Consider the following 144,179-nt stretch of genomic DNA (forward strand, 5'->3'; position numbering starts at 1 on the left):
GTTGCCCTAAATTTGATTAGATTTAATGTGAAGAATGTTATGATACCTATCAGTAAGGACAATTGAATAGTAATTGCTACATTGACAATACTTAAGAATAGATTCAAACACTAATAACTTGAAGGATCATAATTCTTGAAAATCAATGAAACATGGTAAAGAAGCTTCAAAAACAAAGACAAATTTAGATTACCTAGTTATGTTAAAGACATTGCTAACCAACTAAATTCTATTGTTTAGAAAATGAAGCCAAAATTTCAAATTGCATTGAATAGCCCAAGAAATGATTATGAGTAGCTTGTCACATCAATGGTCAATAGAGATGCCCCACCTATGTTTGAGACCATGTCAAACATGCTGATGCAGCATCAAATGGGAAGAACAACAAAGATTGGTATTGACAAACATGCTTTCTTGGCAACCAAAAGAGGTTTCAAAGAGGACAATGTAAAATTATCACAATGCAAGCAGACAAGGCTATCAAGTGGTAGAAACAAATTCTCACATAGGCCTTACAGCATTCTTCCACTAAGCAACAACATCAAAGTTCCACAAATTAGAGGGAGAGATGGAATCCAAGAGGAAGAGGTAGCTCCAATAAAGTATATTATGCTCTAAAGAGAATTGACAATTGCAACTACAATGGTATTCCCAACCCTTAGGAGCCAAAATGTAGGAACTTTAAAGGGATATAGCAATTGGTCAAAATAATAGGATTGTAAATCAAGGTCAGAGGCAACCTCAAGCTCAAATCCAACATATAGCAACATCAATGACCCTAGTAGAGATAGTTAGCTCATTAGGCAATGATTAGAGTCACAATCAATGACAAGTCCTAGTATAACGTCAAGTTTATATCTCTAAATATGTAGCAAATTCAAAACTGATTGAGTAAACTAACTATGAAAGAATATGATGGCTTGACTCAAGAATTATCAATCATATGGCATTTAAGAAAGACTGGTTATTTGATATGCTTGCAAACTGAAATGCTAAGTAATATGTGGTCATGGAAGATATTGCCCCTCACAAAACTAAAGCCATAGGGAAACTCTCTCTTCACAAAAATAAATTAATCATAGCTAGGATTGGGAGATGCATTCTTGGCACAAAATATCTTCTTAGTGGTCGAGATGATGAATAGAGATGTGAAGATAATGTTCAATAAGTTTGGTTGCACTATAAGAGAGTTATACAACTGGAGTCTATCTTTATAAAAAGAGCTATGGTTGACATGATGTTGAAATAGTCTTTATCCATTATAATTAGCACATCAGATTTGGTCATATCAATTTTAGGAGTTTGATTTTCTTGAAAATATCTAATATGGTTCAAGGCCTCTTGCAGGTTTATATTCAAAAAGATGTATGCGAGTCTTGTTGCATGGGTAAGCAAACACATCTCCCATTTTTGAAATTATTGATCTAGGAGCACATATATACTCTAGATCATCTGTTTTGACATATGGGGTTATGCTTCTATAATATCACCACCAAAGAAAGCTTTGTAATTCATTACTCTCCCTTATGATTACACCATAAATCTGGGATATAAAAATCAAATGGTCTTGATGCATTCAATAATTCAAGGCACTTGTTGAAAAGAGACCTAGGCTTTTCATAAAAGTCCTCTAATGTAACCATGGAGGCAAATATGTCAAATGAGTTTAATGCATTTTGCAATCATTTTGGGCTCAAAATCTAGATGTATGTAGACACAATCAAGAAAATGGGAATAGCTGAAAGAAAGATCAGGTAATTGCAAACTGTAAAAGGTACATGATGGATCAAAATAAGTACAAAGATAATATTGGGTAGAAGTATGTGCCAAAACTATATACTTGATGAATAGATACCCTATTGCTATCTTTAAAATATAGGTATTCATAACAATTAAGCCCTTAATTGACCATTTGAGAGTATTTGGCTATCTACTTATGAAAATTTACTAGAACTACTAATAAATAAGCTTGATATATAATCTATTAAAAGTGGTTTAATAGGACTCTCATAAGAGGCAAAAGCACATAGTAATATTATATGATCCAAGCAAGATAAGATTAATAGTCTCTACTATTGCCATCATTGATGAGACTTCATCATATTTTGATTAGCTTCGAAAATTTTAGTGCATATTTTTTATTTCTACTCAAGTGGAATAGCTTGCTTGATGCTAGATTTGACCCCAAAATGCCCCTATACCAACAAAATGCTCTCACCCTCTATCCGATGCATTAAAATATCCAAACCTTATAGTTTTTGGAAAGATTTATGCACACAAGACACTCATAGATACCACCTCACAAAAGCAAAAAAATGCTCTTCTTGAGTCTTCTTGGGATATGGATACCATTGAGGGTGATGACATGATGGAAGATTCACATGAATAGGTATGGTTAAGGTAAGAGATACTAAGGTGTTTATGAACACCACCAAGGTTCATGAGATGATTCTCGCTCCTTAAATTCTATTCATTTGGCTTATGTTTGTAGACTAAACAAATATATACCTGGTACCATTCTCCTTGGCATAGAATTATCGAGGAATGGTAGTGGTTGGATTCTTTCCGTTAAGTATATACTTTGACATAGTACATCTTTATTAGGATAGTTCATTTTTTGATTAGGATGTAGGCTTTTTTTATTAGGATAGTTCATTTTTTGCATGATTACGATGTAAGAGCTATGATTAAAGATGTTTATGAACACCACAAAGGTTCATGAGATGATTCTCACTCCATAGATTCCAAGCTGTTTTAAAGACTATGACTTCAGAACCATTCTCCGTGCAAACAATTATGGAAGAATTTGATTCTCCCCAGAAATACTACAAAGTGAGAATTTAATGATGTTTGTTTTCACAATGAAATGTTCAAATTTTTTAGCACAATATTGCATGGTTTGTGTTACAACGCAATTTTCAAGGGAGAACATAGTTAAAATTTCATGATTTTGTGAATGATAATGTAGTTGCTTTCTCCTATTTCTCTAGTTTTTCATGGAAGACTACAATTTATCAAATTACTGCCAAGCTGGGAATTGGGATTTTTTTGAATTATCTAATATGGTCTTAGTAGGTATAATATGTACCCCAATTATATATGGTTCATCATGTTATAACGTATTCCATACTTTCCTTGGTTGCAACAATTTAGGCACTTTTGGGCATAGCAATCTAAGGTATGCATGCAGGAACTCAATCTCTACTAAACAAACTAAGTGCGTGCTAGTGCTATGTAATGTTAATCAAATGGATTACTTTAAGTACTCAAATGGTCACTTGGGAATGTGAACCACATTAGTTCCTATATTCGCTTCCCACAACATCACTAAGATGAGGAAAACTTTTGGACAAGGCAGATTTCTTTTCTTGTCCACAAAGTAGAAGTCCCTTGGCCCTATTTTTGTGGCCATTACCTTATAGTCTAGCAAGGTATTTTTGTCAGCGCAAATCTGAATGTAAAGAATAATGTTTGGGAGTAAAGAAGGTTACATGGGGCTAAGATGACTTGAAAGAAGAGGGGGATAGTAAGGATAGAGAAACTTGACATTGAAAATAGGATGGAGGAGGAGGTCGGGTGGGAGATTTGTTGGACAATCGGGGGAGGGGAGAGAGAGAGAGAGAGAGAGAGAGAGAGAGAGAGAGAGAGAGAGAGAGAGAGAGAGAGAGAGAGAGAGAGAGAGAGAGAGAGAGAGGAGTGTGCAAGAGACTATTAGATGTACTAAAGTTTTGGATTGTCCCATGAACTCTATCTCAATGGTGCAACTTACACCATTCTCAACATCCCCTCTTAAACTACATTGGATAAGCAAAGTGCCCTTTACAAAAAACAATTTTTTGATTCTTTGAAAGTTGGATGATTGCAACATCAACAAAGTTTAAAAAGATGCACAAAAGTGCAAAAAGAGTGAAAACATGAACAAGATCAATCTTACCACTTAGAAATTCCTCATGGATGAAGTGGTAATGCATTTTAATATGCTTTGTTTGGGTATGTAACACTAGGTTCTTCTTCATTAAATATTGCAAGTGTGGTACTATCACCTGATAGAATATCAAGTTCTGAGGTGCATCTTTTGAACCATATGACTTCACATAAAACATTGGCCGAGCCTCTATATTCTATTTCAAGAGAAAGATAATGCATCTAGATGAGCCTTCTTTGAAATCCACACATTTTGACTTAGGATACCAAATGACTGTTAGATGTATGGCCTAGTAATGTTCAAATATATCAAGCTTCTGCTAAGGTGTCTATACTACTGAGGATCCATACTTGGTGACCTATTCTGAGATGAAAGCTTGATGTTTGATTCCATGGGAGAAGGCAAGGGTCTGCAATCATGCATACAAAACTTCTTTAGTAGTCTTTTCATCCAAGAAAGAGAATTACATTAAGTATGAAAGAAACACCAAGAGAAAAGCTAATTGTAGATATACATCATGCAAGCATGAGAAACCCAAGTTTGAAAAGTCAAATAATGTGCTCATACAAGAAGGCTAGAAAAAATCCATGGCCGAGGCTGAACGTGCTAGCTCAACCCTGTGGAGGATTTTGAGAAAAATGGGAAAACATCAAGGAAGAGCTATACATGCTCAGCCAAAAAGGCATTAAGCTACGTAGAATATCTGCTTGATATACTGGCCAATGTGTGCAAAGGGTGGACCTAGGAGCCGTCCAAATCTGTTATGCATCTGGCTCTCCAAATATTTGACATTGAAATGCTCACGAAAATCTCCCAGTAAGTATCCACTAAGGCATGTGAAGGTCTATAAGTAGATCCAGAAACATCATTAAAAGAGGATGACTAAACCACATGTCATCAAACCAAAAGAGCCTAAGAAGCATCATGTCTCTCATAGAACACATGTGGCCACAAGAGAGAGAGAGAGAGAGAGAGAGAGAGAGAGAGAGAGAGAGAGACAAGCCATTGATCTCAAGGTCATAAATAAGGGGGAAGAAACAAAAGTGCTCTATACTAGCAATCTCATTCTAGATGGTCCTTGTCTTCTATCCCATAAACAATGTTGAATAGACTCCTTAGCATAGTGGCAACGAGGACAAAAAGAGGCTGCCCAAAAAATTGACCTCCATTGGTGATAGAATCCCACCATGGATAGAAAGCGAAAGGAAATGAGTGATCTTTCTATTCCTCAAGGATTTTCAGAGTCTCTTCCAAAGGGAACTCTATAGGTCAATAGAAATTTAAAAGCTCTCTCAATGTGAGGATTACCAAAAAACAAGCGACAAAAAGCAAGTCAGCCCAAAAAAGCGAGCGATAAGAAACAATAAAAGATTTATAAATCCCCCATTTCAGTAGCAAAAAATTATATCTTATTCAAAATTCCATATGTTTCCTCAATGCTAGAAGGTTAAATGTGCATATAACTTTAAAGCCACTAACACTAACTTCACATCATCCATGAGATAGTTTGTATGTTTAATTTCCAAGTCATTGTTTGTATCAAAGACAAACCATACTACAATCAAGTTCTCTCTTTCCACTAGAGTAATTGAGATCATCAATGCAATCTTCCACACAAATGGGGTGTTTCCAAGGACTCCTTGCATGGATTAGTCTAGATTCCATGCATATGTAAATGCTTAGCTTTTTTAACTCTGTTCACTCTTGGAACAAAACCCATGTTTCTTTGTTACTGCAAAAATATCCTTCCCTAATGATTTATTCTTACCTTCGACTCATCTTACCAATGCAACAAATTAACCACAAATTCATATTTTGGTGCATTAAATTTTACTAGATGGTGCACAAAGACATGATAAATCATCTAAAGTACGCCTTGCCATTTGATTTGATATGTAACATGACCCCATTTGGACTTGTAAATTAAAAGATAAAGGATGTGAAAATGTCGTATTTTGGGCCAAAACAGGGAGCGCATTAAGTTTTGGCCCAAAAGAGGACATTTTCACATCCTTGTGTTTTTGCAAGTTGTCAACATTTGATTGTTTTGCCCAAAAGATGAGTTTTTAACATCCTTGCATCTTTTGATTATCAAACATAAATGGCATAATGTTACATATCAAATCAAATGACAAGGCATGATTTAGATCAATATCATGCCTTTTTGCACCATCTTAAAAAATTGTGCGCATCAGAATAAGAATTTTGTGAAATTTTGTCCAATTTCTTGCACCATGTTATAAAGCAAGGTTTCTCATCAAGAAGACACTGTCTATTTTGGCAAGGAAAAAACCAAATTTTAACATCCTCTACCTTTTAATTGCACTCTGGGGATCACTCTTCATAAACCCATAAAGCATGTGCAAGCAAGCATGTGTTAAAAATTACCCCTATTCTTGCATTTTTATATTTTCTCATGTAAATGGTTAAAACAATTTGTGTTTTTACATTTTCAATCTTAGAATTATGACACTTATTCATAAATCTACATATATAAATTACATTAAGTTGCTATTTTATAAATCCCTTCATGCACATAAACAGCATGTAAGTCCCCCGACTAAAAAATACCACTCAATGCACTAAAGTGCTATGTCACATGTTTACGAGTGACCCCTCGAGGTAATTGCCAAACCCAAATGGGGTCATGTTACAATAGTCCTTAACTTTAGAATACTCAATTTCAAGAAATGTGACACATAACCACCCTTTTGAATACTTTATACTTCAAGCAATTATTTTATAAAAAACTTAGATTCTTTCTTTGCTTTCTTGATTTTCCAACCACTTCAACTAATTGTCGCTCGCTTTTTTGGGCTCGCTCACTTTTTCCCGCTCGCTCTATTGACTATCTCTCTCAATGAGGAGCTCTAGTGGGCTAAAGCTGAGCTAAAACTTCTTAGAACTATTGACTATGTAATGAAAGAAGGGGAGGTGGTACCCTACATCAATTCACTCCCATTTCCTAGGGTTCCACTACAAATACTTTATCTTGGACACCTCTTTGGAGCCAAATCCTCCATGAACCGAAAGTAATGTGGTCTGGGTTAGGGTCTAGGTACCATTATGAAGCCAAAAATCAGTGCTCCACATGGCCAACCATGCTAATAACAAGCTCAAAAGCAACATCCAAAGGAGTGTCATCTATAGATATGGACAACTTGCGCCTAGAGTGAGCATTGAAGACCAAGTCCACATCATAGTGCTATGACCCAAAGTGGGATACCTAACCTCGTTAAGGGCCCAAGTCAAGTAGACAGACAATTAGGCTTGCCATCTGTATCAACACAATTGCATCAATTTGTTGAACTCTCCTTGCACTTCCTCTAAGGTGACTTCCAAATTGGATTTTACAATCCTCTAAATATTTTTGTGATTCTCCCAAGAGCCTACAAAGGAAGTGAAACCTCTCTTCCATCTAGAACACTCCATATAGCGAGAAGTACCAAGTAGTATTCCATGATCATCAAGTATACTATCATTCGGCAAGAAAAACTACCTATCCATTTCTTTCAAAGAGAAAGGGAAACTCTCTAAAGACTACTCTTGAAGATGCCCTTCTAAGGTCTATATGAGAGACTTGGACTTCTCATTTTCTAACCATACCAAAATAAGTATTTCGCAATTAGGCATTCATCTATTGCAAGTAGGATCATTTCCAAGAATAGGCCCTTACAACATGCATTCCTCACCACTATTCTATGTTGTGGCTATGTCGTGGCTACATGACTTGAATATTGTCTTGAAGAAATGCAAGGTTGACATAATTATATCAAGGATTAAACTCTGGTGATAACAATGTGTCAATTCAATGAGGATAGATAGGAGAACTTTGAGAGCTCAAAGAGGTGGAACTCTAGAGAAAATAAAGACAAACCTAATATGAGTGCTTTGAGAGCTTCAAAGAGGTGGAAGTCTAGACAAAAGAAAGATTTGATATGAGGGCGAGAATGACTATGTTAATAGCAATGTGGGAGTTTAGTGAGGACGAGATTGACTTGGAAGCTTGTAAGCTCCATGAAGCAGAAGGGAAGCTCTAGCGAAAACTCCATGGGAGTTCACAAATTATGAAAGGAAAATGAAGTCCTAGTGAGGAAATAATGATAGCTCCATTAGGCTTGTGTGACATACAGTTGGCCACTCAAACTGCTCCACAGTGGCAATGCACATGATCATTTTTGCATTGTGGGAACTGTTAGCTATGAATGTTTCATTACCACATGTTAGCATGTGGGATTCAATAAGAGGTTCATCAAGACATGATGAGGGCTTCGATCCGCTTCGATTCCCCCGTTTTGTGATTATATCTATTCTTTTTTGGCTTTTCCAAGTGGCCAAACCATATGCACATCAATCTAGTAGCTTATTATGAGCTATGTGTCTAGTAGCTACTTAGATCTGAGTTATGGATACAACCTAAAGCAATTTTAACCTAAAAGCTATCCATGCACATTCAATGGGATGCAAGGAGGCAATATTTGATAAGATTTGTATGTGTACCTCATGGACAAGGCTCAACTATAAGCCAATTTATATACGAGGTATCCATGGTGGTAATTCCTAAATTTTAATGAGCTAATAGTGATTTATTAGGTTGCCAAGATGCATGCTAGCTAGCTATCTAATGCTCAGATTTGACCATTGGATCCCAACATCTTATGAGGTCTCTATGATGAGGATTACCGTAAGCATCTCTTTATGGCCTCTAGAACATGTCTCCCCCCCCCCCCCCCCCTCTCTCTCTCTCTCTCTCTCTCTCTCTCTCCCTCTCTCTATCTATCTATATATCTCTCTATCTCTATCTATCTATCTATCTCCATGTAAGTTGTATTGTTTGTGTAAGGAAGTGTAAGCAAATCAAACTTATAATTGTTATGATATTTGTGTTAAGAAAATTTAATAGAATGAAACACAGTAGCTACTCAATTGCCAAGCTTTTCTATTTTACTACAAGTACATGCAAATGGTGAGAGTGCTCTCAACGGAAGCAAGAACGGAAGAGGGAGAGAGAGAGAAACAGAGAGCCACACAAGTTTTGGTGGGTGCAGAACCACCCTAATCTTCTTTTTCATTCATTTATATATGTGTTTGAGTATTGTACATAACTGGGGTAAAGGCACAGTGACCTTTAACCCCCACAACCTCCCACTTAAATCCCACTTAAAGGACAATGTGCCTTTAAGGGAGAATAACCAGTGAGCATACTATCCAATGCCCATCAATACACGACAATACTCAAACCGCTGACTAGGTAGACTCTTCGTCAACATATCTGCAGGGTTATCATCTGTATGAACCTTGACAAGCTCTATGCGCTTGTCCTCAAGTACCTCCCTGATGAAATGGTACCTGACCTCAATGTGTTTGGTCTTTGCATGAAATACCGGATTCCGTGCTAGCTGAATAGCACTCATGGAATCACTATGCAATGTTGGTACACCTGTATGAATCCCCAAATCTCCCACAGTCCCACCTGCATATCAGTCACATTTGGCTCATCATTTCCACCAATAGATGATCCATCATCTACCCTTGATTGTATACATGTGGGAGTATTTGGTGGTACCATTTCTTGCACATTTGATGCATGGACAGCTTGCTGTCTATCAACATATGTAGGTGGATTCACATCCTGGAAAGTGATTCTCCTCATTTCCACATCTTTCATGGGTGCCTTATGCATCTTCTTCTCATTGAAGACTACATCATGGCTGCGTATGATCTTCTTTGCTTCTGGATTCTCGAGACAATAGCCCATCTCTCCACTTTCACCATAACCCAGAAAGATGCATTTCCTAGACTTAGGATCTAGCTTCTTTCGAAGCTCTTTTGGCACATGTGCATATGCCTCACACCCAAATATATGCAAATGAGAGTAAGAGAGCTTCTTGCCACTCCATGCCTCTTCAGGAATACCACTATCCAAACTCTTACTAGGTGATCTATTGATCACATGCACTGCAGTCTTCATTGCCTCAACCCAAAAACCACCAGAAAGACTTGCATTGGAAAGCATGCATTGCAACCTTTCTTGAATGGTACGGATTATCTTTTCTGCAACTAGATTTTTCTCTGGAGTACGAGGGGATGTGAGCTCCCTCTTAATCCCACGTGTATCACAGAAATGCTGAAAGTCATGAGAGAGATACTCTCCACCATTGTCAATCCGTAGGCATTTAAGCATTCTACCTGACTGATTCTCAACCAAGGCCAGCCATTTCTAAAATACCTGGAACACATCACTCTTCCGAGCTATAGCATAAGCCCACACTTTCCTAGTTGCATCATCAATGAATGTCACATAGTATTCAGCCCCGCCTAATGACCGTGTCGGCATGGGACCACATATGTCTGAATGCACCAAATCAAGATTTTCAAACTCTTTCTTTCCCCTTCTTTTATGGGCTGATTTAGTCTACTTCCCATAGAGACAGTGCTCACAAAATTCAAAATCAAAGAAACTCAAATGCGGTACATAACCCAAATGGCATAAGAGTTTCATTCTATTCTAGCTCATGTGCCCCAACCTGCAATGCCACAAAGAAGTGCTTGGCTGCTCGGTTATTGCAACAACATGATCAAATACTCATGATACATGTAAGGGATACAAAGTCCCACACTTGGCACCCCTGGCCAAAAGCATAGAGCCCTTCTGAATTTTCCAACTCTGAAAGCCAAAAGTGGTGTGAAAACCAGCATCATCTAGCTGACCCACTGAAATAAGACTCTTGGTCAACTTAGGCACATGTCTCACATGTTTCAAAATAAATGCAGACCCATTTGCAAAAGAAAACTTTATGTCACCTACTCCCACTATGTCACATGCATAGTCATTTCCAAGATGCACACAACCTGTCTTTCCACTGTCATAAGTGGAGAACCATTCCCTATGGGGAGTAACATGGAATGAAGCACCAGAATCCAAATCCAATCCTGGGAATATGCATCATCTGAAGTGGTAAGCAACTCTGCAGATAAACTAGACATGAAGAGAACGTCATTGACACTATCATGTGTGACTGCATTGATCTCCTCGATCTTCACTTTTCCTTTGTCCTCCCTTGGACTCTCTTCCTTTTGATTTGCACCCCAATTTGCATTCTTTTTCTTATCCTTTTGCTCTCTTTTCAGCTTGTAGCAATCCTTTTTCATATGGTCCTTCTTGCCACAGTGGTAACACTCAATGTTCCGTGCCCTGGATTTGCTACGAGACTTCCCTCTTTCTTGGGACTTCCCCCTGAACTGTGATCTTCCTCTTTGCACATTTAAGGCTGCATCTTGCTTGTTGCCGTCCATAGACTTCCGTCTAATCTCCTCGGCCAACAAGCTACCCACAACATCATCAAATTTCAGTACTCCACCAGGTGCAGAGTTATTGACAGCTGTACGGAAGGTATCCCATGAGGATGGCAATGAACATAAGAGAAATATTGCCTTAGTCTCCGCATCAAAATTCATCTTCTGAGCCTGAAGCTGGCTGAAAATAATATTGAATTCATTTAAGTGAGAAGCAATGGAGACCCCTTCCTTCATCTGCAGCTCAAACAACCTCTTCATGAGGTAAACTTTATTAGAGGCAGTTTCCTTTTCATAAGTGGCACACAGTTTCTTCCACAAATCTTCCGTAGTCTACTCATTTACTACTGTGAAATAAACTGACTCTGCAAGATGAAGTCTAATAGTAGATTTTGCTAATGCATCCAACTCATTCCAATCATCCTCAGACATATTTGCAGGCTTAGCTTCAATCCTTGCCAAGGGTTTAATCTGCTTCTTTTGAATAAGCACATCCCTTATTTGTTCTTTCCACAAAGAAAAGTTTGTCCCATCAAACTTTTTAATGCTAAAAAACTCCTTTTCAGACATGGAAGAGGGTGCCATGATGCAACTGAAGCAAAAATCCCAAATGCTAGTGCCTACAAGAGAGAATCACACCAAATACCAGGTGCACCCAAATGTGTATGCCACAATAGAGTGAAATATCACCAAAACTCATGTCTCAAAGCATCTGACTCATGTGCATATACTATGCATCCATATGAGCAAATATGGCCCAAAAGAAAATGCCAACTGCAATGGCAATCCAAAATGCCAATAAGTGCCAAATGACTCAAGCATAAACATCGTCCACTGGCATATGCATTAATAATATCTCATCCAAGAGAGCTTAGCACTATCAGTGCATCACCTGCAATGTGTCAAAGCTGTCCCTCAGCATAAAATAGCATCCATGTGCAAAGCGTCCATAAAAGTAGCATCCCACAAGGCAATTTGGGCCTATCAGCGCATCCAATAAGGACCGCAATGCATTCAAATGGCCTATAAATCATCCACTGCAACCCAATGCACACCACGAATGAGCGCACACTGCAACCAGAGTGATCTGCATAAGGCATGCTCAAGAAATCATAGTCCCACGGTAATGACCACTACTGAAAATAGAACCTGAGACGCCTCAAAACATGGGCGCCATTGCATAATCGGACTCAGCAAGAAAATCTGCAAATATCTCTCTTCTGTCGGAACTCTAAAATCCCAACCGATGAGTGAGAAATGGGAGTCAACACTTATCCACTGCCATGTGGCATAAATCTAAGGTTTCAAAACCTTAGAATGAAAAATGCATAACAGAGAGACGAAATCGAATACACAGAGATCTATAACTCTGAAAATCCTCCACCGAATTGCGCAAGAACTGACAGGTAGGGATTTTTGGGCATCCGGAATGCAATGGGACAGACGGTTTTGGAAACCGTGGTCTCAATCACTGGGTCCAACACACGGACTGCAAAACGTTTTTGGAAACAGAGCTGTTTGTAAACTCCACCGGAGTGCGAATGATGAGCAACATAGAAGTTTTAGGACCTCCTGAGTCCACCGGAACTGACAAATCTGCAAATGGTTGCTCCAAACTTGAGTTTCAACACCCGGGCAGAAAAACGCAGAAAGTGACACAGTGAGTCAGAAATCCAATGAAATGATCCCAGATTCAAGAATGAAGGTGTTTCCAAGCTCCTGAAGTGAAGTGGACACCAAAAGCAAGCAATAGTTGCCTTTACAAGTCAATATGGAGTCTCTGTTATCGAACGGAACAGGGAAAAGCTCAAAAAACGACTTTTTCTTTGAAAACACTTAACAGGCTCTCAAAACCACTTCGCAAAACCAAAGTGACTTTTCCAAAGGTTCCTCCAAGGTCTCTACACACTCGGATGCAAGTAAAGTCACCCCAAAGCTTCCCACAGAGCTTCTCCTTCCTCCCACAGAGCTGCTGAGCTTCAAGCATTCACGCACGCTCAGCTAGATCACCCAGGCTTTGATACCAGTTGAGAGTGCTCTCAACAAAAGCAAGAACGGAAGAGGGAGAGAGAGAGAAACAGAGAGCCACACAAGTTTTAGTGGGTGCAGAACCACCCTAATCTTCTTTTTTATTCATTTATATATGTGTTTGAGTATTGTACATAACCGGGGTAAAGGCATAGTGACCTTTAACCCCCACAAATGGCACATTTTTAAGCATATTACATATAGAATATTACTTTATTTTGGCAAGAATCGTTAAAATAATCACACATTTTGACGGTTTGCATAAAGCAAAATTAGCTAAATTGAACAATTGTAGTAGCTAACTCATTAAATTGCACATTAAAGTATTAGATACATGTACTTGATAGGTTTATAGAATCTTACATGCACAGTATTACTATAATATTGCAATGAACCATAACAAGATACACATTTTAATATTGAAACTTGAGACTAATTTAGGTGATCACCTACACCAAAACTTGATGTATTTGTATCCTCGACAAAATTACATTACAAGGAACACAATTTTTTGAAACGGTACTAACATAAGGTTGTAACAAAGCACTAAGGTGAACTACATAATATATAACAAATAGATTTATGAAGGCAAGAGAGTGTAGAAGTGCCTATAGGTCCAAGCCTTACATATGAGTGTAGAAGCTGCCTCCTATAGGCCAAGCCTTACAAACTCATTTTCAAGTATAGGCTAGGACTTATAGATCTTCTTACAAATCCTCGTATGAAAGGTTGTATAGGCAAACATTTTGCCATGAAGCTATGTCAAAATGGTACATAAGGATGGTCCCTACTAATGAGGTGAATATGGGTATAGAAGGAGAATTGCAAAAGACGAGCCATGAGATGCGGCAAAGTAGTGAGAGGAAGGGCAGGAGGGGAGACTTCTAGTGGAAAATAGGGAGGGGAAGGGTAGTAAGAGAGGGTGCCCACGAGGGTATCAAATGAGGAAGACTTTTACATATTTTCATGATTAAATTCCTAAACTTATCAGTGTACTAATCTACAAACAAATTCTTCTAACGAAGATACATGTATCCAAGCTGGGGACACTCAATAGGAGGCAAGAAATGCATTATAAACTTCCTTTTGAACCCTTCTCACGTAGTGGATGCTATTTCATCCCTCTGTTGCTTTATCAATCATCTATCTCTGCTGCCTCAGTAAACATGTGTGTGCCTTTGAGATTTTCTTGATGTCATCCTTGATTTCAAAAATAGCAATGTCTCATCCCATTTGTGTAACCAACCCTCAATGACATCAAAGCTACGGTCTACCATCCACCCAAAATACTTTGTGGTCACTAATTTGCAATATTAGGGACTTTAACAATTACATGTTCAACCCCATGTACATTAGTTTCTGGCTCCATTAGAGAATTTCATTTCTCCTCTCTGAATGTTATCGTAGATAGCACTTGGACCTTCTTCTTAAGTCAAACAATCCTATAGCCATTGATTCATATTTTGTTGTAAGGTATCCTCTATAACAACAATCCACCTGTCAGTGTATGGGCCATAGGGTGCCAACACCTGCTGGGTCTGCTAGACTCCCGAGTCTACGAGATGCACTCATGAGGTTCTCCTTCAACTTCCCTTGCTATTGTTTTATCTTTATCCATAGAGTCCCAAGCTTCTAAAGAGTTTACTATGGGTTTTTTAAAAATTGCAAACTACCCAAAACTTCAAATGTAAAACTCTAAGCTCACAAAAAACTAGTGCCCTTTTCCTATACTAGGGAAATACCTTCAACCAAAAATAAGTGCAAAACACCTAAAATTGCAACTTGAGAACTCAAAAATTTCCAAAACTCTAACAAACTGAATTCAAGAGGGAATAGAGAGCTTGCTACTAAAATAATAGTAAAACACCTAAAATTGCAACTTGAGAACTCTAAAAATTCCTAAACTTAATAAACTGAATTCAAGAGGGAATAGAGAGCTTGCTACTATTTAGCTTGTGTCAATCTGCATAAGAAAAGAGGAAAGGAGGCTCCCTCTTTCGCCTTGTGCCAAAATCCTCATATGCAAAATATGACTGCTTTAGAATTGCTTTGAATCTGGAAACTCTTGTTTAAAATCCAATGCTTATGGTTGTGCCTCAATATCTACTATCATAGCATTGGGTACACCGTACACGTGTCACCACTTGACCTACTAAACATCTTTGAAGTGTACTGAATTGTAGCACCCAGACAATGATGGAGAGATGACATTCTTGCTAGCCATGTAGCCGTTTTAGCTTTATAATGGTAGGCTTTGTTTGCATATCAACCATGCTCTGTGTTCAACGCCCTAATTATACAATAAAATCCCTTCAAACAATCCAAACAAACATCAAGCAGTTAATCAAAGCTTCAAATCGCACTTAGGTCATGCCATCATCGTTTGCCTTGATGTTCAACTTAGAAGACCAACCTGACATAGGTAATCGCAGAGGCAAAGCACATACAAAGTTGCCATCATGAGGATGTGAATTTTCTAGACCTATGAATTTGGCTCTCATTGATTAAAATTGTAAAAAAGGGCTAATCCAGTGTATTAATTCCATAAGCCAAGGCAAGGAGCTGAGGGGCAAGATAGGGGTAAAAATGCCACTACTAAAGATAGCTCCAGGGGCCACATTTGGCAAACTGGCTTGGGAAGCAAGCATAAAAGTCAAAATTCATTTTGAGACAATTTTTGGGACCAGAGGAAGGAAGACAGAGGCAGGTTATAGGCTAGGAAAGTGCCTCAGGGCTATTCTAACAAATGGTCTTGTTGATTTTTGACTACCAAAGTAGTTGAGAGTTGCCAAAGTTGCCAGAAACTCAAAAATAAAATTTGCCTACAGCCAAGGAGCCTCCAAAAGAATTGCCCATCAACAAGGGAGCTGCCAGGGCTGCCAAAAGCTCCAAAAAAAAATCCTCTACTACCCAAGGTCCATCAAGCTATTGCCCATGAGCCTCCAAAAGAATTCACCATCAATTAGGGAGTTGCTAGGGCTGCCATAATCTCCAAAAAAAAAATCTATTGTCCAAGGACATGGTAGGTTAATTCACCTACTACCCAAGAGCCTCTAGAAGAATTCACCATTAACTAGGGAGTTGTTAGGGCTGCCAGAAGTACTACCCAAGAGCCTCTAGGTTGATTCGCCTATAGCCAAGAGTCGGAGGCCCAGGGATGATTCGCCATGATTTGAAACTTTTATGCAAAAGAATATAAAGTTTCGCGAGGATTTACATTTTTTCCTTCAAAATTCAATATATAAAAAAGTACTACACTCTACTAATATTGTGAAACTAAGAAAATGATCTTGAAAATTTTCGCCAAGATTTTATATTAATATATAAGCATAGCTTCGATAAAAACACTCCAGATTGATTTGCCTACAACGTAGGGGCCTCCAAGTTGATTTGCCTATAGCTAGGAGCCTCCAGATTGATTCGCCTACTACCCAAGAACTTCCAAATTGATTCACCTACAACTAAGGACCCTCCATATTGGTTCGTTCTCATTGAGGTTGATGGGCAATTCTTTTGGAGGCTCCTTAGCAACTCTCCATCAATTGCTAGGTTTGGTGTTGCATACCAACTCCAAACAACAAAGAGTTGCTTCTAGAATTCTCTATCAGACAGTTTGCATGTAGATTCGCCTTCTTTTCCCTATCAACTATCCAAGAAAAAAGCATGTCAAGGTCCACAATTGAAAGTCACATTAATTGGTTGTTTGACATTCTTTTGACAACAGTCATCAATGATAGTTGCTTAATTATTTTCATTAAATGTTCTATCCTCACGCATTATCAAATTGCAACAAAGTAATTGGTGTAGTAATTATGGCATATACAATACTGCACCAGTCCCTTTTCAGAAGATGGTCTGTCTTCCAAAAGAGGACATTTGTATCCTGAGGAGGGCACCAAAGGTTTGGCACTAGTAACAGCTTGTGAAAGCTGTGTGGCTAGGTCGAGCCACTAGTAACGGCTCCGAGCTGTGTGCAAACTTTGTATGTCTATGAGATTGATGCTTGGATAGCTAGGAGAGGGTGATTCTTCTTTGTAAGTGTTGATAGGATTTTTGGAAATTTTGGCCATGGATTATGCACTAGATTGGGATACCTTTTAGGCCAGAGATTGGACTGAGTAGTAGGTTGCTTGTGCCTGTGGATTGTTTAGAGAGATCTATGATTTTCAGTTGCATTGATCTTAAGAGCAAGTACTATTACATACGATACGACTGAAGACGTGCACAAGATAGCTTTCAAGACCACTTTTGAATTATATCAGTTCCTTGTCATGACATTTGGACTTACTAATTCTCTTGCCACTTTCAATTAGACGATGGACATAATTTTTCGCGATGACATTATAATGTTCTCGAAAGATGAGGCAGAGCATAGAAACCATCTCGCAGGTTGTGTTTGCAGAACTCAAGAAGCACAAGATGATTGTTAATGCAAAGAAATGGAGTGTGCATGGACCCTACTAAGGTTGAGGCAATCCTCTTGCCAACCATTAAAAAATGTGTGAAATACGGAGCTTTTGGGATTATGCTCGTATATAGGCGATTCATCTACGCTATCTTGCTGAGATTGCTTCACCTCTACATGCATTGCATGAAAAGGGAAGGTTATTCAGATGGGCTTAAAAAGAAATTTCAGCTTTTGGAGAGTTGAAGGAAAAGCTTTGTTACGATCATGTGTTGATCTTGCCAGATCTTCAAAAACCTTTTGTTGGGTAGTGTGATGCTTGTGGGAATAGCTTTGGGGGAGTTCTTAGGCAGGATGGACGAGTGGTTGCTTATGAGAGTAGAGTGCTACTGCCTGTTGAAATGAATTTCCAGATTTATGAGAGAAAGAGATGCTAGCTGTAATTCATGGTGTTTCTACTTTGAAGCACTATTTGCTTGGTGCTGATTTTTATGTCCAGATTGATCATTCTTCTTTGGGATATTTTCTCACTCGGTGAAAATTATTAGAGAAACATATGCATTGGGCAAATTTCTTGTCTATGTTCCATTTTTGGATAGTGCATGTACCAGGCAATAAGAATGTTGTTGCTCATGCATTATCGGGCAGACCGATGCCCAATGCAGTGTCAACGCAACCACAGGTTTCAGTTGTCACTATTGCATATTATAATAAGTTGGATGCCATGAAGGAGCAATATGCAAGGATGATGATTTTAGACATATCTATGACCAGCTATCTGATGGACAGAGGCACGAAGACTATACTCTCATGGATTGTTTTCTTATGATGCATGGTCGCCTTTGTGTCACAAAGCAGTTGAGGCCTAAGGTTATCACAAAAAGTCATGCTCCACCGTATGCAAGGCACAGAGGTATTGATGCCAAGGTGAAAGCAATCGAGCATTTATTTTATTGGTATACATAGACTCAGACTCAAAGCGACTTGTCTAAGGACCCTTCAGACCAGACTAGTAAGCATCTATGCTTGCTTTACAATAAAAGTAGATAAGGAAGAAGGTCGATTCTCATCAGAACAGCTGCACATATCTGCGCTCTCAATTGCAAGGTCTTGAAGAAGAATCTCCCGCACTGCCAAGCTTCCCTAAAACATCGACAAGCCACCCACCACATGTTAATGGCAAGATTCCATGCAAACAACCTCTATATCTACCCCGAATAGTCAAGGGTCTTTCCACCCCCTCAAACCTTGGTCCATGACATTGATGACTCCTAACAAAACCCCCTTAATCAAAGGCAAGGACAAAACGAGAACAGTTGCTATCAAAGACTAACAACCAAATGGCATGGAGAAACAGGTCACATAGACACACAGAGAATCAGACTGAAACCAGATCATCCACACAGAACAACCAAAGAAAAGGAGGTCACCCACATAGGGCAACACCTAGAGAAACACATCTCATTCTCAAAACACCCATCTAGCATTTGAATCATAATCTACAATTGCAAGTCCTACAACCTCTTCAATAGTGGATTGTCTTCAACCACACAGGCCTTCTCTTAACATCAAATGCCTTCTTGTAACAAAACTTCTCAACATGTCCATTTTTGCCACAATACGAGCATTTTAGTACCTCTTTATCTTTGCTGCATTATTTAATGCTCCCCAACATACAAGTTTGCTTCCATCCATCTTTCTTCACTCAGCAACAAAGCAACCATATCAAGGAAGTCTAGATCCTCATAACTCAGTCATAAAATATGTGCCAGAAAATAAAATTGTTTTGGAATCTTCTTGTCAACCTTTGACCTAAGTGCCAACAAGTTGCTTTAACAATGACTACATACGATTGAGACAAGTTTTCAAACTCACATTCACCTTTCCTACCAAATTCAATCTGACCTATTCACCTCTCCTACCAAATTCAATTAATTAATTAGTTTTGGTTCATGGAGGCTTAATTACTCTATGTTTATCTATGGCTTGATTTATTTGTGCTTTAATTAACCTATGTTTTTCTATGGATTTATTTATTCATGCAATAATTAACCTATGTCTCTCCAAGGCTTAATTTATTTTATCCATAGACTTTGTCCAAGGGGGACTCCCCAAACCTTCAAGAACTCAAAACCAAGATTTGAACCCAAAACCTTCTTTCCCTCAAGGGTGAGCCCTACCACTAGGCTATTAATAAGTAATATTCTATCCCTCTTTCCTTATAATAGTATTATAAATCCTCCCTCATCCCCCTCCCCCTTTGGGATGTCCTTTCTCCTTTAATGCCTTTCATAAGTGGTCCCCCCAATCTCACAAGTCCCTCCCTCTTTAATGCCCCTCCACCCCCCCCTTTATTTAATTCAAGCTCTCTCCTCGCCCCCACATGAGACTAATTATTGCCCCCCTCCCACTCCCCTCTCCCCCCCGCCCAAACCTAATTAATTAATATGTTTATTTCAATGTTAGGGGCACCTATTCATCTATTTGAAAACTAAAGAGTTCTTGCTTCAAGAAATACTTGGAATTCATCATCTTTGTTCCAACAAAGATTCTACAATCATCCAATTGTCCACTGCAGATTATGTGACATCAATATGATGAAAATATTCAAAACCCAAAGCTTTACCTAGAATACCAGCTGCTTTCTCATTTTTTGCTCCCAGACAACCACCTTGTCGGGCTCATTGGCATTTGTTTTCTTTTTGTTTTATATACAATGCTCCAAAACCCCTTTTGCATGAAGTAAAGGCGAGTTGACAATTGCCAAGAAGCAAAATTCTTCCCGTTGGATAGGACCAAGGTCTCCAGTGTCTTATCTTCCTTCCAGGAGTCCATTTGGATTAACTTTGACATGCCCTTTCTTTTCTAAAGCTCAGAGCACTCACGACAAACTCTTAGACTCTTATGGATTGTAAGGCCTCACAGACTCCGCAGGTCGTGACAAGAAGAAATTTTCAGATAGAAGCAGCAAGCACTAAAGACCCTCGGCTAACTTTCACAGATCCCCTTGACGAAGCTGGCTCTGATACCAATTGTAGAAATGGAAAGCTTGCAAAACTCATGTTACTCTTTCATGCAGTTCAACACATAAAATCATATAAGTGATGACAAGATAATCAACGCAGAAGACCAAAATCTTCTTTATTCTATTCAATAACTGATGACACAAGATTCACAACACAGCTCACCCTACTAGGGTTGTTTCCATATGCATAGACTCAACCTCAAGGCCATTTGTCTAAGGACCCTACAAACCAAACTAGCAAGCATGGCTTGCTTTACAACAGCATTGATAAGGAAGAAGGTCCACTCTCATCATCAAAACAGCTGTACATATCTGCGCTCTCAGTTGCAAGGTCTTCAAGAAGAATCTCTAGCACTGCCAAGCTTCCCTCCAATATTGAAACTGCTCTACTAGGATTGGATGATCACATGTGAGCCACCTGCCACGTGTTAGCAGCTGGTTTCCATGCAAACAACCTCAACATCTACCCCAAATAGTCATGGTCTTTTCCACCCTCAAACCTTGGTCCATGGCATTGATTACTCCTAACAGCCAGTTTGTTTGAAAGAGAGCTTCAAACATGGAATGTGTGAAACACTATATCCACAAAAGGCACTCACAGTCCCTTCTATTTCCAAACAACCATTCCACAAAGCTATATATCTTAATACATATCTGTACGAAGGGAGATGGATCATCAAAAGGAGGAGATGGGATGTAAGGAAGGCAGGAGATTGTACAATAATGAAAGGAAAGAGAACTGGATGGAGCTTTTGGCATTATAGAGCTTGACTGGACAATATACAACTTATCTTAAAATATATCTGTATTCGAAGAGGAAAAGTGATGTGCAGGAGAGTAAAATTTGAGGCTGTAGATGGCAGTAACAGTGACAAATGAAACTCCTTTTCAACAACACATTGGGAGATTGCACACTCTCTTGCCTCTTGCATCATGAGCTGTTCTTTGCTACAGATGTGCCATCCTCTCGTGATTGTGTTGACTTCAGCTGCTGTTCCCAGTTTTTTGATCCAGCTAGACAATTTTTTTCTTGTGCAAGGATCAGCTTTTTTGTGCGGTCCCTAATCAGCTCTTCCAAGATAACTCCTGCACATTGTAGTATGGCTTGAGTAGTAGCATACAATAATCAAAGAACGTGTGGCCAGATGCATTTCAGATCCTAGATTTGGATAACCATGTCACACTTGTTGCCATGAGTGCAGCAGAGTATAAGTATAGACTTCAAGATATATTTATTTTGTTCTGGAAAGCAGATTGACTCTGAGATGTACAAAAGAGAGCAGCCAAAAGGATGTCGATCTGGGTATCATGGACACAAAGAACAAACCTATGGCCCGTAAAGCTGTCGCAGGAAGAATTTTTTCCAAGCATTTGGCTTTAGAAGTGGCTATACGCTCCATTGCCAACTCCTTGATGCTCACAACTAGATCCTACACCACAGACAGTTTACCTTTAAATAACATTTGCTTATTACTTTTCAAGTACATATGGAATGTAGCAAAGAAGCAGACTTCCCATCATAAGATAGCCTAATACAACCAAAGGGATGCATGCAAGGTCAATACTTAAACCCCCTTTAAAATCAAAAGAAGACGCTATTAACAACTAAGTCCACAAAGGACCCAATGCTTAACCTGAGGTGTTAACCTGAATTTCAAGATAAAAATCTGTCCAGCAATCATGTGCTAGCTCTAACATAAATAACAAATGGTCTGGGTCGAAAATGATCTCATGAAATCTTTAGCTCTGCTAGGGGGAGAAGGTACACGACTTCCAATGTGTTGTCACATGGGAGGTGCAATTCCAAAGTCAAACAAGATGGCAAAAACCACCGACTATGGGCAGTAACTCAACATGGCTGAGATAGAAAGAGAACTTGGAGAGCAGGGGTCCGAGACGGAGGTAGAAAAGATAGGAGCAAAGAAGAGACATGCCAAAGAGGAGCATAGGAGAGGAAGCTCAAGACCCCTTTTATCAAAAGATTACCAGAGACATACCTTTGCATTATGTCAACCCATGTGTCAAAAATGTCATCCTGACATGTGACCATGTGAATGTCATGCTTCTGGAATCCCCTTTGCATCGTGCACTCTGCAGTCTCCACAAAGTCATCCCGAGAAGAGGGGTTCAGATGGGGGCCAGGAGGGCGAGGGGGAATGAGAACAGGAAGGCTAGGATACAAGATTTCCCGGTGTGACAAGCAGTCGCAAAACTCCAACCTTGAAAAAACTAAACTGCCTTCAAACTCTGTGCTGCTGGAGTGTTCCAGCAAGAAGACTCCATCGTTGCCTTCACACTGTGCAAGAAATCTCAGCAACAAACTCATGCTTGGGGGGAACCTGGCAAGCAACTTAACTTTAAAGTGGCTTCAAGCTTCATAATCCTGGAATGTTCAAGAATGAGACTCCACAGTTGCCTTCACACTGCACAGTCCAACAAAAGCTCCAACTCTTCAGCAGAAAGTGCAGCAGATGGCTGGACAAGAAGGCAGGCGAATGAGGGAATGCCACATGGCCAAGTGGGTCTGTAAGATGACTACAGACTGCATAGGAACAGTCCGCAGCTGGCACAGGAGGCTGTTGCATGTACAGAAGACTGTAGATGGCTGGGTGCAGGTCAAGGAGCTGCAGATGGGCTGGGGAAGGAACCAGTGATAGACTCCTGGACCACGGCCATATATAGGATTCTATGCAAGTCGGCTGATCTAAGATGACCAAACCGGGTTGGCCCAGTCCACCAGTCTGTAGGTGGTCAGCCAGCTGCCAGTCCAGAGGGTCCTATCCCTATAAATAGACCCCTGGATGGGGCAATCTACTATTCGCTGTAGCCTCAGTATTGGCTGCACTCTGGAGCAGCAGGGAGGCCAGTAATCAGGGTTCCTTGTCCTTCATACACTGGCTGCAGACAGGAGTAACAAGGAGGTCTTGGATTAATAGAAGAACAGTACATCGAATTGCAGAGCAGCAAGGAGGCCTGACAGAGCTGTGTCTGAGAAGCCCACGGAGCTCCATAGGAGCATGCAGGATGGCAGAGCTTTGGAGGTGCCAGGATGACATAGAAGACAGTTTTGAGGTGCCAAGGATCCACATCTAAGCAATACTCTACCTGCTAGATGATGGCACACTGAGCACACCGAGGGTTTGTCCATCTTTGGAGCAATACACGCTTACTGTTTCTACTCTATTCTGCATGGTTCAATATCTGTGTCTACATCTATCTCTATCTACTTGTGTGCGCACGATGGAAAGGAGAGCGATTTGAATATAGCACTGTGCTCTTCTTGGGCTATGTTTCTATACAGTAGAAGTATTAGCTACAGCAAGCAACCTCTGTCTCTGTTTTCTAACATGGTATCAGAGCCCTAACGAAGAATGACAAGTACATGGAGCTTGGAATTGAGAACCTTTGGAAGGAGATCTCAATTCGATCTTCTGGAAATCATCTTCCACATCTAAAGGACAAGTAGCTTTGCAAGAAGGAAGGTGACCAAGAGTCAGACAGCTGTGCCCTAGTGAGGGATTGCTTGCTGTGTCAGTTCCATATGACTTGAGTTTATTTCCAGAACTTTAGTTCAAATGGCAACACATCCTCCGATTCGAAGCAGACAAGCTGATATGGGGAAAACTACCCTATTTGGAAGGTGAAGCTGAGGAGCCACCTAGTTGCAAGGAAATTGTGGAAGATAACAACGGGGAAGGAGGAGGGCATCACCGTATGGGACTACCTCACGAAATTAAACATATTAAATGATCAACTCGGAATAGTTGGTCATAGCTTGGACCCGGCTCAGTTCAGTTGCCAATGCTTGTGCTCAACACTTCAGGACCATTGTAACCAGCATTACAGACCACGGAAAGGTCAAGTCCGCTCACCTTTGACGAGCTGGGGGCTATGTTGGTACAGGAGAAGGCTAGGGCAAGCATCTATGCTGGTATAGTAGTAATGACAAAGCCTTTGTTGCACAAGGCAAGAGTGAGAGTACATGTCACTTCTCTTTACAAGACACATATCCAGGTGCTTGAAAAGTTCTTTATTGTATATCTTTATTTTTGAAATTTCAAGTTCTTTAAATTCGGATGTTTGCCAAAACAGTGCATATGTCTTCCGACTGTTCAATTAGATACTAGTTGACTAGGGTCTAGCATATCTTCTTTAAATTCGGATGTTTGCCAAAACAATACATAGATAGATAATAGCAAGTTCTTACAAAGAGCAGGCACACAAAGAACAACAGAGATTACCTCTTCGTCGCCTGAGTTTGTTATGAAAGGAATGCTGCCAATACCCTTCAGAGGGCATGTCCTGTTGTCCCCCACCGTCACTGTCGATTCTAGGTTGTAGGCTTCATGGATTTGAATCATGATTTCTTGTTGGCAATGTGTCGTGAAGCTCTGCTGTCCACATACTAGCCTTGCTTGCCTTTACTCACCACAAAAGTTGAGCAATGCTCAATGACCAAGAAAAGCTCTCATGTAGTCACGTTGGCTGATTTAGATTTGGTCTCCTCCTCTTCTATTGATCTACCTTCTTCTTTTGGCAGTCTTTTGCGAAGTGGCCAAGTTTCTCACAGTGGAAACACTTCTTGTCCCGATCCCTTTTCTTTACATCCCGGACTTGTAACCCTTCGAGTCTTTCCTTTGCCAAGGCTGACTTTGTCCTTTGCTAAAAATGCCTCATCATTGTTGATGTCATGGAGCTTCTCTCTAGCCTCCTTCTGCATCAACAAGGGCCTAACTCCTCGAATGTCATAGGAGAGGTCCTTTCTCCTATTGTAACGGGCAGTCACAAAATTTTGAAACTCCGCATAAGCATCCCAAGTACCAGCAATGCCAACTGGCTTGATTCCACCTTTTGAACACCTGATGCCAGCTAATCTCTCGCTACCTTCACCTTAGTGAGACGATCATGCCAAAGAGCCTCCTCCGGAAGCCAAAGAACCACCTCTGGAAGTCTTTGAACCCGTGTCGTCGTAGCTTCATAATATCACAGACAAATGAATAGAAAACTTGCTATAGCAACCAAACAGGCTCAGCACACACCTTTCCTTTGAATTGGGGTCGCCTTCGAATGTGAATGGACTCCTTTCTTCAAGTAAAAACAAGGAATCTGATGTGGGCTCTGAAACCTGTTAGCATTAGTTGGCATTTGTGTAATAAACCTCCAAGGGGTGGTAAGAGGCACTAAGGTTGACGGAAGGGTAGAAAAAGCAACTGCCATGTGGCACTATCACACGCAGTTTATTGCATGGTGATCGTCATCTTTGTTGAGGGACTCTCCAGCGGTTCTCAGCTCGAGTCTCCCATGAGAGTCGGAGCTCTTGGCACCCATGAGCAAGAAGCAGAGTCATTCCATCACACGTTATTGGTCCTGGCTGCTGGCACGTCTTCTCGGCTCTTCATGACCTCGTGTGGATCTCCCGTGACGTCTATAGATGCTCGGACTGTTTCTGTTCAAAGTTATGTGTGTGGGTTTGCTTCGCTTTTTTGAAGCCTTGAGTACTCAGCCTTTGTAGCCAGAGAGAGGGGTGGTCTTGTAAGGTACGACTTGTGTGGTCTGAAATTACAAATTGTTTTTCTCTGCTGGGTTAGTGAATCAATTAGTTCATACAATTGTATTCCAATTTGCCAACAATTGGCATCAAAGTGGTGGTCTTGGAGAATATGTAAAGCGTCAAAGCATTCTTGAAGGACCCGTGAAGTATCATAGCAGAAGCAATTAGGGTGAATCCTTTGAAGGAGTTGGTGTTCTGAACGGGAGAGTATACAATCAAACTGCCTATAAACTGTGAAGATGACTATTCATATCAGTTGCGCGTTAAGACTACCTTTCATATCAGGGTGGGGCAGTAGCTACGTGACTATTGCTGATCACCGTGAAGCGATGACTTGACTGATCATCATGAATCGTCATGCATAGTTCATTGTACGAGGACAGTTCTCAAAACTTGAAGTGTCGTGCACTTGAGAGCCCGGACACGAACTGGAAAGAAGACTGCGTAGAAGGTCTCCAAGGTTTGAAGTTGTCAAAGCACCCAGCGCTCTCAAGAGACCACGAAGTGCACGAAGGAGGAAGGTGTTTCCTATTGAGGTGCTTGCTGAACTGTGTGGGCAGATTCTTCAATAGTAACGAGCAAGATGGACATGCGGAACAAGACTTCGAAGACCGGCTTACCTGAGAAATCCGTGGTAAGGTTTGATGGCCGTAATTTCCCTTCTTGGTAGTTCTTTGTTCGTCTATTGTTCATGGAGAAAGGGCGTGGGGGGTTTTGTCTGGTACGGAGAAGAAACCCACTAACAGTGAGGAGAAAAGGCAAGCATGGGAGCTTAAGGACTTAGGGCTCCTTGGATGTGCTTTGGGAGTTGATTTTTTCCACCATGTCAATATTTCCAAGACGGCTATCTAGAACTGGAACATTCTTGAAACATTGTTCGGGTCGAGGGTGAAGGATTCTAAAATATCATTGAAGCAAGAGTTGTTTTCTTTGCAAATGGGAGGAAGAGATTCCTTAGCTACCCACGTCAATAGAATGCAGGCAATTATGAAGCAGCTTAAAGACTTAAATGTTCGGGTAGATAATGATGATGCAAAGGCAATTTTACTCGCAAGTCTTCCACCAAAGTATTCCAAAGATTGTTACGATACTTAGGTTGAATTCTAATGCACTTGATTTTCAAGATGTTGTATCCAAATCATTGGAACTGCCTCTACCTGCGAGCTGCAACCCCACCCCCCCCCCTCCTCCCCCGTCCTCTTCTCTGCCTACCTGCCGACGCGAAGGCCGCATGCTGCCAGGTCTCGTTAAAGGCACACTTCCCGTGACCCCCCTCGTCTTTTGTAGTTGCCTCAGCCCACAGTAAGGGCTGTGGCGGCTGCTCAGGCCACGGTCCTTGCGAGCAGCTGTCTGCTGCTCCATCCCGTGGTCGTCAGCTCCAGCTCCAGCTCTAGCCCTTGGTTCAAGGCTCCAGCCCACTCCAGCTATGATCCCCAGCGCGTAGCTAGGCGTGGCTCCCGAGCATCAAGGCTCCACCAGCCTGTCGTGGGTCAGCCAGGGACTTCATTGTACACTGTTCCAAACAAGGATCTTCATCGAACCTGCTGCTGTCGTTTGCAGCAAGGCTGCTGCATGCGAGTTTTCTCCAGCCCGGCCCCGTGTTCAGCACGCTTTGCCCTCGCCATTCAGTATGACGTGAAGCTGATCTCGAGCAGGCAGCACACCCACAGCCCGCTGTGGGTCATCCCGTCCTCCCTTTGGTGCACTTCAACTCCAAGCCGCATCTTCATCAACCAATGGAGGCACCATCCCACTCGTGTGGGCAGCTCATGGTCTAGGGGCTGGCATTGTACGTCCATTTTCTTGCCTTCTTCAATAGCTTGACCAGCCCCCTCAAGAAGAAGAAGAGTTGAAGCTATTCCCGAGTCGTGGAAAGCTTCAAAGTTTCGGTGGCTTGCTCTTCCTCGTGGCAGCTCCCTTGTGCAGTTCACTATTCTCTTCAAGTTAGAGAGCTTGCTTGTGGAAGAGCTTGGGGGTTGTTTTACTTCATGGCTGGGCCGGTTCCTTGGTGGCCTTCCTCTCACAGGCACCTTTTGCTTCTTTCTCCTTCTCCATTTTTCCTGCCTTTGCGGGTGGTGCAGTTTATTGCTTAAAGCTAGTGACTGGGACCTTGGTGACGACCTTAGGTCTGGCCAGAGGGGCTCTATGGCAGCACCCTCGACTCCCCCAGCTGTCAAAGTTCTTCTATCACTAGCGGATAAGCAACACGTACACCAGGCAGTGAATCTCTTACAGAGGGGTGTTATAGGCAGGATAGTAGGCCTCACTCCCTTGAGGAGGCAGATTCGAGATTGGATCCAGGACTGGACGGTGACCACATTCAAGAGGTCACTATCTATGGACGAGGTGATTTCCTCCTCCATCTAGGCTCCCCGGATACCGCTCTAATTCTCGTGGAGCGTAGCCCTATCCTCCTGGGACCCCATTTTTGGTTTACCTCATCCCTTGGTATCATGGCTTCATGGTGGAGGACATGGACTCGACTCACCATGTTCCTCGTTTCCCAATGACGCTGCGCTTCCTGGGACTTTCGCAGGTCCATCCTTTCGTCCATTGGACGAGTGTTTGGCACAGTTTTGGAGTACCCAATAGAGTCAGAGGCGACAGTGGTGACAGATGATGGGGTTCCTCAACTCAGACTCGTGGTAGAGAGCCCGGATACCCTCCGAGACGTGATTCTCTTGGAGACTTTCGAGGGGGGCACTCTTCGTCAGCGTCTGGAGGTTTCAGGCTTACCAAGCCAGTGTTTGAGATGTAGAGAGATGGAACACCTAGCTCGTGATTGTACACGAGGCCAACACCGGACTCATCCCTCCCCCCAGCAGACACAGGGACAGCATAGCGACATGAGAGGGGAGGGGATTCGGAGGCCACCTAGGCGGACGCAGCAGGAGTCTAAGAGAGAGAGCAGCCACAGTCGCTAACCCCTTGGGTAGAACCTTCGAAGGTAGATGTGTTGGAAAGGTCACCTCCCCATCTGTAAGCCCCCATATGAGGAGAGCATGGGGGAGGTAGACCAGGGGATATTGGGGCTGCCACATGGGCAGCACACAGAAAGGGCAGAGGCTGCCACATGGGCAGCACACAGTCTGCCATGTGGGCAGCTGTCAATGGGCAGCTGTCAAAGCAGGAATCCATGGGCCTGCAAAAGAGGCACACAGGTGGCTGCATAGGCACGCTGAAGGCACCTGCGTGGCGGGCTGTCTGGCAGAGGAGATGGCGCAGAAGGGCGGGGCAGACCAGCAGATTGGGTCGGCAGCCACATGGAGGCCAGGTGGAGCAGCAAATGGGGCTGCTAGTGGGCAGTGGCATGCCTTATATAGGGCTGGTCCCCTGCCTTGATTGGAGGGCTAAAGGCCCTAGAAGTGTGGGCCAAAGGGCCCCGGTTTTAGAGCCCTTGAAGGGCTGGACCAGCAGCAGACTGATCGGCCAGTATGAAGCTGACTGGTCGGTTTTTATGACAGGCCCCTGGGCCTATAAAAGGAGGGCTTCCAGCCCTCATAAATCATCACTTGGAGCAGCAATTCAGGGAGCAGAAAGAGCAGCAGAACAGCCACCTGTAGGCCTCTATCCAGGAGGATTCAAGTGGGCTGTAGAGCTGCAGACCTAGCTCAGAGTGCTGCCCACCTAGGCTGGTGCAAAGACAGCAAGGTGGAAGGGATCTAGAAGGATAGTCTACAGAAGCTCGAGGTGGAGCACGCGGGCTCGAGTCTAGAGATAGCCAGCAAATAGGAGAAGTACCTTGTGGTAAGGTCAGAGGACCACACCATTGGTGGAACTCTAGATCTATCTCTTTTGTATTGTATCCATAGCTTTGGATAGAAATATATTATTTTGGTGGTTTCTCTATCTGGCTGGTTCATTGTCCATCGATGAGTCTGCACATCTATTTTATGCACATAAGTTAAGAAGTTAGTGATTCCACACCCCACACCACACTGTGTGAGCTCCTGGGCTATTCTATCAGTCTTCCGCTGTGCGTACCCTCTCTTGGGTCATTTCTAACAAGATGGACTACGGTGGGGAAAACTAAGAGGAGCAAATGGGCCAAAAAGAATCAACGACATCGTACCAACCGCAAGAGGTGAGCACAGATAGCTACGCAGTCACAGGGAGATCTGATTGGAGGCCCACAAGTATCACGTGATTTGGAGAGGGAGACATTGACCTCAGGACATCCCTCAAGCCCCTCCGGAGAAGAGACTTCTCGTCCACCGCAGCCAGAGCCAGCGCCAGAGACTCCTAGAGCACCAATGCCTTACAGCCTCTTGGGCCCACCCCCCTCTGAGCTTGGAGGAGGAGCCTCAGAGGACGCAGGCACCTCCACTGTAGCACCCTTCCCAGGGGATACTAGCAGACTCCACACAGCTGCCTTCTTCCCCTCTCGTGGACCCACAGCCTCGTCTTCGCAACCCCTCTTGTGCCTTCCTCTCCCGCCCTGCCTCGTCCTACTCCTTCCTCGGTGATTACCCTCACTACCTACCCTTCCCCTCCAGCCCCCTCCCCTTCCCCTCAGTTAGGGGCAGCCTCTTCCTCGAGGACCTCACCAGGCGCAGTAGCTTCGCGAGCACGAGCAGCACAGGCTCCCTCGTTGACCTCTCCTCAACAGCAGGTCAACGCTCTAGGCAATCAGAACTCAGCTTCCTCTTCCCATAGTTCCGGCGAGCGGGGTCATGTTGATGAGTCTGCGGGCCTTCGCATGCGTGCTGGGAGGCTGCTGTCGCGTGAGTTTTGGCGGTTGGGACCTTGGAACTATTTGGAGATTCTGGATTCTTACCCCATGCCCTTGGAGCTGACCATTCTAGTCCTGCAGCCCCGTAAAGGGGGCATCAGAGTGGTAGGATCGTGCATCCACCCGGTTCGGATCCTCCATTTTGCCTCCACAGGGGTGGAGAAGTGGACACCAGAGCTCTTCGACGTGATGATGAAGCGCCAGATTTACTAGATGATGGATGAGTGGATGCGGCCTCAGGGCATGGACCTCTGGCTCGCTCACGGAGATTCTGGGTACTTGAAGCTTGGCTTCTCTCCAGCGAAGCCAAGGTCAGGCCTGGCGTTAGCGGTGATCCGCCTGCCAACGGAGACGGTTCTCTCACAGCCTCACTACTGGACCCTTCAACAGCGCGTTGACCTCTTCGACATAGATGTCTCCTTGATGCAGTACAGGGCACGCAAGGTAGAGATCGAGCCAGTAACGGCTCTGGTTCGTCGGCGCACGGACACAGATTACGCTCCCTCCAAACCTCTGACGAAGTTGTCACTGAAGTCAGGTTTCTTAGAGCAACTTATTCACTGCCGCCCCTTTCCCATGAGTTTGACCGTGGTGAGCTAGAATGTGCATGGCCTTCATGACCATGCGCGCAATCAGCCGCAGCAGTACCTGATTCTCTATTAGGAATTGCAGCGGGCTCTAGTAGGTGGACCAGTTGACTTTCTCTTGATTCAGTAGCACATGTTTTTCGCAAGGGACACCACACGCCGTCACCGTCTTCTCCCTAGGAGGGTCCTAGAGGTTTGGTCCTGGTAGGAGTGAAGGGGTGTGCATCTCATCATATCAAGCGTTAGCCCCAGACATTTTTGCGCAAGGCGAGCTCATTCCAGGCCGCGGAGTGTGGATGGGCCTTTAGGTGGGAGAGGCTCAGATTGGTGTATTGAGCTTGTACACACCCGCTTGCAGACAGCACTATCCGACTTTCTAGCGACAGCTCACGGATTGCCTCCCAGAAGTGGACTCATGGATTGTTGGAGGGGACTTCAATAATCTTGAGTTCCTGGAGGATAAGCAGGGAGGAGCCTCTTTTGCAAAGATGCCAGCAAGGGAGAGGAGTACTTGGGAGGAGTTCATCTTTGCGATCCATGGCAAGGACCCTTGGCGAGAGCCTGAGTTTTCTAGGACCTCGAGCAGCTTGCGCTTCTCCTTCGGCCAACGGAGGCAGGATGGACTACTAGAGCTATATTGGGGATTGGACTCTACTCCGCGAGGGCTCCATTGGCATTTTAGGAGGCACCACGATGTCCGATAATTCTCTAGCAATTCTGCACTTAGAGCAGCCCCGTCGCGAACTCCCCCAAAAAGGGGTTCGTATTTCAGATGTTCTCTTCCAGGAGGCGGACGTTCAACAGTTGATAGCAGATCTCTAGAGACAGCCCGAGAGAAGACCCGAGGAGGGATGGGCGACTTAGGTGGCTGAGAGGATTCAGCGTAGCAGTCGGGAGCTCTAGAGTCATGCCCTCAGACAGAGAGCGTCTCTTCAAGAGCGAGAGAAAGCCCTTCGCAGAGACCTTGCATCTATCGAGAGACTCAAGTAGCAGGATCCGAGATCCCAATGGCTTAGGAATCTCCTGGAGTGCGCACGCTTGGAGCTACAGGATTTGGAGGTTCACAGAGCAAAGTTTTCATATCATTCTTCCCGGGCCAGGTGGGTCCAGCAGGAAGATAGGATAGCCGACAATTCTTACAGGCCACCAAACCATGGTCCGCAAGAGCCCAGCTTTAGCGGCTTCGTAACCCACACGGACACATGCGCACGGACCCACAAGAGATCCTTGATTTGACTACAACCTTCTACAGCCAGCTTTTTCAGTCAGAGGAGGTATCGCCCACCACCATTCTGGCTAGAGAGGCAGTTTGGGAGCAGGTCCCCTCAGTAGTTGCCTTAACAGACGGTTAGAGGCTCCTTTCACAGATGAGGGGTTGTGGAAGGCCCTTTCAACCCAGAAATGCCCTAGCGAGGATGGCCTAACCCCAACCTTTTTTCGATGCTTCTGGAAGCATATATCCACCCCTTTCAGACTAGCCCACCAAGAGATCATCGACTCAGGATCACTCCTGCACTCCTTGAGCAGAGGCTGGATATGCCTGCTTCCAAAGGGGGGCGACACATCAGACATTCGACGGTGGAGGCCGATTACCATTCTGCACACCGCTTACAAAATCTTGGCTAAGGTCTTAAGTCTATGTTTGAGACCCCACCTCCCAGATATCATTCATGAGACGCAAACCAGTTTTGTCCAAGAGCGTAGCATCCTGGATAACATCTTCACTTTCTGGGAGGCAGTGGACTGGGCCAGGGAGGAGGAGCAACCGCTCGCCGTTCTTCTCGATTTCGAGAAGGCATATGAAAGGGTGGGTGGTCCTTCTTGGAGGGGACCATGCAGAGGCTCGGTTCCTCAGAGAGATGGATCACAAGCGTATCATCTCTCTATGCGGGTAGCTCCAGCCAGTTGATTATTGGGGGCCACATAGGCGAGGCCTTCCCTCTCTCCCACTCAATGAGGCAGGGCTGCCCGTTGGCCCCTTATCTTTTCCTTTTCGTGGCAGAGGCCTTAGGCTACTTCCTGCGCTCCCAGACTCTTGGAATTACAAGGATGTGACTTCCAATCAGGCAGGAGGAGGAGCTCCTTGACTCCGAGTTCGTAGATGACACAACTCTCTATGTGGATGGCTCTGCGGCCAGCCTAGAGAGGGTCAGAGGGGCCTTAGCCAGTTATTGCGAGGCTTCCGAAGCTCGCATATATTGGACCAAATCCGATGGTTTCTTCACAGGCTCGGAAGACACCCAGGAGGTTTGAGATTGGGGAGCTGATTTTCGCTTTTGTTGGATCCCAAGAGGAGAGACGGCGCGTTACATGGGCTGCCAGGTAGGCATTGACATTTCGACAAAACAGCAGTTCAACCCCACGCGGAAGCTCTTATACTGGAGCTTTGTCAAACTCTCGCTTAAGCCAGGTACTCCTAGCCACAGCCTGGTACATTGCCTCGTGTTGGTGTTTTCATCGGGGCTGCATGGGGCAGCTACGGTGCCTAGTACGAAACTTCCTCTGGTCGGGATCGGATGGCACGCACAACACTGTTAGAATTATTATTATATTCTAGGCAATGGCCAATGTATTGTAATAAGTAGGTTAGGGGCACTTTTCCCTCATTGAGGTTTTCCCCCTAACCACAGTCCAATTCCTAACTACGGTTAGTGGATACGATAGGGTTTTGTCACTTAGACAAAACCCTTCACTCTCATTTTGTACTCACTCATTCTATTCAATTATTTAGTACACTTACGTTGATAGGACAAAATCTGTATCAAGTTTTTGAGCACTGCATATAGCTGTGGGTAGGCACATAGTTGTACACATCTAGAGTAGGTGTGGGCTTTTGGCATTTGTGGATTTTTCTTTCACAAGCATGATGGACTAATGTATAGTTTTTTGAAACAATAAAGTATGTTTTGCAGGGACTTCATGGGAAATGATGAAATGCATTGTGGTTGGACCAGACTTCCAGAGCAAGGGTGTCCAATGTGTGGTCAAATGAAATGTTTTTAGGGTCATGTAAAGTCAAGTTATGAAGGGCTTTCTTATATTTTCCTGAGTTAATGTGCACTTGCATGTTACAGGAATTTGATATGTTCTGATGTCCATGTCAAGGGGCTTTTCATGTGTGTGTACAGAGGTGCATGCAAGCTTTAATGTGCATGCTAATGTGTGTGGGAATTGTGTGACTAAAGGTTCAAAATGTGCATTTAATGTGCCTTGGGGGGATATTTGCATTTTTTTAATGGGAGAGTGGTAAAAAAAGGCAAAGGTGACGTGGCATGTATCAAAGAAGCATGCATGTACGTGGCTATATGAGGACGACGGAGAAGCTTCTGAAGGCGAGGTGGCGGCTAGGAGCTGGGAAACGTGGTGGTTATCGGAAGAAAGAAACGTGATGGTGGCTTCTGGGGAGGAGCAGGGGAGGAGACTCGATTGCAGGTGTGGGGGAACTCTTTTGTGTAGGAGAGAAACATCGTCACTACTGCGCTCTGGATGATAGAGAAGGAGAGGCCTTTGGCTGGGGGTACGCGACAATGTGGCAATTCTCAAAGGAGCTTGGTGAAGGCGGGCGCAACAGTGAGCTCGCAGGGAAGACGTGAGCTTGGGATGGTGGGGGCGGCTACGTGGAGAGAGATGGCATCAAGCTCACAGACTGGGAGCTTCAGGACCTGGCTGGGGGATCTCTACAAGGAAGCTGGAGAGTCGTGGAGGAGGCTGCTGGTCAGAGGTACTGCTGAAGGTGTGAAGGATTCACGACGAGGTGAAGCTATGAAGTGGCCGTTGTGGAGGACTTCCTGGTCTTGGGTGGTGGGCTGTTTATTATATACAAACTGCTGAAAGGAGGTGTTGTAGATACATCATGTGTGATTGATGTGTCGTACAAAGAACGACTGTGTGTACGAACAACTCTTGGTTGACACAGAGCTACAACAAGTCAAAGCCTTCTTTCCCCTCTTTCAAAGAGTCTATGTGTTCCTGTGTGTGTTCTAGTCGGATTGTGTGGGAGATTGACTTGTTATTTGTGTGCTCTGGGTATCTGCTCTGGAACCTGGTTCATAAGCTCATCATCTACGAGCCCACATTATAGCTGATCCCTATGAAGTCTCAGCTATCTGACGTGGTGAAGTACATATTTCATGGTTGTCTTTCTTTTTTTTTCCTTATCATCTTTTTGGCGATCCTGCTGGGGACAGGAGGAGTTTTGAATTGAGATTGGGTACTCAAGACAAAACGGCCCAGAAGATTTGGCTGGGGAATGTTGCTTGAATTTATGTGTGGTTAGGGATTGAAACTATGAAGACAAAGCCTCGCATGAGAGTGATTCATTGTGAGTTATGTGGGGAGTGTGGACACAGGAGAGATAGATGCCTTGATGTTGAACTTCGGGTGATACATCTCCGTGCTAAGGTTCAAAAGGCTTTGAAAGTGATTGCTCTTAGGAAGAAGAATGCCAGTCACGGTAAGTTTTCTTCAGTAGAGTGATTATTTTTGTTTTCTTCCCAGAAAAGGTTGGGTGTTATTTCCGGTTGGAAGTGTATTTGAGATAAGTTAGTCAAGAGGAGAGATGGCTCATGAATTTCCTTGATTTCACACCCTGCCACCTCAACCCTGGGCCCTATGCACACCATATTTTATTATACTATTACCACACATACAAGCACACACATATATTTATGCCTTTTACCTTGGTCAAATTTATCCATAACAGTTCCCCCCCCAGGGAGGAAATGCACATCATTCTTCTGAGAATACCAAGCAGTTGCATACCCTTCTCCAGAAGGTGAAGTATCTGTCGAGATTTATTCATATGTTATCTCAGATTTTGTATCCTCTTCAGTAGGTGGTAAAATCTGAGCCTCTGAAATGGACGACAGAGAGTGAAGAGGTGTTTGAGGCAATTAAGGAATCCTTGACTCATATTTCAAGTGTAAAGCCACCAGATTATTCCAGGACTTTTTATGTGAGTCCGTCTCTAGGACCAGATGCTATTGGTGCTATTCTTTTGCAGCAGGGAGAGGATTCCAGATATATGAGGCCAGTCTATTATGCCAGCAGGGTGAAGAGTGAAGTAGAAAGGAAGTATTCAGTGGCTGAATTGGTCCTGGCTAGCCTCTTGTATGCCTGTAGGAGATTTCGGTCTTATCTATTGTCCAGGCCTTTTGTGGTTCTTACCTCATGTTCACTATTGCCTCATATGTTGAATAGTACAAACATCTCCAGGAGCATGATTAAATGGATAGTAGAGTTACAGGAGTACTCTTTTACCTTCTTGGTTGAGAACTCTACCAGAGCTTCCTTGGCTGATCTCCTCACCTTTAAGGAAGGACCTATTTTAGTTGAAGATGTGGAGAAGAACACTAACATGAATGAAGAAAAAGTACTAGAGGATGCATTTGTTTTACACTTTGATGGATCTTACAAAAAAAGTTTAAATAAAAGTACAGGAGGAATTGCCATTTATGATCCTGGAGGAAAGGAGATTCGAAAAATGGGAATTCAGCTCGAAGCCAGCAGTAATAATGAAGCTGATATGCAGCCCTCTTTGAAGGTTTGAAAGTATGCATTAGTCTGGGTATAAAGAGACTTATGATTAAGGGAGATGCTCTGTTGGTTGTGAAGCAAATTTTAGGTGTCTGGAAGGTTAAGCATGTTCATTTGAAGAGATGGATAAGCCCGGTGAAGAAACTGTTAAATCAATCGGATGCCTGGACACTCCAGCATATTGAAAGAGGTAAGAATGTAAATGCACATGATGCTGCGCAGGAAATTACAGCAGCTTATGTTGATGCAATAGGAGTGCAGGAGCCCTTATACAAAGGAAGGGAGACATTGGCTTGTGAGGAAAGCTTCCTGTTAACTCGTAAAGTGCCTGAAGAAGTTCCGAAACAAAGAAAATACAGATTTATTAAAAGCTGTACTTATTATTGTCTGATTGATGATGTTCTTTACATGAAAGGGGCTGATCTGGTGCTCAGAAGAATTCCTTGGCATGAGGAAGTTTTTCATATTCTACAAGCTAATCGTGAGGGAGTATGTGGAGGACATTTTGCTTTCAAAATCATGTTGAGGAAAATACTTACAAAAGGGTATGTGTGGCCATCCCTCCAGAGAGACAAGACATTGGTGCAGGTCATGCCTACAGTGTCAACAGATGAGTAAGAGGATCTTACATCCACAACTCAGAAATATCATGCTTGCTTATAATATTTTTGAGAAATGGGAAATAGATGCCATCGGTCCTCTACCCATGACAGCCAGGGGAAATTGTTATGTTCTGACAGCTGTGGATTATTTGACGAGATGGGCTGAAGCACGAGCAGTACGGGCAGTCAATGCGAAATCTGTATGTAAATTTGTGTATGAGGATATTTGCTGTAGATTTGGTGTGCCACTGGAGTTGCTTTCTGATAGAGGTCCAGGTTTCAGGAGTGAACTGATCGATTTATTATGTGGAAAGCTGAAGATTAAACACAGATATGCAAGTCCCTATTATCCCCAATGTAATGGGATGAATGAAAAATTTAATGGTGTGTGTACTAATATCATGGGAAAGATCATGAGAACACATGAGAAGGAGTGGGACCTTGCTTTGCACTGGGCTTTATGGACTTACAGAGTTGCAATAAAAGAAGGCACCCAGTTTTCACCATTTCATCTTGTTTACGGGAAAGAAGCTCTATTACCCTTGGAAGTAGAAATTCCTACATTACAGATGTTAATGAAGATAAACGAGGATTCAAATTCTACTTTCCAGAACCGATTATTGGATTTGCAGGAAGCACAACTAGACAGACAAAAGGCGGTGGAACATTATGCTTTAATTCAAGAGGAGAATCAGAAGAGAGCAAACAGGGAATTCAGGGATAAGAAAATCGAGGAGGGTGATCTAGTTTTGAGATACAACAGTAGTCTGGATTCTACCTTCAAGAAGAAATTTGTAATCAAATGGGATGGACCTTTTCGTGTGACGAAGAAATTCAAAAATGGCTCATATCAACTTGAGAATTTGGATGGTCAGCAGCATAAGAATAGAGTCAATGGCTTCAGACTAAAGAAATACTTTCATAGGATCATGAGTGTCGGCAGCTGTGGACCTATTGTGATGAAACCAGACAAGCCGGAAGACCTCATGGATGAGGATATCTCTGAAGAAATGCAAATCTTATATACCCCTATCTGCAAGACATGAATGTCTGCAGACTTGGAGATGGGCGAAATGATAGGACAAAATCTGTATCAAGTTTTTGAGCACTGTATATAGCTGTGGATAGGCACATAGTTGTACACATCTAGGGTAGGTGTGGGCTTTTGGCATTTGTGGATTTTTCTTTCACAAGCATGATGGACTAATGTATAGTTTTTTGAGACAATAAAGTATGTTTTGTAGGGACTTCATGGGAAATGATGAAATGCAATGCGGTTGGACCAGACTTCCAAAGCAAGGGTGTCCAATGTGTGGTCAAATGAAATGTTTTTAGGGTCATGTAAAGTCAAGTTATGAAGGGTTTTTTTATATTTTCCTGAGTCAATGTGCACTTGCATGTTACAGGAATTTGATATGTTCTGGTGTCCATGTCAAGGGGCTTTTCATGTATGTGTACAGGGGTGCATGCAAGCTTTGTGCATGCTAATGTGTGTGGGACTTATGTGACTAAAGGTTCAAAATGTGCATTTAATGTGCCTTGGGGGGATATTTGCATTTTCTTAATGGGAGAGTGGTTAAAAAAGGCAAAGGTGATGTGGCATATATCAAAGAAGCATGCATGTACGTGGCTACATGAGGATGACGGAGAAGCTTTTGAAGGCGAGGTGGCGGCTAGGAGCTGGGAAACGTGGTGGTTATCGGAAGAAAGAAACGTGATGGTGGCTTCTGGGGAGAAGCAGGGGAGGCGACTCGATTGCAGGCGTGGGGGAACTCTTTTGTGTAGGAGAGAAACATCGTCACTACTGCGCTCTGGATGATAGAGAAGGAGAGGCCTTTGGCTGGGGGTACGCGACAGTGTGGTAATTCTCAAAGGAGCTTGGTGAAGGCGAGCGCAACAGTGAGCTCGCAGGGAAGACGTGAGCTCGGGATGGTGGGGGCGGCTGCGTGGAAAGAGATGGCATGAAGCTCACGGACTGGGAGCTTCAGGACCTGGCTGGGGGATCTCTACAAGGAAGCTGGAGAGTCGTGGAGGAGGCTGCTGGTCAGAGGTACTGCTGATGAAGTGAAGGATTCACGACGAGGTGAAGCTATGAAGTGACCGGTGTGGAGGACTTCTTGGTCTTGGGTGGTGGGATCGTGATTGCAGAATCTTGGAGTAGATGGGCTCTAGATTCTCTGCGAGAGTAGAAAATTTTGTGTAGTGCAGGAGCATATATTAGCACGGAATGTAGCTGCAGTGTTTGAACACGTGAAGGTGACGATGAACGGGGTGTGATGATCTGAAAAAAAGCACAGGGCTGATGGACGATTAGCTGAGCAGAGAGCTAATGGGATGATCGATATGAAGTGCGAGTCGCTTATTTTTTTTGGGCTGTGGGTTTGTTACCTTTAATCACGCACAAGTGTGCAGGCTACGTGGGGGAGCTTAGCTGGAACAAAAGACAGGTTGGGAGTTGTCACTCGTGATGTGGCTGCTTACAATTCTGAGTATGACGTACAGCTTGTGTGCAGATGCAATAGTGACTGAACAGAAGTCATGATAGGGACTTTGATCGTTGAGGTTCCATGAATCTATAGGTGGAGGGGATGACTCAATGGATGAGCATTCTTGGGGGTTCTTTGTGCATGAGGATTCCGTACGAGAAGCATAAGTACGAGCTGTTTATCATATACAAACTGCTGAAAGGAGGTGTTGTAGATACATCATGTGTGGTTGATGTGTCGTACAAAGAACGACTGTGTGTATGAACAACTCTTGGTTGACACAAAGCTACAACAAGTCAAAGCCTTCTTTCCCCTCTTTCAAAGAGTCTGTGTGTTCCTGTGTGTGTTCTAGTCGGATTGTGTGGGAGATTGACTTGTTATTTGTGTGCTCTGGGTATCTGCTCTGGAACCTGGTTCATAAGCTCATCATCTACGAGCCCACATTATAGCTGATCCCTATTAAGTCTCAGCTATCTGACGTGGTGAAGTACACATTTCCTGGTTGTCTTTCCTTTTTTTTCCTTATCAACGTTTGCTCTCACTCTTGCTCATTGCTCCTCTTTCTCTCACATTTGGTATCAGAGCGGGTTGTCCCTGCTAGTGCTCCTGCTACCCAACTGCCCCTCCTCCTGCTCCAACTCGCCATTCCATTCCAGCCTCCATTCCGTACAGCCCCATATGACTGTACGGATCCCGTACCAGCTGCATGTACCATTCCGTATAGTCCCATTGCCTCATTCCGGCAAATCCGTATGCTTGCATTATCGCCTTCTGTACGGCATTCCATACTGCGCCAGTCGTACAAGTCTCCGTACCTACATTCTGTACATTAGTCGTCAGAGTTCCGTACAACGCCGCGCCGCCATCCGTACAATGTACGGCTTCCGTACAATCAAAGCCGATGCCTTCTGTACACCTGTCAGAACTCTGCACCTGCCGTCCATACAAACGTACGGATCTCGTACTGCGTAGGCCGTACTGACGTCCGTACTGCATTCTGTCTGTACACAGTACGGAATCCGTACTGTGTGTTAACTATTACAGGTCTTCAGAGCACGGTGCTTGCACAGAGTACTCTATCAAGGTGCTTGTTTGCAGGGCTTTCTTTGCAGGTGGACCTTGGAAGGTGTTTTTTGTCATGTATTTGTGCAGAGAGCCATTGTTTGGTCTACATATTGGGAGCACATTTGGGGCTTCTGCATTTTTTGCAGAGAATTGCAAAATTTTGGGGCTTTTAGTTCATTTTTTTAGTTTTCTGGAAAAAATGGCTCAGAACAACCCCAATGAAGTGTTTGGAGTCCTCACACAGGAGGATAAGTTGGATGGCACCAACTACTCCTTGTGGAGTTTCATGGTTCGCAACATCTTGGTTGGCAGACATCTTTGGGATTATGTCAATGGAGATGAGGCAAGGCCTGATTCACTCCTACAGCTGGAGGCAAGGGTAGAGGTCAAAATGCAACACAAGTAATTGGAGCAGTTGCTGCTCCAGTGGCTCCCACAGCAGAGCAGAAAATATGGGATTCTAGGGATGCACAAACTCTTTCTGTGATTTCTCTTTCTGTCAAGAGGTTCATTATTCCTCGCATTCGGTCATGCAAGACCTCAAAGGCAGCTTGGGAAATTTTAGAGTGTATGTTTGCAGCAAGAAATGATGCCAGAGTTTCCTTCCTTAAGAGAGAGCTATCTCATACGCATATGGATGAGGGAGATTCCATGAATGCTCACCTCACAAAGCTTCAGGATTTGAGGGAGTAGTTGCTGAATATAGATGAAGTTATTCCGGATTCATAGAGTATTACCACCACTCTGAATTCTCTTCCTGAGTCCTATCTTGGTTTCCACACCTCGCTAAATTTGTCATTGAGGGGGGGGCAGCAATCCTCTCTCTTTTCACGAGTTGGTAGGACTTCTTTTGCAAGAAGAGCACACAAGAAGAAATATGGCAACACGGCTGGCGAGCATGCCATGCTTTCTAAGTTTAAGCCCAAAGGAAAGGGCAGCAAAAGCAACATGTCAATCAGCCCGCACATCAGCATAAAGCTGATTCAAGACCAGCCCTCTTATAAGGCTAAAGGTGATGCAGATAAGCCTAAAAAGAAGGGCATTTGTCACTATTGCAAGAAGCCAGGTCATTATATTGGTGGATGCAAGAAGCGCATAGCTAAAGAAAAGAAAAGGGATTCAGGTATGGCTGTCTCAGATGCATCAGCTCCTAATGCACATGATGGAGGAGATGTTACAGCCAACTTTGTGGAAGAGCACTAAGCCTTTTTATCTTGCATTTCAGATTTTTCCATGGATAGTTCAGATACTACAGCCACTATTGAGGATGATCCATATGCTTTCTTGACTTGCAGTTATGACCCTTCAAAGGGTGCATGCTCTCTCAGTGTCAATGAGATACTGAATACTTGGTATTTTGATAGTGGTGCTTCTAAGCACATCACTTCTAAGAAGAGCCTTTTTGCATCTCTGCATCCTCCACCTACTAAAAAGAATATATATACCTTTGTAAGACTAGAATAAGTCCAATTAAACAAATTTAGAGTTTTTGTTGTTCTAAAGACAAAAAATCTACACAGAAAATAAAAGGAAAAATGAAAGAGAAGAAAAAAGAGGTAAACAAAAACTTTTATGAAAAACAAAAGGAAGACATACTTAGCAAGCAAAGCAACACTTATATCGTCATCAGTGCCCAAGCATAAGCAGCTATACTGGGTTTCTAAAGACCCACAGAGTCTCTTGGGCAAACCCAATGCTTACTAAAATACGTGCATCCTCCACCTACTAAAAAGAAGGTGACGTGTGCAAATAATTCTTCTTATTTAGTGTGTGGAGTGGGGGACATCATCCTCACATCCACTGATGGCACAGATTTCAGAAGCCACGTATAAAGAAGAATTTGCTTTCAATGTCCTCTCTCAATAGAGGAGGATTTCAAGTTATATTCGATGATGCTAATTGTGCAGTCACAGACAAAGAGAATGACTATGCTTTAATGTTGTCTGGCACTTTGTATCGGGGGCTTTTTCAGCTTGACGTTTATGAGAAAAGATCCGATCTTGCACTTTCAATGAGCACTCCCACTGCTGCAATGCAGAATGCGGAGTTATGGCATGCCAGGTATGGGTACATGAGCTATGGCAGTTTAATGACACTTCAGAAGCATGCTATGGTTGATGCATTGCCTCCTTTGGAGTCACCTCCTCCTCATGCATGTGAGGGTTGCATCCTTAGCAAGATGCATAGATTTCCTTTTAAGAAGGATGGTGCAATAAGAGCTACTCGAAAATTACAGCTCATACACAGTGATGTCTGCGGTCCCACGAGGACACTTGCTTTTCGTGGTTATCTCTATTATGTTGCATTCATACATGACTTCACCAATTATACTTGGGTCTATGGTCTTAAGGCAAAATCAGAAGTGTTTATGCATTTCAAACACTTTGTGGCTATGGTTGAGAATGAGACAAGACTCAAGGTGCAAACACTTCGCACAGATAGAGAGAGGGAGTATATGTCTCATGAGTTTGAGGCATTTTTGAAGGAGAAAGACATCACGCATCAACTTACAATGAGGCTTACACCTCAGCAAAATGGCAAAGCTGAGCGTAAGAATCGCACTCTTATATGGAGATGGATAGATGCATGCTCACTAGTAAGAAGTTGCCTCACAGGTTTTGGCTCGAAGGCCTCATGTGTGCAAATTATGTTTTGAATCGGGCTCCCACAAAGGCTTTGAAGACAATCACTTCCTATGAGGCATGGCATGGGAGAAAGCCTTCAATGGATCAGAGTCGAGACTGATATACCAGGCAGTCCACTAGTGGTAATTGTTTCTTTTTGGGCAAAGCTTGCATTTCTTGGATGAGCAAGAAGCAATCTACAGTGGCTACTTCCTCATGTGAAGCTAGCTAAGTACACATCAGCTTTCACAGCGACAGTTAAATGTGTTAGGCTGCATCGTTTGTTCATTGATCTTCGTCTCTTATTGGAGGGTCCTTCTCCAATTCTCATTGATAGTCAGAGTGCTATAGCAGTGGCAAAGAATCATGTGTTTCATGCTTGCACGAAGCACATTGAGGTTCATTATCATTATGTCAGAGAGAAGTTACATGCAGGGGAGATCAGTATGATCTATGTGTCAACACATGACAATGTTGCAGACATCTTCACCAAAGCACTTCCACATGAGAAGTTTGAGGCATTTCGCAGTGCCCTAAACTTATCTCCTTTTGGTGATTGATCACTACCTTGTACACCACATTGGCACTGCAGGGGGGTGTTAGATTTATTATTATATTCTAGGCAATGGCCAATGTATTGTAATAAGTAGGTTAGGGGCACTTTTCCCTCATTGAGGTTGTTCCCCCTAACCACAGTCCAATCCCTAACTACAGTTAGTGGATAGGATAGGGTTTTGTCACTTAGACAAAACCCCTCACTCTCATTTTGTACTCACTCATTCTATTTATTTATTCAGTACACTTACGTTTGCTCTCACTCTTGCTCATTGCTCCCCTTTCTCTCACAAACACTAGAGCCAAGGTGCCTGGTAGACAATGATCTTGCCACAAATGTAGGGGGACTTGCATTATTGACCCAGAGATGCAGAGCAGATCCCTCTTGGGCAAGCTGGTTGTAAGAGACCTTACTCCGAGTGCGGAACCCTGTAAGCTCCTACTCCAACGGGGGCTTCTTGGGAAGGGCTCTCCATTGATGCATAGTCTCTACAGAGTATAGCAGAGGTTGGCAGGAGGACTCATACGAGCTAGGCCGTCTTGCAGAGAGGAGTTTGAGAGGAAGCCTCTCATCTGGCACCCAGATGTCAGAGACCTGGAGGGGCGCATGCTGGGGAAGCGAACTTATATCGGATGGGCACAGTGGGATAGGGGACAGGCCAGATCCTTTGGGACATGGAGACAACTTCCTAGAGACAGAGGCCCGCACAGGCCCTCTCCTACCTCCGAGCAGCAGGTATCAGGATGCAAGAGATTGAGGAGGCGATCCCGAACTCCTGGTTGGAGGGACTACCGAGCCTCTGGACCCCCCATTGCTGGTCAGCACAGTTCTCGCGGACAGGGGTACCGCTCCAAATGTTTTCTTTCGGGAGTCTCTTGGTTCCCCCCAATCTCGTTTCTATAGGATGGGACCGGGAGGCTCATTGCAGGACAAGTCGGAGATGCAAGAGAAGATAGAGGTGGACCTAGAGGACCTAGAGTGACAAGGGTCAATATTGTGGGTCGCTTGGGCAAGACTTGGTACATCGATCCCTCCATCATCTTATCGACCCCAGAGGAAGCATAGGGCACTCGGACCAAATAGAGGAGGTCTCCTTCTTCTCGTATACCACTCGCATTGGGCGTTGTCCACAGCTGGAGGCAACAGCATGGTCCCCTTCGAGGGAGCACCATAGAGCAAGATGTCCTGAGAGAGGTCATAGGCCAATTTTGACCCCGCCTCTGGACGAGTTTGCGCCTGCGGAAGATCTCTTACTTCTTCTGGCTGTTGGCGCATGGGGGTATGCCCATTGGCCCCTGGCTAGATCAGACGCAGATTGATGGCAAATGCACTGGTCGTGGGGATGGAGTTTTGGAGACCATCCCGCACTGTCTTTGGGGCTGCCTCGCTACACAGCAGATTTCGTTGGCGGCCCTCAAGATTGTTGCTAGCATGCAGAGGATGAGCAAGGATTTCACTGGACAGAAAGTTTCCCGGATTGAGATCCATGACGCAGTTCAGCCCACCCGTTCACGCCCACCAGCTCTCCCGGAGAATGGTGTTTGGGAGACCGTCTCTAGCATCACTGCTTGGAACGTATGGGTGGTCAGATGCAGCAAGGTGATGGGGGGCCAGTCGATCCCTCCAGACTCGAGCGACTGTCAAGAGGCAGGAGCGCTTCTGCCAGACATGGCCGGTAGGAGTTTTCTACACCCTTTCCGCGAGGAGTATTCGTTGGGCATATAGACCACCAGCATGGTTGCTAGCTCTTGTTTCGGACTCTCTAAAGGCGATGAGCCGTAAAATCCGGAAACGGATTGTTGTTCTTGTAGCTGGCAACCGTTTCTTTCCTTTGTTTTCATCGACAGCTCCTATTGGAAGCTGGTTGTATGGTTTTTTCAAGCATTAATAGAATTTACTTCTTCTTGCCAAAAAAAAAAAAAAGATGTTGTATCCATGCTCTTGAGTGAGGAAAGAAGGGCAAAGATTAACATGGCAGGTACAAGTGAACCGGCTTTTACAGTTAAGGATATACACACATTAGGCTCTCAATCCTCACACTAGCAGATGCTCATCCCTACGGGGCTTGTTGCATCTGCTTACGAACCACTTATCTCTCTGGCCACAAAGGCTGAGTACAAGAAAATAACTCAAGGCTCCAAACAAGCAGAGCAAACCCACACACACAACTCTGAACAGAAACAGTCTGAGCATATATAGAGGTCGCAGAAGATTCACACGAGGTCATGAAGAGCCGAGAAGACATGCCAGCAGCCAGGACCAATAACATGTGATGGAATGACGCTGCTTCCTGCTCACGGGTGCCAAGAGCTCTGACTATCATGGGAGAGTCGAGCTGAGAACCGCCAGAGAGTCCCTCAACAAAGATGAACACCACCACGTAATAAACTGTGTGGGATAGTGCCACATGGCATTTGCCTTTTCTACCCTTCCATCAACTATGCTAACAAACCCCCCATAAACCGAGAACGGGTTGCAAACCAAAATTGCCACTAGTGCAAACAAAAGACAAAGAGGAAATTCCAGTGCCACAGATGACTCCTACCACTACTAGCTGAAGATACCTGTCACTCTTAAAGAGTATAAGCATGTTAATCACCTCTGTTTGTGCATAGGTTGCAAAATGATCTCCTTGTCCTTCCTCTTCCACAGTGCAAGCCTTCTTGTTGGATTCCTTTTGCTTCACATCAAGTGCTCTTTTGTAGCAATACTTCTCTCTGTGTCCTTCTCTGCCACAATTTTTACAAATCAAGTCTTTCTTCTTACCTTTTCCCTAGCTTTTCTTATTGAAATACTACGACTTGCGTGGTCTGATATTCCGAATTCTTTTATCTCTGCTGGATAGTGAATCAATTAGCGCATACAATTGTATTCCAATTTGCCAACAGTACCATGTCAGAGAAACAAGAGTAGAGCAGCAAGGAGGTCTGACGAAGCTGTATCTGAGAAGCCCATTGAAGCTCCACAAGGCTGACAGAGTTTTGAAGGTGCCAGGGGGAGGCAGAAGACAGTTCTAGGGTGCCAAGGGGTCACATCTAAGCAGTACACTATTTGCTCGATGGTGGCAATGTTAGAAAAGAGACTGTGAGAGCAAGAGAGCTGAACGTAGTGTTGAAAATGGGGAGAGGGTGAGAGACACTCAATCATAGGTTAGAGACAAGAGCTGAGGCACGAACTGATGTTGATAGATTGTATTAATCATAGCAAGTACATAGCCTCATTTATAGGCTGGGCAAGCCTTATCTTCCCACACAAACACCTCATAGATGAGGTCACACACAAGAGAATCTAGATCCTATAATCTAGGGGAGGAATCACACCTACCACATGAGGTGGCACAAGTGGCCTCAAGACTCTTCACACTCACACAACTATAGGACACTCCTAGGACTCTAGGACCACACACACTAGGACTCCGATAGTTCCAACAAACCCCCCTTCGGAGCTAGGGTGAGAAACTATGACATCATCCATACTGTGCATCCCAGGCAATCTCAGAGGCTAACAGATGAGCATAATTCAGAGGTTGAACCAAGCACTCTCATGGCTTAGGTGTCAACGTGATCAGAGACTCAAATCTGAGCATGAATGCATGACCAACTCATAGGTCTAGGGAGTACACCAACATCCTGGAACTCGGCCTGGCCTGATAAAGGAAAGACATAACAACCCCCCTGTCTCCTAACTCGGTACATGGAAATAAGTGGAGCCTTTTATAGGACAAGGCACACAAAATGACAAATTATTACATCATTTTAGGGGGACTACCCAAGGCAGAGTACCTAACACACATGACTCTAGAAAGCCCACTCTTCATCTATCACCTCATGGAGGGATAGACCAGAAACAGCAACAGTGCAGGCTTGTTCCTCAGGTGTAGCTTCATCGTCTTCGTCCTCGCTCTGCTCCGCAACCAGATTGGCATGTTCTTTGGCTTGTACCTTTGCCATCTTCTTGAAGCAACGATCCTCTGGATGGCCAAGTTTCTGACAGTAATTACATTTAAGAGGTTTTCCTTTCTTCTTGGGCTTATTCTTGAGAAAGAATGCTTTGCCAGATTCAAAGGAAGATTCTACTTTCTCTGTAAGCCTACGGTCCTCATCAATGAGATGAGCTACCATATCCTTAAAGCTCATATTGCGGCTGACTCTTAGGACAGCAAGGATCTCATTGTACTTGGAAATGTCTTCAATACTTGAGAGAAGTACAGCAACTTGATCATCAATGGCTCGGATGGCAGATAATTGTTGGAGAATTGACCCAAGATTGCTCAAGTGTTCATTGAGGGTTTCAGTTTCCTTCATCTTGAACTTGAAGAGTTTTTGTTTGAGAAAGACTTTGGAATTATTGATCTTATTTCCAAACAAATTCTCTAATTTTTCCCAAACGTCATTTGCAGTCTTATCAAAATCCACATGGTGGATAAGGTTGTCAGCTAAAGCTAGGCCAATGATAGCCATTGCTTTATCATTTTGGTTCTCCCACCAACTGATTCTAGCATCATCACTTTGGGGTTTTGGCCCCTTGCCATTGGTGATATTCCATATGCCTTCTCGCATAAGAAGAAGCCAGAGTTTCGTCTGCCAAGTTGGGAAATTGCTCCCTGAGAATTTCTCGATGAACGAGAAGTTTTTTATGCTATCCATTGGTGGGAAGGTCTTAGCTGTTATTACAGCCAGTGTCTAAATCCCTTACAATGTTTACTCAAATTTTGCAAAAAAAAGGCCCAAATTTTACATAGTAGAAGCTTCTATTATGCCAAAGGAAGACACAGGACAGAAAAGCCCTAAATTTTTGGGTTAGGGTTGCTGCAAAATTAGGGTTTGCAGAAAATTGGGGCTTTTCAAAATTTCCTAGAGCATAGTGTTCTAGCAATACTAGGGAAGCTTCAGACCATAAAAGCCCCAACAAATTCACCCAAAATGAGGCAAAATTCTTGAAAAGCGCAATTTAGGGCTTCGGGCTCAGAAATGGGCTTCAAGGTCGGGCTGAATCCCCTCCAAATGTGGCGGCGTTTTTGGAGCTGGTGACAGCTTGAACAGTAAGAAAAACGAGCTGGAATTAGTTCATTTCAGATGCAAGTCGTCTAGGAAAAGGGCGCATTCAGCAGCAATAACGACCATGCTTTTCTGCAGCATTTTGTCAATCTTCAGCTTTGAAAAATCAGCTCCATACGCAACAATGAATCAGCAACAAACAGTCAGCTTTTTGGTGCAGATCTGGTCAAAATGGAGTTGAAGATGGCGGTGAAGCTCTTTCTTCAAGATCTTCAACGGTGAGGCTGTGACGTGCGAGTCGATGGCCACGGCCCTCACAAGGTCGTCAGTCGTCGGTACATGCGAGAAGCCGCCAAATCATCACACCTATTACAAGACACGGATCTCGACGCCTTCGCAGGAGCTGTCGCAGGTCATTGGGGCAGAATGCTGCTGCTGGAGATTGCGTAGATCAGGGGCGGAAGGAGGAGAGCGGAGAGGCGGCAGCAGCGACGGGCAGAACTGGAACGGTCTGCTGGACAGCAACGTGGAGATGGCGGAAGAGTGGCCCAGCGGAGGAGAGAGGTAGCGGGTAGAGGAGTTAGCAGGAAAGAGGTAGCATCAGCGTGGGTAGGATTACTGCCGCGACTTCGACATTCTTGAGGCTGATGGCGCAACAAACAACATCAACTCCATGAACAACATAGAGCTGCTCAATCGAAGAGGAATGCCATCAAGCAGGAGCTTCAAGGTGGCTCTGATACCAACTGTTGAAAATGGGGAGAGGGTGAGAGACACTCAATCACAAGTTAGAGACGAGCTGAGGCACGAACTGATGTTGATAGATTGTATTAATCATAGCAAGTACATAGCCTCATTTATAGGCTGGGCAAGCCTTATCTTCCCACACAGACACCTCATAGATGAGGTCACACACAAGAGAATCTAGATCCTATAATCTAGGGGAGGAATCACACCTACCACATGAGGTGGCACAAGTGGCCTCAAGACTCTTCACACTCACACAACTGTAGGATACTCCTAGGACTCTAGGACCACACACACTAGGACTCCGATAGTTCCAACACGTAGTGCTTGCAATAGAAGAAGTGAGTGATACAAGAAGTGGGATAGGTTTTGCCTAAGTGACAAAACCTTATCCTTCACTAACCGTAGTTAGTGAACTAACTGTGGTTAGGGGAAAAAACCTCTAAATGAGGGAAAAGTGCCCCTAACCTACTTATTACATTACATTGGTCACTGCTAAATTATAATAATAATTCTAACACCCCCCTGCAGTGCCAATGTCATGTACAAGGAAATGATCAATCACCAAAAGGAGATAAGTTCAAGGCACTACGAAATGCCTCAAACTTTTCACGTGGAAGTGCTTTGGTGAAGATGTCTGCAACATTGTCATGTGTTGACACATAGATCATACTGATCTCTCCTGCATGCAGCTTCTCTCTGACATAGTGATAGTGAACCTCAATGTGCTTCGTGCAAGCATGAAACATAGGATTCTTTGCCACTGCTATAGCACTCTGACTATTAGTGAGAATCGGAGAAGGACCCTCCAATGAAAGATGAAGATCAGCAAACAAACGACGCAGCCAAACACATTCAACTATCACTGTGAAAGCTGCCTTGTACTCAGCTTCACATGAGGAGGTAGCCATTGTAGACTGTTTCTTGCTCAACCAAGAAATGCAAGCATGTCCTAGAAAGAAACAATTCCCACTGGTGGACTGCCTAGTATCATAGTCTCCAACCCAATCTGAGTCACTGTAAGCATGCATCTGCAAGTCACCCCCCCTGGGAAACATTAAGCCAAAAGACTTTGTACCTTGCAAGTAACGGAAGATGCGTTTTACAGCTTGCCAATGGATAATCTTTGGGCTGTGCATATACCTGCTCACCTGAGAAACTGAAAACTGAATATCAGGTCGTGTGTTGCAGAGATAAATGAGGCATCCAACAGCTTGACTATTTTTTTTCCGAAAAAACAGTGCTAATTATATTACTTCGAAAACAAGATACAAGAGGTCAGCATTGCAGCTGACGGGCTGCGTTCACAAATCGGACGCAGCCCAAAAAGATAACAAAAGTAAAGCTCTCTCTCACGGAGGGTTAAGGCGAGTGTGAATGAACAGCCAGAGAGGTGGTGAGTAGCGCCACCGAAGGCCCTGCGAAGCCTGCTCGAAGAAGAGGCCCTGTGTGTCCCAAACCCGGAGGAAGTGTCTCCGCTTCTCCCGACTGGCCCGGGAGTCCCCCTGTATCTGGTCCCACTGGCCTCTGAGGGTATGTATAATCTCACTCCAGATGTCAGTCATGATCTGGGCAGTCGATAAGGAGGTGCCACTGAGGATCTGCGCGCAGCGCGAGGTCCAGATGTGCCAACCTGCGATGCTGCTGATAATCTCCCAGACTGGCTGCCTCTCCTGAGCTCCTGTGCCGGCCTCTGCCAGGTGCTGTGGGATACTCTCGAGCGGCCCCCACGTCCCCTGTGTAATAAGGAATGTGGGGTCCTGCTGACAGGCCTCGAATAAATGATGAAAACCAGGTGCGGTGCTGCACCAGCAGAACGCGCCCCAAGTGATCAATCCTAGCTCCGATGCTGCGTGAGTAAGGATCCCGAAAGTCCACCTCCACACTTCCTAGGCGCGAGTGCAACTCCATAGGCAGTGTTTTGGTGACTCCTCGTCCTCATGACAGATCTGACAACGTCCGTCCTAGCCTATCTGCCGCAACCAGCTCCCCACTGGAAGACCTTTGTGGGCAAGAAGCCACAGGAAGTAGGAGATCTTCCGCGGCCGCCAGCTCTCCCACAAGGCCTTCCAGAAGGCCTGCAAAAAGAACCTGGAAATACCCTGTGCATACCAACTGGGCCGCTGGGTGGGAGGGCGGCTCTGCATCCTAACTCGCCTGCCCAAAGTCGTGCTGTAGGCAAAGAAGGAGGTCGGCCCCTGACCTGTCGCAATCTCTGGCCATCTCCACTCTCCTGGGTCCCAATCAAGCTCTGACAAGGCCCGCCCCTCCCAGAGCCAGAGACGCCAAAGCTGTAGCTGATCCTGCTCTATGCTAGGGTCGGTCCGCCAAACCTTCCCCACAAGGCCTACGACCCGAACCCTCTGCCATGGGAGTAGGGGGTCGATGAGCACATCCTCTCTCCTGAGTCGCCCATCCCCCAAAACTGCGAAGAAGGAAACAGAGGAGTCGTCCATCCGCCCTGCGACCACCAGTGGGATGCCACGGGGGGTGAACTGTCCCAACCAACGGTCATCACCTGGCCTGAGGATCTGAAGCTCAGGTGGAACCAACCAATCAACTGGAATCGCGCCGTCGATCTCCGTACGTCTCGTCTGGGCTCCACGGGCACCTCCAGCTGCGTCTGCAAGATCAACCGTCTCCAAATGTCTGTACGTGTCCCTCCAAACTCGAAGGGACCGGGCTGGCCCCCGCAGCCAGCCGTCCCACCTGATGTGTGATCTCTCCCCCAACTGAAGGCCCTCGGCATCTCTGACCTGATCGTTCCAGATAAGCGGCTGGCGATCGATCTCCTCCTGACAGCTAGGGGGGGACTGAATGAGACTGAGGCAGAGCCGCCTCCACACCATGAGGAGGCTACGAACGAGTGGGGAACAGGGCTGAGTGAGCGGGGCGGAAGTGAAGATCCACCTGAGGGACGGAAGCCACTCTCCACCTCGACGCGGGACACAAGAACCGACCCCCTGCTGAAGTAACATCTTCCACGTTTGCCCCCCCGGGGTCAAACCACGGATGACTAGCTTGCCTAACAGGGCCTGACTCTGAAGCTCTGGGTCGATGACCCCCAGGCCTCCCTCGGCCTGCGGAAGAATGACTGTCTGCCAAGCAACCCTGGCTCTGGTATCTCTGAGGCCATCCTCCCCGGACCAAAGGAAGTTCCAAACCAACCTCCTAAGCTGTGCCACGCTGGATCTCGAGAAACACCAACAGGAAGCCACATACCAAGCCGTGGCTAAGAGGACCTGGTTGACTACCAGGGCACGACCTGCAAGGGAGAGCTTAGCAGTGCTCCAGAAAGCCAGCTTCCGTCGGATGGAATCTAGCACCGGGAGAAACTGCTGAGCTGGCGTGATATCCAGGCCGACCTGAAAACCAAGGTATCTAGCTGTCTGTCCCCGCGGAATCCACCTGAAACCCAAAAACCTCCCCCACTGAGAGCACACCCCGGGGTCTGTGAGAAAACCAACTGATTTGTTCCAGTTGATTTTCGCACCAGCAGCCGAACAGAAGATCTCTAGGGCCATCCTCACCCTCTCCGGCATCATCTCATCATCCTGGACATACAGTGCTGTGTCATCCGCGTACTCCGAGTCCAGGAGCTCCGTGTCTTCCCGGAGTGGGAGGCGAACACCCCTGAGCCCAGTAGACCTCGCCCGAAGGTAGTATGTCATAGCCTCAGCGAAGAAGAGAAACAGATAAGCAGCAAGGGGGCAGCCCTGACGCACTAATCTCTCCAGACGAAAACGCTCACCCATCCTGCCGCCAATGATGACCCTGCTAGAAGCTGTCCTGTACAACGCTGAAATACCCTGAATCCATCCTGCTGGGAAACCTAGTCGCTCCAGAGTCCCCTCCAGAAAGGACCAGTCCACTCGATCGTAGGCCTTCTCAAAGTCGAGAAGTAGGATGGCTAGGTGTGACCCACTATGCTGAGCCCACTCCGCCGCCTCTGAGAAGGTGAAGACATTATCCAGGATACTGCGATCCTGGACAAAGCCTGTCTGAGTGTCATGAATGAGGTCTGGAAGTAGAGGCCGAACTCTGGCGCTGATCATCTTGGCAAGGATTTTGTAAGCAGTGGTAAGTAGGGTGATCGGGCGCCACTAACGGATCTCCTGTCTATCTCCTCCCTTCGGGATGAGGCAAATCAGTCCCGAGGAGAGGCTCTCTGGCATATAACCGCTGCTGAAAATCCTCTGAAGAGCCGCTAGGAGGGGCTGATGGATCTAATCCCAGAAGGAGGTGAAGAATGCCCGGGATAGCCCATCCTCGCCCGGGCACTTCTGCTCGTCGATGGCCATCAAGGCCTCCAACATCTCGTCCGTGGTGAACGGTGCCAACAACGTCGCCTGCATGCTGGGCTGGACTAGGGATGGAATGTGCCTCCACACCTCCTCCCGGGAGCGTCGAGTGCGAGGGGCAAGCGGCTCCTGCTGGAAAAGAGTCCTATAGAAGTCGGTAGCCAACCCCAAGACCTCACCCGGATCCGTAACAATGTGCCCCTCTGTTGTCCTGAGACTCCGGAGCTGATCACCTGCTGCTCTCTGGCCATGCGTCCTGAAGAACTCCCTGCACATCCGGTCACCCTTCCGAGCCCAGAAGGAGAGAGAGGCGTGATAGGAAAACTCTGACCGGCGCTAGAGGGTCTCCTCAAGAAGGGCTCTGGCTCGAAGGGCCTGGATCCGAAGCTCCTCCGAGCCCGGGGCTGCCTGCTGGAGTCGCTGAATGGAGGCGAGGTCCCTCCGAAGAGCTCTCTCTCTGCCCCACCACTCCTGTCAAACCTGTAGGGCTGCGAGCTGGCAAATCTGGCTGGACTCCTGCAAAGCCTGCGCCACCGAATCAACCAGATCCACGCACTCGCCCCAATCTCTGTCCCATAGACTGCAGATACTGCTGCGCACGTCCACCCTTGAGAAAATGGAGTCGGGAATCCGGCATGAACGGGGGGGAAGGGCCTGGACTGCCGAGTCTAATGATAGGAGCACAGGCGCATGGTCGGAAAGTGTCGTCCCTGGAACTATACCCGCCTAACCGCCTCTACTAATGGCCCAATCACTGACATAAAATCTATCCAACCTCTCCAGGAGTCTGCCTCCTTCCCTGCGAAAGCCCCACGAGAAGTCCAGGCTCCCGTACCAACGTCGGAAGGACGGGTCTCTCCAACTGTCCCTACCTCTTGTCGCGAAGATGAAAGAGTCCCAAGCGGACTGCTCTGCCTGAGCCATACCTGTAAACTCCGGACCTCTGCCCTGCTGGTCCTCCAAGGTCTCCAGATTGTTGAAGTCACCTCCAACAATCCAGGAATCCATGTCTGGAAGAATCCCTGTAAGTGTCCTTCAGAAGGTGGCTCTGCACCGGAGGTCTGTGGGAGCATAAATGTTGAGGATTCCTATTTTGAAACCCTCCAGTTCCAGGCCTACCCAAAGGGCACGGCCTGGGATCAACGTGCCATGACCGAAAACTCCCTGGGCTAGCTACTCGCACACGGAAGTACAGACACCTCCACTCCTCCCCTGTGCGCCGATCGAGGGCTCCCAATAAGTGTGGGAACGTCCAGGGAGAATCTTCTCGCAGCTACGGGAGTGAGCCGCAGAAAGCTTGTGCTCCTGGAGCAAAAGTACATCCAAACGACCAATCACTGCTGGCTAAAGTTCCTGTCGCAAAATGAGCTTCCTAGGACCACGGGTGCCAGAAGAATGAAACCCGTTCACATTCCAGGATACGAGGTGTAGGCTCATGGTGAGGATTGGGAGGCTGCGAACAACTGTCTGCTCGCGGTTGAAGTCGATGAAGAAGCTGACATTTCGGAGTGGAGGCGCTGTCACTTATGAGAAGGTTTGGAGGGGGAGGCGGGGTCGTCCTGCCCGTTCTTCAACACCTTCAGCAAAGGCGAGAGGCCTTTGGTGCCATGAGCAAATGCTTTCTCGAGCCAGCTCGAGATCTCTGAAGTAGTCATCCCGTAGAAGGCTCGGAGTTTCTGAGGGGTCCAGGCTCTGACATCCTGGGGGAGGGGCCATGACAAGGGGGGCCTGAGGATCACAATCAGTCGGAAGCGTTTGGCGGCGCAACGCCACCGCAGGCGCACGTCGCCCTCGGACCACTGAGTCTCGAGAAGCTGCCCGCCGGACGAGCCTATCCAGGAGCAAACCTGAGCGTGCGTCTGCTCTCTGAGAGCCTCCCAGACCAAGTCGTCTGTCCAAGTCTCGGTGCCGTCGCTGAGGAACGTGAAAGCAAAGCTAGGGCCATCCCTAGGGGCCAAGGCGGCAATCTTCCCATCCGCCCCTTTGCGGAGCAGGAAGATATTGATGTCGAGACAAGCCGGGAAGGTCCCGAGGTCGGCCACATCCAAGTAGTCCCAGGGGCCAGAGCTGTAAAGTCTCGAGGAAGCTCTCTCTCCTGAAGCTGAGACCCATCAGAGTCTGCCACTGAGGGGCTAGCGGACAGGGAAGCCTGCTCCAGTGGTGGTGTAGACTCCGGGTGTCCTGCCAGTGGAGAGGGGGGGGGAGGAGGCTCGGAGGTAGGCGACTCAGACTCCACGGAGGCGACTAGCGGAGGAGGTGGAGGAGGAGGAGCGGGGGCTGCCCTCGGCTGGGGAGCCGTCGGTACAGCTAACTCTGCAGGAGAGCTGAGAGAGGCGGGGGGAGGGGGATGGGGATGCATCTGGAGCTGGGGCTGAGAAGGAGGAGGAGGAGACTGAGGAGGAAGAGGCGGGGGCTGAAGCTGCGGGTCGGGAGAAGAGGGGTGAAACTGGGGAAGGGGCTGGGACTGAGTGGAAAGGGGCGGGGGAGCGGAAGAGAGGGGGATCTGAGGCTGTGAAGGGCGGGCTACCGTCGAAGAAGAAGCTCTCCCAGGTCCCTAGGGCGGCTGCCTGTCAGGTCTCTGAGGTGCTGCTGCAGGATGGGTAACCTCTGCCTCCTTGTCTTTATCTGAAATCTTCTTGTTCTTTCCTCTTTTCCTTCTAACCTCAGTCCAACCGCCCACTAACTCTGGACCGGACTCCGGCTGCCTCGGCTCCTCCTGACGTGGCTGCCCGGAGGGGGGGGGCGGGGGCGGGGGCGGGGGAGGCCGAGAGGAGCTAGCAAATCGTGGACAAGCAGCCGCCAAGTGCCCAAAGCCGTGACACCTCAGGCACTGGCCTGGCTGTCCGGTGACTACCATGCTCTGGGTGATGCTGCCGGCATCTGTCACGATCTCGATCACTGCAGGGAGAGTCGCAGGATCCGCCACAGCCACACGGACTCGAGGGGCTCCTGCCGTAGTCACCGCGTCGGCGAAAGTGTCGTGCATAACCCAGCCAAAGTAGGAGCCCAGGTCCCTGACAATCGGCCGCAGCTCAGCAGCAAGTCCTGAAAAAACTAGCGTCACTGGATGGCGAGGTATACGGAACCGAACATCAAAATCCGTTGCGCTGAATCCACGGTACCACGGGACTATCATGATAACCTTTCCATCCACCGACGTGGGGGAACCAGCAATCAGGTTGTTCACAACTTTCGCATTGGAGAGTTTGAGCCAGAAGATGCCCCTTCCCATAAGGGCCACCTCCTCAATATGGCCGTCCTCTAGCATGAGAGTGGACTGGAGCCAGTCCCTAATGGCTGATCTAGAGGGAGAGTGTCCAATGACTCTGCCGTAAACAGAGGTAAGGGCAAAGTCATTGGCAACCTCCTGAACCCGAGATGATTGTTGCTCTGTCAAGATAACGCGGTAGGCATCTGGAGAGGGAGGGTCCGACTGGGCCTCCGGTTCCGGGCAGGGAGCCGCCATACCGCCAAGACAAACTGCGAGGCTTCCGATGAAGAAAAGGCTGCCACCCAAAAAAGGGGAATAGATGCGGGAGGGTGGAGCCTGGGTGTGAAGAGGACGGGTGCGAAGGCGGAAAGCGGGGAGAATGGAGGGCGGAGGACGGAGGACGGAGGAGACGAGGCGGAAGGCCGGGAGGCGGAGGTGGCGCGGGGTGGGGGAGTGAGGACGGAGAGCGGGTGAAGTGAGGAGGAGGCGGGAGCGGGGGAGAGGCGGGGCGGGGCGGGAGGGCGGGAGGTGGCGGGGTGGAGGGGCGGGGCAGAAGGGCGGGGCGGGGCGGAGCGGAGCGGAGTGAGGGGGCGGGAGGTGCGGGGGCGGAAGGGCGGGGTGAAGGGTGCGGGGAGGAACGGAGGGCGGAAGGGCGGGAGGGGCGGGGGGGTGGTGTGGCGAGGGGGCGGGGAGGTGAAGCGGGGGACGGGGGAGGAGCGGAGTGGGGGCGAAGGGGCGGGTGAAGCGAGGGGACGGGGAGGTGAGGCGGAGCGACGAGAGGGGGGGTGAGGTGAAGCGAGGGGGGGACGGCGTGAGTCGAGGTGAGGCGGAGGGGCGAGGGGGAGGGGAGTGGAGAGGCGGGATGAGACGGAGAGGCGAGGGGGGGCGGAGGGGGGCGAGGAGGGGGTGAGAGCGGAGGCGAGGGGCGCGGCGAGGTGAGGGGGGGGGAGAGGGCGGAGAGGCAGGAGGTGGGGGTGGTCGAGGCGAGGAGGAGGAGCTAGGGGGGGGGAGGTAGAGATAGCGGGGGGGGGAGGGGAGGCTCGCAGGAGCTCTGGATTAGGCGCCTGTAGGTAGGGATGTCCCAACAGCTTGACTATAGAGTGTGACATCAATTGATTCACCCGCATCATGCATTGTAAGCTTCAGCCCCGGCTCCATGGGAGTAGACATAGGCTTGCAATCATGCATGTTGAATCTGTCCAAGAGCTTTTGAACATACTTGGACTGAGACATAACAATGCCACGTTTCTCTTGAATAAACTGGATCCCCAAAAAGAAATGTAACAAGCCCAAGTCTGACATATCAAATGTAGCTTTCAATTGGGCCTTGAAATCTGCAATTACTTCCTCATTTGATCCGGTGAGCAGCATGTCATCTACATAAAGAATGATGACCAAAATATCCCCCCCATCCTTCTTGATGTAGAGGGTGCTCTCAGTTGGACTATTGTACAGCCCCTTGCTAGTCAGAAAGGCATCAATTTTGGCATACCATACACCTCTTCCAACAAGTCTCCATTAAGGAAAGCTGTTTTAATGTCCAACTGATGAACATTCCATTCAAAATTTGCAGCCATGGCTATAACTAACCTGATGGTTGTCATCCTGGATGTAGGAGCAAAAGTCTCCTCATAATCTATGCCTTTTTTCTGAGCATATCCTTTTGCAACCAGCCTTGCCTTGTACCGATCAATGGACCCATTTGGCTTTCTTTTGACTTTGAAAACCCACCGTGTACCTATGGCATTCTTACCTGGTGGCAAATCCACAACATCCCAAGGATGATTTTTATGAATGGACTGCAACTCATCGTGCATGGCATTCATCCAATGCACATTATCTTTTGCTTCTTCAAATGTCTCACGCTCCTCCTCATTAAGAAGAGTACCTGCATAAGCAGACTCAACTGAATGAGCTCCCCCCATGTGCCTTACTGCACTACGAGTTCTGCCAGCCAATGGAGCTTCAAGCCTACTCTTCCTGAGAGTCTAAAGCAACCAATGCGGGACTGTTTTGGCTGCGTGTATCTCTTGAATTTCTTGCCTGACAACTTCATCCACACCCTGAGGTTGTACCAATTCAGCTGGGGGCTGAATCTGTACTTGTGGAGCTGGCGGAGGTTGCTGTAAATTCTGAGTTTCAGCGGGGGATCCAAATGCTATAGGAAGCATCCCCTCAAACACATCATCTGAAGAGGCCCGAATCTGAAATTCAGCATTTATATGTGCAGAATTTTCAGAGAATATGACATCTCTACTAACAAAAATCTTGCGTGTAGCAAGATTGTAGAGACGATAGCCTTTGCTTTGTGAACTATATCCCACAAAAATGCATTTTAGTGCCTTATCTGACAACTTGTGTCTGAACTCCACAGGCACGTGGGCATATGCTACACAACCAAAAACTCTGAAATGGTCCACTGAAGGCTTTCTCCCACGCCATGCCTCATAGGGAGTGATTGTCTTCAAAGCCTTTATAGGAGCCCGATTTAAAATATAGTTGGCACACATGAGGCCTTCCAGCCAAAACCTGTGAGGCAACTTCTTACTTGTGAGCATGCATCTATCCATTTCCATGGCGGTGCGATTCTTCCGCTCAGCTTTGCCATTCTGTTGAGGTGTAAGCCTCACTGTAAGATGATGCATAATGCCTTTTTCTTTCAGAAATGTCTCAAATTCATGAGACATATATTCCCCCCCTCGATCTGTGCGAAGTGTCTGCACCTTGAGTCCTGTCTCATTCTCAACCATAGCCACAAAGTGTTTGAAATGCATAAACACTTTTGATTTTGCCTTGAGACCATAGACCCAAGTGTAGTTAGTAAAGTCATCTATGAATGTAACAAAATAGAGATAACCCCCAAAAGCAGGTGTCCTCATGGGACCGCAGACATCACTGTGAATAAGCTGCAATTTTCTTGTAGCTTATACTGCACCATCCTTCTTGAAGGGAAGCCTATGCATTTTGCCAAGAATGCAACCTTCACATGCATGAGGAGGAGGCGACTCCAAAGGAGGTAATGCATCAACCATATCGTGCCTCTGAAGTGTCATTAAGCTGCCATAGCTCATGTGCCCATACCTGGCATGCCATAACTCCGCATTCTGCATTGCAACAGTGGGAGTGCTAACTGATAATGCAAGATGGGATCTTTTTTCATATAGATCAAGCTGAAAAAGACCCCGATAAAAAGTGCCAGACAACCTCAAAGCATATTCATTTTCTTTGTCTCTGACTGCACACTTATTATCATCAAAAACAACCAAAAATCCTCCTCTATTGAGTGAGGACGCTGAAAGCAAATTCTTCTTTATACCTGGCACATAGAGTACATCTGAAATTCTGAAATCTGTGCCATCAGTGGATGTGAGAATAATGTCTCCCACTCCACACACTGAATAAGAAGAATTATTTGCACAAGTTACCTTCTTCTTGGTGGGTGAAGAATGCAAAGTTACAAACAAATTTTTCTTGGAAGTGATGTGCTTTGAAGCACCATTATCAAAATACCAAGTATGTAGTGTTTCATCAACACTGAAAGAGCATTCATCCTTTGAAGGATCGTAACTGCAAGTCAAAAAAGCATATGGGTCATCATGATTAGTGGCTGTAGTATCTGAACTACCCACTGAACTGAAAAATCTGAAGTGCAAGACAAAAAGGCATAGTGCTCTTCAACCAAGTTGGCTGCAACATCTCCTCCATCATGGCAATGTGGACCTGATGCATCTGATACAGCCATACCGGAATCACTTTTCTTTTCTTTGGCTATGCGCTTCTTTCACTCTCCAATATAATGACCTGGCTTCTTGCAATAATGACAGATGCCCGTCTTTTTCTGCTTGTTTGTATCACCCTCTGCCTTATAAGGAGGCTGTCCAGAATCAGCTTTATGCTGATGTGTGGGCTGATTGGCATGTGGCTTATGCTGCCCTTTACCCTTGGGCTTGAACTTGGAGAGCATAGCATGCTCGCCAGCCCGGGTTGCCATATTTCTGCGTGTTTGTTCCTCCTGCAACAGAAGTCATACCAACTCGTGAAAGGAGAGAGGATTGCTGCCCCCCCCTCAATGACAAATTCAGCAAGGTGTGGAACCGAGATAGGACTCAGGAAAAGAGTTCAGAGTGGTGGAGATCATCTCTGAATCCGGAATGACTTCATCAATGTTAAGCAATTGTTCCCTAAGATCCTGAAGCTCTGTGAGGTGAGAATTCATGGAATCTCCCTCCTCCATATGTGTATGGGAAAGTTCTCGCTTCAGAAAGGAAACTCTGGCATCGTTCCTTGCTGCAAACATACTCTCAAGTATTATACAAGCTGCCATAGATGTCTGGCATGACCGAATATGAGGTATAATGAACCTCTTGACCGAAAAAGAAATTACTGAAAGAGCTTGTGCATCTCTAGAGTCCCATCTTGTCTGCTCTGCTATGGGAGCTCCTGGAGCGACTGCTCCAATCACCTGTGCTGTATTTGTACCTCTATCCCTGCCTCCAACTGTAGGAGTGACAGGTAGAGACGTTGTATCTGGTCTTTCGTCATCTCCATTGACATAATCCCAAAGATTTCTGCCAACCAAGATATTGCGAACCATGAAACTCCACAAGGAATAGTTGGTGCCATCCAACTTATCCTCCTGTGTGAGAACCCCGAACACCTCATTTGAGTTGTTCTGAGCCATTTTCACCAGATAATCTCAGAAAAAATACAGCAGACAGACCAGGTGAAATCCCTTCCTAGGATATAAAATACACAAGTCTGCAAAGAATAATATGCCCACAGTGACAAATATTGTCACAACCTGTCAAAGGCTCAAAATGCACCACACTGCTCTGCTCAATGTCCCAAAAATCTGCAAATAGAATCTGCAAAAAGTGGCAAAAGTCTGCAATTTGACTCGTACTGAGTCCAAAACTATTTGCAAACTTCCAAAATGCCCTTTTACCTGCAAAATTGCAACCCAAATGCAAAAGCCCCAATTTCTTGTGGGAAATTGCATACAAAAGAGGGCAAATGGTCTGAAAGCCCCAAATGTTGCACAAATTGCACTCTGCCTGCAAAAGCCCCAAATTGCACTGCAAAATTGCAGTGTAATTGCAAAAGCCCCAATTTCTTGGACAACCTGCAACCCAACTGCAATGTCTGCCCAAAAATTCGAAATGCCCCAAATTTTATAGCCAAACAATGGCTCAAATGCACAAATGCGTGACAAAAGCGCCTTTCAAAATGTCTTGCAAAGGAAAACTGCTCAAGGGTTAGCCTCCAAGTTGTACGGACTGACAGTACGAAACTATCAGTACGGCTAAGTACAGTTGTATAGCCGGTACAGCCTGTACGGATGGACTCTGTATACCTATACGAAACAGTACTACATTGAAGTACTAACGAGCTGCCAGCTGTTGTACGGCGGCCTGTACAAAAATGCAAGTACGTATGGTTGTACGGCGCTGACAGAGCATACGGACTACGTTGTATGGATGCTGCTGCAAAGTTGTACGGCGAAACTATCAATCCATATAGCGTACGGACTGACTTCGAGTTGTATGGACGAATGCAGCACCATGTACTTGTACGGAATGGCGGCTGTACGGCAAATGTACGGGAACAGTCCATACAACTGTACAGACAACAGCGCAGGAGCAACGTACGGATGAAGAAATGTATGGAAGTCCGTACGTTGTACCGCGCAAGATAGTACGGCTGTACGGACGCGAACTGCAAGCAGGGAGAGCTTGTGGGCAAGGAGCAGGGAGCAGGGCAGGGAACTAGGAGCAACACTTGAGTCATGAGCCATTTGTTTGTTCCTGGCACTGCAATGTAGGTAAAGTATCATTTGTAATCATGAAGAGTTCAATATCTCGCTCCTCATTGGTGGGTTGCTCACCAACTTCCAAAGTAACAGATGGCTGGTCAACATAGAACTACAAAGCATGATCATCCCCAAAAGCTTCTGCCACAGCTTGTAGTTGTAAATACACATCTCCATACGGAAGTTGTCTTGAACCGAGGGTAAAGCTACTTACAAAGCATCAAGGACCAAAGAAGGCAAGCTGAGAAAGAAGGCAAGCTGAGAAAGAAGACTCACAATGAGATGCTCATTCCAAAATGCAAGATCCTAGTGTAGAGCCTTGCTCTGCAAGATGGTGGTCAGAGGTTTGATGCTTGGTCAGGAGCCTTGGAAGGATTTTTCTTACGCAGTATACAGACAAGCACACCTTCTCAGGGAGGAGATTGGATGGACAGCCCTAGATGGATCTTTACGTCAGCCTGTCTCAGATCTCTCCTACTTCCCCTCTCATGGCTGCCATGCTGAAAGCTTGGGACAGCTTCAGAAGTACTTATGATTGCATACTAGATGAGCATGGCAGATCACTCGGCATGTCACATTATATGCAATGGTCTAGATGGGAGTTGGGACCTGCATCCATGGTGGGTACTTGGAAAGCTTTCAAGAGGCTTCCAGAGGATCAGAGAGCTCGTTCAGTTAGTCACCTCAGAGGAGGTGCAGCCCAGACGCAGCAGATAGATGCAGCCATACCAGTGGAGTGGATGGATACACACCATTTGCCTATTTCTGAGTCCACCTGGTTGGGGGCTTTTTCGAGGACAAGTATCCCTCTGCAGGTTATAGCCTTGCAGGATGCACATGAGGATACCTTTGTCTTTCAGGTTCATGCAAGAGGCAGACTCCACTAATCTTCAGAGGACATTCTTTTGGAGGCTCCTTTTTAGCCTGTCAGGATTGCAGGATACATGGAGATGGGTAAAGACTCACACCAATATCTTGATCCAGACCCCATTCTCCTGGCTATTGGATCTTGGAGGCTTTGGTTGTATGGAGGTTCCCCTATTAGATCCTTGCAGTGGGATCCAGGGGAATGGGAGTGGATAGTTGCAAGGCACCGAGAGAAGAGCATCCCCTTCTTTTGTTACACGGTCAGAAATGCCAAGAGATTCCAGCTCAGTTGTAGGGGCTGGAGGCCCTCTAGAGCTCCTCATTGGGAAACTTCTCAGATTTATGCAGAGATGCAGAAAAACTTTTGGAGGAAACTTTGGAAATCCCTCAAGAATAGGAAAATCACGTTATTCATCTGGCTTACTATTCATGGAGGGATTGCAGTGAACCTCTGGAGATCCAAGTTCGGGGCTGACCCTACATGTCCTCGATGCCACTCAACAGTTGAGTCAGTGCAGCACTGCCTTTGGGAGTGCACTCAGGCGAGGATGGTTTGGAAGGGTGTTGCTAGGATACTTTGCACTTTTCATAAAGCACCCTTCTTCATGACCAGGGGAACAGTTGCTTGGTTGTCGCTCACTGGTCCACAGGCTTTCTTTGAGGGACATGACACGGACACAGCTTTCTTTGTTCGACAACATCTTGTGGAATCATGCTCCCTCCGAGATGTTCCATTTACTCCATTCAGAGCTCCCCACGCTTCTATAAACACATCTTGGGAGATTCTTGCTAGTATCACAGCATGGCATATTTGGAGAGCCACATGTACAGAGGCTTTGGAGGACTCCCAGGTTCACCCTTCTCAGACTATGGCCAGTATCTGGGTAGATACTATACACACTTTGATGGCCATTTGGACGAACATACAGGGAACCTCCAAAACTGCTACTGCTAGGAGAGTTTCTTTTCTCAGAGTCTGGAAGGATTGTCCTTTCTTCTCTGACTCTCCTTCAGGGATGAGGTGGCATTTTCAGCTGCCACCCGGGATTTTTGTTTGCTCATTCTGAGCTGTTTTTTATCATGCTTGACATGATGTACTCCCGCACTTGAGCTTGCTCTGCGGTTTTTATTCATATTTAATGAAGTACTTTTCTGGAAAAATAATAATAATAATAATAAGATAAAGTAACACACCTCCTTCCATATAGCACGAACACATTAAATTGCCGACATGCCCCCACCCTAGCATCATGAAAAGACACGTCTCGAACAAAAACCAGCTCCTTTGATCAAGTACTAATACAAACTGATTACGAATAGATTCGTCTTAGAGAGTACTCATCCAAACAATGATAAAGTCCATCCCCAAGGGAAAGCTTCAGAAACCCAAATTTGCCCACTTAGTATAAGCAGGCATGAAATATAGTCAAAGCCCAAGGTTGCATCGAGGACTACTTGACGTGTTAGCTAGACATGTTGAAACGAAGCAAGTTCAGTGTGGAATGTAAAGTAATAATCTGCATTGCCTTCTCATTGAAAATCATTTTGTGTGCATCAAAACAAAGGAAGATCTCAAGGGTACAAGCAAGAACAAGAAGATCAAGCACCTGAGCTTGTGGACGAGAACACAGCAACCTAGCGGGCATTGAAGAACCTAGCTCACAGACGACACAAGCCGAGGAGGATAAAGTGTTAAATACAAGCTTGTAATAGAGAGGGACAAGAAGAGGATAAGATGGACAAGCTTAAGGTAAAGAGGGAAAGGAGAAGGGTAAGGTGGACAAGCATGAGGAGAAGAGGAGTGAGGTGGGACTGGAGGGGAGTAAAACGTCAACCCCTCCCCAGCTAAATCCCCAAACTGTAAAGCATCAAGGACCGAAGAAGACAAGCTGAGAAAGAAGACTCACAACAAGATGTCCATTCCAAAATGCAAGATCCCCTTACCACATCGCAATTTCCCAATCACCCACAAAGGCCTAGTAATACTGCACCCCTATCCTGAACTGGCTACTCATCAAGTTCAGCTGGCTGCTCAGCCAAAGGCATTTCTTCCTCAAAAAGTCTATCTTATAACACAGTTTCTGCTCTCATTAGTGTTGGATAATGAAGCATTGTTTCAACTGTCTTGAACTACACGATTCTTCTTCCTCTAGCCTTTCTCATTTCACACATCTGCTCTTCTTGGTAAAGCCTCCCAATCGTCTCTTGCATTGTAGCATTGCTATGAGTTTGAGAATGTGGAGAGAGCACAATTGATCATTGAGTGAAGCATCCCGGTTCTCTCTTGCAGTATAGGCATTGCTATGAGTTTGTGATAGTGGAGAGAACATGAGTGATCATGGATAGGTTCTCTCTCTTCTATCCTGTGAGTTTGCAACGTTGAGAAGAACACTAGTGATCCTTGATAGGTTCTCCCTCTTCTATCCTCAACATAGATAGCTGATTCTAAAGGTCATAATTCATCGTATTATTAGCGTCGAACAAATCACTAGGCCTCTACGGTTAGTCGAATGTGCCAAAGCACCATCTACAGCTATTTCTAGCATCCCTAAACACCCAATCTACACATCCTTTGGATCTGGAGCACTCACAACTTTGTCCATTGAATCCATCTGATCCTAGGGCTTAGTTTCCACCCCTTTAGTAATCTCCCATATTGCAAATGCAACCAACTGGCTTTGAATCTTTAGAGTCTAGATCGGATAGTCGGTCAGAGAGTGAGATTTGCAGCAGCAAATCATACTTCTACAGGTGGAAATACACCAGCAGAAGCAGCCGCAATCGCAGCAGCCCAAAGATGCCAAGAGCGCTCTTGAGAAATTACCCATATGGCACACGATAACCATAGATATGCAAAACAATTGCAAGGCATTGTTGAGAGCTATAGGAGGCAGCTGGAAAAATTACAGCAGCCAAAGGGGACTGAAAATTTCAATATGCATGTATTCGGTAATGATGACCCTTTATACTAAGGCTGATACAGCATATGCATTGCAATATTGCCATGAAACAAGTTACGGATGCAATTGTCAAGGACACTTGGGAATTTGTGGACTTTCCACTTGGAAAGAATGTGGTGAGATGCAAAGTGAGTATACAAAAGAAAAGTTAAATCACATATGGTTTATTGGGGTACTGCCAAAAAGGGGGGGTCAACTTTGCAAAGATTTTGCATCAATTTCAAAGCCTACCATGTAAGGACATTGCTATTCATGGCAGCATACTTGTGATGGCCCCTGTGGCAGATGGTTGTCAAATCAGCACTTTCTAGTGGAGTTTTTGATGAGGTCTATATGGAGAATCTATGCGCCTCCCTATAGCTCTTCACTGACTTGATCTTTTGCCCAGCACCCCTTCTCCCTTGACCTCCCTGCCAAATTCTCTGCCTCGCCTCTTCCTTCAATTCTACTGCTCCCCACTGAAGGTCGTGAGCATCCACTACCCCCTATGACGGCTTTCTTTCCCCCCACTTCCCTTGGTATTTGCTCTGCATAGGCTACCCCTTTTGCAGCCCTTGCCAGCCTCGCTCCAGCCAGTTTTTTTCGTAAGTTGAACCCATTCTGCCAAATTTCCTCACAATCCATCTTTTCAGAAATCCAACTCTGACAACCCATGTCTCCATTTTATTTCCAAAAGAAAAACCTTCTATAATCTATTAGATGGTTTGAAAACAATTTTAAGTCAGCTATCTCTGAGGCGTTGATAAGAAAAGGACAATTTGAGCTGCCTTTTAGCCTGCTGCAATAGGTTGTGGCTTGCTACTGATCCAGGAGCACACCAGTGTGGTGGACTATAACCCGACGGATTCCTTGATCTGTGAGAATATAGAAGATGCTTGCAGGCAAGCCATAGAGAAATACTGCTACCTCTCAGTGGTCTTCCTAGAACCCTCTGTAGCTTGCTCCCAGATCGAGCACAAGGTGTATATGATATTCATCCATATGTTGACAAAAAGTTGAGACGATAGTATTCAAAAGTCCACAAGCATGACAAAAAATTACCTTCTACTCATAGGACTCCCAAACAATAGTGCATATGGCTTTTGGCTATTGTTTGCCTACTGCTTCCAACCTAGATTACCAGTCATTAAAGAGCTTCAGAATGAGGTGCAATATTTTTTGCAAGATATGAATATACACTGGCACCAGCAAGGGAAAAGGTTAGATACTTTTCCATTTTCAAAGGTTTCATTTTGTGAAGAAACTGGTGTCTATTTGGTAATGGCACAATTATTGGTTTGAACTTACACATCCATTGGTTGGGCACTTTACTTATTTAGCCATGGCTCGTGTATATGATAAACCAGATTAGTGAGACACCTCACTACTACCTGGACCCGCATTCCTAACTTAGCCATGGGTCCAGTGATGGACTTTGTAAGGACTCTACTGATGAAGGCTAAAATTGATGTCAACATCTTTGATGCTAGCTGTCCTGGATAGTCATATATATGTTGAATATGCCACATATAATCAGTCTTCCAGCAGTTCTTTGAAAAAATCCAACACTTCACAACATTCTTCAAAAACGTACTGCCAAGTGCCACAGTGTAAATCCCATAGCTGTCAGAAGCTATTTGCAAACAAGGAATGAAGCATACCAATTGTGCTTCTGAAAGAGACTCTGCCCAAACGTGATCTTCAGCAGTACAAACAAAAGGCTCCCGTTCGACTTCGGCAGCAGCATGGCTAGTCTCTTCCTCTTTGTCAGTGGTCCTTGAGTGTTTTCTCTTCTTACCGATTTGATTCTGAGCGCGATCTTCCATGCCCAGTTTTTCAACAACTCTCTTGAACAGAGTTGCAATAATTAACTGTTATGCATGATATAAATCTGCAAAATATATCAAAATTTGTATAAGCTATTAACAAGATGTAATTTCAGTTAGAAGTAAAACATCAGCCCTCTCAACGTTGATGAAACCAGCCTTCAGTAAACTAAAGGGCAGTAAACTATGACTAAACTGATATCCACGTCAATTACAGCCAACTTACATATCTTTCACACAATTCATTAAACACAAAAACCACTTAGAAACAACTTTGAAAAGAAACTGGATGGAGGCTAGAGTGCCCCTGCTCAACGGAACCAAACGTGAGACACCACACTGGCCCTAAACACTTTCGCGCCCCTTTCGGTATTTATTGATTAATTCAAAAGCGGAATTCTGCTTTACAACAAGGGTGCACCCTTGTACTGTTCTTCTTGCATTTTCCACTGCCAGAGCCAACACTTGGCCTTTACCTGCATCCAATTCCAGTGCACCACTAGTACCGAAGTGCCAGGGTCAAAACTAAGGCATCACTAGTACCGAACTGGGAATGTCAAGGCATCACAACCAATTTCCAAAAGTGCTCAAACAGCCTCAAGGCTTGAAATGCATCCAAATTGTCCCTCTAGCTCCTGCCCAGGCACACCCTCCGTGGTGGCTGGGTGTCTGTCACAGCCTGTAGGGTCTAGGGAGAACTTCAAACAACAAACTGCAACAACAACAAGCTTCCAGAAATGACAAAATGGAAATGAACAGAGGGCCAGAACAACCATACCCACTGTCCTTGGAAGAAGGACGAGCTCAATCCTCGCACCTATCCCCTATCCAAGCTCCCAGCAGTGCATAGCGTCCCTCAGCCACGAGCCAGAGAAGCATATGAAAAAGAATTCACCTCCAAAGGGTAGCATCTCCCAGAGCGGAGGCTAGCAGGACAAATAGGCAGCTAGGAAAGAGAGAGAGAGTCTTCGAAACAGAGAGAGAGGAAGACAGCAAGCAAGTCTCAAGCAAGAGAGGAGGAGCGATCAACCAGCAGATAGCATCATCCTTTGTGCAAGAGAGTCATACGGTCAGCCGTACATTAGCTCGTACAAATTGGGAAAACTGTCCGTACAGCAAGTAATGAATGCCTCGATGAGCGTATTGACAGCCCGTACAATCAACAACCAGCCTCTAAAAACATGCAACAGGACCATACAACCCCGTACGGATCTTGATTAGCGTGCAAATGGTGCCCCGTACCATCCGTACAGCAGTAGTTAGTGCTTTCGTACAGCCGTACTGAAGCCTTGAGAAGCGAGACTTAGAAAGAAAGAAAGAAAGAAAGAAAGATATATTAACGTCCACGGGAGGCTATGGGACAAAGTACATAGAAAAGCGAACTCATACAAGCCTCAGTGGGCTGAAGCAAAGGGCACTCTAGGACCCTTGCTGAGTACTAATCTATGCTAACAAAGTCATAATCATGAATAGAAATAGTCAACTGCAACTGCATAGTGGGCCAGATCAATCTATCCAGTATCAGGAATAAACAAACAAGTCAGTCTCGGTGCTAGGACTCAAAAACAGAATCAAAAACCGAAGCTTGGTACAGTGATGGCTCTCTGGTGGGCTGCGAAGACATCTCGTATCTATGTCTGTCAAGCTGTCTCGCGCTACGGTGGTGGACGCGGTCTCCTCGCTCTCTCGACTCTCTGAGCGTCCCCCCTGAGAAAAGCTCCGGGTCACGGTCATGTCGAGGTCTCATCTCGTGGGGGTCTATGTGATCTGGCTGAAAGAACTCTGTGATAGAGCTCCTAGAAGTATCAGTCGAGGAAGAAGTCTGCTCCTGTCTCCGTGCTTGGAGTATCCTCTCGCGGTGTCTAAGTACCTCATGAATGAAACCAGCCAAACACCGCTAGTCTGGGGAGGAGAGGAAACGAGCCAAAACCCCATAACTATCTCTAAAGAGGCAGTAGAAACACCCTCGGATCTCATAGTAAACAGGACACCTGAAGATGAAATGCTCCTCTGTCTCAACCTCCTGCATGTCACACAGTGTGCATATGCGCCTCTCCCTGGGTAGCCGCTCTCGATACGAAGTCTGTGTGAAGAGACCCGAAACTACCCAAGAGAGATCCTCAGCGAGTGGGGTAGGTGAATCTACGTGTATCCTGGTGGATCAATGAAACCCTCCGCTGTGATATGTAAGAAGTGATCTTTGTAGAAGCCTAGCTTCACTGGAAGATCACTCGGGCCCAGCCAAGTTGGTGGATCAATGAAACCCTCCGCTGTGATATGTAAGAAGTGATCTTTGTAGAAGCCTAGCTTCACTGGAAGATCACTCGGGCCCAGCCAAGTCCGGAATGTGTGTAGCTGTAGTAGATCCTCACGAATAACCTGGTTGACCTCGTGTGATAAGAGGGGAGAGAACGGAGTAGTGGACTCGCTTGCTGAATCTGCAAATAATGGTCCAAATTCCATCATGTCCTGATGGTGTATGAGGCAGATCGAAGATGAAGTCCATGGCAATGCTTTGCCACAGTCTATCCGAAATAGGCAATGGCTGTAGCAATCCAGCTGGCTTTATCCTGTCATACTTTACCTTCTGACAAGTGATGCATGTCTTAACATATGTCTCTACATCCTTCCTCAAAGTTGGCTAGTAGAAGAAATGCTCCACACCTTTGACTGTGGCTTCAATGCCTCAATGTCATGCATATGGTGGGGCACGACTCTCCATCAAAAACCTTTGGCCTCAACTGCTTTGTGAGACAAAGTCTGCCATGAATCATCAAGAATCCATCCTTAAGCATATCGTGCTCATGCTGATTGCCCTTCCAGCTGATCATAAATCCTTGCAAAATCATCATCAATGGCATACTGATCCTTCATGGCATCAAGTTCACCGTGGTAGGCAATGGTGATAGCTGAAACTTGTGGTTTCTTTGATACTACATCAAGACTTTGACTTCCTAGAAAGTGCATCTGCAACAACATTCTTCTTACCAGGCACATGCACAATCTGAAAATGAAACATCGAAAGGAAGTTTGCCCACCGCATGTGTTTTTCTGACAGCTTTCTCTGAGTGAGAAAGTACCTCAAGGATTGATGATCCGTCTAGACATAAAAATCAGCACCTAAGAGGTAATATTTCCAAGTAGAGAGAGCATGTATGACAGCCGCCATTTCTTTCTCATATATCCCAAAATTCATTTCAGCATCAGTGAGCACTTTGCTCTCGTATGCAACCACTCTACTGTCCTACACAAGCACTCCTATGCTGTTCCCACAAGCATCACAGTGGACAGCAAAGGGCTTGCGTGGGACTAGTAAGATAATGACAGGATCGGAGCATAGCTTCTCCTTAAGCTCTTCGAAAGCTGCAATTTCCTTAGTACCCCATCTAAAAGACACTCCTTTCTTCTATAGGGCATGCCGAGGTGATGCTATTTCAGCAAAATACCAGATAAACCCCCTCTAGTACGAGCATAAGCCAAGAAAGCTCCGTGCTTCATGGATGTTTTTCAACGGTGGCTTCCACTTTGGCAAGATCCATCCTGACTCCATCCTTAGATATAAAGTGCCCCAAAAAGTGGATTTCGTGCATTAAAAATTCACTCTTCTTGGCATTGACCACAAACTTATGCTTCCTGAGCTCTGCAAAAACAATTGCCAAGTGCTCTTTGTGCTCAGCCTCGTTCTTAGAGAACACTATGATGTCATCAAAGAACGTTCCGACAAAAGCTCTATGCTCTCTGAAAATTCTATCCATCATCCGATTAAAGGTAGCAGGTGCATTTGTCAACGCAAATGGCATCACGAGAAATTCATGCAAGCCAAATGTGGTCCTGAAAGCTGTCTTATGCACATCCTCAAGTCATATCTTGATCTCATGGTAGCCACTCTTCAAATCTATCTGGCGGAACATTGCAGACCCCTCTAACCTATCCAAGATATCATCAATTTTGGGTATTAGGAATCTGTTCTTAATGGTTATCTTATTCAGAGCCCTATAATCTATGCACATCCTCCACGAGCCATCCTTCTTTTGCACAAGACCGGGGAGCAATAGGGCGAGGAGCTGGGCTGAATTAGCCCCTTCTCCAGGATATCTTTTACTTTGATTCATGATCTCTTCCTCTGGGCTGCACTAACCCTATAACGAGGCTTGTTTGGCAGGCTGCTACCTAGAATTACATCTATGGCATGGTCGTCAGAACAATTCCTGTGGTAGGGAGTTAGAAAAACATTCGTGAAAATGAAAAAGGAAATCTGTCCTCTCTTCATCCAACTTGGAAAAATTAGAGTTTTCTTCTGCTGGCTGTTTTTCAGTTGCAAAAACCAAGTACGCAGAAAGATGCTTTTTCATTACATTTGAAATGGCCGGAAGCTGGTACAACTAGAATAGATTCTCCCTTCAGTTTAGCATCCAAAACACAAGTTTTTCCTCAATGAGTCAAAGTTAGAGTTCTCTTTCTAGCATCCAAAAGTGCTCCCTCCTTGTGGTGCCAAGGTATACCCAACGGCATAATATAGAACTCCTCAGTGTCCACGTAGCTCGAATGTGCATGCGGAGCTTCCCAATTATTGGTGTAACTGACTCACGTGCCCTGGGCAAGCCATATCTGTGTCACATAGTGGCCCCATCTCTTCTACCTTTATGCCCAATTTTCCAGCCAGCTTTGGCAATATAAATTGGCTTTCGTGCCTGAATCAAAGAAGAACAAAGCGGTCTAGTCACGGATTTTGCCCCACGCTCTGCATAACTCCGTGGCATCCACATCCTATATAGCTCCAGTGACATCTGGCATAAGGCCAGCAATGGATTTGAGCTTCTTCCTTCTTTTCTCCCTTGTTCTCACTCTGATCCGATGAAGGAAACTTCCTCTTTCTGTGCAGTAGCCCTCTTCCTTGCATATGAAACATTTGTTTGCATAATAGAGGGCCTTCTTCTCTTCCTCTGACATCTTCTTTCGAGGCGATCCTCGCCTTTGTCCTGCAACAAATCTAAACTTGATGGGCTGCTCAAATTTCTTGAAATGTTTATGGCCTCCCTGCTTGCTGCCCCTAAACTTTTGTGCTTCCTAGTTACTGCCCTTGAAGCCCGAAGTCTTCCCCTACAAGAAGGCATAAGCTATAGGCATTTTCTATTAGCTGAGACATATTGAAGACTTTGGTTTTGATGCAATAGTCCCAAATTTCCTTTGGCAGCCCACAGCAATACTTCTCGATCTATTCGGACAGCTCCACACGCCTGTAAGAACTCACGGGCAGCAAGGCTTCTCAAAACTTTTTATTGTACTCTTCCAGGTTCTTACTGTTCGCGGCGTCCAGCTTGTGCCATGTTGTCATTATATCCACTTGAAAGGTGGTGGTAAGCCAAGCAGATGAGAAGACATGCTTGAACTCAACCCAAGTGGTAGGGGCTCTACCCTGCAAGAGTAAATTGGTCCACCATTGAAGTGCATTGCCCTTGAGAAATATGGCTTCCTTCCTGACCTTTCATGACTCCGTGAAGTTCCCACCAGCATGGGCAGCATCAAATTGTTGCACAAAAGTCAATGCTTTCAGCCTGTCCTATGTCCCATTGAATGTCTCAAATTTAACAGCAGCCCCACCCTCTTTGTAGTCTTTCAATTTGCCCTTGGGTGCAATGTTGTCATACACATCTAACTGCAAATAAGGGGGTGGCATCATCTCGCCTAGACTCTGTGCATTACTGCCAACTTCCACACTGGCCCCAAACGCTTTGGCGCCCCTTTCACTATTTATTTAATTCTTCAAAAGTGGAATTCTGCTTTACAAGAAGGGCGCACCCTTGTACTGTTCTTCCTGCATTTTCCACTGCCAGAGCCAACACTTGGCCTCTGCATGCATCCAATTCTAGTGCACCACTAGTACCCAAGTGCTAGGGTCAAAACTAAGGCATTTTCCACACCAATGCCCAACTGGGAATGTCAAGGCATCACAGCCAATTTCCAAAAGTGCTCAAACAGCCTCAAGGCTTGAAATGCATCCAAACTCTCCCTCTAGCCCCTGCACAAACACAGCCTCTGTGGCTAGGTGTCTGTCACAGCCTATAGGGTCTAGGGAGAACTTCAAACAACAAACTGCAACAACAAGCTTCCAGAACTGACAAAATGGAAATCAAGAGAGGGCCAGAACAACCATACCCGCTGTCCTTGGAACAGGGGCAAGCTCAATCCTCGCACCCAGTGTCACAAGAAACGTTTCTAGACTTTTCTAAGAGTTTCGTCTAGAAACGGGTTAAAATTTTGTATTTTTTATAAATTATATATCAAACATAAATAATTATCTCCAGATTCTCTCTCTCTCTGTGAAAAGATTTCTCAGATACACACATACACACTAAGCACTCTCAAAAGAGTCAAAAACAATAATAGTCTGGCACCAGAGCGTTTCACCCAATGCACTGGCATTTCGCCCATTTCAGCGAAACATTTCTACATGTTTCGCCTAGGTGAAACATGTTTTCTGGTTACATTGCTCCCAGTAGTGCACAGTGTCCCTCAACCACGATCCAGAGAAGCAAATGAAAAAGAATTCACCTCCAGATGGCAGCAGATCCCAAAGCGGAGGCTAGCAAGGCAAATGGGCAGCTAGGAGAGTGAGAGAGAGAAAGTTCTCGAAACAGAGGGAGAGGAAGAGAGCAGGAGATGAGGAGTGATCAACCAACAGATAGTGTCATCCTTCGTGCAAGAGAGTCGTGCGTTCAACCGTACATTAGCTCATACAAATTGGGAAAACTGTCCGTACAGCAGGTAATGAATGCCTCAATGAGCGTGTTTACAATCCGTACAATCAGCAGCCAGGCTTGAAAAAAGTGCAGCAGAACCATACAACCCCATACGAAACTTGATTAGCATGCAAAATGGTGCCCGTACCATCCGTACTGCAAGTTCATTCCATACAACAGTGATTAGTGCTTCTGTACATCCGTACAAAAGCCTTGGGAAGAGAGAGAGAGAGAGAGAGAGAGAGAGAGCGAGAGATGAAGAGATGACCTCGGGATGCATGAAGTGACAAAGGAGGAAGAAAAGACGTCAAAATCTGTACAACTTCACAAACCAAGCGTGGAAGGAGAGGAGGGGGGTGAAGGTGGTAGGTGAGCATGCATGAGGGGTTGCCACGTGGCCCCCCTCATTAATGCTCTAACTCACCAAGCCAATAAAACGTTGGTTTGCCCCCCACATTAAAGTCCTAACTCTCCTACCTAACATTTAGACCCTCACTTTCCTAGCATCTAGACCTAGTGGGTGCACTGAGAATTGGACTAGGGACTTCTAGGAAGTCGGTGCTTCCTCTAGGCCAGTCCCCTTGGGCAAAGTAACCATGGAAGTAGCCACAGGGTTAGCTACACATGAAATTCACGTCCCCGATGACAGTTGATGACAGCCACTCCATTTTTTGATACATTTCATTATTTGTCACAAGCATGCCACATAAACATGACCATTCTGAAACCCACATTATAATCAACATAATAAACATGTAGCTCATTATGCACTGATTTCTTTTTTGGGTGGTTGTGCAAACAAGTGAACATCTATCAAGTATGACAAAAATACATTTTCCAAGATATATTTCTGTGAGGACCTCATACAAAATCATGAAAAAAAGCAATGAGGCTGTTGGAACCAATCCAACAAGTGGAAATGCCACAAAGGCCCTATAGTATTACGTGAAAAATAAGCCATGGTCCCACAATCTACCGAAAGAGAATCCCTTGGACACTAAGCCTTAAATCCTGCCCTAGAGGGTGTGAATAATGAAGTGCCAAATAACTGAGAGGGACTGAGGCACAAAAGTCTAGGTCCCATCCATAGCCTTTATGCATTTGGATCTACATGTCTACCATGCGATGAGACTACGAATAATCTTCTAGACCAAATCTACAAAAGGAGAGTGAGGCCTATATATAGAGACTAGTAATGCATCTAGGTTCGTAAGTGGAGACACTGCTCTCTAGATCAAAATGGCCCTGTCCAAATCTGCTCCCTCGTAGAGGACTTGACTATGTGAGCCATGCCTTAAAAACCACAAGCGATGTAGCAAGTACCTCTCCTCGTCCTACCAAGCATGTGTTGTCACGAGGGCGTGATTTCTAGTGCATGCATATTGGCTTGCATGTGGGCAAGACCCTGGGAAAACAAGGGGCGAGGTCAAGGGTTGCTTGATGTGCTAGAACCCCTAGCATTTGTGCCTTGGGGGCAAATGTAAGGTCTAGGGCGAAGAGGGTCCCAAAGAACCTTAGAAATTGAAGTTTTTCATTGGTTTGGTCCCACTAGAAGGGGAAAGGGGCAAATGAGCTCTAAGTTGGTCATTCGTGTTGACTACCTAGGCTTAGGGGCAAATTAAAGCCCCTAGGGGGCCAACTGAAGGTGTGGGCTGCTACGTGGCATGCCCATGCTTACCAAAAAGGAAAAGAAGCCTTTGGAACAACGTGGTGGGCTGGCGACGGTAAAAGAACCTCGTGAGAGTTGGATAGGCAAAGGATCGACACACGGGGAAGAAACGACGGCGCCACAAAATTTCCACGATAAGCAATCAGCAGATCGGCTCTCGTACGGATCCATACACAAACCAGGCTGCCGTACAGCCGAACGGACTGTACGGACTGTCCGTACATTGAGAACTGACGTTCAATGAGCAAGCTGTACTAAATAAGGCAACAGCTATTGCATAGGCTGTTCAAAGGAGTTTCTCTGCTGTAGTACGGGCTGGTTGAAGACCATGGGCTGCAAGGTTGTACGGGATGTACAACACATTCGCATATGAATGGGCTGCCGTCAAAATGGTTGAATGAGAAGGTTCTCAGCTTGGCAGGGCACCCATGGGATTAACGAATGTTTTGCATTAGCTCATGAATGAGCTTCGTTGAGCTCCTAGCTGGTAAAGGATTCACTCATGCTTTCTAGTGATTGCCCATGAGCATTGAGCCGTGTTTTTAGAGAGACTTGCTTGGCAAGATGGTTCACAATGAATGCTTGTGATGGTTGTTTGTGCTTCTGAGCACTGTGGGCAGTTCAGTCATGCTTTCACCCATTGTTTGGGTATTCGAGTGAGTCAGTGGACACTTGTGATTGTCTGGGGAGTGTGTGGCCTGGTTTGGGCTGCTAGTAACAGCTCCCATGTTAAATGTAGGTGTTTGCACTGAGTATGGATGCCTATGGTCACATGAGTGTGAGAGCAGAGCCCCACAAGGCTAATGGTTTGTGATATTGATGCCTATTGAGAGTGGGAAGAGCACTAAATGCAAGTGGGTTCGAATTCCTTGTGTATTCTATTTGCTGGCTTTGGCAAGTAACATGTTCCGTGAGGGATGGTACAGGTGTGACTGCCATGGTGTTTGCGGAATATGTTTTTGGTTTCTCTAGGAGATGGGTCACATGCAGGCAGTGGTTGCTAGGCAAGCGGCACATCTTTGGTACAGCCTCGTTGCTGAGTAGGCTTGCTGAGTAGGCTTGCTGAGTAGGCAGGGATCAGGAATCCTGCTTGGAATGTGAAGTATCCTTCGAACCTCGAGAGGGATGGTACAGGTGTGATTGCCATAGTGTTTGCTTTGTTGTGATGCCAGTTCTCTTTTAGAAATCCAGTTGATGTATCAGGATATGTGCGACCCGTAGGGTGAGAGACTATTGGTCATGACAGTCCTGGACAGTGGAGAAAGCTTTTGTGTGCTTTCCTTTTCTGCTCTGAGCAGATAGTTGGCTAATTGGGCACTAATGACAGCTATGGGGAACTGTGTGGCTAAGGGTGGGCTGCTAGTAACAATTCCAGGCTGAGTGCAATGGATGTGGAATAGAGGTGGATGCTCATTGCCAAGTTTAGTGAGAGCGGTGAACAGTAAAGGCTATGCACGGTATGTGGATGCCCAATGGGATGTGGAATGCCCCAGTTGTAAGAAGGAATGTATCTTTTATGTAGCCTGGAATTCAGGGCCTCTCACTCAATTAAAGAAATACCAAAAGGGGCGCCAAGTTTTGGGACCAATCTGTGTCTTTGTCTTGGTGCAGGGACACTCTAGCTCCCAATCTGCTGGTAATACTTTTGCTGAATTGTTAATGTTAAAGTGTTGACTGGTTACTTGTTAGTTTACTGCCCTTTAATTTATTGAAGGCCGGTTTCATGGTTCCGTTGCAGGGACATCACCAACTTTCTCAAGGGGGTGAGTCTGTGGTTGCTTTGGTGAGGAGACATCACCATCTTCTTTAAGGAGGTGAGGCTGTGGTTGGCTCTTGTGCAAGTATTGCTTGCTGTAATTGAGTTGCAGCAAGGAATTCAGCAAGTATGTCACATAGTGACGATGATTGGGATAGGGCACAGGAGTCCTCCCAGGATGGACAATCTTTGTTTGAGGAGCTTCTGTTGAAGATGATCAGAATGCTGATAGGGGGTGTGATTTTTTGGTGAGCTTTTTGTCATGAGCTTTTTTTCAATTTTCATGAATATTGTGAGCTTTTCATTCACCTGAGAGAGAGAGAGGGGGACGGGGGGTTTCATGGAGTGGGGTGGGTGGAAAGTTTGGGTTATGGTTGCAATTAAGAGGAGAGGGGGGGGGAGGGGAGATAAAGGAAAAGGGGAGGGATGGTCGCATGGGTAAAGTGGCATGGAGAAGGGAGGGGAGGGGAGTTGGAACATATATTCATTATCATAGTTAGAGGGGGAACTTATAAGGTATGCAAAGAGGAGTGCAAGGAGGAGAGAGAGGATGAGGAATGTGAAACTTATGTTCATCTACTAAATGTAAAGGGGAAGGGAGAGCATATGGGAAATTTGTTCATTTTCAAAGTGTATAATTTGATAGATTTGACCTCATATTTGGATTCCTCGTCGAATTCCGGTCATTTTGAGTACCAACATGACCATATTCCGATAAAAATTGGAAAAATGGTGTTTTTGTCATTTTGGCCTGTTTTGGGCCTGTTTTGAGTCTGCGCTAGAGGCAGGGGTTCGTCAACCTTCATTACACTCTCTCGAAACTTATCAGTGTATTCTGCCACTGATGAGGTTGAAGGCAACCAAAGCATAAGCCTTCTCTCCTCATCAGTGGCAGAATACACTGATAAGTTTCGAGAGAGTGTAATGAAAAGCGCAGACTCAAAACAGGCCCAAAACAGGCCAAAATGACAAAAACACCATTTTTCCAATTTTTATCGGAATATGGTCATGTTGGTACTCAAAATGACCGGAATTCGACGAGGAATCCAAATATGAGGTCAAAAGTTTCAAATTATACACTTTTAAAATGAACATATCTCCCATAGTTACTCCCTTCTACTTTGAATATGGACATATCTTCCATAATTTTTTGCCTCCTACTGCCACTCATATTTGCCCCCCCCTTGTGCATAGTATACACTCTTCCACCCCTTCCACATGCTATGAAAATGAACATATCCTATATCCTCTCCCCCTCTTTCTAACCTCCCCAGCTTTCTTATAACAAAAACATGTATGGATTTCTAAAAAAAGCTCGCAAAAACAAAGGAAATGGTAAAAAAGCTCACATTAAAAAGCTCGCCAAAAGATTTTTCCCGCTGATAGGCAGCCTTATGGACCTATGCCATTGAATGTCCATAGCCAACAGCTATGCCAAATGGACAGGATGCTCAATTGCAACAGTTTCCATTCATAACTCTCTGCATTCCGACTTGCATACCCCCAAGCAAAAACCCTTGCATACCTTGCATTCCAGGCTGAAAACCAACGCGATGATTTCCAAGCATTCCTTGGCCATTTCCAACTTGGCCAGCTATTGCTTGAGACACTGAACCACCTCCAAAATATCTTGGATGCACTAAGGGGAATGACTTGCTGTGCCTGATTTGCATGCTGAAAACCATTGCCTTCACCATGCAAATCAACACTAGGACCATGAAGAATTTGCATCGTATGTTAGCAGATCACTGATGTAGCTTAATGCTTGAAGCTACCAGATCTTTGGAGGTTTCATAATGCTTGAAATGCGAATCTTCTCAAACCTTTCCGGGAAATGTGCCAAAGGATATGCCTTCTGTGTGTAGCCATAGGATGAGGAATGATGATATCTTAGTTCCAGAGCAGGTTTTGGGACATAAGGGAAGGAAAGTCAAAGGTTAAGTTTCTCTGGTTTGTATGCAAAGTGGCTGGAAGAGGTGATCTAGCAGATACACCTCAGTTGTTTCAGCTTTACTTGGAAGCTTTTTAGCTTGAGCCAACTTCGGTGGTGGCTCCTTCAGGCTCAGCAGAGCATAGGTTTGGAGCATTGCCCGATGCTCAAGAGAGGGGTAATACCTCTGTCTCTTTGTTACGGACAGGCTCATATATCTGGAGGTCGCTTGGTGACATTGTATGTTCACCTCACCCGAGGTACTACTTGCTGACAGTATATCTGCCTTGGGACTTCTAAGATCAGTGTACCCTATGAGGTTTTTGTAGTATATATGGATTGCTACCCTAGGCTCTGAACAATCATATATGCTATGCCAGTTTGTGATACATGCTTTAATGATGGTATATTCACATGCATTTCAGAATGCAATCGATGATGCTTGCAATGTTTCAAGAGAGGGGTATGTCACGAGGGCGTGATTTCTAGTGCATGCATGTTGGCCTGCATGTGGGCAGGACCCTGGGAAAACAAGGAGCGAGGTCAAGGGTTGTTTGATGTGCTAGAACCCCTAGCATTTGTGCCTTGGGGGAAAACGTAAGGTCTAGGGCCAAGAGGGGCCCAAAGAACCTTAGAAATTAAAGTTTGTCATTGGTTTGGTCCCACTAGAAGGGACAAGGGGCAAATGAGCTCTAAGTTGGTCATTGGTGTTGACCAACTAGGGCTTAGGGGCAAATTAAAGCCCCTAGGGGCAAACTAAAGGCGTGGACTGCCACATGGCATGCTCATGCTTACCAAAAAGGAAAAGAAGCCTTTGGAACAACGTAGTGGGCTGACGATGGGAAAAAGAACCTAGTGAGAGTTGGAGATCGACGCACTAGGAAGAAACGGCGGCGTCACAGAATTTCCACAATGGGCAGTCAGCAAATCGGCTCCTGTACGGATCCGTACACGAACCAGGCTGCTGTACAGCCGAACGGAACTGTACGGACTGTCCGTACGTTGAGACTGGGCATTCATTGACCAGGCTGTACAGAATAAGGCAACAGCTATTGCACGAGCTGTTCCAAGGAGTTTCTCTGCTGTAGTACAGGCTGGTTGAAGACCATGGGCTGCAAGGTGTTGACCTTAAGGTTGTACGGATGGTACAACACCCAAACATTCGCATATGAATGGGCTGCCGTCAAAGTAATCGAATGAGAAGGTTCTCAGCTTGGCAGGGCACCCATGGGATTCACAAACATTTTGCATTAGCTCAAGAATGAGCTTGGTTGACCTCCTGGCTGGTAAAGGGTTCACTCATGCTTTCTAGTGATTGCCTGTGAGCATTGGGCTGTGTTTTTAGAGAGACTTGCTTGGCAGGATGGTTCAGAATGAATGCTTGCAATGGTTGTTTCTGCTTCTGAGCACTGTGGGCAATTCAGTCATGCTTTCACCCATTGTTTGGGTATTCGAGTGAGAGTGGACACTTGTGTTGTCTGGGGAGTAACAACTCCCATGTTAAATGTAGGTGTTTGCACTAAGTATGGATTCCTATGGTCACATGGGTGTGAGAGCAGAGCCCCGTAGGACTAATGGTTTGAGAGTGGGAAGAGCACTAAATGCAAGTGGGTTCGAATTCATTGTGTATTCTATTTGTTGGCTTTGGCAAGTAACATGTTCCGTGTGGGAATATGTTTTGGTTTCTCTAGGAGATGGATCACATGCAGGCAGTGGTTGCTAGGCAGACGGCACATCTTTGGTACAGCCTCGTTGCTGAGTAAGCAAGGGTCGAGAATCATGCTTGGAATGTGAGCTATCCTTCGAACCTCGAGAGGGATGGTACGGGTGTGATTGCCATAGTGTTTGCTTTGTTGTGATGCCAGTTCTCTTTTGGAAATCAAGTTGATGTGTAAAGATATGTGCGACCCATAGGGTGAGAGATTATTGGTCATGACAGTCCTGGACAGTGGAAAAAGCTTGGCAACCAGTAGGCAGACGGCACATCTTTGGTACAGCCTCGTTGCTGAGTAGGCAGGGGTCGGGAATCCATGCTTGGAATGTGAAGTATCCTTGGAACCAAGAGGCAAGCCTCGATTGTTTTGGCTAAACCCTCATGGGAGACGAAGCTTGGCTAAGGCATTGGTTGGCTAAGGTTCATGGAGCAGTGGAGATAGGTGACACTTCAGTGCATGGAAAAACATTTGGCATTGCATGTTGAACGTCGTAGAACACTTCAATCACAACACAACAGTTTTGAGTTGTATGGAGCAAGATTGGTGTTTGAGCTCATTTTCACTTCGCCGTGGCTTCTTCTATAAAACAAGCTGCTCTGTACAATGAAGACTCTCTTTTTGTCCAAACTCTCTCAGGAAGGTAATGAGAGTCAGGCTACCTCACCTACTCCTCACCCTCCCCTCTTCCCTCCTCGCCCTTGCCTCCTCCTGGCATTGTCTCTCGCTTGTCTCTCCCAGCGAAAGAGAGAGCTTTTAAGCCTAGAGTCCGACCATTTTCGTGAGTCTGAATTGAGACAAATGAGCAGTCAAATGTTGCCTCTTCAGCCCCTTCTCTTCCTTCCTCCTCCTCCAGATTTCTCTCATCCACCATCCCGAACTTTGGGGAGTCAAGGAAACTAGATGGGTCGACCTACCCAATCTGGAAGGTGAAAATCCAGCATCATTTCGTGGCTCAAAAATTGTGGAAGCTGACAACGGGGGTGGAGGCAAAGCCGAAAGATATGCTGGACAGCAAGGGGAAGATTCTCATTCCAGTAGATGGAGAGGAGCTTGAAAATTGGGAAGACAGAGATGCCCACTCCCTAGCATTAATCATAGGGACCACGGCGGACTCTGTTCTTCCGCACATCCAGATGGCCGAGATGTTTGTAGAGGCGTGGGCTATTCTAAAGGATCTGTATGACACATCTTGTATCTTGCTTCTTCAACATCAACTGTACAATCTCAATATGAATGAGAAGGACAATGTTCATGATCATCTGACAAAAGTCAAGGTGGTAAGGGACCAGCTCTCTACAGTTGGTCAAAAGGTAGACTCAAGTCATCTAGCATTGCTAACGTTACACAAGCTACCTCGTAGTTTCAAGAGTTTCGTGACTACGGTCATTGCAGGACAGAGGACCAAACCTCTCACCTTCGAGGAGCTTGGTCCTTTACTACTGCAGGAAGAGGCTCGGGAAAAGCTACACTCAATCGGACGAGAAGGCTCTCATGGCAAGGGACAAGCCCGACAAGGGTAAGTTCAAAGACTCCAAGAAAAACAACAAGACCGAGGATGCAGAGAAAAAGAGGCAGATGAAGTGCTTTTATGTTTCCTGAGTCTTCGGAAGGGCAATCTTGACTTTCTTATAAGCTTCATCCAATACCAATCTGCCTCAATCATCAATATGCAAAATGGGTGGCACTTCTTCCACAATCTCAATAGGCACTTTGGCTGTTAAGATGTGAGAATGGTGTTAATGGTGTTGTTGTAAGCAAACCTACCACTGGAAAATAGTCCTCTCGGTTCTCATTTTGTTCCAAAACTTGGCACTTGAGAAGATCCAATTTCTGATTGCCTGTAGGTCTGCGGATGAAAACGCCGTATGCATGTTCTCGAACCGTGCCCTCCAGAACAAACTTGTTGCATCTAAGGGTCGGTCATTGACAATAGACGTAGGCATCCCTGGTACTTGAAGATGTTCACCGTATGCTCAACATTTATATTCTTCCGCAGTGGGAAAAAATGTGCCTGCCTATCAAATCTATGAAAGAGTTCGAAGAATATCAAAGATAAAAACTCCACAGCAGTACTTTTCCATGACTTTCTATTAGAACCTTCAACCTAAACTGCTTGGTGACACATAGTCTACCAACACTAGAAGAAATCCATTTCTAAGAGTAAAGTTATCATGCCAATTGCCATTAGCTACCTGATCACATACCCAACCAAAGTCATCATCGTGAGCATACTATGCCCACATCTCATCTAGCTCATGATTGAAGATGCAAGACATGGAATGGAATGGAAAGGAAAAGCAAGACTTGGAAAGGAAAGGCAAGACTAGGAAAGCATAATGGAAATGAAATAATGCGAGAAAAAAATATGCAACTAAGCAAAGTACTTACATGATCAAGAAAAGCATGAGGCTTGATGAAAATGACAATGAAATTACAATGCCTTTATAGGATAGACACACACACTCTAAGTGTCAAATGTATATGGGATACCCATTTCCTAACACCCGCCCATGGAGGAAAGGTGAGGGACTACTGGAATGGAACCAAGAACAGAACATGACAATGATGGTCATCAAAACTGTGCATGCCGATCTAGAACTAGACATGGCTCCCACACAATATCAGAGGCAAGTGAGCATGGCTCAGAGGCTAGTGAGCATAACATAGAAATCTCATCTAGCATGGCTCAGAGGCTCATCATGCATGGATGCATGATCAACTTAGAAATGGGAGCTCATTGTTCTTCAATCTCTCAATCAGCATCAACACATATGATTTAATTGGATGCAACTTCGCTGCACCCACATGCACTCAAATTAAGCCACCTTTGCATGATATAAGTGAAGCTTCCTTCCAACATATAAAAACACGCACCATTGCCTCACCTGACTGCTTGTAAATCGAAGCGATCAATGCCCGGTTAGAGCGTTAAAATTGAATCACCAGGCAAAAGAAAGTTGCTCTGTTTCGAAATGATGTAGGCAAGAAGGGATGGTCGACCAGCTCCAGAATCTCCCTTTCCCTTGCATCCGCTATTGTTTCTTCCTGAGTGTGGGAGTCTTCTTGTCCATGATCCTCATCACAAAGATGCAGCTTGTCTCTCGGAGTTGAGTGAGGTAAACACTTCCAATGTCTCCATTACCTAGCCTGCTTAGCGGTTTAAAATGAGTGATTTTAAGGCTTCCTTCCCTTAATCTCAAACTTCAGATGACAGTCCAAGCAGCATCATGGGCTTCGTGTGGCTTGATGTGTTGATGTTGCGTACAGACACACTTCTTTCCTGGTAGTCCTTCTGGTACTGCAACCGCTGGTGTTGGTGCTCGATGAGTTGCAGCTGAAACTGCTAAAACGGCAATGAATTTGCAAAAGCAACGGATCAACCAGGTGCAGAGGGAGGTAAAGGGAGGAAGGAGAAGAGAAACAGGGAGGCAGGCATGGTGGGAGGAGCGATGGGAGTGTTTTGGGGGGAGGAGGAGGGGGGGAGGAAGATGAGAAGGATGAGAGCAAATATATCTATATAGCAGCAGAGCAACAAGATTGCGGGGGGATGATACTTACAGAGATGGAGGGAAGAAGGTGACAAGAAGATGGAGAGAAGATGGTGGAAAGAAGTACCTAAAGCAGCTAAAGCCGGTGCAGGAGATGAAATGAAGCTACGAAGAAAGTTTCCCTGAAGCTGTTCGTGAGGTGTTGGAGGGATTGCAGGCTTTTTTCGTGTGGTGAACAAAGAAGGGGCAGAAGGTTTCCTTGAAGGCAAGGAACAAAAAGCCAGGAGTTGAATGAGATGGAAACTACTCGATGCAATACAGATTTTAGCAGTACTCATCAGAAAACGTGTAAGCATAATTCACACAATTCAAAGAACTGTACCAAGATTCTCGCTCCCTCCATAAACACCTAGTAGAAACTACCCGGAATAGTGTTTTAGACCTGGACCAACGAACATGCTACAGAATTTGCTCACAACTTTTTTCTCAATAATTCCCTATTTTTCTCTTTCACCTTCAAACGTTCACTAAGGCCTTCCCGGTAGACACAACGTTAACCAAAACTTTAGCCCCTCCTACAACTTACGCCAATTAATCTCACCCACTAAGTCACCTAACTTACTAAAAAGAGCTAACAGAATGAGCTAAAAATTTGGAAGATAATGCCCTCAACACAAAGAAGCAAATAAGCTACTAAAAGCTAAGATATCTACCAATAAAGTTAGTATAGATAAAATCGAGCAATATTTTAGTTTGTAGCTTAGAGTAGTTACATGACTAATACTTCTTACTAGCATTTGTGGCACAGTGAAATTAGCTAGAGAAGTTTAAGGAATATAAGTTTTTGAACGTTTAAAACTAACATATCCATCCAAGGCTTAATGTTACAAGAATTGGAATCATCCCATTAATTTAATCCTTCAGTATTTAGTTTAGTGAGATCCAGCATTTTTGTCACGCAGCTGATGCATGTGTGCTCGTTGTTCCGTAGTGATGCATGTGTGCTCCTACATGGCTGGATATATGGCTGCGGTTGTATGAGTGTGTAAGAATTGTATGCACCACTTACGCGATGATGGTATGTGTAGCATGAGTGCACCATCCATACGATTTTATTCATGTGTAGCATTAGGTGCATCATGAGATGGTATGTGTCGCATGTGTGCACCATTCATCTATGATTTATTGATTTCGCGTTGCTATTATACTGAAAGGTTGATTGATTGTGGTGATTAATTCCAAGGTTATCTTATGCTTGAAATATTTCATTACTATCAATCGTGTGAATCCAGGGGAAGAGTAATTAATCGAGCAATGGCATCTGGCAAGCATGATCCGCCATATTTTGGGCGCATAGGCGCAACTCCAGTGATGTGGGGATGAATAAGGCTTATGCCTAATTTTTTATATTACAAAAGCTTATGTACATATTTGAATTTTGGAATATTAGTGGCTTGGCTAAGTGTATAAACTAAAGTTAGAAAAAGCCAGCTATTCTAGAAGGTGGATGGGCTTTTTGTAAAAGGGGTATGGAGGAAAGCACAGAGGCTTTTGTATGATTTTTGCTCGGAAGCTTTTTGGGGAATATACATAAACACATAGGAGGTGGAAGGAGAGCACCACTCCTATGGGGAGAGATTGTATCCAGCACGCTTGTTCTGTCTCTTCTATTTGTGAGTTTTGAGAGTTTGTGCGTATTTTCGAAGAGTATTGCTGTGTTTTTCAAGGATTTGCAAGTTTCGTGAGCGTTTCCCATCGCAATGGTATCAGAGCCAGGGTTCATCGTCCATAGCACGAGAAGCACACGCACCCCGCATCCTTGAACAAGAAACTGCAGCACGCATCAGATTGCGGACACCGCGCACAAGAGTGCAACGAAGTTTGAAGCAGCAAAAGCGAATAGCGCAAAACGGTTTGCAGGTAGGAAAACGTGCGGCAAAAAAAAAAAATCACAGCAAAAGAAGTCGTTCGTACGTAGATAGGTCGAAGACTGTGAACACACACCTGCGCCTTAGCTCCTCCAAGCATACGACCAAGGCGACGACCAAGGCATACCTGGCACTGAAGGCACCGTTGGCTGTGCGCAAGGAAGCCTTGGGAGATTGCTCTTAAAACTTCCCGGGAGGTCCCCCATCCCGATACTATTCTAGCTCAAGTCCCCTTAACAATTGGTGACTATCCACTAGGTCAAGTCACTTTGTTGCTCTATTCTTTGAAGTTCCTAGTCATAAAGATATCCTTCAAGGCAAAAGTGCAAACAAGGGAGCAACCCAACGGATTTTGGAAGAGGAGAATCTCAAAAGCAAGTGTTCACAAGAGCAAAAGGTAGTCTACAAGTGCTATCGGACACGAGCTTTACTTTGTACCTTGCAACATGGATTCACTTGTTGAAATCATGTGAGTTCGAGAGCCCACAGAGATACTATTTGACAAATAGCCACTTTCAAAGCTTGGAAACCGAATTGAGATAAGTCTTGTGTTTGTGTGTATTTCCTTTCATAGTGATTTCTTCTTTGCACCGTGCACATACTTAACTATGTCTGGAAGGCGTATTCCATCAGAAATAGGTTATCCTAAAGATCTACATCATGATGAGGATGTGGAAAACGATCACCATTGGTCAAGAAGAAGTTCAACACCAATGACACTTACTGAGGAAGAATGGCGAGAACGCTATCAGCATGAGAAGCAACAACGTCAAGAGATTGAAGATGCTCTACGCCAAGTGACAACAACTTGGAAGCCACCTATGTGGATTGAGGATGAGGAACCTATGCATGCATCAGATTCACTAGATGCATGGAAACATCATGCACGGGACCTTGAGCAAGAACTTGAGTACATGCGCAACATGTGCGGCACGCATAAAGCCAACGAAGAACGCGCAAATCAAGTGTTAAAAGAGATGACCGAAGTCACAAAGAAGCGTATGAAGGACAGAGATGATGAAAAAAGTGAAAGCAACAAATCATCAGACACCAGTGATAGTGAGCGTGGAAGAAGCAAGACGAGACATCAAAGGAAGAAGAAGCGACATGTGAAGACTTCACTATGACGACATCATGACACTACTCTTTCACATGAGTCCAACGATGAAGACCGTGGGAAAGGCCATCTTGAAAGCACTCAAGCTTCGTGATAAGAAGAAGTTTGGTAAGATTAATCGCAAAACTTTTTCTTTTCCAAAGTATGATGGTAAAAGAGATGGACAAGCTTTACTTGCGTGGATTAGTTCTTTTAATCAATACTTTTTGGGAGAATAGTACGAAGAGATTGAGAAGGTAAAACTTGATGTGAGTCACATGACAAGTAGTGCACAATTATGGTGGAGTGTGGTTGCCGAAAACACTCATGTTCCAAAGACATGGGAAGCATTCAAAGATAAAATCAAGAAGTGCTTCCTACCTACACAGTTTGAAGAGGATACTCGCAGGCAATGGCGAAGATTGAGGCAGTTGGATACTGAGAGTGTGGACACATATACTGAGAAATATCTTTCCTCTCTACTTCAATTGCAAACTATTGAGAAAGTGTCTCAAAAGGAGCAATGTCATACCTTTGTTGAGGATTTACGCCCTGCTATTCGTGCTAATGTACGTATGCTTTGACCATCTACAGCTTCTGATGCTATGGATTTGGCATTAGAGTAAGAAAGAAAGCAGGGAAGAAGCTTTGCTACTCACACCCCTCAAGCAAAGAAGCATACTTCATACTTCAAGCAGGAGGGTGTAAGTGGTAAAGTTAGTAGATATGATGGTAAGTCTAATTGGAAACCTGCTAAGTCATGTATTAATCGAAGAATCAAAGAACTTGTCACATGTTACGAATGCAAAGAGAAGGGACACTACTCTTATGAATGTCCAAAGAATCCACTTGCTACACACAAGACAGGTACCCAAGCAAAGAATGCTACCAACAACAACGGAGGCAATGGAGGGAGAACCAATGGACGTACCAATGGTAACAGTTAGCGCAACAACTCTGCACGGATCAACTACATTGATGATGGATCCCATGATAAATCTTTCAAGCAAGAGGGCGAGGATGAGGACAACGACACTGAAGATGCCGACTACACCCCTTTAGGTAAGTGTTATTCAGGTAAAAGTGCATCTTATTTTCGTACTTCTTTGTTACATATGACTGCACTATTGCACGAAAAAGAACATAGTGTCTTATTTGATGATGGGAGAACCCATGATTTCATTTCGCAACGTTTAGTTGAAAAGTGAGGGCTCGCAACCATCAAAACAAAATATAAAGTCAAATCAGCTTTTTAAGGATCGAATTATAATTGTTTGCAAATGGTTAAGGATCTTGAGGTGACTTTAAGGCCATTAGTTGAGAGCCGTGATTTCTTAGTCACTCCTTTGCGTGAGTAAGATCTCATTCTAGGGATGCCTTGGCGCATCGATCATAATGCCAAACCTGATTATCTTGAATGCACCATTATTGTGACTCAAGGCACTGAGACTATGACTCTAGAATGCGACAAGAATCTTCCCTCTTGGCCTATATTGTCACATACCCAAGCTAAAAGAGCTTTGCGCAAACGTGAGAAGACATATATGGTTATGGTCAATAAGATTGAGGCTAGTCCTGAGACTAGGAAAACTAAGCAAGAGCCTTTGGATCCTTTTCTAGCTACCTACGACGACTGCTTTATGGAAGACTTACCCCCTGGCCTACCTCAATCTAGACCTGAGGATCATAAGATTGACCTTATTCCAGGTAGCACACCACCGTGTAAATCACCATATAGACACAATCCTACTGAGCAGCAAGAGATTCAATCCCAAATAGAAGATCTTTTGGCTAGAGGCCTAATTCGACCTAGTAGCTCACCATTTGGGGCACCCATTCTTCTTGACAATAAGAAAAATGGAACTTTTTGAATGTGCATCGATTATCATGCCTTAAATAAAATCACATTAAAGGAGGGTAATCGAAGGTCGCTAACCATGTTCGGTTGCCCAAAAGGGAAGCAAGAGAGCAATAGAATGCCAATTTAGAGAGAAGAGAAACCTGAAGAAGAGAAGTCATGTGTAAGGTAACCTAAGGGTGGCTGAGCACCTGAGCAATATGGCATACCAAGAGAAGGGCTTGCAAAGTGTAGGAGTTGAGGAATCGGTAGAGTATTGTACAAGAAAGCAAGAACACCAAAGAGAAGAGACGAGGTTGAGAGATGGATAAATAGGACCTTCACATAACGGTAGGAGCCTTGAGGGACTTGGGCGGTGGTTTGTTGCAAGCGAAGGGTTGTGCATAACAACAGCAAGGAGGGGCCATAATGGGCAAAGGGATGTTACAAGATCATGTTGTCTTGGAATAACATGTTACAAGATCATAATGGGTAAAGGGATGTTACAAGATCAATCATTATTGTTGGCAGAAGGTCCAGGATGGTACTGCTATGATTGACCAAGACTCAGGGATTATGTTACCTACTGTTTAGGTGGTGGGAGGTTAGTGGATGATTCATAATGGCTTGCTGCTCTGAAATGATAAAATTTGTGTGCTCAATGTGTCGGATCTTCGATCCAGGATTCTTCGGAAGTGTCATGACGCACCTAGTGTAGGACATCTTGGAGTACACAAGACTTTGTCTTTTGTGAAACATAGCTTTTACTGGCTTAAGATGAGAGAATTTGTTCAGGACTATGTAGCAGGCTTTCCAACTTGTCAAGTGACCAAGGCAGAATACCTTAGAAGTGCGCGAGTACTACAACACTTGGACATTCCTAGTAATAAGTGGAAAATTATTTCCATGGATTTTATTACGTGATTGCCACGAACACACATGGGTCATGAATCCATATGGGTTATCGCAGATCGCTTGACAAAGATGGCTAGATTTCTACCTACTAGTAGATCCATGGTCATAGCAACTCAATTGACTCAACAATGGGGGTAAGAAAGGAAGTTGCCCAGCAAAAAGACAACTAAGCTAGTTTGTAGAGTAAGCTTTTAGAGGGGGCTATGAGAGAAAAAAATCAATTAGGACTTGGGGGCATCCGGTGGGGACTCATATTTTTTTGGGGGGGGGAGAGTGGTCTATAGGGGGGTTGCCATGCACTTGACAGGTGGCCATGCACTATGCCATGTGTCACATGCATGGCCTCCCGAGTCCCATGTGATGAAATATGGGGCTATGAGGGGAGTCGCATGCGAGGATTGATTTTTGAGGATACATTGAGAGAATTATGGAGGAATGGCAGAGTGAAGGCTTGCCATCATTAGTCGTAGCCCTACGTATTATGTCTGTGACTGGTCGGGATGGAGTGGAGGTTCATATACGTGGTGTGGAGGTTTGCCTGTGTAAAGGTGGAAAAGAAGGTTGGCAGCATGAAGGCAAGAGGGTCGCTAGAGCGCGTGCGAAACTCTACGCAGTCATCGATGATGCAAAAGATGAGGATGGCCAGCATGTCGAAGATGGAGATGGAATGCTCACTTGCGGGAGAGATGATCGTCTATCTTAAACATAAGTTTACCGCATTAGTTTGTGGTTGTTTGATTGGTAGCTTCTAATGTTGTTTGTCTATGGCATTGCAAGAAGACAAGGCAGCAAGGGAGGCCTCTGAAGACAAGATCAAAGAAAACCAAAATTGCAAAGCTTCTAGAGCTGAGTGTGACCGTGGGAGTCAGAGGCGTCGATGTGGATGTTAACTTGTTGCTTCCTAAAGTGCATTTTTTGGAAGAGGCTCGTGAGTTTGGGAGTTAGAGGCACTGATGTGGATGTTAACTGGTTGCTTCCTAAAGTGCGATTTTTGGAAGAGGCTTGCGAGTCTGGTCTTTGTGGTGTCAAGGGGGGTGGTGACCTGTATCATCTACATTTTCAAAATATCATTCATATAACAGCACGGAGCATTCAGAGCATTAATCGATTGATTCATAAGTATCTGGGGTGGGATGTAGACAGCATCCAGTTGGCAGCCTAACCATGTGTCATGCTCTGAAACAAAAGAACCTTCATACTTATCAAGGTATGTTAGGTTACTATCTCAAGGATTTGGGTCAGCTACATTTCAAGAGTGTTTGCAAAGGTGTAACGTGGAATGACATGCAAGCTGGTATTGAGCTCTATATCCGCCGATATAGAGCGGACGAGATGAAGAATTGCGTATGTCTACAGTTTGGCCAATTGTAGGGCCCAAGAGATTATTATTCTCTTGCAAAATTTGGTAATACAAATTTTATAATGATACACACACGTTTCTCTTTTCTCATCTTCTCTTGCCAAATCGTAAATCTACTTGGGTTGTTATAATAAGAATTTCATAGTAGACTATGCTTTGTAGTAGAATATGGGGTACCAAATTTTGAAGTTGAAAGTACATGGTCTAGGACACAATTAGGGTGCTAGGGGATTTAGAATACAATTTTGAATGCATGTGATACTCTAGTTCTTGTGGCTTGTCATGAGTGGCATCCAAGTTGCACCTGCTAATATGTTCAGCTCTAGGACTTTGGTGTGTTCATTACTATAGGCACTTATATGGAAATCAAGTCTTCTTTTCTTCTATCATACCAAGACATGAAAATAGTGTCACAACATCATTAAATTGAAAATTATTTCTAGAAATTTAGATGAACCACAATGCATGTGCTATGATTTGCATTCAAGTCTCTTGTTTTTTCTTGAAGGCATCCCCTAGCATAATAGCTTTCCAATTATTGGCTCCCCTATTGCCATATGAATGCATTTCTAGACTTTCATAGCATGAGGCAAAGTAATGAAAAGGTGGAAAATGTCTTCAATTGAACCAATGCATCTCCTGCATCTTCCATCTCCTCTCTTTAGGTTAAATTCTCTTGCAGTAGTCCACACTATGTTATGAATAATAAGCCAAGTTAAACAAGACATTTTCATAGGTATCTTAATGTTCCAAAGTTTTCTAAATCTTTCCTTCCATTTATCCTTGTTGTCCTATAAATTCCACCTTACATTGAGAGTTTTGAAAACATCTTCAATGTCAGAAGAAGGAATGGGGATTGGGAAAAAGGTTGAACTTCCCACCCATCTGAATTCCCTGTAATAAATCAAGAAATTTCCTCCCTTCCATTGAGTGTCCCCTTTCTAAAGCCCCAACCTACTTAACACTAAAGCCTAGCTTTGATTGTCAACTGTGTATAAGGGAATCCCTTAGCATCCCTAACTATATCAAAAACTACACTGTCACGTGTGTTCAAGGGAATCCCTTAGCATCCCAACCATGACTATGATTGCAATGCACCTTTTGGGCACATTTTAGCATTGTCTATGCACTCTTTGGGCCTAACGGTAAGGCTAAATTTTCTTAGCAAAGAACGTAGAGGAAAGCAAAGTGCAAGCATCAAAGTTTCACTAGAGCGTTTCATAGCTGGCTATGGTGGAAAAGCACCATTCGTCCTCAGTAGAGCGCTCCTTCAATTCTTCTTTGATTTAAATAGTCACTATCTTCAGCCCATAAAACCTATCATTTCTACGAGTGTTTGAGCAAGGAATTCATGTGACTTTGGTCTAGCTTCATCTTCTAATCACAACTCATCACGTTAAAAAGGTCATTTCTACCAGCCTTTGAGCAAGGAATTCCATCTTTAATCATAACTCATCACGTTTAAAAGGTCATTTGAAAGTTGCTCATCGTAGGAGCAGACCATTAGTGGTTGCTCATAGAATACATTTGGCTTTGCAAGAATGGTTCAAGGCCTTGCAGCTTCGGAACTGAGTTTCAGCTATTCTCAGCAAAACTATTGCATTGGTCATCTCTTCAAGATTCCAATCTCCCTTGGGTTCATCATCTCAGATTTTATATGTTTGCTTTCCCTACCACTAATGTTATTCCTCAACGACATCACCAAGTAAAGCAGTTCCAATATGTAATCGTCTCTCTGCTGCAAAGAAAAAAAATCTTGAACGCAAGTGCAGAGATTCAAGTATGAGATGCACGCGGGATATTTCAATGAATCCACAATGATCCCACAAACATGCAAAACACTGTATACATGACACACAAAGCAAGTCACATCAAGCATCTGTGAGAGAGAGAGAGAGAGAGAGAGAGAGAGAGAGAGAGAGAGAGAGAGAGAGAGATCTTACCAAGTGGCAAGATAAAAACTAACCTAGGGATAGTATTAACCATAGGATAGAACTGACTCACTACAAGAGAGCGAGCGAGCGAGAAAGAGAGAGAGAGAGAGAGAGAGAGAGAGAGAGAGAGAGAGAAAGAGAGAGAGAGAGAGAGAGAGAGAGAGAGAGAGAGAGAGAGAGAGAGATCTTGCCAAGTGGCAAGATAAAAACTAACCTAGGGTTAGCATTAACCATAGGATAGAACTGACTCACTATAGTTAATTAGACTTAACCCAAGTATCCTTAGGTTAGAACAAGCTAATTATAGTTAGTCTAACTAAACTCAACTAATCTCATGTAAGATCAGAACTAACCTAGGCTATGTCAATTTAACTAAAGTTAATTTAGTTGGAATAAACTAACTCTAGTTAGGTTGTTGAGGTTTAGTTTTCCTAAATTTTAAGGTTCATAACTCACTCATTTTAAACCCAAACTGGACCCCGATTGAACCAGGGTTTCACACACAAAAACACCACACTACGGGGAATTTTTCCAACCCATTGCACACCATTTTTGCATCCCTAGCACTCGCTAATTTGTGCCCTCGTGTGGGCCCCTTTTCGTACTAATTCACTCATAAATTTTTGCCCGTGACCTCCGATTGACGATTCGCCTGCATCGACACATTTCCCTACTCACGTGGGACAATCGTAGGCACATTATTAGCATGATGGTCCTTACAACACTAACACATATCTAACCCCCCTAACACACCTACATCAACACCCGCACTTGCGACAGAAGCACCTGTTCCACCTCTCGCCAAATCTGCATGCAACTATGCTCCAATGCCTCCAACAATCCTCTACCTTGAATTCCCCCCTTGAAATTCAGCCAATTTCTTTGACTCCTCCACGCCAGGACATGGCAGACCGCCGTCGCGATGATGGTGACCTTGAACTCAAAGCGGAGGGGAACAATTTCTTTAACCCTCACAACAATTTTGGCAACAATAATAACAATCAAGGAAGACACCCCTTGGGAAAACTAGAACTCCCCAAGTACAATGGTAGGGGCGATCTAGTCCCCTTCCTCCAGCATTTTGATGCCACATGCCAAGCTGGTGGAGATCAATCCAATGAAACCAAGGTTGCATGGTTCCCCATGGCCTTAACCGATGAAGCCTCATAATGGTACCTAGACCTCCTAGTGGAAGAAAGAGCCACATGGGACCTACTGCAAATAGAATTCAAGAGGCGCTTTCAAAACGGAGAGACTACAAGATGATCCCACTCTCCAACTAAGCAAGCTCGAACAAGGTCATCGAGAAGATGTACGCACGTACCTAGGCAAGATGAAATGCTTAGTTGCCAAATGTGACCCATGCCCCAATGCAAAGTACCTCATGGCCTGGTTCATTGTAGACCTAAGGAAGAAAATCCTCAAGACATGAAAAAGATTAGCAGTTACGAAACATTGAGTGCTGCTCATGCGGCACCCAGTGACATCGAGGATGGCATGACCGACTCTGACACCAGCAGTGATGATGGAAGAGCCTGTACACGAGATAAGTGCTCTAAAAAGGAAAAATTCAAGTCCACTGCCAAAACGTCTAATGAAGATCACCCAGAGGCCATGACCATGAAGCTGAAAGAAGAAATGATGCAGGCCATGGAACAAAAGCTTCACATGTCTCAATCGCCATCTCAAACTTATCCACGGTGAGAAAATGTATGGTGTCCACATTGCATGGCCAATAATACAACAAATGAATGCTCGGTCCTAAGAGACGGAATCACTGCACAAGCAAATCCACCGCCTAGGTTGTGGTGCCATACTTGCGCAGTTAGTGGCCATGACAAAAATAGTTGCATCTTCAACATGCGCTCAACAATACCAACTGGCACCCATCCTAGTGTACAGGCAACTGGCACTTGCACAAGCGCCCCTAGCTTCGAGGCTAAATCTTGTTCTCGTCCAGACCCAAGTTTTGCAATTACTCAAGAATCCAAATCCACGACCGTATCCAAGAGCGCCAAATCCGGCTCCTCCGGTAGTTCCAATACAACAACTTCAAGCTGAGGAAGTGGATTCGCCATTCAAGTATGAAGCTGAGTACGCAGTGTACTATGTGAGAGGAGCTGAAGGTTTAATACTAGTATATGCGAATCAAGTTTGGCCTAATACTATCAAGTGCCAATCAAGCGCTATAGTTGTGGAGAGAATCACTGGATTGCAGAGTGCCCTAATCGTGGTAACCCCACTACTTTCCAACCACTCTGCAGAGATTGTGGCATAGGCCATGCCTGTATGGATTGTCCCATGAAAATAAGGTCCCACAACAAAATGAGGCTAAGCTTGACATCCCAATCGGCATTATTGGGGTGGACCATCAAAGTCTAGGGCCGCAAAGTAATTACATGCCAGCAAAAAGAGGCCACTAAGGACACTAATATTCCAATTCAATCAAGATGACTTCTTCAAAATAAAGCACAAGTGCCTCTACCTCCATCAATCAATGAGAAGCCAAGCTCGTCCACATTAGCTCCCAAGCCTCAAATAAAATAATCTCCATACCCGAATGCAGAACTAGAGAAGGCTTGATTTCAGGCACTTCAATAATGGGTACAAAAGAAACAAGCTCAATTTGAGGCTAAGAAGCAAGAACAAGATCCAATCCCTGACTTGGCACTATACTCAAGCCTCTGTTCTAACAACAGAATCCACAACATAATGTACCGCCACACCAACTTAAGGAGCTGCACTCTCTAGCATTCTAAGTTGCCCTGTGTCAATTCCCATTGGAATCCCATTATGAATTTGTCCCAATCTTTGGAAGAGTTTCAATCCAGCTTGCAAATCCCCCTCCACCTATGGAAGACATAGAAGATATCCCTGTGTGGATGGGTGAAAGAGATGACATACGCAACATCACTTGCCTTTGATCCATAAGGCATATGATAAGTCCAAGCCAAAGTGGAGGGTGGAGTAGGTGTAAATGTCCTATCCAAGGAGCTCTACGATGAATGGGGTCTCCCACCAATGCAGAAGGCTAATTTCAACATACGCCTTGTCAATGATTCATGGGCAAAACCCTTGGGAATAGTGAATGGCGTGTCAACAAAAGTCACAGGAGTCTGCTTTTCCCTTCAATTCACAATCTTGGATCTCTCCCAGAAATCCTATCAAATCTTGCTTGGACATCCTTGGTTGCGTGAAGCATTAATCGTCCATGATTGGGGAACTGATAGATTGACAATCCAAAATCGTGACACCGCAGTAAGTGTTAATGTGGGGATAGGAGCAATAAAACCAATTGTGCCTAGAGCGTTGGATGAAACCTCTTCAACGATGATCTCAAGTAAATTAGCTCCACTGCAACAGCATGCCATAGAGGGCGATACACAAAGCAATGTCAATAATTGGATACAAGCATTGGAAACCATTGATAATTGCCATTCACTAGACCCCATTTTCTCTCCCAGATTGATGCTAACGCCATGCAGGTAGATCCTCCACTCACACATGAAGAACCAATCGATCTAGAGGTGCCATTCTTTATAGTTAACCTCGAGTGGAATAATGAACATGAGGAAGGTAACCATACCAATAAGGACTCTGATTTTCCTTAGGACCTTGAAACTGAGGCTGAGAATGCTCAATTTGAAGATCAAGTCTTTGACAATGACTTAGCCATTCTGCATGTCCTAATGGCAGTTGAACTTCCCAAAGTTGAAACTCCAAAGTTGAATAATAGCAGAAGATCTCGCAAGAAAGCTGAAGGAGGATATTGCTGCCGCAAAGCCAAGGCCGAACACTTCAATGAGTTCGAACGAGTCCAAACTAGGATCGTTGAATTGTATCTTACCAAGCCAACTCCCTCAAAATCTGAGCCACCTCCTCTTGAATGGTCCCCTGATGGACTTGAAGGAGTATGCAAAGGAAATGAACCCTTACTTGGGAATACTTTGCCAGTAGAAAAGTTACCCATAGCACATGTCAGGCTAGTTCAACACCATTAGAGGCTAATCTTTGAGAAGTGTTAGAGTACTTCAAGAACTACATAAGTGGTAGTGTCCCCATAGCAATGCCAAGACCACTAAGAGAATCTAAAGTTCAAGAAACCAATAGCATTGGAGAGACTCCAATCTATGAGGGACCGGCAAAAACTCAAACAATAAACCTCGCCCTTGAAGGGGAGGAAGAAAATTTGGATTTCATTGGGAAACAACTTACATAGGAAGATGAAACGAAGCTCAAAGCAATCCTAATGGAATACTGAGACTGCCTAGCATGGTCATACAAGGAAATGAAAGGAATTTCACTAGAAGTGGCAGTACACACGATACCTATAAGGGAAGGTGCCCACCCTAAGGTATGTGGATCTTATCGAACAAATCCAAAGTATGGCACCATGGTTTATGATGAACTGGAAAAACTCTTAGATGCCAGATTCATCTAAGAGATAGAGCACACTGATTAGGTTTCACCCATCGTCATCATGCCTAAACACAACAAGAAGCTAACAATATGAATTAACTTAAAGAATGTGAATGTCACGACAATTAGAGATCACTACCCCCTACCCTTAACAGAAACAATGTTGGAAAAGGTGATAGGATCTTAGATATATCGCTTCTTGGATGGCTTAAGTGGCTATAACCAAGTACAAATTGCTCCTACTAACCAATTAAAGATAGCATTTGCTATAGAATGGGGTATATTTGCCTATAGAGTCATGCCATTCAGCCTTTGTAATGCCCCGACCACGTTCCAGAGAATCATGCTCACAACTTTCAAGTAATTTCTGAATAAGTTTCTATAGGTGTTCTTGGATGATTTGTGCATCCACTCGAACAAAAAAGACCACTTAAAATGTCTTGAAGTAGTTCTAATCAAATGCAGAGAGTATGGCATCTCCCTAAATCCAATAAAATGCCAGTTCATAGTCACCCATGGAGTTGCTTTGGGACACATTGTTTCTCAACATGGGATTGCAACTGACATGGACACAATCAAAATCATCATGGAATTGCCTCCTTCTACAAATTCCAAAGGTGTACAGGTCTCTATGGGACATGCCAACTATTATAGAAGATTTATCTTGCGGTATGCCATGATAGCTAGAACACTTTACAAATTATTAGTGGAATTCTTATGGACAGAAGAGTGCAACCAAGCCTTTGAGCTTTTAAAGTGGCGCCTAATCACAGCACCCATCCTCATATCTCCCAATTGGGATATTGATTTTCATGTTCATATTGATGGATCCAAGTATGCAATTGGGAGTGTGCTTTGTCAACCTGGTGAACATAATAAAGACTACCCATTCTACTTTGCCAGTCGACAACTCAATGATGCGGAGATCAACTATACCACCACAGAAAGAGAAGCCCTAGCAATGGTATGAATTTCGGCACTATCTATTGGAAAATGATTTTGTCTTCTACACTGACCATCAAGCATTGCTTTATCTTGTGAACCGTCCGTGTACAACAGGAAGAATAACCAAATGGCTCCTCTTGCTTCAAGAATTCAACTTCAAAATAGTGGTCGGCAAAGGTGCCCAACACTACATTGCCAATCACTTGTCTCGTGTCAAGTCGGGAGAAGATGCCACTGGAGTAGAAGATGACTTGCCAGATGCCACGCTATTTCAGATAGATGCTGTTCCAGATTGGTGTGTAGATATCATTGGGTACTCAATGGCAGGAAGACCACCCCTTGAAATGAAAGTGGTGGATCCAAAAAACTAATTTAAAAGCTACACCCTATCGACTCATTGTAGGACAATTGTACAAGATGGGCAAGGACCAGGTTTTAAGAAGTGTAATGCCTCATAAGATCATGCCAATCCTGAGTGAAGTACATGAAGGAATTGTAGGAGGACACTTCCAACAAGAGGAAGCCATAGCAAGAAAACTCCTCCTCGCAGGCTACTAGTGGCTAACACTTTGGGCAGATGCCTATGAATACGTCAAAGGTTGTGATGTATGCCAACAGACTACTAAACCCCAACACAAGGACTTCAATCCACTAACAACAGTTTTTGCAAAAAAAAAAGCAACCAGCACTTAGTCATCTTCTTCTCACAAAAAAACTTGATGGTTCATCCAGTCAAAAATGTAAAATTCCACACTTATTGGCTGTAATCATCAATAAAGGGCTACAGGAACGAGAAATGACTCTGCCCCAGTCACACCAAAACCTATTGAAGAGTTGGACATTCCCTTCTCACCAACATGGGGACCGTTACCAACTTCTCCTACTATCACATTGGCAAATGCGGATACCTCAGAAGAAATGCCTATTTTGGAGGTCGAAATTGAGGAATTGCCCCATGAGATGCTACAGCTCGGTGCACAATTACAACCAATATATCTCCAACAATAGTAGTAAAGCTATCAGAGCTTGAGGCTACATCAGCACCAGCACCACCCATCAATGCCATGCCAGTCCATGAGCCACAAGGGGAGCTAGTGCCAGATCAATAATATGACTACTGCACCCAAGTGACGGACTTACCATTGGAGCAACCCCTGGCAAGTACTACGGAATCATCAGGTTGGCTACATGGGAACCAATTGTATTAGCAGTAAGGCCAATCCTCATCACCGTCTATCATTCTCCATCATCAAGCCAGCCCAATGCTTCAAGTGTCAGAACTATTCAATAGGTTGGTCAAAAGAGGAACAAGCATGAGAATTGGACTGTAACAACAATCAAAGACCAATTCCATGGAATCGCCATAGAGGTCAGGGAACTTTGGGTGCAAATAGATGAGAAAGAGGTTGAAGAAGTGCACATGAACCAAGCTCTCCAAGCTCAAGAGAAGGCAGTGAGGGATGTGACCTCCAACCTCCACCAAGGCCAAATACAGCTGACATCAGTAGTACAAGCTACGGCAATCTTAAGGACCTCCTATGACTACTTGACCTCCGCACATGCTCAGCAGATGGAGGAACTGGCACTAGCTGACTCACTCTCATCCAAAAGAAGAAGAGCTCTAGGATTGCTAAGAAAACCTTGAAGACATGCAACAGTCATTGGCAATATGCACATTCAGCATTGAAGAGCTTACAAGGGGCTAGAGAATCGTAAAGGACCAACTTGGTACCGCTAAAGAGGCCAACATTTCTTAAGCACAAGTCTTGGACCAATGGTCCAATACCACTGAAGTCATTCCTCAATAAGCGCAGGTCACCTTGCAAATGAAAAAGCTTAAGAAGGCATATATATCCATCTACCATAAATATAAAGAAAAAATGTATGAGATGCAATCCCAAAAGATAGTCATCTCCAAGCTTGAACTCCAATTGCTAGTGCACAACAATGAGGCAATGGAAGAAAACACCAATGAAGTCCCACTACAATGCACAATGGTGGTGTACCAAGAGCTTGTGGCCTCTCTATAAGCAGAAGATCACCTCAAAGCACGAGTGCTTATCCAATGGAAGCAACTCCAACTCAGGATCATATCTGCTCATCCAACAATCAAATGGGAACATTCCATAGGGACCAAAACTCTATGCATAATTTGCCAAGACTTGTCCGAAGATGAGAAAAATATATTCTGGATGTCTACACATGTAGGGTTTATAGCACTCAAGACAGATGCTTTCATCACATACGTATGTCTCATGGACTACACCTCGGGTCATATTCCGGTGAGAGAGGTAGGCTTAAGTGTGGTAAGCAAACATAGTGCATGCATGTGTGAAAGGAACTTGCATCATCATGGTTGGGGTAATGAAGGCTTTTGCCTTCATTGGGGGTTGAAGGGTTTAGGAGGAGTTTAAGGGTTAGAGGGAGGTTCAGGGTTTATAAGGAGGTTCCAAGGTTCAGAGAGAGGTTCTAGGGTTCAAGGGGTTTAAGGGTTAGAAGGACGATCCAAGGTTTAGGGTGGAGTACATGGTGGAGAACTCATCTCCCCCGTAGATCATGGAGGTCAAGGGTTGAGGGACTAAGGGTTTAGGGGGAGCATAGGAGAGAGAGGAAGAAGGTGTAAGAGCATGGGGGGGAAAGAGAGAGAGGAGAAGGGAGGAGGAGGAGGGAGGAGGAGGAGGGAGGAGGAGGGTAGTTCAAGTCTCCACTCACAAACTGCATGAACCAAGTTGGCCTCCTCTAATATCACTAGAGCAAGGAGAAGCTATGATTTGATATGTGTAGCCCCTTATTTCACCTGCAAATTATAGCATTGGCTCCCACTATCAATCTGTAACAAACAATAGGCTACTGTGTGAACTCCTTTGGATCCCATAACCAGGGTCATCGTTCATTTGCCCACGTTAACTTCTTTGTCAAATCTGCTCTCAGATCATGCACAAGCAGCCATAAAGTAATGCCTTCAACCCAATTATATGCAGCCACCAAGGCATTCATCATGACCCCATTCTCACAACCTTGGCTAATGGCGTTGCGTACAAAGCTTCATGACCTTCTCTATATATCCATGCTCACGAACTAAACTGCCTTTGGTGTGCTCTACTCAGCTAATAATCCAGGGAAAGAGAGATAATAATCCAGGGAAAGAGAGAACTGAACTACCTTTGGTGTGCTCTACTCAGCTAATAATCCAGGGAAAGAGAGCTATTGGCAATCACCAACAGGACCATTGAACAACCATGTAGCCATGTTAGTCTTGTCAAAGGGTCCTCATCCTACTCTAGAGTGATGCCCTCCATCAATTTTGAGCTCTGTCCCTCATCTAATTTCTTAGAGCTTTCCTCCTCCTTGCTTTTCTCTCGTGGTAACGAGGAGGCATATTGAAGGAGATCCACGATCTCATCCTAGCTCTGAAGTTTAACACAAATTGATCATCATAGCTTTCTTTTGTCATATGCAAAAACGCAAACAAAACTTTCGTTTCAAGTTCTGTGTTAAGATTAATATTATGTATAAATTTTAAATGCATCAATAATGGTACTTATGAGACCCATTGTATCTCCTGATAAATAAGCCTCCAAAATGTACTTGGTGTTTATAAGGACCCTCCATCCACAAGATTGGGCATCGTATTGTTGTGGTGTCTGTTAACCATCCATTCGCTTGTAAGCATAAAATTATTCTAATTAATTTTAAAAAAGTACTGAGAGGGAAAAGGATTTTATGTCTTACGTCCAAGTGCAGCAGTTCAATTGCACCCAACTTAGATGAATTTTTTTCGCAGAAATTGATTGCAAAAGATAGTCTCTTTAGACCACTATAACTTGCATATGTGAGTGTGAATAACTTTCTACAAAATAAATAATTTGTTATTTTAAAAGAATATGATACTTATTTTATGCATTGCAAATTCACTTATAGATTGATCTCTCGATGAGGATGTGTAATTGAATTGAAGCAAAAGCATCCTTTTGATGGGAGATGCATTATAGCTAAACTCCAATGTCGACTTCATTTGACAAATGCTGTAAAGGTTAGCATTTATGGATTGAAAATAACAATGTAGCTCCTTATGCAATGTACTTACTAATTACTTACTCTGAATGGTAAGGGATGACAATTAGGGCCACAGATTCAAAATTGCAATATGTGAACCACTTTGCAAGCTGGTCCACTGGCTCCTTGGGATCCCTCACTTTGAAGGAGATAGCTGGATCCACGATATGTACCATACCTTGAATCTCCTCATGTAACTTTTTTTTGAGTAAGCTGCAAATCAACAGAGGAATTCAGAATAGTGTTCAAAATAAGTGGTTGTCTAAATCGATATATAAAAAGAAAAAGCTACTTGAGTCCTACAAGGACAACTGTATCGATAACTTGTCCTCCTCTATCTTTGATTGCTTTGAGACAATCTTCTATTAGTGTATACTCTTTCATTGACTCCACATCTGCAAAAATTATCCTTACAGCAAGTCCCATTGTATTTAAACGCTCGAGAACATGTAGCTCTAGCTTTGTAGTATCTAGATTAGTGGACGAGGTACGAAGACGCTTAGTGTCCTTATATTTTATCCTTTGCACCTCCTCGAAGGCTGTTTTTGCTCTTGTTTTTATTCCATGAGTCACTTGGGTCACTTCCTCTATAGTCAACTCATCTTGTTTTGGCATTTGAGCAGGTGGTCAAAATGTCTCTCATCTTCATGTTTGTCAAATCTGTAGCCTTTAGGAGTTTGTCCTAACCATCTCTTTTGCCATGATTGTCACCTTGTGGCTATGGGTTGCAAGAAGAAATGTATCCTGAAAAAATGCTATGAAAAAATCCTCAGCATCCACCTGCAATGCTCAATAGATGTTCTTTGCCACCGGTATCCAAGGCCCACAAAGTTCATATCATCACAAACTCGCCTAACAAGCCTTTGAAAAGGAGCCTTGGGAATACACAGTCCCATGGCTTTTTGGGCCCTTCTTATCTCCATTAAAACACGTACCTTTTGTGTAAATCTTCTCTTTTTTTCTTGTTTGAGAATGCATTGGCTTTCCTTGTCTTGGATGTGAATCCCATCCTCTAGATGTTGCCAATTTCGCTATGGGTAGACCGTCTTCTTGGAAATAGCCTTCGTCCTTGCCATTGTAATCGATGCTAAACTGCACCTGATATCATAAAACATAAGTCCTAAGTCCTCTCTCTGTCTCTCTCTCTTTCTCTCTCTCTCTCTCTCTCATGAAAGGCATGATAGAACACAGTGCAATCATGAATAGAACACAGTTCTTTATCAAGTTTTATGTAGCCTTCTATCCCCTCTATCCTTTGATGCAACTATTGATGGATAGAATGGAGTAAACTCTGCAATCAGTCTAGCATTATTAATTTATCAAAGTCAACATGCTTGGGCCAAATGTCAAATACTTGGGCATTTGTGGATGCTAGGCTGAAGCTGCAATGCTTCCCCAGCATCGCCACCCAGCAATACTATCCTGCTAGTTGGTGCTAGTTCACTAAAGATACCACCTATTCTACTGATGGAATGTTATATCACTGAAGATACCACCTGTTATGCTAGTTCTCTGATGGAATGTTATATCACTGAAGATACCACCTCGTCTGCTAGTTCTTTGATGAAATGTTATATTGCTAAAGATACCACCTGTTTTGCTCTGAAAGACAGACAGCAGAGAAAATGGTAGATATGCTCAATTTGATGATCATCAGATATCACTGCCTATCATGTCAAGGGAAGACTAGAAAGCTTCCTTGAAAAGGGTTTATATACACATTAAAAACTTTTTTTGAGGTTTCATGGAATAAAATGATTTCCATCATCCATGTGCAAGTTTGAATCTTGTCATGGGCAAGTCGGTCCTCTATAGGGTCCTCTAGGGCCAGCTCATGTACAAAAAGGCTAGGGCCAGTCAAGGCAGAAAAGGGGCATAGAAAAGCCAATAGCCAAGCTCTGTCTGTCTATCTCTCCCCCCCCTCTCTCTCTCTGTCTGTCTCTCATCTCTTTCCCTCTCTCTCTCTCTCTCTCTCTCTCTCAGTTCTACATGTGCACAACTTTGAAGCTCTCTATGGACAAGTCGGAGAAGATCTGCAAGGTCCTCTGGGGGCGAGCTCATGCAAAATAAGGTGGCCCAAAAAGTCCTTACAATTGGTCATTCTAAGCCACTCTTATGCAACATGGATTCTAAGAAGGTAGAACATACAATCCCCCCCCCCCCCCCCCTCTCTCTCTCTCTCTCTCTCTCTCTCTCTCTCTCTCTCTCTCTCTCTCCATCATCACCTTGAAACTTCACAAAAAGAAGTTACACTCGATTATGCATTGGCCCAAAATGCATACAATCCATCAAGTGACTAATAATTGGTATGCACAGCCAAGATTCTTGTCTGTCTCTCAGTTCTTTGTCTGTCTCTCAGTTCTCTTTCTCTCTTTCACCTCTCTCTCTCTCTCTCTCTCTCACACACACACACACACACACACACACACACACACACACACACTCATAGCTCTCTCTCTCTCTCTCTCTCTCTCTCTCTCTCTCTCTCTCTCTCTCTTTCTCTCCATCATCTCCTTGAAACTTCACAAAAAGAAGTTACACTCGATTATGCATTGGCCCAAAATGCATACAATCTATCAGGTGATTGATAATTGGTATGCACAGCCAAGATTCCTGTCTGTCTATCGCTCAGTTCTCTTTCCCTCTCTCACTTCTCTCTCTCTCTCAGTTCTCTGACTATTTGTCTGGCTATCAGTTATCTGTCTATTTGTCTAGCTGTTAGTTTGTCTCTCTCTCACTCACATCTCTCTCTCACGGCTCTCTCTCTCACAGCTCTCTCTCTCTCTCTCTCTCTCTCTCTCTCTCTCTCTCTCTCTCTCAGTTCTCCCTCTCTCATTTCTCTGTATGTCCCTCACTTCTCTCCCTCTCAGTTCACCCTCTCTCACTTCTCAGTCTGTTTGTTAGTCTTTCACTTCTTTGTCTGTCTCTCACTTCCCTCCCTCTCAGTTCTCCCTCCCTCACTTCTCTCTCTACCAATTCTCCCCCCCCCTCTCTCTCTCTCTCTCTCTCTTTCTTTACACACCATATAGGGTGTACAAAAGAAAGCGATATGGAGGGTAGGGAAATTCCCAACCGTCCTAATCGCTTTCTTTTGTACTTGTGTGTGTGTGTGTGTTTCCCTCCCTTCCTTTGTGTTTTTCCCTCTCTCCATGTCCCCCCCCCCCAACCTGTGTGTGTGTGTTTCCCTCCTTCCTTTGTGTTTCTACCTCTCTCCATGTCCCCCCCCCAACCTCTGTGTGTGTGTGTGTGTGTGTGTGTGTGTGTTTCCCTCCTTCCCTTTGCGTCTCTCCTTCTCCATGTCCCTCTCTCTCTCAATAGTCTCATTGAAGGGGAAGACATTAAAAGAAGTGAAAAAGCTTACAGATTTGTTACTTTTTTATTTCCTTGAGAAGTGTGATGCTCATCAAAATTACCATTTGTTTTATGATCCCTTGATCTATGGCTTAGATTGACGTATTTTCTTCTCTCATCCCCTCCCTTGGATTCACCCTTTGATCTATTTTAGAAAATTTCTGAGAAACAGAAAGTAACCATATTTGGGAAGTCATATGTCCATGCCAAGGATTTGATTATAGACAAAAAGCTTCGGATTCCCATCAATAGGAGGTTTGATAGCTTTCCAAAAAAATACAAAGCGGTTTGTAATATTCATGGTGAAGGATGCCGGCTATTGGAGGTAAGCCTTGCTTTTGCTATGTTTTTAAATCTTTGTCATGAAGGTACGGAAGACATGCCAAAAGAGGTCATGGACGATCCTGGGGAAGAATCTGATATTGAAGACAAAGGCAAAAATATAGAAGAGGCACAAGAACTATATGAGGAGGATATTAATCTTGAGGAAGAGAGCAAGGAGGCTGCAGCCTTGGATCTTGTAGCGTTAAAGTCACAAACAATAAATGGAGCTATGTCTACTGAAGGACTAGATTTTGAGACATGTAATCTAGCTATAGCTATCCTTCCTTCCTTCACTATTCAAGGTTGAGAGTATTATCTACTCTCAGATATACGCATCATCTTTGACCTCAGAGAAGATTATGGCTTGGCCTTAATTGCTCAAATATGTAGCATAGATAAGGATGTTGGAATTGAAGACGATGAATTAATGGTACTAGAAGGTACATTTGATCCCAAGGAGGCGCTCTCAATGTGCCTTAAGAAAATTGTGGACGAGGAGGATATGGATCATGAGACCTTTAACAAGATCAAAACGCAAAAGTTGGAGGAGCAGAAGGATATTCAACCAAAGGTGAAGGAGCAAAGGAAAACACAAAGTAGCATGGAAAGAAGCACTGATCTTTGGACTAATAATTTTTTGGAGGATGATGAGAATATGAAGGTACGCTATCTAACTATTTTCTCTGCTAGATCTTTTTTATCATGACTTGTATTTATTTCTCATTGCTTCTTTTTTAATACTATCTCACTATTTTCTCTACTATAATCTTTTTTACCATGACTTGTATATATTTCTCATTGCTTCTTTTTTGATACTGTAGCTCTATATTGAAGATGGCAGTTTCCAGAAAAGATCCTATGGGAGCTGAGAAAGGGGACTTGGATAGTTGTCTTCCCTTGCACAATACATGAACAAGATGTCGTCTGCCAAGATTCTGACATACCACAAACAATTAACTATAGAGAGACAGCTGTCTACTTTTTTAAATGTTTGTCAAAGTTTCTTGGTGGGTGGGTACCAGGTAGATTGGCGGAATGACAAAGTTATATTACTTGAGAAATTATTTGCTTTAGACATTTTTGGGTATGGCCTTGGCAAACAGTGCTCAAGGGTAGGGTACTTTTTGACATACACTGCACTTGGAATCAAAGATCCTAGCCAATTAGATGGTTATGGAAAGCATCATTTGATTAGGTTTAGAGAGCCGCTTCTTCTAAGGCTAAACAGATCGAAGGAGAGTAGCTTGATGTAAAAGAAGTACAAGAGTAAACTCAAGTATATTGTATTGTCAAAAGTTACAAAGGACACAAAGTCCTACAAGAAAAGATAGTCAGCTCAAAATTTGTACTGAATTTTTCTAGAAAATATTACAAAGTCTCTGCTTCATTGTTATAAATCTCCATAATCCACTTGTGATTCACAAAGACCTTTGACTACCTCCACTCTGCGTGTTTCTGTGCAGCTGTTGAATTATCAAGGATCTACCTTCTTCTTTTCTTTTGTGCCATATTATAGGCAAGATTAACTTTTGACAATGAAACTTTTTTTTGGATTTGCAACCTTTGAAGTATACCTCTAAAAAACCATTGAAATACTTCTTTGAGACTATTTGCCTTTTGTGCTCCTCCAAAATGCTGTGTATGTAAAAAAAAAACATTTCTTGCTGTGTAATGAGACTTTTCCATTCCTTGTGTGGACCATATTGCAGGGCATTTATACTTTTTAAAAAAAAATGGAAGGTGGTTATATAGAATATGCTGCAATCCTAGAAAATATTAAGTCAGAATTTTGGAAACCATGTTTGAAAGTACAAACTATGCATACAAAACAAATTAATTCAACTTACCATGTAGTGTGTTATATTGCAGCTTGTCCATGCTCGTTTCATTGATTTTCCAAAAGTTTTTAGCTCCTCTTCTAACGCACGATGATCGCTCTTGGTCCATGTATTTTGGTCACAAAGCTGGAAAATCTTGTCTAAGGATTTCCATACCTCCGCTTTAACATTTCGAGCAACACCATCTGCCATATCATCTTTAATTGCATTATGCACATGCTTCCAAAGGCCGTATCTCACCCTGGAAACATATCTTGATCATCTACCAAGTTTCCCTTCTCTTTGTGGTTTTGATAAAAATCTTTTTGCTTTGACTCCAATTGATGGTTTGATAGGAACATCTTTTCCATTTGAGGACTTCTTGATATCTATTATGATATGAACATCTTCTCCATGGAGACCAATGTCCGATAATACTTTTTCTAATGCAGCAATTGATTTTTTCCTTTTTTTTTTTGGTCGAATCTTCCAAGCAAATCCAATATACAAAAAGACCAACTTTTTGATGATTCTACATGAAGCATGTAATGTGCATATATGCACATTGCACAAAGGAATATCAAGAACTTCTTTGAATTCAGGATCAATCTTGTTCCTATTAGGAGCTTTTCTCCACCATTTAGGATCCATGACATAGGCTGGCTCCTTGCAATATAGGCATGGAGATTTTGAATTACCTCCTTTGCTTATGTTGAACATACATTTTGAGGCTCTTGAGGTCCCCTGCCATATGCCAATCAACTTGGAAATCACCCTTGTCTTCAACATGAAGTTACCCTCTGGTTTTTTATGACTTCTGGTATTTTGGTATGGTAAAACACCCAAAACAAGGTTTGGTGGTCTTCTGTCTTTACCTGCCATTAAGAAGAAACTATGTTGAAGCATCTAGATCTAATAAATGAAGGCAAACAACAATATATTTGAAAAATGAAAGTTCACTCTTACCTCAAATGCTCCAGCCACCAAATGTGCTTCTCGGATTGTACACTAAAATTCTTTGAGTTTTCTTTAGTGATTGATGTATCAAGTGCCCTATTCATAAGTGTGATGGCCACTCTTTCAATCTTTTTCTCTTTCACAATTTCACATTCATCCAACTTTATGACAAATACAAGCCATCCCTGACACTCTTCAAATGTGATTCCTTAGAATTCAACCTTTTTTTTTTGTAATTGTTCAAGATCAACAAAAATATTATTTCAAGTATTATACACAGTGGTCCCCTGACTACCTTCAAATACATCCTCAATATGCAACCACTGACCAATAAAATCATCTACCTGTTCGTTGAGTGAAGCTCTTAAATTCCAAACTTTTGTAGGATTTGGAAGAAGCACACGTTTGATCATTTGATCTTTAAAAGTTGATGAGACAATGCTTTGAAAATAGAAGAATCACCTTTCTTGCTAACTCCATTATCATCGAGAGCCTCCTGAATTAAGTTTACATCAACTTTATTGCTTTCCATGAACTGTTGCACAACATTGCATTTGATGGTTTTAAACTTCTTTTCCTCAATCATCCCTTTTGCAATAGTCATTGAAAAAAGACCTTTCATTTTTTTTACGGGAAGAGCGTTTGGATCAACATTTTCCTTTTGGGGCTCCAAAACTTTCCTATAAACCGGAGATATAAATAAGAGTTAACAAAGGAAGATTTACATTGCCACATTGCAAATAGCATACACTTTAAACAATGTCACCTTGCTCCTTGTACTCGACGCTTGCACCCTCCACTTTATGCTTTCAATTCTGAAAGATTGCAAAGTTTTCTTCTTGTAAGCCAATCTCCCAAAGGGGTGGCTTTCAATCTTCCTTTACGTAACTTCTCCTTGTATGTTCTTCAATTTCATTATGTAATTGCTCTTTCAATCTGGAGCTTTCGGCTATCTACTGTATTTTTGTGTTTGCCTCTTGCTCATATAAAGACTTATACATGTGTGCAACTTGATACTGAGCCATGATGTATCCATGCATACGTTTTGTTCCGTTGCCCACAAATTTCAGCAATGTTGTCGGATTTGAGAATGGTGATGTAGCTTCGGATAAGACATTTTGGATAAATATTCCCATCACACCATAAGTCGATATGTTTTTAAACCTTCTCTCCTCATGTTTTCTCTTTGCATGGCACCAACGTGTTGTCGTTTTGGAAGAGGTGCTAAATCAATATGAAGATGGTGTTGCCATCTCCTGTTGGCTTGTTTTGTAGAGTTGTATTTTGGTGTTGCCATTTTGAGTGCAATGTTTTTCCATTGCTTCATGATTTCATTACTCTTTCATAAGGCAAAGACTCTTGATGAGATGATAAACTTTGAAAAACAAGCATATGGCGAGATTAGTTATCATGTTCTGATGAAGAAGCTTAACGATCATGGAGATGGCTAGAAAATGATTGAGAGAAAGACGTGCCTTGTAGGAGCATTGAATAATAATGCTCATGAGATATGGGAGTGAATATAGAAGAATATCTTTATTCTTTTATCCTCAGTCATCCTCTGACATGTTTACAGTACTTATGAATATTTTATGGAGTATTTTATTACTTTCCCATATTTCACACTCATGAAAAAATAAGAAATTGTGGATTTCTCTCAGGGCCCCAAAATGAGCTCCCTTTTTTCCTAATGCCCCCCCCCCCCCCCCCCTTGGGCCTCACATATTATGAAAAATATGTACAAATCTTAAAATCTTGCATATTTTTCAAGGTATATACCTTATATTTTGTGGGAGGGGGGACATGAAATTTTCATATTTTTTCCTTTCATATTTGAATTTTTAAAAGGAAATCCATGCATATTATATATGGACCTTGTTCCCCCATACCCTAGATTTTAGACGAGGGTAGTAACATATTACATATTGAGTTGGCGCCCTAGGTTAATCCTAGATGATGTATCGCGAGCAACCAACAACTATGCTGGTTCCAATCCTAAAATAGCTTATGCAATTGTTAATAGGGCCCTTGCAATCCTAAAACTGCTTATGCCCTTGTTGATCTTCCCACACTGATTGTGGTTTCCACAATTTGGGTAGTGGGAAACCACAATCAGGTCCTCTGCAAAGTGAGTTTGCATCCACAAACATCCCAAAGAAAAAAACATGTAGAGGGTGGCCGCAATGGTTCCTTGACCAAGAAAAAATGTATATCCCTGTGTTGATCTCCTGATCTCATGATCTCTGGCATAGTCAGTGTCACAGTATCCATGTAACCTTGGATGACTTCCTTTGTATTCTATTCCAAACTGTCTTGTACCTTTGGTGTATCTCAAGACTCTTTTGGCTGCATTCCAGTGAGACTATTTTGGATTTGACATAAACTATGCTAATGAGCTTACTACATAACAAATATCTGCACGTGTGATAGTCAGATATATGAGAGATCCGATGAGCTGCCCTGATAGTACCTATCATTGATTGTAGGATTTTTTGAACCTTTTGTAAGTTCCAAACTCTGTTCCATGGGAGTGGCTGCAATCTTGAAATCTGCCATATGAAACTTCTTCAGGAGATTGTCAACATATTTTAGCTGACTCATGAAGGTGTTGTCTGAATCTCTCCAAAACTCAGAACCAAGACAATCGTGCATAAGTCCAAGATCTTCCATGTCAAACTCTGCCAAATAAGTCTTGTTTCAACTTCTTGATGAAGCTATCATTGCTTCTAGTCACAATCAGATCATCTAAGTACAAAAGTGCAATAGTGTTGTCTTCCCCTTGAACTTTGTAGTAGGACGTATGATTTGCATTGGATTTCATGTATCCCAGATTAGCAAAATTTTTGTCGATTTTGCTGTACCAACTTCTGGGTGCTTGCTTTAAGCCATAGAGACTTTTCTTAAGATGGCAAACCTGATGCTCTTTCCCTAGTTCAACATGACCTGCTAGTTGTTGCATGTAGACTTTCGCATCTAGGTAACCATTGAGATTACAATTCTTGACATTTAGCTGATACATATTCTATCTACTCAGTGTTGCTAGTGATATCAAGAGCCATATGGAATCCATCTTTGCTACTGGAGCATAAGTCTCATCATAGTTATGACCAGATTGTTGTGCAAATCCTTTTGCAACTAGTCTGGCTTTATATCTTTCAATGCTTCCATTTGGATTGTGCTTCACTTTGTCTACCCATTTTTTGCTATGGCCTTTTTTCCAGGTGGAAGGTCACACAATTCCCAAGTATTGTTCTTGTACAAAGATTCCATTTCTTCATTCATAGTAGTTTGCCATTCTAGCTTGTCAATTGCATCTTTGCAGTACACTGGCTCTTCCGTAGCCATGATGGTAGTCATACGAGTATAATTGGTAGTTTTAACCTGAATTTCTTTGCCTTTTTGAGCATATATCAATCTGGTTGGTGGTCTGCTTTCCCTAGTAGATCGTCTGAGTTGTTGTTGCTCTTCTCGAGGTGCTTCTAGCAAATCTTGCTCTTCTTCATCAACCTTTTTTGTAGGTGACTGAGTAATCAATGCTTCTGGCAATTCTTGCTCTTCTCGAGGTGCTTCGGGCAATTCTTACTCTTCTTCATCAACCTTTTCTGTAGGTGAGTGAGTGATCGATGTGTCTATCTCCTATGTATTTAAGGTTTTCCATTTCGATTCGTCATTAAAGACACATATGGCGTCATTGTAAATCCTATTTGTCTATTTTCTGGCATCGTGCACATCATTTAAGTCTTATAAAGCCTCTTGGCTATTCTCGACATCATTTGCCACAAGCCTTGTAACATATTGGACTATATATTGAAGTTCTATCTTCACCTACAGTTCAGCTTTCACTTGATACAATCAGTGTTTTGCAGTTGATTCAGACAGTGATTTCATAGACACTTTGAGTATATTTCTTGCACCATGTCTACCACTTGCAACCTCAATTTAGAGGCATCTGCTAAGCTAGACAACTCCAATTACGGCACATGGAAATACAAAATGGAGACCATTCTTGTACTTCAAGATAAATGGGAGTATGTCGATGGGTCTACACCTAGACCGTTAGACGATCCAGTCAGCAGTAGCTCTACTCCACCTATTGCTGCAGCACTAGCAACGGGATCTATAACTGCACACTAGTGATCACACCTGTAGTAGATCCTGCCACCGATCATAGGCAGAATGGGACAAGAAAGACAAATATGCATATCATTTGATCAAGCAAGATGTGCAAGGTGTCATGCTAGGACAACTCAACATAATCAAGACATCAAAAGAAGCATGGGATATGTTTGCAACTCTCTATGAGTCTAAGAACACGCATTGTATTTAAACCCTCAATTTTCCTCACATGGGCACACATTTCCTCCCTAACCTTAGGACCCCTGCTTTTTTTCTAGTCTTGCACACAATCACTTTTGTCCCACTAACCTAATTAACTCCTAGCTTTAAACCCCCCTTTTTTTTCTAATCTTGTACACACTCGCTTTTTGTCCCCCAAACCTATTTAATTCCTAGCCTTAGCACCCACCTTTTTTTGTTTTCAAAAATTAACTCCTAACCTTAGAAACCCCTTTTTTTTCTATTCTTACACACACTCAGTTAAACACTCGGCTTCCTATCTTTTTCTATTTCTTTTTAAGTAACCCTCATGACTCTACATAAACCCCTCTTATTAATTTTGCTTTTTATTTCTTTAATTAACCCCCTGCGCCTCTTTTGTTATTATTTTTAATTAGTGTGCACTTCTAAAGTGTCTTGAAGGCACTTCAGGTTCCTAACATGGAGAGCTATCCCGATCATGCTACCTGTGTTTAAATAATGGAAGTGAGTTTGGAGGAGAGTGTGTGAAGTACTCTTGACAGTCATGTTGCTTTCTTTTCATGTAGAATAGAGAAATTCCTCTACTCTTGTGTCCATTGTTAACAGAGACATTCTTTTTCATTGGTGAAGCTTCCTACGTTGATGCTCTCAATTGACGCTACGATAAGGAATCTCTTTGTGAGCATATGGTCCTTTCGGGAAAGAGTAAACTACTGATGCTCGCAATTGGAAAGAAGCTTTGCAAGGAGGAAAGTCCAAAAGCTGAGAAGCGTGGGCAGAGTATGGCCTACGTGAGCGGAGAACGCAGTTTCGTTTCAAATCATTTGAATAGTACACGACAACAGGTCGGCTCCAATTCATGCGCTGCACACCGATCAATATAGATACATTTCAAACTTCATAGCGACTTCCGTCATCGTACCCTCGTCACTGCCGGCCCAAGAAATTCGGCCTGTTGTCACCCAGATTTCCCAGTTCTTCCGCACACAGCTCGTCGCTACATACCCTCTTCGATTACCTTCCATATACCTTGTTTGTACCTCGTCACTGCCGGCCCAAAAATTTTCCCTCCTTGGCATCCAAGTTTACTATATATATTCGAATGAGGTGCGTTTGCTGACTAGAAACGAACTTCGCTCCGATTGCTGCTGCAATGGAATCCTCGCCCCTTATTGCTGCTCTCGGAACTTTACTTCTGTTTCCTGTGAGCACGCTGCTGTTCAGAATGCTGCGAGACTACTTTTGGACTCCCCATGTCATCTCAGCGCGGATGATGAACCAAGGCTTTAAAGGACCTAGACCTCAATTCTTTGGGGGAAATATAGCGGAGATAGCCGGCATTTGTAAAGAAGTGCTCGCAGAGGATATGAAGAGGATTGATCATGACGTTGTCTATAGGTTGATCCCATACCTGACGCGATGGTTTCACATATACGGTAAGCGGAAGCCGTTAGCCAATTGTCCACGGATTGTCGAATTTCGGCAAATTTGAGATGAAAATAGTTGTTGTTAAGCATATCGTTTACGTTTCTGCGTGACAAGTGTACTTGACGGAAACTGTTCAGCCTGATGACCCTCAATCATCTGCACTTAGCGCAGGTAAAAAGTTTTATTTCTGGTGGGGACGAGAGCCTGGAATTTTTGTTACCGACGCGGAGTCGGTCAAGGAGCTTTTGAATTCGAAAGAACTAGGCGGTCCATACGCCAAGGCGTCATCCAAACAGAGAAACAGAAATGCTTTGTATGGAGGAGGGCTCTTTACGTTGACAGGAGAAGCCTGGGCACATCACCGAAGTGTGGTGGCACCAGCTTTTCATCAGCAAAATCTAAAGGTTCGTTTTGTCGTTCTAATCCTGATCAAATTAGCAACTAAGAGGATAACCGAACCGCACAAACAGCTGAATAGGGAAACACACAAGCCAAGAAATCCAAGAAAATGTAAGGCAAAACAATAGCTCTTGGTCATTGCTTAGATTAAGATACAACAGTCCTAACGATCTCAGGCCACTACGTAGCATATATGCCAAGATGCTTATTATTCCAGCTCAGCCTAAACATTTGGCACCTATGACGTGGATGCCACATCGTCACCCTGTTCATTGTTCCTTTTGAACACATCTGAAACAAGGCAAGGGAACAAAAGAGAGAGAGAGAGAGAGAGAGAGAGAGAGAGGAGATAACAAGGGATAGTAATTTACATGTGAGAATTGAAAATGTATTTGTGTCACTGGAAGCTTTATCCATATACTTTCAGGGCCTGGTCACAAATATGGTAAATTGCTCAAAAAACATGTTGGATGAATGGGAGACACTAGTGGACAAAGAGGGGAAAGTGGAGTTTGATGTCTTCAACAAGTTCAAGAAGCTGACCGCAAATATAATCGCCTCTACGTCTTTTGGCAGCAATTATGAGAAAGGAAAGAGTGTGTTCGAGCAGATCGATTTACTTCAAGAACTTAATGTCGACTCGGATCACTCGACTAGGTTCCCTGGGAAAAGGTTTGTGTAGAATGATTCTTTGTTCCCTAGGCTAACTATATCACTTGTGTTCAATCAAGATTGCAAGCATTCTATAAATCATTGTAGTGCTAAATATACAGTTCTCTTTAGGATCGATAAATCTGGGATCGTGAACTATGACACTAAGGTTAATTGAGAATTCGGATTGCTCCTATGCAGTTTTCTACCGACTCCTTTAAATCGCAAGATTTGGGCGATAGCCAAAGAGATCAATCGTTCTTTGACTAACATTGTGGAGGAAAGGCGGGAGGCAGAGAGGTGCAATAGAGGAGCGGGCTATGGAAACGATCTACTAGGCCTGATGTTGAAAGAGAGCGAGGGATTAAGTACGATCGGAAATGGTAAGCAATTCACAACACAGAACGTGGTGGATGAATGCAAGACCTTCTACTTTGCGGGGCATGAGACAACGGCACTGCTACTCACATGGGCGGGGATGCTATTGAGCATCCATCCGGAATGGCAAGAACGAGCACGAGAGGAAGCTATGGAAGCTCTACAAGGGGACGACCAGCTCACTTATGAGAAGCTAGGCAGAATGAAAATTGTAAGCAATCTCTCTCTCTCTCTCTCTCTCTCTCTCTGTGGTCACCCTCTACCCCTATGACTACTCTGCCTCCTACATCTATGTTCTTAAAGGCCGCTCCACCTTCTCTTTGTTGAAGTTGTTGGGTTGTAGGAAAAAGGATGATTGATTTTGCTGCAAGAGCTAACATGAAGCAATGATGTTGTTATTGTTGCAATGATGATGGTGCAGATTGGGATGATAGTGAAGGAGACGTTGAGGTTGTATCCACCGGCACCAATGACAGTGAGGCAGGTGGTGGAGGAGACAAAGCTAGGAGGGGTGAGGGTACCGAGGGGGTTATGGCTATGGGTACCCATAGCAGCGTTACACCATGATAAGGAGTTGTGGGGAGAAGACGCACATGAATTCAAGCCGGAGCGTTTCGACAACAACAACAACAATCTCAACGGTATTAACAAGAGTTTTATACCGTTCACACAAGGTCCTCGTAGCTGCATCGGTTCCACATTCGCCACTCTAGAGGCCAAGGCTGGCCTTGCCCTCCTCCTCTCACGTTTCTCCCTCGCCCTCTCGCCTTCTTACCGCCATGCCCCCGTCTCCATCCTCACCGCTCGCCCTCTCCACGGTATGCCCCTCATCCTCCGCACCCTCCCTCCCTCCTCGGCCACCTCTCTCACTACTTCTTAGAAGCTCATCTTTCTCAGCCTCCATACTTCTTGTATGATTGATTGCTCATCTCTTCAATTCAAGTAGTTTAGTTTTATTTTACTAGTGCGTCTAGTGCTATAGTGGAGCTTTTTTTTGAATTTTCACTTGTAATTTTAGAAAAAAAGAAATTAATTAAGTTGTGTTTTTTTCAATTTGCCATTTATTGAGATCATCCTACAAAAGTTGCCTTTGGATAGCCCAAAGGCCTTTAAAAAATTGTTTGCTATCTCATTTGCATCCAAAAGCACCCATGCATACTTATGCACTCTTGTCTCACTTCGAGCACCTACTACAATATGGAAATAAACGATGTGCCAACATATGGCAAGCACTCAATTGAATATGCCATGTCATTGTCCATGGCAAGCAAAGTCAAAGGCATGTCCACATATAGTAACAACAAGGTAGATGAATGTATGAACATACCATGTCATCATGTATGGCAACAAAAGTAAATGCCCGTCCACACATGGTAACAACCACCTAGAAGAATATATGAATATGCCATGTCATCATATATGGAAATCAAATTGAATGGCATGTCCACACATGCTAACAAAAATGCAAATTATATATTCAGCATTGCAACTTATATGAAAAGTGGTTGCCTTTACTAATGGTTGCCCTCTTCTTTTCGACACACACTTACCACATGTAAGTGGGTTGCAGTTTATATGCCAAGTGGTTGCCTTGACTAATGGTTTCCCTCTCTTTTGGGACACATACCTACCACATGTAGGGGGGTGGGAAACAAGTAAGTCATCTAAGAAAATTTTTAAGTATTCTAAAATCCTCCACCATGGACATGTATTTTAGTTTACTTTATAAAAAATTTGGCTACCTATTAAAGTCAAAGGAAAAAGTTTCATGTTAATGATGGCAAGAAACTTGAATGACAACACATACTAGCGAAAGTCTAGATTATATTTAGCAACTCAACACCACAACTATTGTGCCAATTGGGTGAAGCACTCCATGATATAATTGGTGTGTTTTATCCCATACGACAATCAAAAATAAAAAAATCTCAACGTCTTAAATTTGGACTCTATAGCCCACAATACTTACCTTCATTAAGGATGTTCATTCGTCAATATCAAGACATCAAATTTTCTACAACTAAGCATGCCTTTGACATACAAATTGCTTCAAACAAGATCCATATGTGTTCGACAAACTTTTGACTAATTCATCAATAAAACTTGACTTAAAACACTCAAATTTGTAGATCAAATTTCCCAACAAGGCAAGGTCCTCAAATAACAACCCATATTAGCCTATCCTCAATACTCAATGCCAATAGATTCAAATGCAAGAGAATAAAATTCATACTACTCCAAAAATTTGATCAAACATCTCTCTCTCTTCCTCATAGTAGCGTTCATATAAGCATTTTGGACACTTGATAAGAAAAGTAAGAACACATGATTCAGATCATAGCTCTCTTTGACTACACCAATCATTTACAAAGCAATTAATCAAAGAAAATGATGAGACTTAGAGCCATTTCAATGTCAAATTCCATATGTACTGATTGAGTAGGGGTGGCTAACTCAGATCACGATAAAAGCGAGATCAGAGCCTAACATTCTCTTCTTAACTATTCTCAGTACAATATAGAACTTGCCAATGCATTCCCTTTTGGATACAATGTTTGAAATCTGATATATTATCCTATCTTCTAAGACTTTAGCTCCTTGACATGATGTTTAGTTCCGTCAAATATGCCTAGGTTCAAGCACTCATCTAAACCCAATTCCATAAGGGTGGAAGTTGAGAAGGTAGTGAGGTTGGCCACCCTCCAAATGGAATGGTTGAATCTAATTGATTTGATCGGGATACACATAGAACGAAGACTTGACGATTTACTTGAGATATGATGGTGTTATAATATGTATCCATAGATTTTGGAGAAGTGGTTAGTGGATTTGCTAATGAGAACAGTGCTTGCAAACTCTCTTGAATTTGTGCTTCTTCACCTAATTGGTCATGCATCAAATCCATCTCTCCACTCCCCAAGACCTATTAGTCTACTAAGTTGTATCAAACCTCTTTCAACTCTTGCTATAGTTTGTGTGCATTTACTTTGAGCTTCTTCTTTTTTTCTCTACAATATGACAATCACAAGCACCACCCGCATCACATGGCTTACATGATCGTGCACCAGTGGCAAGACCCATGTGGCCCATACTACTTCAACAACAAGACATTTGATTCATGCCTAGTGCGGATGTGGGCACAGGCACACGTGGAACAATCAACATGTGCAATCTTCTTGTCGCTCCATTTGATCCGCACAAGATTTATGCATGTAAGGTGCTGAGGCTTTCTTTGCCCACTAATGCATTGAAGGCTAGAGCCTTGGAAGAAGCCACGTGCTTGGGCGATGTCGTACATCCGGGCATCATCTGAGCTATAGGTCTAGTCCATCCAATGATACTATTTCCATTCTAGAATGGAAATCATTTGGAAAGATGGCTAACCTACCTCGGACCTGATGGAAAGCGACCATCCCCAGTGTTTCATAGAGATGATGCGAAAATGCCTGCTAGAGCTCCACGGGCATCATCCGAGCTATAGGTCCGGTCCATCCAATGATACTATTTCCATTCTAGAATGGAAGTCATTTGGAAAGATGGCTAACCTACCTCGAACATGATGGAAAGCGACCATCCCCGGTGTTTCATAGAGATGATGGAAAATGCCTGCTAGAGCTCCACGGGTCCGTCAGCATGTATTTGATATTTTAAGTGCACTAGTTTGCTCTACATGCACCAACACAATGTCCTGCATAATGATTTGCATGCGCAAAACATTATGCTACACTTCTCGGAGTCATCCGAGGAAGTGTATCTTGGCATTTGTGATTGGGGAATGATGACTCTGTGTAGCACTAGGAAGCACTATCCAGCATTACCCAGTGACAACCCCAACACTGTGCGAAGTTCCATTGCAAGATTTCGTCACGTTGCTACAGAGTGCCTATGCACCAATCCCCACCTTTTGACGTTGCACAAGATGTATACGCTATGTCTCATCACATCTTCAAGATCTTAGACATTTGTGCACCATCGACCAGTACTGGACCCGTAAAAGCTCTAATCGGGCATCTACGATGATTTGCGGTTCAAGTCAGCACAACTGAATAGACGTCCAAGCACTATTGATTTTTGTGGGGTTTTTGATATTGCTCCTAGATGTGGCATACAGCTCAACCCAAACTAAGGACTTAAACCAGCAAATGACTGAGTCTTCCTTGGACAATTTGTAATATGAGTGATCGAACATGAATACTTGTAACATTGATATGATGCAATAAGTATCCATTTGAATTTAATTGTTTAATATTGTTTATGGTTATAAAATAATTCTATCTTCTTGTTATTTTTTAGGCTAAGTATGAGCATGGAGGGAGAGAATGTGGAGAACGTTCCTCCACAGGATCCTCCCCAATCAGAGGAACCTCCACTTCAAGAGGGTCCACACAAGAGGCTAATTTAGCAGATTAGCTAAATCATGTCGAGACTCAAGCTATCTTGCAAGCGCAAAGAGAGATGTTGGGAAGGGATGGGCTAGGTATTTTCGTTGTTGGTCCAGTGGTGGATGACGACACCATGCAAGGCGACCCGCTCTCTCTTCAGCAAGTATGGAGGCTATGTCCATCAGAGTTCATAAGAAACACCTTGTTTCTTCGATCCAAAAATGCTAGGAATAAATATGCACAGCCCAAGTTGTCAGACTTGCAGCACAAAACCCATGTCCACATCCTTCTCTAGTGATTCATAGAGGTGGAAGGGAGCATCCCCAACAACTAGCAAATACCCATGTTTTTCATTCAGCAGGTGTATGTCTACGATGTCTTGCATCGACGAGTGGATTGGAACGACAAGAATCACTTGTTAGAAACAAGAAAGGGATGTCCTACATAGCGCAAGCGACAGAGAACAGAGAATAGAGAGCTGTGCCTCTAAGGCCTTGCATGCTAACTCCCTAGGCACACAGTGATCTTGTTGACTTGGCAACATCTGCCATACCTCTCCGTCAACAGGGTGTTACTACTGAGGAGTTACAAGCTCGTCTTGCATCACAAGCCAAAGAGATCAAGGACTTGCAAGCACGCATACACACGTTGGAGGTTGAGCTTACACGCTACAGACATACCTTTGGAGACTTGGATGCAGCTGAGGATACTGACACATTTGATCTTGAGGACCTCACTAACATAGATTTGCAGGGTGCAAGACCACCAAGCACTCAGGGAATAGTAGATGTGGGACCTAGTGCATAATTATGTAAACTTCATACATAACTTTGTAATACTCTTCTTCGAATATAATGATATGGATTAAGTGCATAATGTGGATTGATTATGGTGAACATTTGTTTCATTGTATAATTTTTATCATTTTCCAATTTCTTGGGTAATGATAGTTCAAATTTATTTTGTAGTATCTCCTCCATGGCATCAATGGTGATAGATTCAGACTAAACATTAATAATTTTTCATTTGTCAATCCTATACCAAACTCTACCAAATCCAAGATAAACTTATCCCTCCATCCATATTGAGTAGTACCTTGAAAAACTAGAAGCTGTTCAAAATTAATGATTTTGTACTTTTTGCGAAGTTGTACTCAATGAAAAGAGAGGGGTTGATAGAAATGGTCATTTCCATGAGATGCTCTTATAAAGAGCCTAAGCTTTATAATAGCATCTCTTACATCAAGCCAAGCCCTCATGACGAGTTGCAAAAGAGCCCATGGGAACCACCATTTTTACCTACCTCTATGTTTTCATACAGTAGAGTTTTGCAAAAAAATAGAAAAGCATTAACTTTGAATAGCTCCATTGGTTAGGAGACACTACTAAAAAAGGATGAAAGATGAGGCTTAGGATGGGATCTGATAGTTATTAGAGGAGATACTAAGAATGAAAAGTTATTAATATTTGGTCAAAATATCCCACCATTGATGTTCCTAGAGGAGATACTACAAAACAATTTTGATTGTTCTTTGGTTCTACAATTCTATGTATTTTATAACCCTACTTTTGGATATTTAAAAACACCACTATTGCATATTTATTGTGAATATGCTAAATGAATCATTATTTAATTGAGAGAGGAGAGAGATATCAAGCACATTGCTTAATGTTGCATAATTTTTTCTTACTATGGCGTGTAGAGTTTTCTAGTTATGTAAGTAAAGGCTTGTTTGTGCCATACACAAAGATGTGTGAGTCGTATTAACCCTTAAACTTTGAGCTTGGAGAGATTGACTCCATATGCATGTTCATTTCACATTTGTTGTGCTTAGAAGTGTACATAGCACAATTAGCCTACTTACATTCATGCTTATTAGCATCTATTTATGGTCATATATTAACACTAGAATCATCTTTGAAACATTTCAATATACTATATATTGTTAATAGGGTTTTTGTTTGTCTATGACTTGGAGTACTTTTCCTTCAAAAAGCCACAATATAAATTTCAAAGTTAAAACCCAAGTCCTTGTCCAAAAACAACTATGTGCCCTTTTGATGTTTTTAGTTATTGTGCATGTTTTTGCAAGCATTCAAATCATTGTAGTGGGTGGTTAAAACCTAAGGGTGCCCATTTTTGGTTCCTCTAAAAAAAAATCGGGCACTCCATGTACAAGGATTTGCAAAAATGGGAAACAAATATCAATACCTCAATCAAGCTATTTCAATAAACTATAGGGAAACACATGGTATTTTATTAAGGCTCGAGTGTCCATTGTAGAATCCTTGGTGGAGAAAGTACCTCAATCAATGTATGGGGCTAAACAACTACCTTGTACATGTGGCATCCATTCCATATCTCATTCAATGACATGAGGTGGAAAATGGCATACAAAAGAAACTATGTATATGGTAACAAAGTATCTACATATATCGTAGGAGGTATGAGGTATGAGAACATATGGTAGCATAATTGGCATGCAAAAAGATGTGCTTATGTGGGAAAAAAAGGTGGCGTTACATAGTGCAATCAAGATGTGAAGCAAGACTACACATGATTGATAGCTCATTTGGGACTATGTACTCTTGAATAAGGTATCCATGAGGCAAGGTTGAAGGTGAGGTGGAAATCACATCTAGAGTGTAGGTGAGATGTCTATTGTGTATACAAGCATATGTCAATCAAGGTATGTGGTAGCGCATTTTGGATGCTATATGTCAATTGCAATATACAAAAATTCAAATGATAGCTAAGTTGGTCGATGGGGTGTCAATCATGATTTCCCCCCCCCCCTTCAGGTATTTATGTAGCTAGGGTTTGGGGGCCTTCTACCCTTCTTACCTTTTCAATTTGTACATCAGTTCGTGCAACTATAAGTGCCTCTCATGCTATGATCACACAGTCCCACTTGGGATTTCACCATCTCAGACCATTGTCATTCATGATACTAGCACCCCCTTGAATGAGATCACACAATCTCCCATTGGGATTTTCCATCTCAAGACCACCTTCACTTCCAAGCAAATGACTTTATGTGTCAACGTGAGGGATGGAGCTGCTACGGACAAGAACTTTGGAGATGAGAAGTGGCGCATAAATATTCTAGATAGCACAGTGGTTGTAATGGCCAACTACATAGATTTTCAATGTATTATTTACAAGGCTAGAATATTTACATGCTAATCTAAGCCGGCAAATTAGGTGGTCATTACTACATACATTTTTGCCATAGGAGAATATATCTCGGACTTTGGGTCCCATGGTGTGTAGATGGTTGCCATAGGAGAATTTCTTGGTTACTAGAGCCCATATCATAATGGTTTAAGAAGACTAATTTAATGGCAATCAAATTAAAATTGCACCTAGAATTTGAATGATATGATAGCTAAGAATTGGCAAAATTGCAAAAAAATTAATCGGACTTTTAACTGGCAATACATCTTAAAATTCTAAAACTCTAAAAATCTAGTTTTCTATTCTTCCAACAATCTGATTCTAGCTCAAAGATAATGTGAGCCTGTGAATTAGATGGTCTTGATCATTGTTCTAACAATCTATTTTTTATTGCTCTAACAGTTTGATATAATCTAAACCTTGAGATTAGATAGTCCAAGCTCACAATCATTATTTTACCAGCTAGATTTTCTATTTTTCTAATAGTCTAATTTTGGCTCATTGCTAATCTAAGACTACAAATTAGTGGTCATTATTGCACACTCATGCAAGCCCAATTTTTAGAGCCATTTATGCTATCCCAATGGCCATCAAGCAATTCTGGTGGCTTTGATTGTCCATATGGATATTTAGAACACAAGTCCCATTTGGAATAAATCTCAAAATATATCCCAGCTTATTGATGCCTAATATCGGCTATGTGGAGCATGCAACATAGAGGGACTATGCGAAGTGTGTGTGTGTGTGTGTGTGTGCACACACACAAGCAGGTGCATGTGTGTGTGTGTGTCCATGTGCATGTGCATGTGCATGTGCGAGTGTGTGTGTGTGTGTGTGTGCATGTGTGTGTGCATGTCCATGTGCATGTGCATGTGAGTGTGCATTTGTAGGTGTGTATTTTCACCCCAAAAAGTGTGTGCGCATGCATGCGTGCATGTGTTCATGTGTGTGTGTGTGTGCGTCTGTGTGTGTGTGTGTGTGCACGCATGCATGCACACACATGTGTACATATGCATGTGCGTATATGTGTGCATGTGTGTGTCCATGTGCGTGTGCATGTGCATGTCTGTGTGCATGTGCATCTACATGTGCATGTGTGTGTGCATCTGTAGGTGTGTATTTTTACCCCAAAAAGTGTGTGTGCATGTGTGTGCATGCGTGCGTGCATCCGTGTGTGTGTTTGTGTGCACGCACGTGCACACACATGCCCATGTGTGTGTGTTTAGATTTAATAATCCCATAAATAAATAACCATACAATTAATTCAATCATTTGGATAATTACAAAGAATTGCATATCATACATGTATTGAGATTTTTTAAGAAAACAAAATTGATGTAACTTTTAGCAATATTGCAATCCAAACAATTTTTTGTTAAGGAGCTGAGCAACATGATTGGCAATATAATTTTTCTTTATTGAGTTTGCATATTTAAGAAAAGAATTACTACAAAAAGTGTTAAATCCATCAGGTAGTCCAAGCTCCGAGGTCAGGGTCTACTTACCTACCACCATCCAAACCAACCAATTGTTACAACAATGAAGTTGAATTTGGGTAGACAGGTAATGCATGTATCCCCTGGATTGTTATCACTTTACCGAAGAACTTGAACAAACCTTTTGGAATTCTAAGCTAAAAAGGATCTCTAAAGGAATTTAAGAGAATAGCGGGGGTTTACATTCTAAAGAAATCCGATAAAGTGACAAAAATCCTAAGGGGGGTACACCACGCCTGAGTGAAGAAATGCATGAAAATATTAGATAAAGAAGGGGGGTAATCCTTGTCCCTAAGTGGTAATTGAGGGCCAAACAAATTAATTGGATTAAAGATGGGGGGTAATCCACTCCCATGAAAGTTTAATTAAGGAAAAAATTAAAATTAAAGTAGACCGATAAAATAATGAAAAGCTTTAATTGCAAAGAGAATCCACATGGGGTACTCCGCACCCTTTATTGTAAAATTAGAACCAAATTATTTTTTGGAAGTGGGGATAATTTCACGCCCATGCACTAAAAAGAATTTTAATAGAAGCAATCAAAATCATTTATAATTTACTGAAGTCAATTAGCAATTTTGAAATACTTTAAAAAATATTTAAGTAAATCTTTTCTTTTATATATATATATATATAACTTAAAAGGGAATAATAAGAAGTTGACATTATAATAGATAAAGCACTTAAAGAAAAGAATATGGATAAAGTAATTAGTTTAATAAGGGAAATCATTAAATTGAAGCAATGGATTTAATAATTTTTATTAAAATTATTCCATCATCTTGCTAGAATTAGCTTGCGGAAATAAATAAAGTACCTATAGGTTAGAAAGCAATTTTTCCACATAAGAACCAAATTCAACTAGTATAACTTAAAGGTTAAATATCAAAACTACAATTAATGTACACAAGTAAATAGAAATCCATAACTAATAAAATGCACTATTAATTTAAATAAAGCACACTCTTAATTTACACACAATTTAGCTCAATTTAAAAAGGGTTAATGTATAAACCATTGAACCATGGTTAAGGGTTAAATTTTAGACAAATGGTGGAAGAAGGATTAAAATATAATAGAATTAAAAATCAATAAAGCTAGAGAGAGAGAGAGAGAGAGAGAGAGAGAGAGAGAGAGAGAGAGAGAGAGAGAGAGAGAGAGAGAGAGAGAGGCACTCAAAAGTGACCCCATGTAACAGGACCTTTAGAAAGCCATGACCGGCCAAGAAGGGCATGGAGAGACTTGTTCTGAATGACTAGAAAAGATAGTCAACCATATGATTGACTAGAAAAAAGACCAAGTGAAAAAGAAAATGCATAACAAATCAAAAGGGAAAACGTTACAAAGCATGCAGCCATGTAATGATGACACTTCATAATTAAAGAAGATCACCAAAGAAACCACGTAACTGAATCCATGCCAGGCTGGTAGAAGAAGAAACTTGTGTCAAGAAAACCACGGAGGAGGCTGCAGTAGCAAGAGTGATCAGTAAGAGGAGGCTACTGCAGGAAGGGTCACGAAATCACAATCTATGAAGTTAAACAAGTTGATGGCTTACTCAAAAAAGAAAAGCTGCAAAAAGGCTTGCTTTTGACCGTCAAACTCACAAACCAAAACTTATCAAGATCCTGGGGAAGAAATAATACGTAAGAGAGCTCAGTCTCTCCAAGGAAGTCAAGGGAATAGGAGAAGAAAGAAGACCCAGATGAGTCAAGTGTAAGCAAACACGAGAAAAGGGAGTCTCTCTTCATGAGAAATGGCAGCCAAAGCTAAGTGACAAGCTACAAGTGATGAGCACAAAAGGGAAACCATAAGCTAATGCACATAAGGTCGTTGAATGATGCACTAGTGGTTGAGAAGGGAAAGAAGTCTATGCGGTGAACAAGAAAAAGGTGGTTGTGAGGGTAGAGGCAATCAATCAATAGCAACAACGAAGGGTTTCATTGCTCCAAAAGGAGGTCTTGCCAAACGACACATAAATAAAGTGCAGCTACGAAAAAGAGAAAGCTCAGCTAGTAAAAGAGAGAATAAAGTAGAAGAGACTAAGAAAGTAAGGTGGTTGTGACTGCAAGCCAAAGGTTCATACCTTCAAGAGGTATGTCGAAAGGAGATGGGGCGGAGCTTCTAGGAAGTAAGAAAGTAAGAAGGAAGCAAAGGAGGGACCAAAGTGAACAGCCAGAGGGAGAAATAAGGAGCACAATTCTACTAAGTTAAGAACACATAGGGAAGTCAATATAAGTGCAAGAAAGGAGGTGTAACCGCCAAATTATCTTGGAGCGGTGAACCATCAACTAGTGGGTAGGATAGGCAGCTAATACAAGTGAGGGGTTTATGGGTAGGGTGGCCAGTAACTGGCTAACTTATTAAGGAGTGTATTTTCTAGGGGAAGGGTTAACAAAAGAAAAAGAAATAAAGACAACGGAAAACATATATATATCTCTCAATATATATATTATATAAAAAGTTTTAAGATGCAAACAAGAATGGAAAACAACCTGAGAAAAAGCTTAAAAACACCATGGTGAAAAAATAAAAGGGAGTTGAAGTAAATAATTAAATTAAATGAGGTAAACCAACAATAACTAAAGGCTTATCTCAATAGAGAAAGGGGAGGATAAGGGGGTTGAGAATTGATGTAAGTGTTTTTCAGTCAAAGGGGGAGTTTACTATTTTGAAAAATTAAAGAAAATAAGGGAGGGAAGGGGGGGAAAAGGGGGTTGCGGGGAAGTAGTGCCAAAATATTTTTCCAAAATTTTGGACATTTTATTAAGACATAATTAGTCCAAGCGGGGGGGGGGGGGATGGGGGGGCCATGTGTAAATTCTAAATTAATAGAGGGAAGGTAGGGGGACAGGAGTAAATGGGATGTGTGAAGCAAAAGTAAGTATAGGGAGGGAAGTTACTCTGTGTGTGTGTGTATGTGAGATTGAAAAAACTTATTCAACTAATTGTGTGTGTGTGTATTGTTACCTAGAAAAGAAATTAGGGCAAGAGGCTAGACACTAAGCATGGCAACGCTCTAGGGCCATAGAGGAAAGGAGAATGTGAGGGCGAAACATTATCATGGGTGGGGAAAAGGGATTAGGAGGGGAGGGAATGAAGAGGGAGACTATGGCACAAGGGGAAAGGGAGAGGGGAAAGAGAAGCATGTACATGATGGGAGGAGGAATGAGGCATCTTCCATCATCTACCATGTTTGATTGTGTATGTATAGTACATAAACCCATTGCTCATAAGAGAATATATTTTCCTTGACATCTAGTAATGTGCTCTGGAACATTTGTAACATGAGTCATTGTGCATTTATCATATCATCACCAACTTAGATTGCATATGTGTGTGTGTGTGTGTGTGTATTTAATAATCCGATCAATAAATGAATCATACAATCGATTCAGTCAAAGAATAGCTTAACAATATTAACTAGAAATAATTCAAATATGGAGAATAAAAACTTGAAGAACTCAAATAAAGTTTAATTTCAAATGTATTGTTCAATGAGTAAATAAGTGTCGAATCCATCAAGTATAGTCCGATATCCAAGGTCAAGGTCCACTTACTTGCCACCATCTAAATAAACCATCAATATAGCTTAATTTGGGTAGAGAGGTAATGCCTTTCCCCTGGCTTCTTATATTTTTACCTAGGAACAAGAATATCCCTCCAGATTCTAGTGTATCAAAGTATAATGATTTCACAAAGGAAAGCAATAATAAACAATGCATTAACTTGAAGGAGTAAATTAATTAAAGAAGAAATTAACTAAAGAAGAAATCACTTAGAAAGGTTTTTGTGTAAGTGTGTGTGTGTGTTTAGATTAAAAAGTCCCATCAATAATTGAGCCGTACAATTAATTCCATCAATTGGATAAAAAGTAAGAAAAAATGTGACAACTAGAGTTTGCAAAAATTTCGATCAAAATTAAGAATTTTTAATAATATTGAGTTTGACAAACATAATATTGGAAAAAGATTCCAAATCCTCAGGAAGTCCATGTTCCGAGGTCGAGGTCCACTTACCTGCCACCATCCAAACAAACTAGGTGTTAGAACATCGTAGTTATTCTATCCCTCTCGACCATTTCTATCTCCCTTGCAATCTGACTGCAAACTCAAGGCTCCACTATTCCATTTCCTTCATTGTTTCATCTTCTATAACTCTTGACCATTTCTATCTCCCTTGCACTCTTCTTGCAACTTCTATCCCCTCTCGTAATTGACCCTGCATAGTTCAAGAGCTCCTCACACAATCTTTCCTCCCCCTCTATAGCACAGTGCAAGAGCCCCTCCTCCCCTGATCTTGAAATTGTGACATATGGGAGCTCCTCTCTCGCTCTTCAAAAGCCCAATTTGTATGCTCTCCAAAACTTCACTAGGTTGGTACATGAGGTGAACGTGAAGGAGGGGCAACTAGTCTATCAAGGTAAGAAGATTACCATCAATGAAAGCATGATTGAAAATGCTCTAGGAATTTCTGGAGGCAGTTTGCAAAAACATACTTTTTCGAGAAGCAGTGGAAGAGACAGGATATTCTAGACATATACCCCAATGCTCAGATTAGTAAAGATGGTGGAGTCAAGATTTCGAGCTTGCCAACAGACCTCCAAGATGTGCTAAAGAAGACCATTCACTTCTTTCCTGACACGAGAGGAACTTGCAAGTTCTGGCAGGTTCAAGCAGTAGTAGAGTAGATGTGATATATCTTTCTCAAGGGTGATCTCCAAGAGTGTGATAACCAACTTGAAGAATTGCATGGATGGCAAATACCAATTGTCATGTCAGTCTACTAGATTACAATGCACCTGATGGCATCTACCCTCAAAGGGATTTTTGAGCAATACGATAAGCAGATGTCTCTGAAGTTGACTTTTCTACAAGAGAAAGCCACCGATGTAGCAAAGGCAGTGCAACTTGAGAAAAGTCTCAGGGAAGGTGCAAAAGCCAAGGTAGATGAGGCACAAGTGAGGGCCTTGCAAGCGCAAGAGCAAGCTAAGGCGGCTACAAAATCGATCGACATGGAAAGGCATAGAAGAGAAGAAGTAGAGAAGCGCATGAAGAAGCTCCAAGATAGGCTCGAAGAAGTGAGAAATGATGGGGACATGGCAGACAAGGAGCTAGAAAAGATGTGAAAGGATCTTGAAGATTAGAGAGCTAAAAAGGAGGGTCTTTACAAATGGCTCTGCAACATGTAGAACACATTGAACATTGAAAAAGACCAGATGATGGAGGAGTTGAAAAGGGAGAATGCAGAAACTAGAAAGGTGATGCAGGAACTGCGAGAGAGCTTCAAGTCCAGGAAGGATGGGACAGAGAGCAGCCGGGGTGGAGAAGACAATGAGGCAGCTCCCCAAGCCAAGAAGGATGCAGAGAGCAGCCACGGTGGAGCAAGTTCCAACCACCATGGTGGAGCAATTCGTAGCAGCCATGGTGAGGGTTGTTTTTTCGAAACACTGTTGGAAGTCCAAAGAGCAAGCTACAAGACCCTGTAAAAAGATCAGGATAGATGTTTGCACGAGCTTGTCATCGCTTTTGACAGTTATGAAAAGCAATTCATCGTCCTGAGAGATTTCCAAACTAGAGTGGAAGTCTTGGAAATGGCCCATGAAGATGTTTTTCAGCAATTTACACAACTTCAACAGATGCTGAGGGATTCAAATGAAGCTATTGCATAGAGTGAGCAAAAGTGGAGGAGATGAAGGAGAACATTTGCAGCCTTAGGATGAGGGAGGAAGGAATCAAGAAGCAACTTCGTCATGTACAGAGCAAGACTCTGGTATTGATGGCTGCAATAGTTAAATTGAATGTCTATCTTGCTATGCACCAGGGTTTGAAATGCATGGTCTGTGATTACCCCATCATAGATGACTGTTGTATTCGATGGCCTGCATGCTACCACCCTGTGCATGTTTTTTGCTTTGGAGTGTTTGTCATACAAAATCGCTATGTAGAGAATGCCATTTGCCATTGCCCAGGTCATGGATAGATCAAATGTGCCTACCTACTACAACTATCTATGATGAGAAAGTAGATGCTGTAGCTCAATTTGCCATTTGGGTAAAAGATCTTAAAGATAAGGATCTCAAATTGAATAAGGTCAAGACTGAGCCTAACTGTGAGGAAAAGGAGCCTGAAGGGAGGAACCAGACCCCTTTAGGAAAGGAGCAAGAAGGGTTGAGCCTGCAACCAAGAAGCTCAAATCAAGGAAAGAGGAAGCGGCATGAAGGGAGGGGCCCCTGGGGCGCTAACTCAATATATAATATGCTACTACGCTCGTCCAAAATCCAGGGTATGGGGGGATAAGGTTCATATATAATATGCATGGATTTCCTTAAAAAATTTCAAATATGCAAGGGAAAAATATGAAAGTTTCATCTCCCCCCTCCCACAAAATATAAGGTATTTACCTTGAAAAATATGCAAGATTTTAAGATTTGTACATATTTTTCATAATAAGTGAGGCCCAAGGGGTGGGGATCTTTTGGATGAGGGGGGGCAAAACAAAAGATACACTAAAATATGAAAACCTATCTCATTTCAAATTGATGTAACTTTTTCATATATTACCCAAATTTCAAGGTGCAAAGACATATTTGAAGCTCCTTTAGTGTAGAACACAACCATGTTAGTTTGAATACTTTCTACTCATGGCATATTGTTAAATTCATCTCATACTCAATATTTTGATAGGTTTTCTTATTAAAGGGAGTTGGCGCCCCAGGGAGGGTCCAGGCCCCTGTAGGAAGGAACAGCCCCATTTTGGAAAGGAGCAAGGAGGGCCGAGCCTGCAATAAGGTAGCTCAATAAGGAGTCCTTGAGATGTAATATGAAGTAAAGGAGTCTTTGAGATTGTAATCTATCTAATCTGTGTGTAATCTATTGAATTGTTGATCTTCTCCAGAGTTTACTTGGGCAATGTTTTCTCAGCTATGTTACTAGATAGTGTCCTTTGATCCACGCCAACGCAGTGATAATAATGAGATGAAAGATTTCGATTTGACAAGTAATGTGAGATGAAAGATTTCGATTAGATCACTAATGTGAGACTGAAAGATTTCGATTAGTGAACTAATGTGAGACGAAAGATTTCAATTAGACAACTAATGTGAGATGAAAGATTTTGATTAGACAACTAATATGAGATGAAAGATTTCGATTAGACAACTAACATGAGATTGAAGAATGAGAAGGTCAGGCTCCTGAACTTTCTTCCTATTTAAGTGCAGTGCATAGACAACTAAGAGCCCATTATGAAATCTAGCCCCAAAAGTCTATACACCAATCCAAACTCTGTACACCGATCCACCTACTGCAAATCTATGGCATACCCAAAAGACTTTGGAATGCTTTTGTTTTATCTGAAAATGATGTTGGATGGCATCCTCGCAAAAACAGACTTGGAGAAGGACAAAAATAGCTGCAAGGAGAACATGCTTCAGTGGTGGGTGTATTACTTGAAGTCGACACATACGGTGAATATTAATTTCCCTAGCTATAGTTCTTACTGCTCCTTTAAGGTAAAGAAGGACTACAATTTCCTTGGTTTATGACCAAAATAGTGCTAAAATAACTCCAACAACCCCACCGTTGTGGTTGCATGGAGATAGATCTAGAAAAATACAATTAAACTTTCAAAAAATGCAATTGACGATATGGCCCTTGAGGGGTTACCCCTAGTGTCAAGGTCCATATCGACGTGCATTATATAATATCCAAGATGCCACTGGACAAAAATGGCATGTTGATATGGCCCTTGCCCCTAAAGGGGACCCCTCAAGGGCCATATCGTCAATTGCATTTTGCTTGGTTGCACAACGGAATACATTTTCCTTTGTACACAAATATATAACTCAAAGAACTAGCGTGGTGGCTTTCATAGATCTCCTTCTATTTACAGTGTGCTGGTCATCATAGACCTCCTATAATACATAAAAAAAGGTAACAGAGCTATAACTCCAAGAACCAGCGCGGTGGTGTCTCCAAGACAACCTTGAATTCTTGGTGATGACAGATCGTTAGGCTAGAGACTGCACTGAGGCAATGCTCAAAATGATAGATTGCATCTCACTATTATGCCAAAAACTTGCACGGTGGTCTCTCCAAGCCAACCTATGATTTGCATAGGCTGCAGGCAAAGATGCGGCAAAAGACTGCACGATGATAGGTGGTCAAGCTAGAGGCTGTGCTATGGCAGTGTTCTGAATGATAGATTGCATCTAATAATTATGCCAAGAACCAGAGCGGTGGTCTCTCCAAGATAATGTTCAATTTTAATGATTTGCATGGGTGCGTGCATAGTGACAAGTGGCAAAGCTGCAGCAAAAGGTTGCACGATGATAAGTAATCAGGCAGTGTAGGCCAGAGATTGCACTGCGTGAAGCAGTGTAGAGATGCCGTGTGTTGAGCTATGCAATCTTCTGAACTAATAGATTGCATCTCATTATTATGCCAGTGCACCTTCATGATGTCTAAAAATTTTTTTGACGAGAGCGCGGGTCCTTGCAAAATTCAAATATTCACCCAGGAGTTCATCGTGTCATGGCCCCAAAATGGCCCCGAAAATAGTTTTGCGATTGGCTACACCCAAGCAAACGTTGACCCCATTCCCTAAGTTCAGCCCCTTCCTCCTCCCATGTCCTGAATTCAGCCACCCCCCTCATCCTATTCCCTGAATTTAGACATTCCATTCATCCTTTCCCCTAAATAAGACACACTCCTTCTCCCATCTCCTAAATTCAGCCATCCTCTTCATCCTTTCTCCTAAATTTAGTCCCACTCCTTCTCCCATCTCCTAAATTCAATCATCCCCTAAGCCCTTCATCCATTTCCCTAAATTCGGTGACACTCCTTCTCCCATCTCCTAAATGCAGCCCCACCTCTTCATCACACCCCCTAAATTCAACCATTCCCTTTATCCCATCCCCTACATTCAGCCCCCCCTCCTTCTCCCATCTCCTAAATTCAGCTACCCCTTCATCCTTTCCCCCAAATTCAGTCACCCCCTTCTTCCATCTCCTAACATCCCCTTCATCCTTTCCCCTAAATTCGGCCACACTCTTTCTCCCATCTCCTAAACTGTAGCCCCACCCCTTCATCCCATTCCCCAAATTCAGCCACTCTCTTCATCCCATCCCCTAAATTCAGCCCCTCTCCTTCTCCCATCTCCTAAATTTAGCTACCCCTTCATCCTTCCCCCTAAAATCAGCCACCCCCTTCTCCCATCCCCTAGATTCAACCACCCCCTTCTGCCATCGCCTAAATTCAGCCACCCATGAATTAAACGTCCCTTAAATTTAGCCCCACTCCTCCCATCTCCTAAATTCAGCCATCCACTTCATCCTTTTACCTAAATTTAGCCACCCCCTTCTCCCATTGCCTAAATTCAACTACCCCATGAATTAAACACAAGTGCATAACATGGGAGTTGATATCCCATGGCGCAAAAGTAAATATGATGCAATGGAAAAGTCATGAGATAGATGCAGTACCTCATCATCATGTGGGTCATTGGTCATTTGTAATGTGACTCATGTCCACTTTGTAAACATCATCTCCCACATACCATTATTTCATAGCTCATTAAGGATTTTGAATTTAATTACTTAAGAAATACTTGAAACATAAAGTTATTAATAAAAGTGTTACCAATGAAATACTTTTTACACGTTTATACATTACAAAAACATTGTGGATGCTTTAGGGTTAAGGATAGAAATTGAAGTACCTTCTTTGCATAACTTCATGGATTTATATTCTATGCTTTGGAGCTCTCTTCATGCATTTATATTCTATACTAATATCTTTTGTAAGTTTTACTCTAATTATGGAATAACATTGAAATCCAATTTATGACTAGTACTACTATCTAGAACCACCAATATCCGTATGTCTCACTTGTGGATCAGCATCAAAATTTGCACAAGTTTTAAAACAAGTTGTTTAATGTCCTTGCAAAGGCTCAGATGCATTGGGTGTTGTGTGTGCTACTGGTAAGGCAAAGTGTCCCAATTCATACATATCCCAAGGAAAATACACATCGACCGAACAAGGACACATATGTCCCACCATCAGACAAGGACATCCATATGTATCAGCACCAAAATTTGCACGGGTCTCAAAATAATTGGTTTTAATTTCCTTGCAAAGTCTCAAGTGCAACAAATGTTGGATGTGCCACTGGGAAGGTAGAATGCCTATATTCGCATGTGGATGCTAAGTATGTCTACGTAACGGACACCAATATCTGTATGTCCCACCATTGGATTGGAAAAAAAATTTGAAAGGTCCTTAAGCTAAGTGGTTTTGATGTTCCTACAAAGCTCCACATGCATCGGACACTAGATGTACCACTAGGAAGGTATGCCCCAATTGCATGTGCATCCTATAAATATATGCATTGGACGATGACATCGATTTTTCCCACCGTTGGGTCCATTCCAAACTTTGCATGAGTCTTAAAACCAATAGATTTTTTGTCCTTGCAAAGTCTAGGGTGCATAGATGCTAGATGCGTTGCCAGAGAAAGTGGAATGCCCCAATTCACATGTGCATCATACGTATCTCAAGGAAACATATGCATCGGACATCGACATCTATATGTCCCACCATCAAATCGGTACTAGAATTTGCAAGTCTTAGAATAGTTTTTTTAAATGTGCTTGCAAAGTTAAAAGGCAAATGTGCCACTCGGAAGGTAGAATGCCCATACTCACATGGGGATGCTATGTATGTGAAGGAGAAATGTGAAACGAAAATTGAGATTTGTATATCCCACCATTGGATTGGCACCAGACATTGCATACGTCTTAAAACAAATGGTTTTGATGTCCTTGCAAAATAACACGTGCATCGGGTGCTGTATGTACTATCCAAAAGCAGAATGCCCCAATCTATATGTAGATCATACATATGTCAAGAAAAAATACACATCGGAAAAGAACATCCATATGTCCCACCATCAGATCGGAACTATAATTTGTACGGGTCTTAAAATGATTGGTTTTAATGTCCTTACCAAGTTAGCCACATCCAATGCCGAATGTGCCATCAGAAAGGAAGAATGTCCATATTTGCATGTGGATGCTACGTTTGTGAAACGAAAAATGCACAATGGATATCGACAACTGTATGCCCCACTGTCGAGTTGGCACCAAAGTTTGTAAGGCCTGTAAGTGGTTTTGATGTACTTGCAAAGCTTCACATGCATCAAATGCAAGATGCTCCTACCTAGACGTGGATCATATGTATGTCAAGGAAAAATACACATCTGACAAGGTACATCCATTTGCCTTACCACCATCAGATCATAAAATAATTGGTTTTGTTGTCCTTGCAAGTCATTAGGTGCATCAAATGTCATATGTGCCACCACTATGTGTGTGTGTGTATTTGTGTGTGTGTGTGTGTGTGTGTGTGTGTGTGAGAGAGAGAGAGAGAGAGAGAGAGAGAGAGAGAGAGAGAGAGAGGAGAGGGAGAGAGAGAGGTTGGGGTGGGGGGGGTCAAAATGGAAAATCTAGGCCAACAAGACAATGGGGGATCAATGCTCAAATCATTATTTGAGATCAAAAAATCCCCCACTCATGGGACGGACGTGCAGTGCCAACATGTCAACCACATATGGGTGGATTTGATCTAACAAAATGCTTTAGATCTAGGTGGTGCTTGTAAATATATAAAAGAGCATAAAAGAAGCAAACACAAGGACTTATTCTCAATATTATGGCTTGTGCCAAATATTATACCTACCAGACACACACACATATGATGCTTTTCTTTTTTGTCTCACCTTGTCTTTCCATTAAACCCTAACCCCTAGCATTTGATATTTCTATAAGTCAAAGTACTCGGTTGACCAGGCTATGTGTTTGTTAATTGCATTTCTTTACTCTAATGTTTCATGTCAATCTCAAGACTTTACCACTACTAAAAACAAGAACAAAATTTTGAGTTTGGTTGTGACCTTGTGTGTGTGTGTGTGTGTGCATGCGTGTTCAAATTTAATATTCCCATCAAAATTGAACCATATAGTTAATTCCATCATTTGGATAAAGTGTATCATATACTGATAAATATTTCTGCAATTAAAAGTAAATGATACTTGGAGGAATAAAATGGAAGAAGATTATCCAACAACATAGATTCCACTACACTGGTATTTAGACATGCAACATTTTATAGCAAGACATCATATGTGGAGTAAAATAATTGTCTAACGTAATCAAAGGGTATGCATGATGTCAAAGTGATGAATCCTTCCAAAAGTCCGAGAATCAAGGTTAGGGTCAACTTACTTGCCACCATCTAAGAGAAACTAAGTGTTAAAACATCGTAGTCTCAAATGGGAAGACAGGTAATGCCTGCTTACCCTGGCTTGTTATCGCATTTACCACAAAACCAAACTACCTTCCAGATTTAACAAGTGTACAGTAATAGGTGTGGTTGAGTAGGATTCATTATCCTTGTAAAAGCTTATTATTGAATAAGTTGCATTAATTCGCTCGATTTTTTTTTCGATTCAAAAAAATATTTTAAATCGTGAATTTCCCGATTTAAAATGAATCCAATGATTTTTTCTAATTTATTCGTATGAATACATTAATTATTTTTTTTAAATCATATATTGGTCCATTGAATAGATAATAAAAAAACACACTCTTTCCCTTTTTAGAGGTCCTCAATTAGGTCCTCAATTCGAGCTTCGGATCTCAAGTTATGGCCATGGGGATCTCCATGGACATAACATGTGATCTACAACTTGGATCAACAAGGAGGTGCAAAAGGAAAAAGTATGTAACTTTTTATGATCTATTCAATGAAGTTATACTGATATATTTTATATTATATTGTTATGGTATTTATTTAGTAATATATCTACCAAGGCATTTACTATAGACTTATACAAATGATGCACTATCAAGTTATCTACATTAATGGTTTATAACTTTATTTCATAGAATTTATTATTATTTACATAAGAATAAATTTTAATTTACTCATAAGAAATAACTTTATTTCACAAAATTCATTCACGTAAACTTTTTTCACATAAGAAATAAACTAGTATTTATTCACATAAGAGAATGACAATTACAACCCAAACAATTCGCTTATATATTTTTTCACAAAAGAAAGAACACAAACAATCATATTTCACATAAATAACTTAAACTAATATAAATAAATACACAATTTACAATTTACACAAGAGATGAAGATCTCAAACAAGAAATCCTAAGAACTCTAACAAATAAAAACACAAAAATCATTTACACAAGAGGTTCTAAGAAATTTAACAAACAAAAACACAAAAGCAATTTATAGGAGATCTGAAGAAATAAAAAATAAGAGATCCTAAGGACTCTAACAAACAAAAGCACAAAAACAATTTACACAAGAGATCCTATGAACTCTAATAAACGAAAACATAAAAACAATTTACACAAGAGATCTTAAGAACTCAAAAAAGAGATCCTAAGAATTCTAACAAACAAAAACACAAAAAAATATCACATAAGAGATACTATGAACTCTAACAAATAAAAACACAAAAACAATTCACACTAGATCTCAAGAGCTTTAAAAAAAGCTCCTAAGAACTCACACATACAAAAACAAAAATTCCATCTCATTTTAGACCTTAGAGATTGCTTGAGTAATCTAAGAGGCCTTCCTTGTTTTCTTTTCCTTCTTTGATCTCTATTGCTTAGAGAGAACCAAGCGCGAGATGAACAAAGTACAAACAACTATTGGCCGATATAGGAGAAATTATTTCGTATTATTAGCTTTATTCATACTAATACCTATTTGTACGAATACTTTTTATTCGTACGAATATTGATAAATGACATGGCAAATTGTTAAAAAAAAACGTGAGTTGGTAGTGAATTTTTTCTCTCTTTTTTTTCCCAAATGAATTATTCGTCTGAATTTCCCAAAATTTTTGAATCTTGAATTTGATTTTTTCTACTTGGATTATCGAGATCGTACTCCATCCCCATATTAGGAACACTAAAGTGAACATAGTTTAATAACAAGGTGAATGATATTTATCACGTCTACCTGGAGGAAAAAGTTATTGTATTGGAGGGTGCACATGAAGGTAGAGAAAAAGATAGCAATTTGTCCTCTTGGCATGGACTCCTTATTGGACTATGAATGGATGGTGTTATCAGTCCTTAAACATAAGAACAAGAACACAAACCTCCAAAAACTAGTCATAAATTGCAACAAAATCCAGCTTGAATCTTCGTGACGTCTAGTAATTCTCAAGCTGGTCATGGTTCTCGTAGAACATAAACTTGCTCAAGTGGACCTTGAACTTTCCTCTATTGTTAAACATGCTATGATACCCAAATATCTGATTCAAAGCAATTGGATGTGGGAACCTTATCTTTGATCTTTGTTTTCATGTTGGTGGTTATATTCTACTTTGGATCTAAAGCTGACCTTGCAGATGTGGCCAGACTATGCTGTGTGTCTTTCCATGTGACACAATTCTATGAGGCTCATACCATTGTTTGTGTCCCCACAAAAAACTCAAATTCAAGCTCAATCCCTCCAGTTGACCCACCTTGAAAGCACAGATAGATAAGATCGGCATATTAGTATCAATTACTCTCTAAAACAACTCGTCGAAGCTCATGTAGCCCACTTTTGTGTGATGGAAGAAGCTACTTAGAATCATAAGATTACAACATACAAAAATAAGTGATACAAGTATGTATGCTTGTGCAATGTGCCTGTGTATAACATCCTACAATCATTGAGACCTAAGGAAGGGATGTCGTGCAGATACAGGGGGTGGGAGAGGGGCTCAAGCCACCAAAAGCTCATACGGATGAGCCAGTTCGAGGTGTAATAGCGGATAATGGAGGGGAGGCGAGAGCTTCATGGTTGTGGAGATGATCACCATCACCATCACTATGTGCCTGGTCAAGGAGGGGCTCAGTGCACATGTCATTGAGGCGAGTCTTGAGCAAGGGCTCATTGGGTTTCCACTGGAGGCCATACGAAGCAAGCAGGTGAAGGAGATGATGAATGTGGAAGCCGGAGGTGTGGCTACAAAGGGAGGTTGGCTATGGAGATTGCTAGAGTGAGCGTGATACTATGCACTATAGCTGGAGTTGTGGCTATGACTTTGGGATGCGTCAATTTTACGAGCAAAAACCTATGAGCAGGTTTATACGAACATGTCTTTCAAGAAATTTTAAAAATAGTATTTCTTTAGGAAACATGGTTTTTACACTTTTATTTTCATTAGAACTAGATCCCTTTATCATAAAAAGATACAGATTAGTCACTCATTCATTTTTACATAACATAAATCTTCTTATTGATAGACATCCCTTTGTACCCTTGTTATTACCTTAAAAAAGTATTGAAAAATAATTCATTTAAGAAATGTCCCTCATAATCACTCTCAATATAATAATATTATACATAAATAATTACTTATTAAACACATTTATATCATATGGCAATATCTTTCAAGTGTTTTTATAGTATTAATAACAAGATATTTATGGACATGTTTTTATAAAAGTTTAAATTACGGTAAATAAGTATTAACTTGGGCTTATATATCACTCTCATAAAATACATGTAATATTTAATACTATATATGTAAGGTTTTCCAAAATATAACCCCATAGATGTGCTCAAATGGGGTTTTCCAATCAATTTGAGTGGCTGAATGACTATATTTGGACATTGGATGTGAAAGTTATGTCACTTTTAAAAGTGCTAACAAAGGTAGTTTCGCCAGCGAAACTACCTTGAAAAACCTTGTTCAAAGGGGTTTCGCTGGTGAAACTACCTTGATGGCTTGTTTCAATGAGTTTTCTTTGGAGAAACTTTTTCATGAAGATAGGTTGAGAGAGGCTTTTCAATGTCACCCCCTATTAAGTAAAAAGTTGTAAGAAGAATCATAAGGGAATTTTCATAGAGAAGTCTACTCTACATGTGGGTTTCTTCAAAAGCCATCCCATTATGTTCTCACCATTCCCAAAGATTCACATAAATATTCGTGTATAAAATAGGCATTCCTATAATACTTTTCATATTTCTAAGTGAAACTATGTTTTCTTCTTATCCATCTTTGTCATATTTTTGCATAGTTGGAAGCTTTTTTTTTCCTTCGCTCGGAAGATTTCGCTCGAAAAATGCTCATCCCCCTTTGAACCTATGGTAATGGCAGGAAGAGTGGAGCTTACTGGCGGGGGCTTGAAATGATGGTGATGATGATGAAGCTATGCTATGGCTGACACTAACGCTGAAGCTTTGCAATGCTTTGCAAGCAATTAAAACTTTGCAGCTATGGTGAACTACAAGCAAAGAAGATGGTGGAGGTCGGAGGAGACGGTGGCACTGGCAGAGAGGAGTTAAAATTGGAGGGTAGAAGTGTCAGTGAATAGATCCAATCGTATCCAAGACTTTAAAGTATGCATTCAAGAGAGAAGCCACGTTGTCCAATAGGAAAAATGGACTTCCAAAAATTCTAAAAATCCCTAATTTTTGCTTTGCCCAATTTGAAGCGTTGCTAAGGCTACCTAGAGGGTAGGCCAAAAACATTTGTAGCTTATAAAAGTGTGAAGCACAAGGGGGCT

General features: G+C 43.2%; 1 protein-coding gene and 2 pseudogenes across 4 annotated transcripts; 1 reads left to right on the plus strand and 2 right to left on the minus strand.

Moving 5' to 3' along the window:
- Positions 1–20,846: 20,846 nt before the first annotated feature.
- Positions 20,847–86,918, minus strand: LOC147893289 (uncharacterized). 4 transcript variants are annotated; one of them, XM_087386095.1, is made up of 5 exons: positions 86,540–86,916; positions 85,810–86,264; positions 68,950–69,179; positions 22,007–22,109; positions 20,853–21,765 (listed from the first exon to the last, which is right to left on the minus strand). In XM_087386095.1, the coding sequence occupies exons 3-5, from the start codon at positions 69,112–69,114 to the stop codon at positions 21,611–21,613; spliced, it is 423 nt and encodes a 140-aa protein (XP_087242221.1). In that variant the 5' UTR covers positions 69,115–69,179; positions 85,810–86,264; positions 86,540–86,916; the 3' UTR covers positions 20,853–21,610. The 4 variants fall into 4 exon arrangements, with proteins under 4 accessions (XP_087242224.1, XP_087242223.1, XP_087242221.1 ...); XM_087386096.1 differs by having other exon boundaries at positions 85,810–86,267; XM_087386097.1 differs by lacking the exon at positions 85,810–86,264 and having other exon boundaries at positions 20,851–21,765; positions 86,540–86,918.
- Positions 86,919–110,059: 23,141 nt separating this feature from the next.
- LOC147893290 (uncharacterized) lies at positions 110,060–111,955 on the minus strand (annotated as a pseudogene).
- A 6,534-nt stretch (positions 111,956–118,489) lies between these two features.
- LOC147893291 (cytokinin hydroxylase pseudogene) lies at positions 118,490–119,404 on the plus strand (annotated as a pseudogene).
- Positions 119,405–144,179: the final 24,775 nt, after the last annotated feature.

This window comes from Dipteris shenzhenensis, chromosome 15 (genome assembly GCF_047967505.1).
Source record: "Dipteris shenzhenensis isolate YYH24624 ecotype China chromosome 15, Dip_SZ_1.0, whole genome shotgun sequence".
In the NCBI taxonomy this organism is placed as follows: Eukaryota; Viridiplantae; Streptophyta; class Polypodiopsida; order Gleicheniales; family Dipteridaceae; genus Dipteris; species Dipteris shenzhenensis.

Bases quoted from the DNA above. Each gene is read 5' to 3' on its own strand.
- LOC147893289 (XM_087386097.1), bottom strand. From the start codon at position 69,114: ATGGAAGATCGCGCTCAGAATCAAATCGGTAAGAAGAGAAAACACTCA. The intron at 22,110-68,949 runs GTATGCTTCATT...TCTGTGGTGTAG, and splicing joins CTCTTTCAGAAGCACAATTG to GATCTAGTTGTGAGCATCAA. The intron at 21,766-22,006 runs GTTTGTTCTTTG...TACAATGTGCAG, and splicing joins GACAGCTTTACGGGCCATAG to GAGTTATCTTGGAAGAGCTG.